General features: G+C 41.5%; 6 protein-coding genes across 16 annotated transcripts; 4 read left to right on the forward strand and 2 right to left on the reverse strand.

The window, feature by feature from the left end:
• Positions 1-431: 431 nt before the first annotated feature.
• USP50 (ubiquitin specific peptidase 50) lies at positions 432-5,392 on the forward strand. Its single transcript, XM_009940298.2, has 7 exons — positions 432-499; positions 612-788; positions 1,207-1,402; positions 2,010-2,207; positions 2,989-3,131; positions 4,249-4,381; positions 5,119-5,392. Exons 1-7 carry the CDS (start codon positions 432-434, stop codon positions 5,293-5,295), a joined length of 1,092 nt encoding a protein of 363 aa, XP_009938600.2. The 3' UTR covers positions 5,296-5,392.
• Positions 5,393-5,940: 548 nt separating this feature from the next.
• USP8 (ubiquitin specific peptidase 8) lies at positions 5,941-32,333 on the reverse strand. 4 transcript variants are annotated; one of them, XM_075431653.1, is made up of 20 exons: positions 32,204-32,333; positions 23,905-24,069; positions 23,094-23,238; positions 22,520-22,605; positions 19,751-19,895; positions 19,097-19,154; positions 18,208-18,349; positions 17,765-17,927; positions 16,517-16,661; positions 16,104-16,324; positions 14,375-14,962; positions 12,998-13,087; positions 12,308-12,388; positions 11,641-11,903; positions 10,838-11,050; positions 10,163-10,373; positions 9,602-9,838; positions 8,936-9,078; positions 8,429-8,561; positions 5,941-6,751 (listed from the first exon to the last, which is right to left on the reverse strand). In XM_075431653.1, the coding sequence occupies exons 2-20, from the start codon at positions 24,006-24,008 to the stop codon at positions 6,566-6,568; spliced, it is 3,354 nt and encodes a 1,117-aa protein (XP_075287768.1). In that variant the 5' UTR covers positions 24,009-24,069; positions 32,204-32,333; the 3' UTR covers positions 5,941-6,565. The 4 variants fall into 4 exon arrangements, with proteins under 4 accessions (XP_075287768.1, XP_075287767.1, XP_075287766.1 ...); XM_075431652.1 differs by having other exon boundaries at positions 18,208-18,352; XM_075431651.1 differs by having other exon boundaries at positions 18,208-18,367.
• Positions 32,334-36,383: 4,050 nt separating this feature from the next.
• GABPB1 (GA binding protein transcription factor subunit beta 1) lies at positions 36,384-61,839 on the forward strand. Of its 8 annotated transcripts, XM_075431482.1 has the most exons (10): positions 37,227-38,136; positions 43,728-43,881; positions 45,406-45,513; positions 46,392-46,559; positions 47,031-47,225; positions 48,357-48,504; positions 48,848-48,961; positions 53,234-53,419; positions 54,762-54,877; positions 59,817-61,839. In XM_075431482.1, the coding sequence occupies exons 2-10, from the start codon at positions 43,837-43,839 to the stop codon at positions 59,967-59,969; spliced, it is 1,233 nt and encodes a 410-aa protein (XP_075287597.1). In that variant the 5' UTR covers positions 37,227-38,136; positions 43,728-43,836; the 3' UTR covers positions 59,970-61,839. The 8 variants fall into 8 exon arrangements, with proteins under 8 accessions (XP_075287601.1, XP_075287602.1, XP_075287604.1 ...); XM_075431486.1 differs by lacking the exons at positions 37,227-38,136; positions 43,728-43,881 and adding an exon at positions 36,384-36,450; XM_075431487.1 differs by lacking the exons at positions 37,227-38,136; positions 43,728-43,881 and adding an exon at positions 36,580-36,684.
• A 2,566-nt stretch (positions 61,840-64,405) lies between these two features.
• On the forward strand, positions 64,406-75,083 carry HDC (histidine decarboxylase). Its single transcript, XM_009940265.2, has 12 exons — positions 64,406-64,491; positions 65,335-65,507; positions 66,620-66,733; positions 68,131-68,253; positions 69,147-69,281; positions 70,240-70,383; positions 70,636-70,702; positions 71,550-71,712; positions 71,815-71,905; positions 73,109-73,207; positions 73,894-73,995; positions 74,179-75,083. The coding sequence occupies exons 1-12, from the start codon at positions 64,464-64,466 to the stop codon at positions 74,938-74,940; spliced, it is 2,001 nt and encodes a 666-aa protein (XP_009938567.1). The 5' UTR covers positions 64,406-64,463; the 3' UTR covers positions 74,941-75,083.
• A 1,764-nt stretch (positions 75,084-76,847) lies between these two features.
• Positions 76,848-92,612, reverse strand: SLC27A2 (solute carrier family 27 member 2). Its single transcript, XM_075431300.1, is given in 12 exon segments — positions 76,848-76,982; positions 78,110-78,240; positions 80,794-80,891; positions 81,507-81,624; positions 81,627-81,698; positions 83,234-83,324; positions 83,675-83,866; positions 87,538-87,671; positions 88,202-88,351; positions 89,615-89,655; positions 89,657-89,822; positions 92,504-92,612. Coding segments are annotated over 12 exon segments (1,437 nt in total).
• Positions 92,613-102,559: 9,947 nt separating this feature from the next.
• GATM (glycine amidinotransferase) lies at positions 102,560-117,616 on the forward strand. Its single transcript, XM_075431534.1, has 9 exons — positions 102,560-102,632; positions 102,756-102,974; positions 109,477-109,672; positions 110,900-111,090; positions 112,405-112,542; positions 112,823-112,987; positions 114,298-114,361; positions 114,478-114,594; positions 116,573-117,616. The coding sequence occupies exons 1-9, from the start codon at positions 102,564-102,566 to the stop codon at positions 116,683-116,685; spliced, it is 1,272 nt and encodes a 423-aa protein (XP_075287649.1). The 5' UTR covers positions 102,560-102,563; the 3' UTR covers positions 116,686-117,616.
• The last annotated feature ends 11,494 nt before the right edge of the window (positions 117,617-129,110 follow it).

Below are 129,110 nucleotides of genomic sequence, written 5' to 3' on the forward strand. Positions count from 1 at the left end.
GTTCGGACCTCCCTTGTGCCTAATTGGGCATGGGGACAGGGACAGTTTGGTCCAGGACAGACTTGTGCAGCAAGAAAACAAACCTACTCAAATTTTCTCAACGTGAATTAAGTAACGTTGTATGGAAAAAGTCTAAAGAGCAACCTGTTCATGGTAGCATCTGGACTGCAGCCTGTGGTTTTAGAAAACACCTAAGTACCAGACCACTGAGGAAATGAAATATAATACGCATTCTGTAGGGAGAAATGCTGAAGACAGCTATTTACAGCTCGTTGTAGTTTTCAAGTGAATGTGTACAGCGTCAAAGACTGGGTGGAATTTTAGGAATAACTAAAACCCCAGGTATTGAAATAATACCTCTTAATGACGTAGCTCACCGTAGTGGGAAGAGCTTAGTGTGGGAGAGGAGTCTTTATCACTGTATTAGCTGGATGAAAGTAAGTGTGAATGTGACTTATAAAGAAGATCCTGAAACAGCAGGAAACGTCTCCTCGAGACAGTACCGCTTTCTAAAAAACATAATACAAAGAGCACAGTAGCATTTCACATTTCCATTGTTGTGGGGGTTTTTTTTCTAGTAAATAGCAGTACGGCTCCGTTTGCTTGGAAAGTGTGAAGGCTTCCTGCGAGGAACCAGTGGAGGCGATGGACAGCCAGTGCCCGGGGCTCACCGGCCTGAGGAACCTGGGCAACACGTGCTACATGAACGCCATTCTGCAGTGCCTCTGCAGCGTGCCTCCGCTCGTGGAGTATTTCCTCTCGGGAAAGCACAAAGCAGCCCTGAACAAGTAAGTTGATTTATTCACCGGCTTTCACTTTTTTGCTTGGCACCGCCGTTTCCCTTCCATAGGGTGCATGTTGCCATGAGAACGTGCGAGACAGCTCCCCACTGGGAAGTTACATTCAAACTGGCCACAAACTGGTTTCCTTCTCCTTCCTCTGAGACCCTGAGTCATTTTGCCTTGCTGGAGAACTTAAGCATTGTACTTTTTTTTTTTTTTTTTTTTTTTTTTTTTGCCATTTTGATGCTAACACCTATCTCTGTAATATCTACTATTTGCAGAGTCCCTCAAGCCAAACGACAGGCTGCCACAGCCGTACTGTATCTGCATGTATTTTCTAAGCTTATGTATCATGCTCCCGTTTGAAGGTGGAGCCACCGTATTTTCATACTTTACCTGAAACTTATGTTTGTTTTTTTCCAAGGGAGAATGGTGAGTCTGCGGCCGCCTTTGGCTGTTTGATGTCCGACATGTGGTGTGGACAGTTTGACTGTGTTTCCCCGGAGGTTTTTTATTTGCTCCTGGGGAAGCGGTACCCAGCTTTTAGTAAGAGGACTCAGCAGGATGCGCAGGAGTTTCTGATCTCTGTGCTGAACGAGCTCCATGAGGCTCTCAAGAAGGTAAGAGCCTAGCTGCGGTGTTTAGGGAACCAGAGTTGTTTTGTCTTTGCATGTGTGATTTAGCATTTCATGTAATAATCGCCTGTCCTCCTCTTCTGAACTACATGACGTGGCTGCTAAAAATTGTCATTTCCTTGTTTCATACCCATATACACACAATAATTCATTTGCTTCCTAATCTCACATCGAATTGCAGCCCCCATCTAAATGCTAATGCTGTCTGTAGCTCCACTACCCTCACCTCTCCCTCTCCTTGCTCCTTCCATGCTTTACATTCTTCCCCTTTCTTATCTGCTTGAAGTCTTCATGTCTGCTGTGCCCCCATGGCAGACTTTTCTTAAGATCCACTGATAAAGATCTCGTCTAGCAATTAAATTACTCCCATCTAATGTCCAGAATATTATATTTGTTTCTCTCAGAAGATGATATTAGCTTACTCTGCATGTGTGAAACATCAAGTAAAGTAACAGCATTTTAGAGCCAAGTTCTGTGACATCAGACTGCCAGCCTACACAGGCAGTGGGCAGCGCCCATTAAAACCCAGCGAAAGCTCTTCTGAAAACAGTCAGTTACCTACACTTTGTTACTTTTTCTTTCTTCTCTATAGTCAAGCAAAAGAAGATGCATAACTGATGCAAAAGCAAGCAGTGGGAGTGTCAGTGAAACATCTATTATCACAGAGTTATTCGAGGGACAACTCAGTTATGACATCATGTGCCTGGAATGCAAGGCCACTGGGGACAGACCCGAGAGCTTCACTGTTCTTTCCCTGCCTGTCCCTGCCAAGAGCCCGTGCTCTCTGCAGGTATGGCTCCTACTACGGTCCTGCTGCTTTCTGCTTCGTGGGCAAGGAGGTGGCTTAGGCTAATGTGTGTTGTTATCAAGATGCAGGTTTTTAGTCACTTTGGTTTCCTGGGCACTAATGGAAAGTCTTTGTACTGGTCCTAAGAGAAGTGGGGTTTCTGCACTGGTTTCTGGAGCGCCGAGGCTGGTAGGGTTATGGGAGCAATGCTCCTGAGCTGCCATGGGATGAGGGGTGTTAAGATTCATCCATAGCAGCTGTGAGGGTTTCTGTCACTCATTGAAGTATTTTGTCAGTTGGGGGGGGAGGGAGGGGGGAGAGGAAGCCACTGTTGGCTGCTCTGTGTCCGAGTGTTTGTAGTGTCAGCCTTGCTACATCATGCAAGAGGGCCTTCAGTACCTGAAGGGGGCCTACAGGAGGGGGGATGGCTCTAAACTAAAAGAGGGCAGATTTACATTCTTCACCATGAGGGTGGTGAAACACTGGCACAGGTTGTCCAGAGAAGCTGTGGACACCCCCTCCCTGAAAGTGTTCAAGGCCCGGTTGGATGGAGCTCTGAGCAGCCTGGTCTAGTGGAAGATGTCCCTGCTCATGGCAGGGAGGTTGGAACCAGATGGTCTTTAAGGTCCCTTCCAACCCTTACCATTCTATGATTCTGTGATTCTATGCTTTAATTGCGGAGAGCGCTCCAAATTCCAGCAAACCCTTCTCTTACCTCGCTTAGGACCTTCAGGGGTGGAGATCTGTCTGATCAATGGATTTTTTTTTTTTTTTTTCTGGACAGGACTGTCTCAAATGCTTCTTTCAGCAAGACACGCTGACTTGGAACAACCAAATCTACTGTTCCTGGTGTGGAACTAAACAAGACGCTGCAGTAAAGGGCACCATAACCAAGGCACCGCAGATCATAATTTTTCACCTAAAGAGGTACAGTCTGTATGGGGTAGGACATGCCCATTTCCTGGAATTTGAGAGACATGAAGGACAGTCACTTGCATAAGAGGAAAAAAAAAAAATCAGTGCAAATGGATGTTTTTAGTGCTTTTGATGCCTAAAAGCTAAATGGGCAGTTACAGAAATACACCTGTCAAACGTACACATTCCACTCCCTAAACCTGACGATGTGTTCCGCCTTGCTCTGTACTCCAGCCCACCAGATTCCACTCACGACATCTGGGATCTCTTCTCCAACGGGCAGAAAAACTCCACAGAGGGGTGGATGACTGCAGATGCGTGCAGCGGTTCGTATGGTCAGGCATCGCTGCAACCGTGGGTTCCTAGGGCAAGTGGGAGAGCTTGTGGCTTGGGTTCTCCGTGCAGGGCTGAAACAGGGCATTTTGCTTGTCCCTGCTGCAGCTGAGACACTCTGGCTTTGCCCCTGAACTGAACCAGGTCTAAGCACCCGGGTTTACTGAACAGAGCAGCGCATCGGTGCAAGAGCTCCTGGCTGGCAGCCTTTACTAGCCAGGCGTGGCCATACACTGAATTTATTCTTAAGAATTTATTCTTGGCATCTTCCCACCTATAAAGAAAATTAGTCTGGGATGACTTGGCTTTCCAGAACCACGTTATGTAAAGTTATTATTTAATCTCCCGTTCAGCATCTGCTTTCCTTGACATGCTCAAATGAACCTATGGTCCCCAGCTGCAGCCCTTGGCTGCATTATAAACGTTTGAAAGCAGTGTTGTACTAAGAGTTGCAGAGGAAAGAGGGATGGAGCCTGGCACAAAGGAAGAGCTGACAACAGTTCAGGCCAAAGCCTTTAGGACACAGTGACAGTGAGCAGAGATTTGGCGTCTGCTGTTTCTAGTGGACGGAAGGCTCAGGAAGCAAGATCTTTGCTTTTCCTGCTGGACGTCTCTTGCGGGCTGAGTGCCTGTTCTGTTGGTTTACAGTCGTACTCGATACTAACACAGATCTTTCGATTTCAAAATGCCAAGTAGTCCGATGTTGTTTTTCCCTTCCCCTAGGAAAGTCAGTTAAGCAACCACAACAATACAAGAGGTTGAGCGTTACTTAAAACAGTTCAAAACCTTGTTTCAGGTTTGAATGGCAGGGCAAGCACAGGAGGAAACTCTCGACGGAGATCTGCTATCCACTCAGCAATCTGGATCTCGCTCCCTACAGCTCCCTGCTCGCCTGCCAGGCCACAGCGTACAGCCTGTGTGCTGTCGTGGTGAGTGCTGCCGCCCCGCTTCCATTTGCGGTGCCCCGCCTTGGGGCAGACAAAACCCCCGCGTTAGCTTGGACTCCATCAGAGCAACAGTCACCTCGGTTCCAGGCACTTGAATACCGCAGTTAGAGCATGTGAGAGAGCGTGCTTCCTCTCTGCTCCACTAACAATATACCATAACAAGGTTTTTATATGTATGATTTCTATATTTTTACATATATATATAATTTTTCATACTTCTTTATTTTTTAACCTGACACGGACATAACCCAGCAACAGCATGTAACTAAAGACAAGGAAAGTTCTCACCTCTCTCCTCCCCGCCCCATCCCCATTTCAAAAAGCCCGCGCTCCTGGCGCATCCCGCCTGGCTGGAGCTGCCTCCGCTTCCTTGGCGTGAACTCACACGCTGATCCTGCGTGGATCCTGTCTCTCAACAAGGACGAAACTGTCTCTTTTCCCATCACTTGCAGCAAGCAGGGCCTGCGTATGGTGACCCGTATCAGGGCCAATAGCCAGGCTGCAAATTTAATGTTGCAAAATAGAGAAGCACAATTATCAGCTGTTTGCTCTGGTTTAAAGCATTGATTTGAATTAATATTCCTTGCTGTAGCCCAAAGGGGGTCTAGAGTCTTCCACCTTTTCCAAGCGCAAACACAAAATGATTGCCAATTCCTAGCTTTGCCTGCAAGGAGAAAGGAGGCACCTTCTGCTGTAACCGGCTGTGGTGTTTGTTACAGAACCACTCTGGATTTCTGGATGATGGCCACTACACGGCCTTCTGCAAGCACTCAGTCACCGAAGCCTGGTACAGCTTTGACGATGCACAGATCACCGAGATCCCCAGCTCCTCAGTGCAGACTGACACGGCGTATCTCCTCTTCTACGCCTCCCAAGGCCTCCTCTGCACCCACTAGAGCTCTGCTGCCCGCGGAAAACGGACAGTGAGTAGGCCAGCAACCAGCATGTGCTGGCAGCATTACCCAAGTCCAGGTTCATCAATAAATGAGAGCACTCGCGTTACCGATTGTCTGTTGTGGTCTTTCAGGAACTGATTTCTAGAGAGCGGAGTCACAGAGTCCGAGCCCGCTCCAACCGCGTGAGCTCGAAGGGCTGCTTTCCGTGACAGCCTCCTGCAGCCCCACAAGAACACAGGTGCTCAGCAGACAGGCGAACGTACCTAAACCTTCCTGTTCCTCTCTTGCTGAAGTAAATGAGGTTGTTTTAAGCTGCCTTTCAGAAACTGACAAACCCAGAGCAGGGAAAGGCACGAGATGCAACTAAAATGGATTCTAAACTGATCAGCTCTACACAAAGTAGTGGTTTTCCATCTGAAGAACCTTTAAACTGTGTGACTCCGACTGTCATTACGCAGAATCCTCACCGTTATACAATTAGTTGAGAACGAAAACACCAAACCCAAATGTACATTTAACGGGATGTATTTTTAAATCGTTTCTTCATTAAGGTTTTTTAATGCATGTGTACATGAAAATTTATATTAAAAAATTAGAAAGGAAAATCTTGAGTTAACTCTGAAGTGCACAAATATTGACAAAAGCTAACAGAAAAAAAATACAGCTCTGCTTTTTTATTAAGTAGTGTTGCAATTATTTAGAGCTGGCAAATAAACGCAATCCTCTGAATTTTAGAGATTCTCACAAAAAGGACAACATTTTATTATATACATAGTTCTGATGTGCAAGTATGCAATCAATATGTACACTTACATTCCTAACTGTTTACATCATTCTAGAGTATTCACAGTAGAATCAAGCTTAAGGTTAGAAATGTGAAAAGGCCATAACAGTGGAAGAAAAAAATAAAAATCAAGATATGCCTTGGGATTTTAAGACACTTCAAACTACCTGTTAATAGATTTCAGATGACTAAGCTAGAATTTAATTTTGGAGCAGACTAAAAATATAGTTTTTTAAATAAATGGTAATGCAAGTATGCTTTTTAAATGGTTTCACAGATGGCAGGATTACCACAAGCATTATTAACCAGTCTCCTGCTTTTTAAGCATTAGTACGGACCAGAAAGAGCTTGCTTGCAGAAAAGCTGCTGCAACCATTCCTGTATCTGCCAGTGACTACCTCTGCCAGAGTTTTGCATATCTGTATGTGTTCCCATACCTACTTTGCTCTCATAAAAAGAAAACCAGTTTTCTTAACCCACAGCACTTTATGTGGCCATATCCACTGCTCGCTGTTCATAAGAAGTGTAAAAGAGAATGTATGCAGCTGAGGATTTCACAGATGATGCTGAGATCTCCGATACTTCATGGTCGTCAAACTTAAACCAGCGCTGTCTTGAAGCATTTTTGCAGTAGGCTGTATAGTGCCCTCCATCCAACCCGCCATAATGATTCTGTAAACGTCAGAACAGAGAGGAGAAGAGAGAGAAGCAGGAAGAGAAAAAGAGAAGAAAAAGAAAAGGAGAAAAGAATTAAGGGCCTCAAAACCTGCCATTTCTTCCCTTGTTAGGGAAATGAACTAGATTTGTGAGATTTTTACTAAATACCAATCATTCTTTTTAGAATACAGCTTCATCTGCAACAAGACTTGAAGGGGGAGGGGGGATAACACCAGGCTTGCCCCTGACAGGCTGTGGGATGACAGGCCAAGGTCAGAAGGCCTCACCTCAGTGCCTGGGAAGATCATGGAGCAGATCCTCCTAGAAGCTATGCTAAGGCACATGGAGGACAGGGAGCTGATTCGAGACAGCCAGCGTGGCTTCACCAAGGGCAAGTCCTGCCTGACCAACCTAGTGGCCTTCTGTGATGGAGTGACTACATCAGTGGACAAGGGAAGAGCTATGGATGTTGTCTAGCTGGACTTCTGTAAGGCCTTTGACAGGGTCCCCCACAACATCCTTCTCTCTGAATTGGGGAGATAAGGATTTGATGGGTGGATTCTTCCGTGGATGAGGAACTGGTTGGATGGTTGCATCCAGAAGGCAGTGGTCAACGACTCAATGTCCAGATGGAGAGTGGTGGTAACTGGTGTCCCTCAGGGGTCCAGACTGGGACCTGTACTGTTTAATATCTTTATTAATGACATGAACAGTGGGATTGAGTGCACCCTCAGCAAGTTTGCAGATGACAGCAAGCTGAGTGGTGCAGTTGACGTGCCTGAGGGATAGGATGCCATACAGACAGACCTGGACAAGCTGGAGAAGTGGGCCCATGTGGACCTCATGAGGTTCAACAAGGCCAAGTGCAGAGTCCTGCATCTGGGTCGGGGCAAACCCCCAGTACAGGCTGGGGGATGAAGGGATTGAGAGCAGCCCTGCCGAGAAGGACTTGAAGGTACAGGTGGATGGAAAGCTGGGCATGAGTCGACAATGCGCACCCACAGCCCAGAAGGCCAACTGTATCCCGGGCTGCATCAAAAGCAGCATGGCCAGCAGGTTGAGGGAGGGGACTGCTGAAAACCCACACGGAGTCCTGCGTCCAGCTCTGGAGCCCTCAGCACAAGAATGACCTGTGGGAGGAGGGCCAGAGGAGGCTACAAAAACTATGAGAGGGCTGGAGCACCTCTGCTGTGTGGAAAGGCTGTGAGAGTCGGGGCTGTTCAGCCTGGAGAAGAGAAGGCTCCAGGGAGACCTTACTGTGGCCTTTCAGTACTTGAAGAGGGTTTTATAAGAAAGACAGGGACAAACGTTTTAGCAGGGCCTGTTGTGACAGGACAAGGGGTAATGGTTTTAAACTAAAAGAGGATAGATTTCGACTGGAGATAAGGAAGAAATCATTTACAATGAGGGTGGTGAAACACTGGCACAGGTTTCCCCGGGAGGTGGTTGGTGCCCCATCCCTGGAAACATCCAAGGCCAGGCTGGACGGGGCTCTGAGCAGCCTGGTCTAGTTGAAGATGGCCCTGCTCACTGCAGGGTGGCTGGGCTAGATGACCTTTAAAGGCCCCTTCCAACCCAAACCATTCTCTGATTCTAAGGCAGGCAGCCTGGAAACCTAGATGAATCACACAAACTAACCCAAGTCTTGGCATAAAGACCAGCTGAACTTTGAAGCGTGATGTGGTTACTTACCGATACTGAAAACAGATTGTATCTCTTCAAGTTATTCTTTGGACCAATAACATACTGTGAAAGGTCAAGAGTTTCCAATGGGAAATCTACAGAGGTTTGAAGCTTTTGCTTCCATCTTCCATCATAGGAAAATCTAGAGAATTAAAGGCATCATTGTAAGTTACAGGTTGTTCACAAGCTATTTAAGAATGTTAAGCATGTTTGCTTTCCCTGTTTTTCAGCAGGACATGATCTCAACTAAAGCATTTGGCCCTAAATGCTGTTAATGCCTGTGCACGTGTTCCTTACTACAAATGGAAAGAGATTACTTGTAAAAGTGCACTGTGACCTACAGCCTAACAAAACAGGCATCAGGTAAAAATAAAATTCTTGCAACATTGCAACTGGAAATACACCCAGAGCTTTCTCTAATTAAAAATGGTTAGCTATTGCACTGGAACAATCAATCTCCATCAAAGCCTGGTCACTTCACCCTAATTAATATTCACAGATCACCGTTTCTCTTACCTTTTCAAGTGCACAAGAAGAACAGGTGGTAATTTCCAAATTTCTATTTTTTTCAAAGAATCCCTTCGAGTTTTGCAATGGCTACAGTAAAACCTATTGTTATCAGTAAGCTTTTCTTCTTTGGAGAACAATCTAAGGCATTCCTAAAACAAAATACATAACACAGATCGTGAAGGGCAGGTGTTCATGAAAGTGTAGCAAAAATGTCTGTTTCCTATTTGGTTGTTAAACTGCATCAATTATCTGTGAGCTGTGTTTCACAAAAATGAGGAAAAGTGAGTTAAATTCATGTGTGGAAGTTCCTGCGTATATTAATTAGCTGCAAGTCCTTCAACATATACCTACAGTATTTTGTTAAAAAACACAGAAATATTTATACCATGACCTACAAAAACGATTAGTATACATGTCTTTTCTGCTACTGCAGCTTAAACATTTCCATCCTGCTTGTGTTTTAAAACTTTTAAGGAATGACCTATTTTTTAAAACTTTAGAAGAATTAAAAAATAATGAAGACTCAGATCTGTTCATCCTTCAGGTTAGTGCAAATCAAGCTGGAATATTGGCCAACCCCTTCAACAAGAGGCTGAGCAGAAGCAACAACATAGTGAAGTGACAGAGGAATGTTTTTACTTCAAGAGCTGTTTCTCTCTAGTGCCAGCGTACCTGCAGCGTACATTTACTCGTGGATGCAAGTGGTAATGACAAATACATGAAAGCCTCAAAGGTCCGGGACTTCTTGTGACATGTAAGACACTGCACTGTAGATTTGAACTGGCCTTGAAAGAGTGCCACAATAATGGATTCATTGAGCTGCTTGTGCTTGTGCCAGGCCAGTTCTGCTGCTCTGAAGTCGTCAAGATGGTCATTGTTTTCCTCCTTGTATCTCTTCCTGTTGTCAGCCTGGATAACAGAAGTTTAAATGCCATAGCCATACATTAACATATATAAACCTAGAAAGTCTTATCTATAGGCAAGCATACTGTTGAACATTTGCAAAAATATTTAAACATGTCAGTGTAGCCATCCATCTCTTACCTAGTTAGGCTTCTTGCATCACTCCCTTTAGTATCTTATACTGTTTCAAACTAAATTCCTACTTTAATTTTCAATTCATTGTACACAAAGTTGCAGTAACATAATCTTATGAAATATGAGGGTCGTCTTAAAATTTATTTCTCTTGATTATTTGACAGATGTATAATTTGTTACAAGTGTGTTGCTTACTTTATTTAGGTCTTCATGCAGGCCGTCCATTAGAAAGAGAAGCAATTCTTGGGAGTCCTGCTGGCTATATCCTGCAAATTGGTCATTAATCTTCCCAATTGTGATTTTAAAGTCTTTGGGACTGATATATTTATACTGTCCTGTCCATAAAGCTTTCATTATTACACCAAACTCTTCAGCCACTTCGCCTTTATGTCCCAGGAAATTTGACCTATACAATTAAATAGACCAAAAAAGAAAAAAAAAAAAAAAAGGTGAGCCATTGAGGAAACTTTTTTTTTTTTTTAATATCATTGTTACTAAGTCAAGACATTATCCCAATTTCAAACTAATTTCTTTGCACCAAGAAAAAACAGCTGTTAGACTGAGTCAAAATTTTTGTCAACCTTGCCACTGTAATGCTTCCATAGTCAAGACTGGGCTGCTGGAAGGTGCAGCTGTTCCCAGTTTGTTTGTAAACTGCTATTTAAATTTAGTTTAATTAGGACTGTGCAGTAAAACCCATTTTGTCACACATTAATTTTGAAAATGTCAAATGTTAGCATTTGTCTCCTACTTAAAAAAACAAACTACCCCCCTTAACCCCACTAAGTGATGTTTCTGAAGTAACAACTGTAAAGGCAGATTTTTTTTCCTTCAATTATAAATTAAAGGATAAGAATAAGAGCTTGTTACCTGTTAATATCATCTTGATACAAGTTTCTGTTAAAATAATCAGCCAGGTGAGGTGCATTGCACAGACATTGTAATATGGAATTCATATAGCAAGTGTTCCCTAGATTACGAAGTCCTGTAAGAGCTGGTCCCGATCCCCCAAACACAGGATTAAGATTCCGAATTTGTGATGCAGAGAGTCTTGAAATTTCTGCTTTAGTGTAACAGACTGGTCTGTAGGGAAGAAATTATTTTTTAGGAGTTTCAGACATGACAAGGCTGTGCACAAGAGCCAACAGAACCACCCTCCCTCACAGGAAATGAAATATCCTGGCACAAGATATCACCCAATGCCATCATTTAAGGTATTCAAAACCAGTCAATGCAATAGTGAGTAATCCATACATGCTGGCCGATGATGAGGCTGAGTTATAGCCTCAAACAGTTGTTGGTTTTGGTATTTTAAATTCACAGATGAACAATTAGCTGTTGATTTAACCCAGTTTAAAAACTGAAAACTCTGCATTTCACAAGCTGTCAGAAGGCTGGTGTTTAATCTCTTAACACAAATACAACTTAAAAAGCAAGTATTGTCCAACTACACTGCGACCTCTGAAATTCAAGTTAATACATAACAATTACATCAATTCTCAACAGATAACTGCCCTATACGTTGAACTTCTAGTGATGAAATTTAAGTCTATCACTCTTGCACCCTTTCAAACCTACTTAGAAAATATTAATGAATTTCAGATGGTTAACCACAAAGAAAGTCCTCTATGCTATCCTATTGCACGAGCTGAGGTATAACTTATTGAACATACTTATTGTCACGATTTACTGCAGGAGTTACAGGAATTCTTTTCTTCTCTTCCTCCTGAATGGCTTGGGTTATATCTGGGGAAGAGTAGGAGCGCTTCAGTTTGGAGTGTTCTCTTTCTCGTTCAACAGTCACCTGTGGCTTGGGTTTATGAGTTGGAGGGGTTGATGGAGGAGTGGATGAAGGAGCCATTTCTGGTGGATACATATGAACAGTATTTGTTGGCGAGTGATAGTAACGAAAGGTTCCAGTGATTGGATCCAGAAACTTGGGGAAAAAGAACAAATTGTTTCAAAACCAAGTAAAAATCCATCATTAACTTACTTACCTATCTTTAAACTACTGTAAGAACAGTGTACGAGCTTTTCAAACATTGAAATGTTAACAGTCGTGACTGGCCTCAATACTTAATGGATTAAATTTACTGGAAGGCACCACTTTCACCAAAATGCATATTGAACAGCAAGTGCATAGTACGAGAAACAGCAGATGGGGTCTCCTAGTTTCATTACAAATAATGTTAAGTTTCAGAAAATAACTGTATGGCAGTTGAAGGGGAAAAAAGGAAAAAAAAAAATCAGGCAAGATCTAACTTAGAAATAAGACACAATTGAAATGTATTACAAAACTGCACAAGGCAACTTGATAATAACATCAGAATCAAAAGTTACCTTTGCCCAACCTGCAGGCAGTCCTGGTATTATCCTTCCCATTTCTTCACTTCGCGCTCTCATTAATGGCTCCCGTTGAGACTAACAAATAAACAGAAATGTAAGGTATGTACCGTTACTTATGTAGAGCAGCAAGCTGTCTGTGACTTCCCTATATAGTTACATGATTTAATGCAAAATAGTTCAATAAGAAAACCTTCATTATAGCTGGAAATACAGTTTATTGTAATGGTAATATAGTACTACTATTTTGTATCACTCAGTCGAAACAAAACCCATTTGTTGACATGCTCCAGAAAAAAAGGACAATTCAGTCTCACAAAAGTCTGATCACTCAATTTCTTCGATAAAGAAGCTGCTTCATTAGGAATACGTGCTTCTGTTAAACACATAGGGACGAGCTTTTCTCCCGTTCAAAGCGGTATGTGAAGGAGTATGCATGAGATGACCAGCAAGTGTGCAATGCTTGTTAATGCCATCAGAAACAGATGAAGATTTCTAGTGAAAGCTTCAAATATTTTTTTAGATGAGTATGACAGATGAAAAAAAGCAAACAAACAGTTTTAAACATGGCGTAGTATTTCCTTAAGATGATGACCTTAAAAATTGAAATGAGGTGGAATTTAACATAACAATCATAAAGTATCTGCGCTTCCTTGGTTTTAGCTACAGACAACACACTGTATTTACTTTAAGTCTTTCAGTATCTTGTTCAGAATCCTCTCTAAGGGGTCCTGGCTTTTGAGTTCCACTGTCTGGTTGTCGTTTAACCCCAGTTTGCTGTAAAAGATTTTGAGAGAAGGCTTTCAATTTTCATCTGGAATATCAGTAAAGAATGCTGATAAAGCAAAATAGCAGTTATATTTTCTTTTTCCGTTGTTAAATGCACATGCCACAAAGAAGTGGTTAGAGCAGGTATCTACACATCACTTTTATTCTTCCCAGTCTGTACTATAGGCAGTTCACTGGAACAGCCTTTGTAGCTGAGTGTTGTATTACATAAGACTGTCTGCTATGTAGTTTCAAGAGCTCAAAAGTAAAGTGCAGACGTTCCACCTACACTACTTTCCTCACTAAAAGCTGTGGCTTTTACAATTTGTTTTTAAATTAAAGACTTTTTGCCCTTTTACTTGTTGCTGTGACAAAGTCTCTCCATGAAAAAGGCAAACTGTGACACCAACATTATGAATTTATTTTAGTGTGAGCAGTCACTTTGTGAATTAGGCGAAGTTGCTCTCTCAGTCAAAAGAAAGCTCAAGAATGACTGTTCTAAGGCTGTCCAGGAAGATTTATTTCAGCTTCCTTGTGCATTTGTATCACACAAGCATCAAAGTTTGGTCAAATTACAACTGCAGTTGCAAAGGGAGAGAAAAATATCTGAATGCATGTTCTTGAGAAATGGTTTTAAAGCCATCTATTCCATTATTAACTCAACTTCACAAACAGCTCCTGTTTCATGATCAGATAATTTTCACACTCTCAGAAATTTTGCAATTATTTTCAAGAATCTGAGAAAAGAAGCAACTGTGACACTCTCCCCCCCACCCAGGTTGGAACCTGACTGTTCTCAGCAAAAATGCTAGATTCGGGTATTGCTGTGCTTCTTAGGCTAGTCAACAAAATCCTGTTGTATCAGTGTTTATGCAGCTGGGGGCACTAATGAGTTTGCTATGATAATATAATTCTGTCCCTAGCATGTATTAGAACAGTGTCATATACCGTACTGGGCTGGTACAAGAGATAAAACACCACCATGCCTCTGTTTTTGAAACAGAGGATTGCAGCCTATGAACCATCCCTACTAGCTCCATGTCAGTGGGAACTTTTATTATCCTATGCGGATTCCATGCTGCCCACCTGCAAGCGAGAATCGAGGCTGTCTTGGGGGAAAAAAAAAAAAGAAGAAAAAATCTGTTAATGTCTTGGGTTTAACTTTCTCCTCTAGATTTACATAAAAATGGCCTAAATAAAAATCCAATTATGTATTTAAAATTTCGAGACTGACACTACTACAAATCATCCTGAATAATTACCCCACATTTGGTGGTGATTTTCTTTTTCACTAACCTTGCCTGAAACAGTCACAAAGGTCTGAGATGCATCACGTCTCTGTATTTCTGGTGTTCGAGCTCCCTTTTCTCTTTCTTCCATAGATATTCTGTCAATCTCAATCCTTTTTGCACCGATGCTTTCTACTTCATTCTTATTTTGCTTTTTTGCTTCTACTGCTTCTTTGCGTGCTCTTTCTTGTTCCTTTTCCTCCTGTTCTCTTCTTATTTGTTCATCCCTCTCCTTCTGTTCTCTGTCCTCTTTGGATTGCTGTAGCTTTTCTTTGTGTTCCTTTTCTCTCTGTTCTTCTTTTGCTTTTTTTTCTTGTTCTTCTTTTTCTCGCTTGAGTCTCTCTTTCTGTTCTTCTTGTTGCCTCTCCCGAAGTTCTTTTTCCCATCTGTTTTTCTCTAACAGAGCAGCAGTTTCTGCATGTACCCGACTTTTTTCTTCTTCTGTCAGAATGCTCTTTGCATCAAGTAATGGCTTTGTGGACCGGTCTGGAACTATTCGTCCATTCTCAACAGACTGGCTGTCACTCACTGTACTTTCAGGTTTTGGTCTGTTATCATCAGGAATTTTTAGTGAAGGCTTTTTAGTACGATCAACCTGTAACACAAAGTGTGGAATAACACTTCACTACAGCTATTACTGCTCTCTTAGCTAGGCTTTTTCTAAGCGAGAGTTATAAGAGAATAAACGTAATATAAAGTTGACTTCTGCTAGAGAGATACTGAACTTCCAATTCCATTAAATCTGGTAATTCAAATTGCTTGTTGGTAAAATCAGGTATTCACTTAACTTGCACATGTGAGATAAGAACTGTTAGCCCTACAGAACCATAAGGACAGCATTAAGCACTGATTATTGCAACTCTTTATTTACAGGTTTTCAAAGGTTAACATCTCAGGGTGATCAGGCAGCCTAATCTGAGCTTGGCTCTCTCAGTCATGTGACAGAGCAGGTGATGGAGGCAGATCTGCCTGATGGGAAGAGGTATTTAAGAATGGCTTCTGCCCAGACCTAGAAAAGCAAGTTGATTTTGATACTGAAGTAGAAGTTCTGAAGAAGTAAGAGCTAGTCGGGTTCAGGGAAGAACAGAAAAAATGTATTTTTTACAGTTTAGGGTCCCTTGGCTGAAACCTGTGTTAAAGGCAGTATCTAGCAGGGTGAAAGTGAGAAGTCTGACTTTAGCTTTGTCTCCTAAGGAAAGCATTATTATAGTGTAAGGACTCTACAAAGGTGTGTTTAGAAAGTTTTATCCCCATAAAAGAAAGAAACAAATCCCTCTACTTTCACTACTGGGCCAAAAGCGACAAACCACCGAAGTGTTTTATTATTCGAAGGAAGATACAGTCGCAAGCAAGCAGACCTTTGGAATAGCCAAGGTAAGCCACGGCCTAACCGCCTTCCCTGTATTTCATCATATGTATACTTTGAGTAGAAAAATTTGCTTATGGGCTTCTTGAACTGACCATGAATTGCTGAACTTCAATTCCTCAGGTGCTCATACCAAAATAGTAACAAAAAGCTCTGCAATTATGTTAAGTATATTCAATTTCATGAAATTCTATAGATTAGTTACCATGGCTTCACAGACCATCGGTAGTCCCTCTACCGGTGTAGTTGTGTGCAAGGCTTAAACAAATACTGAATATGTTCCCTTGTGGAACTAGGCTTCTGCATGCGGTGGGTCTCTAGTAGACTAACTAGACACTAATTTTGAAAAAAAAAAAAAAATACAGCTTACCTCAGGAATACTTCTCGTAATCGATACTGGATTAACTACACATGAACTGTCAGATTTTGGAACAGCAGTATCCTGTACATTTGGTCTGTTAAGTGATTTTAGTCTCTCTTCCAAATTATCTCCCATTTCTTCATTTTCAATTACTTCTGTTGGAGATGGCTGTATACCAACGACAGGTGGAACAGGAGCTGGCTCTTCCAGAGATGGATATGTAAAATTCACTTCAGGAGGAAGGAGAGGAGGGAAGCATGAGAGAGCTCTTAAAATGAAACCACAAAAGCAAAATAACCCCCACATTCCACCCCAACATTTAGATTTGGCCAGAACAAGGCTATCCCAAATATATTTGAATTAATTAAAGATACCTCCAGTAATTATAAACACTTGGGGGGGGCGTCATCCTTTATACTTACAAGAAACAGTCACTGCTTCACTCCTGCTATGCTGGGGTGGAGTTACTTTAGCATTTGTTGTGTACTGGGGAAAACAAAGGAGCCAGTTTTCATAACCTCCTTCTAGGATTAAAGGCTCATTCTGCAGTATAGTCTTGCTTTCCCACTATAAGAAAAAAGTTTGAAAGTAAATAATTTAAAAATAGAAAGGAAACTTTTACATCCTAACACTGTTGTTGAAATTTCTGTGTCTAGTCATTACATTAAGAGCCAGGTTACTTCTGGGTTTTAAATAAGAATTAAACAGCCCGCAAAAACCCTTTGGGGAACAGGGATCCTCCCTGTGTTTGAAGAATGCCTAACAGTTAGGCTCCTGGCTCTACCTACAACAGCGTGTGAATATTTCCAATACAGAAAGAACCACTTACTACTACTTCAGGTAACGATCCTCCACGCAGAAAAAATATTTTTATTATATTTGCTTCAGTTTCTTATCTGATAAGCTTGCTGAGTGATTAGGGGCATTGGCTTTAGAAAGCATAACATTAACTTTCGGAAAAACCCTTGAGAGTTCAGGTTCCAGACTGGCCTCTTCTTGAGGTCCTCAGTATTAGAACATGAACAGGGCACAGAGGTTCAGAGAATATTCTGTAAAGCAATAAACGGGGAGAACTGCCTGAACTATCCTTGAACCCCAGTCCTGAAGGCTTAGGTAACAGAAAGATGTGCACTCCTTCACAAGAGCCACCTAAGGAGTAAGGGACCACATAGCCACAGCCAGAATACTGACTTGAGAATGCTGAGCATCTGCTTCATGTTGAGTCTATAAGCTCCCTCCACTGATGAACCTTAAATCTAAATTCCTGTTTCTCTGAAGGTTATTTTCAATTATGCACAAAAGTTAACCATGCTCAAAATGTTTCTGGAATCTCCTTCACCAAAATTCTTCCATTCTAGAAAGTGCGTGGCTGATCCGATGCAAAGAAGCCAGGCTACTTTGGCCTGCCTATGCAGGTGGCCAGCCATTTCCCATGAATAAGGAATTACAGTTGCTAATACAGGAAAGAGGGTGACAATGTTTTTGAAAAGCAGTACTAAGTACTTCCCCAAATCACTCTGTCAGCCAAGAACTAAGTTTAGGAGTTAGCTGTTGAACCAAGATGTTTGCCTAAAGCATCATTAAGTCTTCCATATACTTTGTAATTACAGGTGCTTTAAGACCTTCTTATTTATTGAGATGAATGCATATAAAATGTGAAACTTTCCAACCTTAAAAAGTGCATCTTTCAGGCTCTGAAGAGTTGTTCCTAGCTTTAAGTCTTCCGCAGAACTAAACCAGTCTAGCAGTACAACGTAATCAAACTGTCCTCTCCTCTTCCATGGATCTCTAGAATCCTCTGGGAGTCCAGCTTCAATCCAACTAGCAGTAACTCTGAAATGTATTAAGATGTATTTGAAGACAAATGTACAACTAACATTTTGTCCAACAATATATAATCCATATAAGTTTATGTGCTTGGATAAAATAAATATGCTCTCGCTTGAAGTCAGTATGTGCAAGAAGAGAGCTGTCCAGATACCTCTTACTCACTGGTATATACCAGCGATTCTTAAAGTAAGCGTACAAGCTTTAAAAGCGCATAATCTTTTTTCAGTCAACTTGTAAATTTATAAAAATAAATATTTCACCATCATTTAATGATATTTCATACCCAGGAGTGATAGCTTCTTCTGGGACACTGATAGATCTTGGAATACAGGATTCCTGATAATCCTTCAGTCTTCGAGCATCCATTATAATCAATTCAATATTTTTGTCCGACATCATTGCAAACAGTTTCTCAGCTGTGACTGCTCCTTGAAATACAGAAGCTATTAGAGGCAAAAAGCCACATTACGAATGGAGATACCTATGATCACATCTGACTGGTACAATCAAGACTACAAACAGATGAAACAACAGAAAAATCCCACAAAGTCATGGAGGTGAGACCCTCTAGAATAAACATATTGTCTCTTTTGCTCCCACTACTGTAGTGATTAGCACCTGATCTGCTGAATTAGATAATCGTGAACGCTTTAGTGATAAACTAGTTTTAACTTCTTGTGGTCTCATTTCAGTCAAGCTGATTAGGCAAGCATTTGTAAACTACCTGCTGCAGATGTTCCTCTTTGGTTAAGAACTCCAGAGAGCATTTTCACATATTTATTACAGGAACAGAAACCAGAAGGTTGGGACAGGAAAGGAAAAAATTCTTATTTAACTGAGAAAGCTGACACATTTCAGCCTTGCCTAGATTTTTTTTCTTACCAGTTGAGGCGACATTTTTCTGTCTACTTTGACCACTCTAGCACTAGTTCAGCTTTAGTTACTAAACTGCTGAAAAACTAAGTACAGCTTTCTAAGATCAAGAGATGTGACGAAGGCTGCAATACAGAGCTTTATTAATTACCGAGTCAATGATACTGAAATGCAGGATACTAGAAATGCATCAAAATACTCCATGAAATAACTCCTTAAAAGAACTGCAACTGCTTAAGTGATAGGTGCATAGCTACATGGAGACTTTTTCACATCTATGTGAACACTGCATCTCTTACCACTCAGACTGTCAGACTGATCCTTGCTTTCCAGTGAATGCTTCCTCTCACCATTAATCTGTGTTGTAAGGAAAAAAAGTTAATTTAATATCTAGTACTCAGAATCAAAGCGACCAACAGACACTAACTCTCACAGAGCTTGAAGGAAACTGGTCACATTGTGAGCCGCAGGAAGAAACTTAGTAAGAAAGCTTCTTCTAAAGATGTGTTGACAAAGCAAGGTTGCTGCCCTACTTAAAGAGAAACCAGTTAAAAAGGGAATACAACCTGTGACAGCATCATCTGCTAGATGAAATTCGTGAAGCATTTGCAGAGAAGTGAGTTTCTTTCCATACTGTTGCTGAAAAGTCACGCCTTTCCTAAAGGAGGGGCCATGTCATCCATAACATCAGTTTATTACCACTACCTTCGGTTTGTTACACTAGGCAGCAAATAGAATTGGTCTTTACAAAAAAATTAGTCTATCTTATGCAAGACTTGGAGATTGGTAGGACTCAGTATCTTCCAAAGAAATGTCAAAGAAGGGTTCTGGGGAGTGTAAGCTAACTTAAAAAAAAACGATTCTGAACTGGAAATGGCTACTAGTAGAGATCAAATGCTAGATTAAAGCTATACATTTAGACTGAATTAGAGCTGGTAAACATCTTCAGCTACCCTTTGGCTTTTTCCTTTGGAATCCACAGCACTTTCTGAGGAGTTTTTGGCTGAACTCTTTCCATCATCTTTTGATTCTTGTTTTTTCTGCAGCTCTTGTCTGTCCCTCTCTTCAAGTTTCTTCCGAACTTCAGCTTCCTCATATCTATTGAAAAAAAAGGAAAAAAAGCGCCTTTTTTTCAATATTGTGTCATTAGCTAGCCTTCAATAATTAGCATCTGAATCATCAAGTCTTTGGGGGAGGGAGGGGTGGCATGGGGGAAGTATTTAAAGTTTAAAAAGAAATTTTAAGTATTGTCAATTTTTGTATTTCTAGCAAACCCCGTTTTCATCTATTACTGCGTGATTTTGGTTCTTCCACTCTTGGGTTGGTTTTGGGTCCTGTCTCATAGCCACTGCTCTTAAGGTTAACTGATTTTTTTTTCTCTAAACCTGGGGACATGCTTAGCTATGGTCTCGGTAAATGTAACAGGTTTTTCATTTTGTAGAGGAAAGAGTAAGTATTGGTGACTTGCAGGTAAACTTCAATATATTATAACAATCTTCCCAGGTATTTTATTGGCTTTGCAACAGAGCTAACAGTAACAGTTAGGAGTAAGGTAGCTCAGTTTTCTAAATTTTCTTCTGAGAAGTTGGGTCAGAACTACCCATATGGTAGCAGTCACCTTCAAGATGTAAACTGACTTTATAATACTGTTATGTCCTCACCTATGTCCCTACTGTTTACTACAGCAGGGCTACAGTGAAGTCATAGTAAGAACTATGTATGTGCAAGAGTTTTGGTGGACTGAAGTCTCATGTACAGCTGTCCTCTTCATAAAGCCTTAGACTTTAAAAATAACCTCCCAGCCTTCTGCCATTGTAATGACAATCACAGTAGTGTAAACCAGTGACCTCCAAACTACAGCTTTTAGATCACCAGCTGCAGGTTTGTACAGTCACATCGCTGTTAAATAGCATTCTACTATATTTAATATAACTGAGAAGCTTAAGGGTTACTAGTGATCCATAAACCAGAAAAGTGTTTTGAACTAACGATTTTGACAGAATCAAGCCATGAAACATGAACACTGAACTCTATTAGTAATCACTCATTTTAATCAGACATTGCCTAATCAAGATTAAAATGACGACAATACAGCTGTATATCATATCAAGAGTACTGTGTTAATAAACTAGATCATTAAATCAAATTCTACCTCAGTCTACTCCACTAATTGGCCACTAATAGGAAGGAGGTTGCAAGTCTCTAATTTTTTTTTTTAAACAGGCTTCTTGATCTGGCAAAGGCATCATAAATTAGAACAGAGCATCTTGTTCTCATCTGGAGTTAAAGGCACTAAAGCATACTTCAGATTTTAATTTACTTCAGTTAATATGGAATATTTACCCATCAATTTCCCATTTACCTACTGATAGGCCTTTGTAGCACATAGTAGGTCATTTATGTAGGTATTCCCACTCCTACACAAATGATGTTTCAGCAGCTCCACTTTTAGTTAACAATTAACATTTAAACTATTTGCTGGCCTACTGCCTGGAGAAAAAATTATACAAATAATTTCCCTGAAACCACTTCTGTAGTTACACAGGAGTCATGTTTCATTTGTGTTAACTTTAAATACATACACATTTTGCCCAGAGTAGCTGCAACTTCTTGTGTCAACTTTCAAAACACTGCTCCTTTCATAAAAGCCACAAGTCACTCAACAATAAGTCTCTAAATAATTCGGTCTGTAACTCTATCAGTGTTTACTCTTACAGTGAATTTGTAGCTCTGTTGAATTGTAAGAATCCATCAAAAAAATAAGGAAAATCTAAAGATTATCTCATGCATAGTATCATGAGACATCCTTAGAAAGTCTCTTTTCATATATGCATAAGTAGACTCTTCTTTCCTTTTTCTCCGAAACTAACTTTCTAGATTAAGCACTTGGAAAGGCACTGAATATGCTTTCAAGCTTTCACAAGAATACTTGAGGGGGTGTGGGAAGGGAAATGTGCCTAGCTGAAGGGAGAGAGTTAAAAGGGTGAGAAAGGGGAGAGAAAGATAATCTAAGGATGCAAGAAGCAGGTAAGGCTGGATACATGACACATACTGCAATAAATACCACCTACAGACAGATTCTACCTTACAAGTTCTTAATGGCACAATTTTGTGGCTTATGGCACAAAGACATGTAATGTGATAGTTGTAACTGAGCTACCCAAAAGCCCATTAGCATCAGCTCTGTTTCATACTGGCAAAACTGTGTAATTCCATATACGTGTCTGCACGTGCCAGAGGTAGAGAAAAGGTGTAGCAGCTAGCTAAAGAATCGATGTGTCTTGTTAGTGTAAACTAAATCCACACTAGGAGGATTTACATTTACTACATTTAACATATGTAAACATTAGGAACATTCATTAGTAAATTTGGCTTCAGACGACCTTATGATGAAAACGGTAAGAAATGGCTCTTGATAATACCTAGTGTATATCTTGTGGAGTTTTTTTATTAGTCATTAAACAAATATAGGAGACAATATCAATAAATCATAGTTACCAAGAATTAAGAGACAAAGTATACAGTGGCAAGTTATTGGAGTATGCGATGACAAAAATTACCTCCAATAACACTTTTGTGGATAAACAATGTAAACTCAAGAGTTCTGGGTACCCAGGGTCTACTCAAGTACAATTCCTTGCTACTAATTAGCATGAAAACCTGCAGTTGCATATGTAGAGGCTTCAGGTATAATGAACAATCTCTTAACTGTATTCACGTACCTGAGTTTAAGGCTGTCTGAGAGTCTTTCAGCTTCTTCAATAGCTTTTTTTAAATTTGTAGGTCCAAGAATTGAATGAAAATAATCCTAAAAGTACAAGCATCACCCCACATGTTAATAGTACAGCTTAATAATGCCTACTTCCATGCATATCAAGAACCACTAATGTACAGAGAATCAGTATTATGATATTAATGCCAAAAAAAGGAACTGTTTTGAAACAAAATATTTTCCTCTCAAACATGAGTTTGTAAGTAAAATTGTTCTATAGCACTAATAAACACAGGCTAGTCAAGGCAACTGCACAAAAAAAAAGTTTGAATGGGAAAGATGACATGAATACCTTTCCCCGAAAAAATATGCACAGATCTGACAATTTATATACCTTATGTTTAAAAGCAAACTGTAAAAGCAATTAACAATAGACTTGTCAAAAACAGGAAGGAAAAAATACCATCACAAGTGAGACAGTTTACTGAATATCAGTGTAATCCTTTGAATGTGCATTAGTCTAGTTTGCTGTACTTCTAATACTTCTACCAATGCAGAAGAGGTCAGGCAGAAAGCTTTTATACCTGTTGCTGCTTAAAATCAGGTCTCTTTTTAATAAAGTTATAAACAGTCACATATTTCATATATAGGATGTAAGCTTTTTCTTCATCACGGTCCAATCTGCTTTCTTCTGCTGCCTTGAAAATCTTAAGGGCACTTTGCACATAACTGAAATCAAAGAAGAGGAGTAAAGCATGCGATTGACTTGTTCCCGAACACCTTTTCATTACAAGATGCTACTTTAAGTGTTCTTGGCTTCTGCCCATATATTACACGTTTGATTTTACCATCTTAATATAAAGCTTTCATTAAACATGAACTACAATCATGCTCCTCCAAATAATGTTTGTCTTTGTCAGTTTGCTTACTAGCCTTCTTTAAAATCTTTCATAATTAAATAGCATATGGAGATGTGGAACACAAGTACTTAGCAGAAACGTCTGCCTTCTAAAAGTAACTTTTTTTGAGGAAAAACTAATTCATAGTAAGACAAAATTAAACTATTGATTATCTAAAAATGCTAGAGGCAAAATATTTTCTATTCACACATTTGCTAAACTTTTTACCATTTTTTAAGAATTTGCATTTATGTAGCCTTTTCTCCAAGTACACAAATTTTCATGGGCATCATCATATGTGAAGCCACCTCCTGTAGGCAGTAAGCTTATCTGATGTGACAGGTGAGAGATCTATACATAAGACTATCAAAGATTTTATATCTAACAGAAATAATTGAGGAGGTTTAGATCCACAACATAGTTGTTCTGCAATCTGCTCAGAAGAGTAGCACTAATATTTCTAATATTAATCCAGAATCAATTAAAAGATATATACCTCTTTGTACTCGTCTTTTCAGGTTTTATTTCTGTCTTCTTGTTGAGATCTTTCAGCGAAGTACAGAGATACAGCTCCTTAGGTACAGATGCCACAGCAGGCATGTTGTTGTTACTTATGTCCCTTTTAGGATGGTACAGCTTCTTAGAAGTCTCTATCAATATTCTTATGGAGAAGGGGGGGAAAGTAGGGAGAGGGCAATTACACTCCAATGACTTCACACAGTTATAGTTACCTATATGGGGTTATCACCTAATCTATCTCACTTTATGTGAATTAGCACTAGTATAAAACAATTTGGAACTTATGCAGTTAAAGATTAAGCTATGATGAAAAATTCTAAATGTAATTTAATTGTAGGTAATGAATTGAAGCTCTAGTACCTGATCTAGTGCACTACAATCTGGCGAAATGTTATTATAATACTACAGGATCTGTACTTATCAATACACCTATATGTTTACTATTAATCTATATTACTACTAGTAAAACAGAATTACTCACATAGAAAGATACATATACTTAAAGCAAAAAGAAAACATCTGTCACTTGTTCTGGGCAATTATTTGTAACACAAGCATAAAAGATAAAAAGTATTTCCAGAAGTTAAAGAAAACTTCTTTTCCAGAAGTCAGAAGAATAATGTAGCTGCTTAAACTGCAACTATTTAAATGTTAATCATCCATCAGTTCTAAGTATTACTGAGGCAAACAGAGTGGCTGAACAGTTGACAGCATAAATTAATCCCCCCAAAGTGACAGAATTATTTGAAACCACTCTAGGTAATTTATCAAGAATGTTAGCAATATGTTGCTAACAAGCATAAGAAAATAGTAAGAAAAGAATGTTCAAAAATCATCATATCCAGCAAATTTGTTCAACTATTACACCAGTAAGTACATTATGAAAAATTATCTGACTTCTCTGTACTCTAGAATTATTAATGGGTAATTATTTTATTACTACCTTAGCACAAACCTCTGCAAATACACACTACGCTTAAAGAAATGTGACTTCTAATGTCCTGGCAAGAGATAAGCTGAGAAAAGGAAGGTTGCTACTGTTAAAGTCGGTTTGAAACTTCCTGGACATACCGTAAGTCTTAATCTACTCTCTCACAGTCTTTCTGCTTTCAGTTGGAAGTGCTTTCCAAGTAGCCATGAAACAGTTAAGCAGAGTTTGGCCAGAAGGGACTATTACATCATCTCATCTAATATTCCGCATAGAGCAGTCCATTAAGTCTCATATAGTCTAACTAAAAATCTTTGAATCTAGTACACGATAAGTTATTTTAGCCCTTGGGGGCAGCAGGGGAGGAACTGAGCTCCCTCTCAAGCGGTGAGACATTAAGGTGCTAGCAATATTGAAGAAACTAAGGAAAACTAGTTAGAAGAAAGATGCTCACATGATTCTAGGTTCCTAGAATGCATTGAAGACAACTTCTTAAGCCAGGTAATAAGCACCCCTACCCGAGGGGATGCGATACTAGACCTGGTAGTCACCAATGCGAGTGAGCTCGTTGGGGATGTCAAGATCGGAGGTAGCCTGGACTGCAGTGACCACGCGCTGGTGGAACTAACGCTACGGAGGGAAATGGGAATAACGAAGAGCATAGTCAGGACCCTAAATTTTAGGAGGGCAAACTTCCAGCTCTTCAAGGAGATAGTCAGAAGGACTCCCTGGGAAATGGTCCTCAGGGACAGGGGAACAGAACAGAGCTGGCAGGTCTTTAAGGATGTACTCCACAGAGCGCAAGAGCTCTCGGTCCCCAAGTGTAAGATGTCGGGCAGAGAAGGGAAGAGACCGGCATGGCTGAGGCAAGAGATGCTGGTCAAACTAAGGATGAAGAGGGAACTGCACAGGCAGTGGAAGCAGGGACTGGCTTCCTGGGAAGAGTATAGGGAATCTGCCCGGTTGTGTAGGGCTGGGGTCAGGAAGGCCAAGGCACAGCTGGAGATGAACTTGGCAAGGGATGTGAAAAATAACAAGAAGGGCTTCTACAGGTATGTCAGCCAGAAAAAGATGGTCAAAGAAAGCGCACCCCTGCTCATGAGCGAGACCAGCGAACTGGCAACAGCAGATGAGGAGAAAGCTGAGGTGCTCAACAACTTTTTTGCCTCAGTCTTCACTGGCAACTTCTCTCCTCACCCCTCCTGAGTCAATGGATGGCATGAAGGAGACCAGGAGGGTAAAATCCCTCCAGCTGTAAGTGAAGACCAGGTTTGGGACCTCCTGCAGAACCTAAATGTACAGAAGTCCATGGGACCTGATGAGATGCATCCCAGAGTCCTGAGGGAAACGGCTGATGTAGTTGCCAAGCCACTCTCCATGATACTTGAAAAGCCATGGCAGTCAGGGGAAGTCCCCAGTGACTGGAAAAAGGGAAACATTGTGCCCCTTTTCAAAAAGGGTAGAAAGGAAGACCCTGGGAACTACCGACCTGTCAGCCTCACCTCTGTGCCTGGGAAGATCATGGAGCAGATCCTCCTAGAAGATATGCTAAGGCACATGGAGGCCAGGGAGGTGATTTGAGACAGCCAGCATGGCTTCATCAAGGGCAAGTCCTGCCTCACCAACCTAGTGGCTTTCTATGATGGTGTAACAACAAGGGTGGACAAGGGAAAACCTATGGATGTCATCTATCTGGATTTTTGTAAAGCCTTTGACACGGTCCCCCACAACATCCTTCTCTCTAAATTGGAGAGCCATGGATTTGATGGGTGGACCGTTTGGTGGATAAGGAATTGGTTGGATGGTCGCAGCCAAAGGGTAGTGGTCAACGGCTCAATGTCCGGATGGAGACCAGTGACGAGTGGAGTCCCTCAGGGGTCTGTACTGGGACCGGTGCTGTTCAATGTATTTATCAATGACATGGACAGCGACATCGAGTGTACCCTCAGCAAGTTTGCAGATGACACCAAGCTGAGTGGTACGGTCGAGACACCAGAAGGATGGGATGCCATCCAGAGGGACCTGGACAAGCTGGAGAGGTGGGCCTGTATGAACCTCATGAGGTTCAACAAGGCCAAGTGCAAGGTCCTACCCCTGGGTCGGGGTAATCCCCGCTATACAGGCTGGGGGATGAAAGGATCGAGAGTAGCTCTGCTGAGAGGGACTTGGGGGTACTGATAGACGAAAGGCTGGACATGAGCCGGCAATGTGTGCTGGCAGCCCAGAGGGCCAACCGTGTCCTGGGCTGCATCAGGAGAAGCGTGGCCAGCAGGTCAAAAGAGGTGATTCTGCCCCTCTACTCTGCTCTGGTGAGACCTCACCTGGAGTACTGCGTTCAGCTCTGGAGCCCTCAGCACAAGAAGGACATGGAACTGTTGGAGCGGGTCCAAAGGAGGGCTACAAAAATGATCCGAGGGCTGGAGCACCTCTCCTATGAGGACAGGCTGAGAGAGTTGGGCTTGTTCAGCCTGGAGAAGAGAAGGCTGCGGGGAGACCTGATTGCAGCATTTCAGTACTTAAAGGGAGCCTATAGGAAAGATGGGGACAATCTTTTTAGTAGAGACAGCAGTGACAGGACGAGGGGTAATGGTTTTAAACTAAAACAGGGCAGGTTTAGGGTAGATATAAGGAAGAAATTCTTTACAATGAGGGTTGTGAAACACTGGAACAGGTTGCCCAGAGAGGTAGTGGAGGCCCCATCCCTGGAAACATTCAAGACCAGGTTGGACAGGGCTCTGAGCAACCTGATCTAGTTAGTGGTGTCCCTGCTCGCTGCGGGGGGGTTGGACTAGATGACCTCTAGGGGTCCCTTCCAACCCAAAACTTTCTATGATTCTATGATCAGAACAAATAAATTATTTCCTAGTAGTGAAAACCCACATGGCCTTTGACAAAACAAAGGGAGGGCATTTCCCTTCCACCCTCAAGGTGATGGTCAGCCTGACCAAAAACCCATCAGCTAGTGACCTCAGAGTGAAGTTTCACCTAAATGAATCAATCAGCTGCTGAATGCCACCAAACAAGGTGGTCCTGATTTCCTTCCCTCTTCCTCGTGCCAGTCTGGTACTTGTCCAGCCTCTTACTGAGCCAACTCAGCATGCTGAAGAGGTGGAAAGGTGATGCAGCTTGTGTGAGGAGAGCACTCAGCACATGCAGCTGAGAATGAGAAGCCGAGATGGGAACGTGATCCCTTCCATGGCACACAGCTGTTACATTCTTTGAAGTATCACTGCATATAGTATCACTATGCTGATTAGGAGTTGTTGATGTTGGTCTAGGAACCGATTATCAAACAAAGATACTAAGTTAATCCAGACCTTTGATAAGTTCATGTTGGAAATAGATGCAATAAGGTAAGATACACATCTAACGATGAGTTTAAGATCTGCCATGCCAAGGTCAGACTAAACACCCAGCTAGATACCTTGCTGCTTAAACACAGATGTGGTACTTGCTAATTTTCCAACTACAGGGCAACTTTTTGAAGTTGCTAAACTTGTCAAAAATACTTCCTTAGGAGACTGATTTTCAGGTAATTCTAGGAAGTAAATAATAAAGTCCTCAAATACTCATTTTAATACATAAAATTAATAATATATCCTATACCCCACTCATCTTAAAACATTGTCTTCCCTATATAAGGTGTCTTCTGTTCAACCTTCATTTTCGGGCAGATATTTAGGTTCTGAAAGCAAGGCAGAAAATTTACCTGAAGAACTGCATTCAGTAGAAACAAAACAAAATGCAGACACACACCCTGCCCTAAAGTAAAGGACCTTTCTAAATCTGAAAGCTTTTTTGCCTAAAACAAAGTCATACTTTTTACAAACTCATAGAATTGCAAAAAAGGTTTCACTTATCTTCAGATTTCAGCATTGCTTGTCTCATCCTACCTTCAGAGCATGTCCTTACCTGGCTCCCCCCTGCCTTGGAACTGTAAATAGACTTTTTCTTTGAAGCTAAGTCCTTTCCAAATATATCGTCAATGTTTGCTCTGTTATGTAACCAGTATTTTCTTAATCTTAAGTGGTAGCATTTGGTTGTGTTCTGACAGAATATTGTAACTATGTTGTCCGAAAAAGATATAATGTTACTGTATCTGTGTTCGTATGAGGAGAAAACCCAAGATTATACCAAAGATGAACCATTTAATGGAAGGCCAAAGATGCTCGCAAATCCTCAAGTGTTGCTGACACACCTTGATATGGGCAGTTCTTCTGGTACCTCACCTATGCAAATGTAGAACTAGGATAAAAGACAAATCTAAGTTTTGGCCCAGAACAAAAATTGGCTTTCCATGTTTTTCTGTTATGGTTAGTAAGTTATAACTGCAGACCTTCAAACTGCCAGAGAACTTCAATACTGAACTTGCTTTTATTTCCTGATCTGAAGAAATTTCTCTACCGTTTTCCAAACCATGAGCTACTAACCACAGTATCTCATGAATGAGGTATTACTCTCTGACCTCCCACAGTACCGTAATTCAGACACTATTCTGCAGTAAAATGAGTAAGGACTGATTCAGAATAACATTTTCTTTAAAAAAAAAATCAAATTCTCAACAGTCTATTACAAAACTACATACAGCATATGTCATAAGTTAATATGAGATTTCAGTTGCAGTTTCTAATTAATTCTTCTGTACGGAACTTTAACTATGGAACTATAACTAGCATTTTCAGTTTTACGCAGCAAAAAATTCCCTAACTATAAGCTACTGATTACAGGACTGGAACGAGGAAAGGCTGAGGGAGCTGGGCTTGTTCAGCCTGAAGAAGAGAAGGCTGAGAGGGGACCTAATAAATATCTGAAGGGTGGGTGTCAGGAGGATGGGGCCAGACTATTTTCAGTGGTGCCCAGCAACAGGACAAGGAGCAGTGGGCACAAACTGAAGCACAGGAAGTTCCAGCTGAACATGAGGAAGAACTTCTTCCCTCTGAGGGTGATGGAGCACTGGAACAGGCTGCCCAGGGAGGTTGTGGAGTCTCCTTCTCTGGAGATATTCAAGACCTGCCTGGACAAGGTCCTGTGCAGCCTGCTGTAGGTGACTGCTTTGGCAGGAGGGTTGGACTAGATGATCCCCAGAGGTCCCTTCCAACCCCCACCATCTGTGATTCTACAGGCTGACCACTAGTTGCTAGTTGACTGTTCAGAGTCTTGGGTCAGAACCCTTTAAATTCCTTAAACTTCTACTAAAATTTAAGATGTGCTTCTAACTTGATTTTTCCCTTAGATGAATGAGAGTTTTTTCCTTCTCTGAGCAGGCTTTGGGAAGACACTGATTCTTCATATATAAATATAACCAGATGGTTTTGAACCTGAACTTCTGCAGATATCTGATTCCTAACTGACCTGGTTTCAACAGTTCCTCCAGCACAATATGTTGCACAACTAAAGATGTTCAGGAGTATTTAACATACAGCAGTGGAATGCATGGAGATAGAACAGCTACTGCAAGTTCTGTATGAGGTCTGTATTTGTTTCCACTAGAGAAGCTGCAAAGAACTGTACTTTCTTATCAGAATCACATCCATTTCATCAGGATAAACTCCTGCTGCTCCAGGCTGTATTGACTAGATTACACCCACTTTTGCCTAGCATTCAATTTCCCCCCACATTTATAATCACCCTATCAATACAATGGCAACACTGCGGCATCAATTATTATATATGGATCTTTCATCTGTCTTTAAGGAAGAGAGATTTCTTTTTTTCCCCAGCAAAAAAAAGAGAACTGGATCATAAACCAACAAATACAAGGGACTGAAGAAGCCATCATAGCTAATTCTACTATTAGTCAACCCTGTGAGGGAGAGGAAACAACCTATTTCAGGTCTGTCAACTTTTTTCTTCAAAACTAAGATCAAACTCCAAACCATGGATCTGTTCCATATCTCAGGCTCCTTTTTTCTACTTACAACTGCTGAAAACCAGGCCAGTATCCTAAAAATACAAGGGAAATCATGCTTGGATGCTTATGGGCATTTAAAATACTTGGATGGATAGTTTTACACTGACAGGGAAACATACCTGTTGGTAACAGGTTTTTCAACATCTAATTATCATGCCTGTTTTACTAAGGATATGAGTAAGCTATAAGTGGAATGACCATAGCAAGAACAACGCACAGAAGCAGTTACATCGCAAGCAGCATACGCTAACACAGTCTGAAACAAACTGACATGCTAAATACTGTTCATCACCAATGCAGGTATGTAATAAAGTATTATTCACCTACTTATTTTTGTCTCTAAGACGTGCGCAAATGAGAAACGTGTTTCTCATGAGCATTAAGCTCCTCAATTCTCTTGAAAGAGTTGGTTTTATTATCAGTATTAACCTAGAGGTACAGTATTGGAACACAGCTGCATTATACAATCAATCAGCATATTTATCTCCGTAAGCCCTCCAGCTTGCTTTCAGGCTCTGGCACTGTTAATACTACAGGCCTTGGTCCTGTAACTCTGTGTGCATAGGTTGATGATAATCACTGGGGTTCTTACAGCAAGGCCGTGATGCTCACATAGAGTACCCATGCTTTCACGGTTTTGCTGGGTACCACCAGCCATGACCGCAGTTACACATCGCGGGTCTGTCTCCAGCCGTGTACTGTGCCGAAGCTACCTGCACTGCCGAGGTGGGGAACCATTCCTTCCGCACGGCAGAAAAGTCCTTTCGGACAGTTTGCTCAACCAACAGTTTAACTGATACTGATGGGGAGGGAAGACACTCAAGTTGCTTAAAAAAAAAAAAAAGTTGGATTTTATACATCAAGTTTGAAAGTTGCTCGATCTAAGAACGAACACAAATAGCTTCACTTCAGACAGACGAAAATCAGCACAGCGTACGCAAGCAGTGCCGGTGCCAGAGGCTGAAACTCCTCCGAGTTCGTAACCGGGCGGTGAAAACCCTGCGGGGCCCAGGTGCGGGAGTCTCCATGACACCGCAGCCCGCCGCCTCGCCCGCCCCGGCCGGGGAAGCGCCGCTCCCCTGCTGCCATCTTCCCCCGGCCGCTCTCGGGCTCCGGGGCGGCTCCCCCCGGCCCCGCTCAGGCGTCACCCGGCTGGGGGGGGAGGCTGCGGACTGGCCCAAGGTCACACCGCCGGCACCGGGGCGGAGGGCTGCCCCCTCCCCGCCGGGCCGGGCCCGAGCACCCCGCGCAGCCCGACCGGCTCCCCCCGCCCTCTGCAGCCCTTTGCGGGCCGCCTCCGCCACCCCACCCCCCGCACGGCGGGGCCGGGCCCGGGGCTCCCTCCAAGGGCGCCCGCCCCCTCCCGCCGCGGCCGGGGGAGGGCGTGAGGTGGGCCCGCCCGCCTCGCTCCCCCGGCGGGCCTGGCCGCGTACTCACCGCCGCGGGGACTCGCTGCCGCAGCCCGCCGGCCCGGGGCAGGCCCATGTCCGAGCGCCGCTGCCAGGAGACGCTACGCGGCCATGGCTGCTGAGGCGGAACTCGGCGGTGTTCCTCCCCCCCGCCTCCCTCCCGGGCCTCCGCTCCCCCGCGGGGGCGGGGACTCTCCGCGGCCCTATCCGTGCCGCGGGGCCGGGCTCGGGCCGCGGGGGGAGTCTGGCGCCGGGACGTTGGCGTGCGGGCGCTGTGGGGCCGGGCAGCGGTGCCGGCATGGGGCTCCCTGGGAGCCGGGGTGACTCCGGGGCCGGTGTGAGGGGTCGGCTCGGGTCAGCGGCACCCGCGCTGGCTCCTCGGGGTCAGCTCCGGAGAGGGCTCGCAGGGAGCGTGGGGCCGCGCACAGCCCCGTCTCGCCGCGGCGGCCACCCGGGCGCTGCGCGGGGCCGAGGCCGCCCTGCCCTGCCCTGCCCTGCCCGCCCGCCGTGGGCCTGGCTCCTCGTTTGGCCTCCGGGCGCTGTGTGTTCCCCAGGCCAAGGCACTTCAGGCAGTCTCCGAGGTTTGTCCCGTTTCGTGGGACGTCCGGCGTTGGCCTGGGGTGTTAAAGTGGCCCTTCCACGCTGTGAGAGCTGGTGCCGGCAGGCGAGACACCTCCCCGGACGAAAATACCCTTTTTTTTCTAGAGAACATTGACTGGGGACATTGTAAGCTCAGATCTCGGCATTTTTTTGTTGGTGGTTGTGTTGTCTGTGCAGCTTGTGGTGTTACTACGAGCCTCGTAGCTCAGGGCTGGCAGGTACGTGCTGACATGCCGGCATGGGCACGCTGGGATTTGAAACTCCGGGAGGAGGGAGGGGAGAGGGTGGTGCTGAGCCTGCTCCGGGTCAGTTGGCGAGGCAGGTCGAGTCATCCAGATCTTGCACAAAGATGCTTTGTCCAGCCACCATCCCAGACTGTGTCAAGGTGGGGAAGTCAGCTAAGATACTTTAACCTACTGCTTTATTTTGCCAATGGCAATGTCTTGTGAACTGGAGAAATTTCCCTCAGCCGCTTTGGAAAACAGAGATGTCATGAAGCCACAACGAGGAAGAAGCCTGTCTTCATGTAGCCCTCCAAAATCCTACTGATCATTGCCCAGAAGGCTTAATTGTGTCACAGTACCTAGTGGTACAGTAACATTGGCTGATGTTTGGTACATGAAAGGCTCGAACAATACCCTCCATCTCTAACTGACAGTGCATGTAAGTGATCAGACAGGTAAAAGATTGTGGGAGAAATGAGTACAGCTCTATGTCTTTGTGTTATGCAATGAGAGAGGTTAATGCCACAGCGAGCTGATATACTGTAACAGCATTAAACTGAACTGAGTAACACCACAATGCTCTGGTAAGTGCCTTTTTCAGAACTGCTACGTTTGTTTAGCCAAGATGGGTCACGCCAGAAAGTTATGACAAGATGAAAGGAGTAAGTCAGCTGAGGTGAAGGCTTGGGATCTAAGTGTGCAAATTAATGTTGTATCATACTAGCTGCTCTCCAAACTGGGCTCGGAGTGTCCCTTCTATTGTTTCTCTTATATGAAGAAATTGCGTCATAAAATCTTTTGGTCTTACTTGTATGGGCAAACCCCAACCATATATAGAAAGGTGTTGGGCAGGACCTGCCTGTACAATTAGCTCTACCGTATTCCAGTACTTGTTAAAACATGCTAATACGTTTGATTGCGTTAGAGCATGCTGTGGTGTTGCCTTGGGTTAAAACACATTTTCTGATCAGCACGTATGTTATTGTGTAGCAGTATTAAATACATAAAAAAAAAATTTTAAACAGTAGAAATCAGCGTGCTTTTTAATAGAATGTATTAGATTAGTTAACAAAACCTACAAATTACTATCTTATAAAGCGGAGTAAAATAAAGGAAAAGAAACCAGGTACTTTACAGATGTGAAATGTGTTTTGACTTGCCTACATCAGACCGCAAATGTCTCTCTCTTAAATGTACTTTTGCTGAATTCTGTCAAAAAAACACCCAATGTTAGATGTGGTTATTTTAAAGATGGAACTTGTGATCATAATAGTGAAAACGCATATACAGTGCTAATGGACTAAATGCAGACTGCATTCTTCACCTCTATAAAAGATTTTCAATAATACAGAATGTTTTGCTTTTCCATAGCACAGCAGCCAACGCCACAAGGCATTCCTGCTCGTTGGCACAGGCCTGTGAGGACATCAATAATGTTTTCTGTATCTACTGCTACATGAAATGTAAATGAAAACCTGTAACATGGCAAGCTAATGCTTGTTGAGAGACACAGAACTCCTGCCAACAATGCAAAAGAGATGTGACGAAGGCTGGATTTGAGGTTTCTGTACCCTGGTGACAAGTGGCAGCCCCCAGAGGACGTGTCTGTCCATGTTCTCTGGTGCCGCCTCCTGGCTGCTTGCTCCTGAAAAAGTCAATAGGTCCCGAGCCAGGTGACAACCTATCGAGGAAGATTAAATGGCTTTCCAAAAAGTACGCGGAGAATTCCTCCCTGCAGCCTAACTGAGCAAAAATACTGCAAGAACTGGAGGGAGTCCCATCAGCCAGGCTGGCGTCGGCCCCGCCATCACGCTCAGCCCGGGGAGCTGCTCTGCTGCTGCGCGTGGGAAATGCAGCTTGCTCTCCTGGATAGAACAGGTCTGTCTCGGCAGGACTCGAGGGTTCAGTGCTGTGTGGAGTGATGCTCATCCTTTGCGATCTGCTTGGGGAGGAGTGGCTGGAAAGCTGCCTGGTGGAAAAGGACCTTGGGGAGTTGGTTGACAGCCGGCTGAACATGAGCCAGCAGTGTGCCCAGGTGGCCAAGGTGGCCAACGGCATCCTGGCTTGTATCAGGAATGGTATGGCCAGCAGGAGTAGGGAGGTGATCGTGCCCCTGTACTCGGCACTGGTGAGGCCGCACCTGGAGTACTGTGTGCAGTTTTGGCCCCCTCACTGCAAGAAGGACATTGAGGTGCTGGAGTGTGTCCAGAGAAGGGCAACGAGGCTGGTGAGGGGTCTGGAGAGCAAGTGTTACAAGGAGCGGTTGAGGGAGCTGGGGTTGTTTAGTCTGGAGAAGAGGTGGCTGAGGGGGGACCTTGCTTCTCTCTACAACTACCTGAAAGGAGGTTGTAGTGAGGCAGGTGTTGGTTTCTTCTCCCAAGTAACTAGCAATAGGACAAGAGAAAACGGCCTGAAGTTGCATCAGGGGAGGTTTAGATTGGATATTAGGAAAAATTTCTTTACTGAGAGAGTGGTCAGGCATTGGCACAGGCTGCCCAGGGGAGTGGCTGAGTCACCATCCCTGGAGGTGTTTAAAAAACGTGTAGATGTGACACTTCAGGATATGGTTTGGCAGGCATGGTGGTGTTGACAGTTGGACTCGATGATCTTAGAGGTCTTTTCCAACCTATGATTCTATCTGTATTTGCTCCAAAGCTGTGTTAGGCAAATCAAGGACAAAAAATAATGGCTCTGTAAAGAACATTGTTAGAAGTATTCCTCTGAGTATCTAGTAGGTATTACGATCTCCAGAACAAGAGTGGAATTTTGTGACTGAGACCTTTTCCTGAAGGCTGTAGATGATGGGATCTATGCTTTACGGTGTTATCAGATTCGTGACTTGCAGTAACTTTGGGGTGAATGTGAGCATGACCGTTGGGCATTACTGAAACGAAACCAGAAGAAACATTCCAGGGGCTGGGACGTCAGGTCCAATGCCAGTCTGGGACTGACAGCCAGGGCTCTCTGACAGCGCAGCAAGGGCCTAGGATCATTTTGGAGCTGTCATCCGTATCGCACCCCATCTCCGCGCTCCCAAAGCCTAGCTAAAGCCCCGTCTAGGGCAGCCAAGGCAGCAAGCTCCTTGCTCACACAGGCCGCCCTCGCCTGGGAGCAGCATCAGTGCCGCAGCAGCCATGAGGCAGGAAGACCAACCCCCACCGCCCTGCGGCCAAGAGGAGCCCTGCGAAGGCCGGCGTGCGGGACAGCGACCCTCCCTTCTCATTATTTAAGCCGCTCGTAGGGCGGGTCCCCCCGCACCGCTACCGGCTGGCGCCCAGCCCCCGCCAGGCGGGAAGCGCGACGGAACATGGCGGGCCCCTCCGCTCTCCGCTTCCCCCGCCTCTCCCGGCGCCACCGCGCATGCGCGGCAGGCGGAACCGAGGCCGTATCCCTCCGCCGAGCCCCTTTTGCCGGGGATATTTGTGTAATAAGATAATACCCGCGCCCCATGGTAAGTGCCGCGCGCCCCCGGCCGCGCTGCCCGCCGGCGGGACGCGCCGCCTCACGTCCCCGGGCGCGGGCTGGCGGCGGGGGCAGCGCGGCACCGAGCCCCTCCCCTCCGCCCGCCGTGTCCCTCCGCCAGGCGCGGCGGGGACTTTTGTGTGGGGCTTTTGGGCGCCGATGAGCGGCGGCCTCCGGCGCCCCTGGCTGTTGTCGCGGCGGCGGCGGCCGGGCCGGCAGCACGGTAAGGCCCCATCCCCGCGCCCCGTCTCTCCCTCACTCCCCCCGGGCCGGCCAAGCTTTTCCAGGTCAGTCTGCGCCTTTGTATAGGGCCCTGTTACCGGATGTGGAAGTTGATCTCTTCGCTGGTAAAAAATAATTCCACTTCCCCCGGAACCCGGCGCCGCGGCTCCCTCCGCAGCGCCCAGCCCAGCCAGGATTTCCTGTTGGGGAGAGCGGGCGCGCTGGCCGGCCTTCCGGGGACCCCGCCGCGCGGGGGGCGCGGGAAGCGCCGGCGGAGGCCTGGGCCGCGGCGGAGGCCTGGGCCGGCCCGCGGGGCGCCGGGCGCGGCCTGCGGGGCGGGGGCCGCGCCGGGGTCGGGGGCCGCCGCGCGGCCGGCGAGGCGGGAGGACGGGTCGCCTCGGGGCCCCGGGGCCCGCCGCGGCCCCTCTCCCGCGGGCGCGGCCGCCGCGCAGGCCCGGGTGAGGGCGGCGCGCCCGGCGAGGGGCCCAGGCGCGGCGGGGCAGAGCGGGGCCCGGCTCGTCCCGCGCCGTTCCACGCTGGGCGGCCCGGTCGGGGCCGCGTGGGGACGGTCTGGGGCCTCGCGTGGGGCGGGGAGGCCGGTCCCTGTCCGTTCCCGGCGCCCCGGGGGCGGCGGAGCTGCGTGCCGGAGCTTGGCGCCAAAGGGGCCCTGAGGAGACGCGGCTCCGGCGGGAGGGAAGCGCTTCCCCCCGCTGCGGTGCCCCTCTCGCCCGGGGCCTGGGTCTCTCAATAAAGCCTGTGGTGGGAGCACGAACGTGGCCTGAGGTGTGTTAGTTCGGGCTGTTTGTCGTCCCGCTCCAGAATTAGTTTCTGCCGGTGGGACGCTGTCCGGCAGCCAGGTCCCGTGTAGGAAGCCCTCTCTGTTTAGAGCTTTTCACTTAAACCAGTTGCATGTTGTCCTTAACCTGGTTACTAAAGTAGTTTTTATTTAATGGCAAACTGTGAGTATTGGAGTTAAATGTGATAAAAGTTGTGAATGCACACCTTGGAGTACTTTAGCTTAATGTTTTTTTTTTTTTTTAAAAATTATTCGTGACTTCTGAAGTATTAATAAGACTAAGCCGTTTGGTTGAAGTGTGTGTGCACATAGAAACACTTGGAAGGGTACCTAGATCTGCTGTGTAAATAAGGTTAAAAGTATACATGGCTGATCAGCATACGCTAGGTGTAGACTCTTGTTCGTGACCCATTTTCTTTGTTGAAAACAGTTTGTTTTCTATTTTTTTGAGGGTTTTTTTTTAGGCATGTGTGCCAGACAGAAACTGTTGAGGAAGACTCCTCATAATAAAACAGATGCTTTAATTAGAGAGGCTGGTGATTTTTGTTTGAGGATATTTTCAAGTTTCATTTAATTTGTGACACACTCTTAAAGCTGCAGTACAGTTCAAAGGCTACATCACAATCCTTTGGATTCTTCAGATCAATCATAGCTGTGGTAACATAACCTTTTTGGTGTCTAGTGCCAGATTTACCTGTGTAAGCTTTGCAGCTTGTTGCCAGTGCCAACCCAGATCTTGGCTGGTGCCAGTGGTTCACCCTTGTTGCATAATAATGTTTTTTAGATGTTGCATTTTGTTGCAGATAACGGCCAAATCCGTGCCCTCCGTTTTAAGGACAAGACTTTTCTATCATCTGCATTATTTAATGGAGTTATATTGATGATTGGTGCTAATTTAAATTAATGTAAGAACCTAATTGGAGGACAGACTTGCATAAATCCAGGCTTGAATATCTTAACTGCTAAGCTATTCATCAACATGTTTGCTTTTCTGATCTCTCTTCTCAGATCAGATGTTTTTCATCTGATGCATACATACATAGTCCAACATGAAGGGTCGTGTTGCTGTTTAAACAAACTGGAGAGAATTTAGTTACAAACACCACACAGTCGTAGAGGAAAAGTGAAAGCACTGGGATTAAAGCTGGCTGCTATTAATGTACTAGTGTAATTTTTATTGTCGTAATAAAAGTGTGGATACTCTAAGCCTATGCTGTTTATATTAAGATTTGAAGTATGACACATGAAATCATTGTCAAAATACATTTGGAAAGGTATGATTCCCTTGGGAAACAATACAAGAACTTTTCAAGTTTATCTCATGTGAGTCGCTACAGTCACTGTTGAGTGATACATAAGGTAAAATCATACCAGAGTTTTAAAGAGATGCTAGCATGTGGAAATACACGTGGGTTTAATGCAGACCTTGTGGTTCCTTTAAAAGTTAAAGAACTGTAATTGAAATAAAAAACTTTTTGAAGAGTTGTTCTGAGTTCAAGTGTAGCGCTGTTACACCAGGATGTAAAAAAAAAAAAGGAAGTTGATCCCATTATTTCAATTCTAATAATGATCAAAACTGAGTGCTTGATTAAAGATTTAAATAGTTATTGCTAACTACACTCTGTAGTTAAAAATATTTTTGACCTTGGTATGGATAAGCATATAAAATTAGTTGGAAATTGCTGTTCTGAATTTCTAGCAATACTGTGCAATGTTAAAATCAGTAGGATGATAGCATATTTGAAGATCAGGTCTGGGGAAGCAGGCTGACTTTTTTTTTGTTTTTTAAATAGAGGAGGGAAAAAGACTTTTGGAAAAGGGGATTCTTTTTCCAGATGTAATGGGTGTGGGAGATGATGGGTCTCAAGCTGTCTTCCAATTAAGATTCTGTTGCATGTCACTTCAGTAGGGAAGTCTGTTTTAATTAGCATTTTATGGAACTTTGTCCTGGGGTTTTCAGGAGCGATTGCAAATCCTTGTCATAGATGCGGTGTATATTGATTCAGTTTTCCTTCAGTAAATTGCACTGGTGCAGTCCATGCACTTCTAGCAAACATATGTCTCTCAGGAGCATGCCTTGTAGACATACACTGGTGACTGCGAGATCTCCGTGTTAGCAGGTGTTCTGCAGCAACTGTTCTGTGCCCATAGATTTTGACTGCTGATGTTCACCGCTGCAGTGGTAGAAGGGGAATAAAATCTGGGTCCGGGGTTCTTGGGGCAGGACACCAGTCTGACAGGCGTTGCAATATTTTGGTGTGGGACCTCGGGCTTCCCAAGCTGCATTGTTTTTCAGCTCCTCTGTCTCCCCACAGAGTCCATTTTGCACACAGTCCCACCTGTACTCCAGTCCAGTGCTGTTATATGCCCCTCTGGTAATAGCACGATGTTCAGAGCTTTACAGAATGTGTAACCGACACCAAGCTGAGTGGTGTGGTTGACATGCCTGAGGGACAGGATGCCATCCAGAGGGACTTGGACAAGCTGGAGAAGTGGGCCCATGTGGACCTCATGAGGTTCAACAAGACCAAGAGCAGAGTCCTGCACCTGGGTCGGTGCAACCCCCGCTATCAGTACAGGCTGGGGGATGAAGTGAGTGAGAGCAGCCCTCTGAGAAGGACTTGGTGGGACTGGTGGGTGAAAAGCTGGACATGACCCATCAGTGTGCGCTTGCAGCCCAAAAAAGCCAACCATATCCTGGGCTGCATCCCCAGCAGCGTGGGCAGCAGGGCGAGGGAGGGGATTCTGCCCCTCTGCTCTTCTCTGGTGAGACCCCACCTGGAGTCCAGTGCAACAGACACAGGACAGACATGGACCTGTTGGAACGGGGCCAAGGGAGGCCACAAAAATGGTGAGAGGGCTGGAGCACCTATGCTGTGAGGAAAGGCTGGGAGAGTTGGGGTTGTTCAGCCTGGAGAAGAGAAGGCTGTGGGGAGACCTTATTGAGGCCTTTCAGTACTTAACGGAAGCTTTTAAGAAAGATGGGGACAGGCTTTTTAGCAGGGCCTGTTGTGATAGGACAAGTGGTAATGGTTTTAAGCTAAAAGAGGGTAGATTTAGACTGGATATAAAGAAGAAATTTTTTGGTATGAGGGTGGTGAAACACTGGCACGGATTTCCCAGACAGGTGGTCGATGCCCCATCCCTGGAAACATTCAAGGTCAGGTTGGGCGGGGCTCTGAGCAGCCTGGTCTAGTTGAAGATGGCCCTGCTCATTGTAGGGGGTTTAGACTAGATGACCTTGAAAGGTCTCTTCCAACCCAAACTATTCTATGACTCTATAAAAACTTAAATCTAAGATGGATACAAAAAAAGCATTACGCTTCCCTATTGAACAGAAGTAAAATAGCAATAATAATTTGATGTCAATCTTAATTACCAGTTAATTGTGGCGTTTGGCTAATGACACTGTGGTGGTGAGGCCCTGGCACAGATTGCCCAGAGAAGCTGTGGCTGCCCCCTCCCTGGCAGTGTTCAAGGCCAGGCTGGACGGGGCTTTGAGCAACCTGGTCTGGTGGAAGGTGTCCCTGCCCATGGCAGGGGGGTTGGATCCAGATGATCTTTAAGGTGCCTTCCAACCCAACCCATTCTTGATTCTGTACAGAATGCATTGCAATAAAGAAATGGTCAAGTTCAGAGAGGTGGTTAATGCAAAGAAGTCCAAACCAGCAGGAGCTCTTCCCTATTTACCTAGTTGTTGTAAAAGCCCTCTGTTCACACAGTTGTGTAGGAGCTGTTAGAAGTCTGATAACACACTCAGATTGCTGTAAAAATAACTGTAGTAGTCTCAAGACTTTATCTCAGAGCCAGTGATGTTTTTATTGTCTGGAAGAGTACTCTCTATTGTCGGAAAGAATACTCTTACAAAGCATTACCCAGCTGTTGTGCTAGCCAAGCTTGATGGAAATGACACGGTTACTGAAGAGTACCTTTAACACAGTTCAGCAGAGTTGGTTTGTAACACTACGTGGAGTAGCAGCGGTACTTACCCAAGAGTGGAGCTTTGAAATGGAAATCTCATTTAAATTTTAAATATATTTTATTGTACTATATAGAGAGCTTTGCTTTTGATAGTATCACTGTGCTATTGTAGTGTTAGCCGATCTTGAGAGCAGCTGAACAATTTTTCTGGAAAGGGTAGAAAGGGAAATTGTGACACTATAGACTGTTCTCAGTATGTCCCAGTATTAGCGGTGGAAGAGTACAGGGGCAAGTGTGGCGTATCTTATTACCCAAGGGTTTCCTGACCTTATAATACTGTGGTCCTTGGAATGATCTGCCAAGTAGAAATCAGCTTTGCGTTGACTGCTCTTTGAGAAATTTTGTGAATGCTAGTATTCGTTGGTTAAAAGTGACTAAATGTGCTTGCGCTTTATTTCAAGGGCCTCTTCAGTTGCTACTGTTAGTGCATTAGTGACATATAATGCGATTTTTATTGTTGAGTTCAACAGTGTTAATTCTCCTAGGTTTTTAACTTTCTTCCACTAGATGGCCCAAGCATGCTTTCAAGTAGCCTATGAGAACTTCTACTTAATTTGTAAAATAAATTTGTGTCATTTTAGCTGAAGTTAAAATGGCATGTCGTGAAACCTGTGTAATTTGTGCTTGTTTAAAGTACAAACACTTTATGTCAGTGAAGATAGTGTTGGATAATGTAAGTAATACCTGGTAATGAAGATTGTCTCATGTATCATCTTCCCTGTCCCTCTTTTCGCTTGATTAGAACGTTTCTTACTGAGTGTAGTACAATACTGTTTAGTTTTGCATTGAGGTGAGAACTGATGTACTGTCTCTCTGACAGTGTGTTCGACAGTAGTGATTCAGAGAGACTGTGAGAAGGTGTCGATCTCAGGCTGAAGTTTGTCCCTAACGTCTCCTGGGAGTAGACTTGTATTTTTCAGGCCACCATAACTGAATTTTTTTGCTGCTGGAGTTTACTGCGTAGGGTTTTGGTAAGAACTTTGCAGTTTATTTCGCCAGTATAGATGTGGTCAGTGAGTTCTGAATAGGTGTAGTTGTTAAATGTATGCACTGTAATTTAATTCACTGATTTTTGTTGTCTAACAGACTTCCAGTAGAAGCTTGTTATCAAGGCTGTCGTCTTGGTTAGTGGAGAAAGACAGGTATACACAGAAGGCAGCTCTTACCGTGAGGGTGGACACTGGAATGAGGCTGAGGAAGTGGTGGGATATTCATCCACAGACACATTAAAAACTCATCAGGACCGAGCCCTGCGCAGCCTGAGCCTGTTGGGCCAGCTCTGACTGGGAGATTGAACTAGGTGACCTTGAGAGGTCCCCTCCAGCCTCAATTACTCTGTAATTCCAAAAGGAGACTTTGTTAGTTCCTCTTCTCTGCTGGTGTTTAAAACAAAAATAAATACGAGGAAAAGGAATTGTTGTCTTTCCAAATTCGTTCCTAACTTGCTAAGTGATCAGAGAGCTGGAGCACCTCTCCTGTGAGGAAAGGCTGAGAGAGTTGAGGTTGTCCACCCTGGAGCAGAGAAGGCTCCGGGGAGACCTTAGAGCAGCCTTCCGGTACCTGAAGGGTCCTATAAGAAAACTAGAGAGGGACTTTTTACAAGGGCATGGACTGACAGGGCTAGGGGTAATGGCTTTACACTGAAAGAGGGTAGATTTACGTTAGATATAAGGAAGAAATTCTTTACTCTGAGGGTGGTGAGGCACTGGAACAGGTTGCCGAGAGAAGCTGTGACTGCCCCCTCCCTGACAGGGTTCAAGGCCGGGTTGGATGGGGCATTGAGCAGCCTGGTCTGGTGGAAGGGGTCCTTGCCCGTGGTGTGAGAGTTTGAACTAGGTGATCTGTAAGGTCTCTTCCAACCCAAACCATTCTATGATTCTGGCTTCCGTATTTTGCATTAAGTTCCGGCTTTGCATTTGCTTCTGAGGACGCTGATGTGGTGGTATTAGACCACCAGAAAAAGTACATGTGTCTGTGTGTGCTTTTTTCCTTTTTGAGTTGCACCACCCCCCTTACCCGCCCCCCAAAGGGTGGCATGTAAAGGGAGTGCTGTATTCCTTCATTTCAGGACTGCACTTGCCAAATCCCCTCTCTGTCCTGTTATGTTTTAGATCATCACTCCTAGTGTCTCCTTTAACAGGAATAGTAGATTATCTCTTGTTCCTGTTTCTCTTTTGCTCTTTTCCTTTATGGAAGAGAGTCAGCTGTTGTCCCGTCCTCTGCATCTGACTCTGTGCTCCTTTTTTCCTTCCTTTTCCTGTTGTTAGTATTTGTCCTGTCCTGCCACCTCCCTGCTCCTCTTCCCTTTTCTGGCTGGAGAGAAATCAACATGTCCATGTGTACTAGAAGGATGGACATAAACGGAGTATTATCTTGATGAAGGGGATATCACTGCCCGTAGTCAGTTCAGTAGACAAAGAGGTAATCTGCTCCAGTTCATGGCTCTACTGATACATGTTGGAGTTCTGCATTTGCAGATCTGCACCATCCCTGGAGGTGTTTAAAAAGCATGTAGAGGTGGCACTTTGGGATGTGGTTTAGTAGGCATGGTGTTGTTGGGTGGATGGTTGGACTTGATGATCTTAGAGGTCTTTTCCAACCTATGATTCTGTTCTATGATTTGCGGTATTTCTGTCTTCCTTTATAATTTCTTCCAAAGTCAGTAACTTTCAGTTTATTGAGCAATATACCACACAGATTTTGCCAGTTGAGCCAGGTGCAGAGAACTTTTTAAATACATTGGTTATGTCGTAGAAGTGTATGTTTAGAAGAAGAGAAAAATGATTCTATTGGGATTTCTTTTTGAACTACTAACTGACTTTGTGTAAGAAATTGGTTGTATGGTCAGTTATTAGGCATTGTTATTGGTAATACAATTAGTGACTGGAAACTAAACTAATGAAAGTAATTCCATTCTTAGCATTCTGGTAGTGGGAAACATAGGTATGGGATTAAAATGTTAATGATGTATTTTAGTTAGTAGCATGAGTTATGGTTGACTTCTAAATTTTCTTTTAATTGAATTAATTTAATAGCAAGTGTGAAATAGAGTGGGTTTAAAAAGTTGTTATACTTGGAAATCTTTGATACAACAAACAAATAGGTGTCATTTGTCTACGTATAGTTTTGCGTGCTCTATATTATATGGAACTTTGAGTGCTGTAAAATGGAGATTATCTAAAGATGATGTGAAAGATTTTCAGCTAGTAGGTCAGTCAAGTCTCAATCAACGTTTTGCACTTATGTTTTCAGTAACTAGACAGTTGAAGCAGGTAGTAAGGTTTGTTTTCAGCCAGACATTTTAGTTTGTATATCTGGTGCAAATAGTACAATAATATATGCCTATTGTATCATTTTGTAGCTAGGAATACAGAAATTATGTTTTAGGGTAAACAAAATGAAGTGATAGTGATGGACAAGATGTCAGGAAGGTGTTGTGTTTCATACCTATCTAAATGTGTTTACGTAGTGGTACCTCTTAAATACAGATAGGCATTTTGAATAAGTAAATGTAGTGCCTTTGGGCGTGTGACGTAGCAGCCATGTAGTATCATTTGAAAGCTGGATAAAGCTGCAGGATGTTGCATTATCAGGTGAGAGCTTCTAAACCACTTTCCGCTATAAAAAATGTGCACCCAGTTCAGTTTAAATTTGGTTTGATATAACTTCGCTGTTGCTATGGTTGCAGCATTGTAATACTGAAATCTTTACCCCAGTGTCAGTTTTGTTTGGCTGACAAAAGTAATTCTAAAATCAAGCTGCATATTGCAATCAATAAAGCTTGTTCTCATGGCTAAAATACCAACTCCATTTTTTTAACTTTTCAGAGTAGTTCAGAAATAATTTAAAAAATGACAGTAGCAATTGTGGACTTAAATAGTGTTAATGTTATTATTTATCTGCGATTCTGATTTTTTCTTTATATTCCTTTATGTCCTTCACTAGATGTCACTAGTAGATTTGGGAAAGAAACTTTTAGAAGCTGCACGAGCAGGTCAAGATGACGAAGTTCGCATTTTGATGGCAAATGGAGCACCTTTTACCACAGATTGGGTAATGAAAACTTTTGTAGTGTTCTGTAAATCTTCTTACTTTTCTCACCTGAAGAAGAAAATAGGATTATTTCAATTAAGCATTTATAGTGCCAGCCTGGGGAGTTTCTTCTTGAAGTTCGGCAGTCACGTCATCTAATGTCTAATTCAAAATTAAAACTGTCTGTTTCTTCATATGATCTCCTACTGATTTTAGTAACAGACTGTGAATGAGCTCATTTTGGTGGCTTTCAAGATGAACTTTGGAATGGTTAATGGGAGAAAGGAGCAATCATCCTCCCAGTTATTGTGTTTATGCATTTAGTATAGTAACAGGTCTGAATTAAAAAAGCATTCCTAACTACCTAATACATGCAGCTGAGAGTTTGCTGATATAGGGGGTCCGAGTTGTCGTTTGGAGGTGCCTATTCTTGAATAGGTTGTATAAGAAGGCCAGGTACCTAAAACTCTAGAGTATTTACGAGCCCTTAAGAGCCTTAATCTACTTAGAGTCAACTTGAAAGTTAGGTCACTGTTTTGAGCAGGAGATTGGACTTAAATGAGCTCCACAGGTCCCTTCCGATGTTGGTATGGCATGTTGACCAACACTAAAAATGGTGTTAGGCCTCTTGAAACATCACACCTCAAAAGATAGAAAAAACATAGCATGGACCTCAAAAAGTTGCTTCTAGTGAGCTGGTTTTAGTGTGTTGTGATTATTGGGGGTGAAGAAAATTTTTTCCTTCTTCTTCATACTATGTAAAAGTTTCTTTCCTTGAGACTGCAAGGGAAAATGAATTTGAAGTGGTGGCCTGTCACCTGAGTTTGATAGCTCCAGAATAAGAAGAAATATGTCATACTGACATCTGTTAAAACTCCACTTTTTCCATTACATTACAGTTGGGAACATCTCCACTTCATCTAGCAGCACAGTATGGACACTATTCAACAACAGAAGTGTTGCTGCGAGCAGGTGTGAGTCGGGATGCCAGAACCAAAGTGGACAGAACTCCACTACATATGGCAGCCTCAGAAGGCCATGCCAGCATAGTAGAAGTCTTGCTCAAGGTAAAGACTGCTGAAACAAGGTCATGGACGGGGATATTACAATGGTTTATGACAAAATGTTTGCAATTTCTATTGACTTATGAAACCAACATTGAGATGATATGAATATTTATACTGTGTGCATTGGGTGCTTTGTTTTTCTATTAAACTGTAATTTATTTTAGCTTTAAAATCATCATGATTTCAGGTGAATTACTTTTTGCTGTTTCAAAATAAGACTACTTCCTAATTTGACAAGGTGTGAGTAACAGCTTTTAGAAGAAAGGCATGTTATGCTTTAAGGAGTCTTTAATCCTTTGAGGTAAATAATTTGTTTGATAGTTAGTTTGAAGCACTTTTAATAAATCTGCAAACGTAAGATAACAGGGCATTACTGCTAGAGAAAGACAATTTTGGGTTTCATTCTGTGGCCGGCATTATTTAATTCAGATACTTCTAATGACATACTTAATGCAATGATCTTATTTGTAGCACGGTGCTGATGTCAATGCGAAGGACATGCTCAAAATGACTGCACTTCACTGGGCTACTGAACATAACCACCAAGAAGTTGTAGAACTCTTAATAAAGTACGGAGCAGATGTTCATGCTCAGAGTAAATTTTGCAAAACGGCATTAGATATTGCAGTAGACAATGGAAATGAAGACCTTGCAGAAATATTACAGGTAATTTTTGACTTGTGATGCTAAGGGAACTTACAGAAAAGTACTTGTTTATACATATGATAAATCAAGCTTTAAATATAGTACCTGTGAGACCATATATTGACTGATAATGCTAGACTCCAGTCTAGTTCATGACGTGGAAATTAGATTAATGTTAATAAACATTAATTGGCCAAAGAGCATTTTTGTCACCAATTCAAGAATAAGTACCCTTTATTTCCTTAAATTTGACTGTTCTAGTACACAGAACTAGGTGGAGCTTCACAAGCAAAGTGTAAAAAACTTAGAGTACCTGCTTTGCCAATATGTTTTGACTATACCTTAGTGTTCAATAGTTTCATATACAGATATTAATTTCCTAACAGAATTGGAGATGAGGAGAGAAGAGATGGCAATTTTTCCTGAACTAGAAAAACTAGGATTGAATTGTTGGATAAGTGATTGGGACTGGGATTGTAATAGATACTTCCATGGAAACGTGAGCTCACTGTTCCATAGTGATCTTAAAGACAAATTAAGTGCTAAGCATTATTGAGAAAAGAGTAGAAAACAAACCAAAAAATGCCATTATGCCACTGTATAAATCTGTTGTTCCCCTACATCGTAAACTGTGTCAACTTTTGGTCTGTTCCTTTAGCTTCGTCTTCATTGCAGAAAGGATATAGTAAGTAAAAGTCAGTAATAATTCAAAGAAAGACAAAAAGAAGAATGCCATCTACAATTCATGGCAATTGCTAAGCTGTCAGAGCCAATTTTCATGGGATATAGCTGCCACAGCAGTCTTTGTTCTTCAGGCCTCTATCTTATACCTGAGCTTGCACATCTACAAAATGGCTTTGTCTTTATACAGTCCCCTTTGTTTACAATAAATGATAAGGAGGAGTAGTGGTGTGTCATGATTACCTTTCGCTTCAGCAGATCTTTTGCCTTTAGATTTCAGGATCCCCCCAAAAAAAGTTTCTCCAGTACTTACACAGAGCACAAGATGTGACACGGTGTGTGTATACTGCATGAGTATAATGAGGGAGATCCTCCTTGTTTGAGTGGAATGTACAATAATTCTAGTTCTTACATGGTAAATAATTTCTTTATACCTACAAATGGAATGATGATATTACCTTTGTCTTCTAGATTGCAATGCAGAACCAAATTAATACGAATCCAGAGAGTCCGGACACTGTGACGATACATGCAGCAACACCGCAGTTCATCATTGGACCTGGAGGGGTGGTGAACCTAACAGGTCTGGTATCTTCTGCAAATACATCAAATGGAACAGGTATTTAGATGCCTATAGAATAGCTGCTGGGATTTTATACGTTAATTGATTTTCACCATTTAGTGAAAAGTCTTTAGGAAAAACAGTGGTAAGAATAGAGTAGTTACCATGTCTCTCTTCAGTATTTTTTATGTATTGTATATATCTAAGTACTTACAACAACAGACTTGACAGAGTTATCAGAAGCTGTATTTGCTTAACAAACTTGCCTTCAGAATAGCACTTTGGTTTAATGTTGCTGAGAACAGAGTGTGTGTGCGTTAGAAGCTTCAGCACAATAATTAAAAAAGGGACTTAATTGGTCTTAAATTTATCAGCTGACTTCTTTTTTTTGTCCTACTAGATGAAACAGGAGTGTCTGCTGTACAGTTTGGAAACTCATCAACGTCAGTATTAGCCACGTTGGCAGCTTTAGCAGAAGCGTCAGCTCCACTATCTAATTCTTCAGAAACACCAGGTTAGAAAGCTAAGTCATTTAACCTCATGTAATAAACTAGAAGTATATAACTGGTGCTTTGGAGATACAGTTCATACAGAAATGAGATGACGATCTTCCTTGCTTTTTTCAGTGTGAGCAAAATTTTTCCTTTATCACCTGGAAGGTTGCCAGATTTATATGTACAATTATTTCTTAATAAGATTTCTGACTGCAACTGGTATTTCTAGGCCTAATGTGAGTAGCATTCATCTTACTGAAAGCAAACATAATTCAGGAGATAGTCACATCTTTGTCTACATAATGTCTAGTTGCATTTGGTGGGAGAATGTTTTCTTTGAGTGCTTCTTTCTGTTAAATGTTGGGAAGTGGTCCGCAAAGCTGTTTGCATATGCCTTGTCAGCAGTTTTCTTAATCTCTCACCCAGAAGGCACAAGAGTATTTGGTGATCGTAATGTGCAGTTTGCCCATTAGAATGTCTATGAGTCGTCTTTTCAACACTGAGGCATTTTACTTGCATTTGTAACAATAATTAGTATGTTCCACTTCAGGCCGGTATGCTGTCATGGCACTTCTGGTAAACGTAGGCCTAGCGATACATTATTGTTCTCCTAGAAAGAAGCAGCCTGCATCCCTCACTGCAGCCCTATGCCCCCTCTCTTATTCCGTAAGGCCATCACAAGAAGCCAGAAAGGCACAAGGAATTCCATTGCCCCTAGCTCCCGAGTTTTGCATTCCTCTTTCTTAACACAAAAAAACCTTCACCCCTGCCCCATGGATCTTTGTCAGTTACTGCTTTGTCTGAAAAAAACTTTGGTCAAGGTTCCGTACTCTGCAAGTTGCCTTGGATATCTTTCTTCATTCTTTCGGAATAATGTGGTGCCTGCTTTGTGTACTTTCACTTTTGTTCGTTACAACATGCAAAGTGAAGAAAGACATGACAGTCCAGAGTCTTGCAGCATCCAAGTGGATTATAAAGACTAGTCATGACCACTAACAGGTTTGAGAAAGAGAGTTATAAGCAAGGAAAAGACCTCCTTTTATAATCTAAGTAAGTTGTGATACCATCTACAATAAAGTTAAAATGTGATCAAAATCTTCTGAATTATTGAAAGTTACTTTATAAGAGGCTACCAGTAAACTTCTCTTCCAGACTGTATTTTCCAATTATGATGTATGTTAATATCTTGAAATTGCGTAAAAAAATCAGGTAAAATTAGCACTAAGGAGGTCAAGTGCTATGTTAATTCTTTGTTAGCTAGCTTTGGAACACAGAAATCCCTAGTTTTTGTCTCTGAAGAAGGCTATATGGTGTACTTGAATAAAAAACTGCTGTTATTCTGAGAGTCTTAAAAGGTGTTTTGGTGGAGCCCTGGATTTCTAAAGAAAGCTGTGAAGTATTTCATGCATGCTTTACTTGCCCAGTGCTGTTCTGTATATGTTGCTCCCCAGTTTTCTCAGGCAATATGATATGTCTGTAGCTACTGAAACTTTATGGTAGGTCAGATGGCTTTTTTTCTTTTTTACTTTTTCTTTATAGTTTTTAAATAGTTTTTATTTACTATTTGTAGTATCTATTATACTGACACGTAGCACTGTAGCCTTATTTCCAAGTTAGCTTGGGGTTTTCAGCGCTGATTATTGGTCTGAGATGTAGCAAGATGAGCCTAACTTTGAAGCCAGTGACTGGAGATCACTATGGAGAGCAACAACCCTCTGTCGATTGAGGACATATGGTGCTTATGGTAACTTGAACTTTTCTGAACATGGTTCTAAAATAATGCATTTATTTTGCTTTTTTGTTGGTGATGGTCAGTATGATAAATTTTACAGAACTGAGATACTTTGTGTGGCCAAAGTCTTTGGTACTTAAAAATTCTCACAGAATTCAGCTCTGCAGATTACATCATTCTTAAGGACACAGTTTTCACTGAAAATGTAGAAGAGGTCTGTACTCTCAGGCTTGCTGACATGACAGTTGCATCCCAACATATACCTGAATTTTCATCTCTAAGTATTTTGAAGTCCTGCAGGATTTCTTCTTTGTACAGCTCTTTGCTGCTGCTGCTTCTGAAAGCAGTACCTAAGTACAGCTATACTATTTTATGAAATTTAAATATTGCAAGTGAAGTGGCTGATTCAAAACCAGAATGCAGTGCCTTTCATTACAGAAGAAGCTGCTGATGTTTTCAATAAATTAATACATTTCAGTGAAACTCAGATCTTAATTGTAGGAGAGAGAAACTCAAGATGGGATTGCATAGGATTACGGAGCATTAGATGTGTGTCCAGGACTCAGTAGTAGGCTTTGGTAGCTAACTGAGGGTTCTCATGGTTCATGGCCCTGCCCTTGCAGTGGTGTGATGTAACTGATGTTACACGTCAGTAAACCACAGAAGATAAAAATTACTAAGAGAGGAGGCAGGAGATGACAGGCAGGAAGGAATAAGCTTACAGTCTTCATGCAGTAGCTTCCCACCTCCAGTAACGCAATGTGCATCATACCTAACCCTCCTGTTTATTTCTGTTCTGCTTAGATTTTTATGCAGATGTGTGGGCAATCTTGCAGCATCTTACTGTCTTGCAAATTATTTGCTGGATTCTTACTCTTTTAATAGTTTATAAAGTGTAAAGAATACAAAAGCAGCTTTTTGTTACCTGTGCATCAGTAGTAAGCGTGTTCAAGAAAACAGAAGAAAAACAGCAACACAAAGAACCTCTTCTCTTTGTGCTCATCTTATAAAAGATCCATTTGTAAATACTCTCCATTGTAGGGTTGAGAATTCTGGGAACTAAAAGTCTGACATTGAGTTTGAAACTGAAAAATCAGAGCTGTTTGCCACAGCAGGTAGTATTGGCACTTGCAACTTGGATTTTTTTGTGACAGTGGTCTTTCTTACTGCTTAGCCTGTACTTGGAAGCCAAATCAGGTTCAATACAACACTACTTATTCATGTAGGACTTACTGTTTTGGTTCAGTGAATAAACACTCTGAATATTTAAGCAGTGCTATAGGACAGTAATCTCTGAACGTAAAGATCTTAAGAAAGCGAAGGCTGCAGCCGTTATTTGAACTACAGAGTGATTTTTGTGTGTGTGTTATATTGTAATTAACTTAAAAGATGAAAGCTTCAGGGTTTTATCTACCTTCTCTCATCTCAAGTATCACAACACAGTCTATAGGATTTTAATTTCATCTCTGTAGATAGAAAGCAGTCTAATGTCTGTTATTTAAATCAAAGGCTTTGCTTTTACCCTGACAAATTGAAAATAAATTACAGAATTAGTGTGCTTGAAATTCTTTGATTGTGCACTAGTGATCTTTCTCTTTGTCTCAGTATCTTGTTTTAAAAAACATGGGTGGTAGTGCAAGACCCCAGTTACAGAGTATAGTACGAGCTGTGGTATGCGTTGTAGTTCTGAATGCAGTCTTTCCCTTATCTTACCTTGGTTTATAGATGTAATATAGAACTGTGAGAGTTCATTGCTGTATACTCATTATTGAATTAGGAGTTTGAAATATATAGTTGAACTGGGATTTTCTATTTGTACTCTTACTTGTAAAATTATATACATACAGTGTTTATTTTACTTTAAGCTTTATCTTTCTCCTTCAAAGGTATAAAAATGTCAACACTGCAGAACTTTTTCTTTAGTCCTGTTTCATACTTTGTATAATAAATAAAGTTGTGGTTGTGTTTGAAGTACCCATGTAGTACAGAGAAAACTTTAACATGCTCTAGAATCTCCTTCAGTCTGCTACTGTCTTGAAGACCGTTATGGAAAGCAGAGAAAGGAGGGCTGGGTCCTGAGGTACTTGCTGAGGCAAGGTACTGGCAAGGCACTGGCTGAGGAGTAGTTACAAGCTAGTAGTTTAATTTTTTTTTCATTACACTATTAGCGTAACTTAGTCTGGTTCATGTACAATGCAGAAGTTATTTGTGTTCTTGAAAACAACTCTTCTTCTTGCTGCCCTGTTAACACTGAATCCAGAGTGTCAGTTTTGAGTGGACTGTATCTATTAGGAAACATGCTAAATAAAAAAGAGATTATATTGAGCAAGGTAAACCAGGACAGAGTTGTATGTATATTTCAAATTGTTAGTGCTTTGTGTTGGCCTGGTGAAAGATTTCTAGTAACAACATAATATGCAGTAATGCATGAATTGGAGGGTGGGGGGAATCAAATTTTAAAAGACATGGAAGACATTTTTTCTCAGATGTACCAAATTACATTTAAAATCATAAAGCTTAATTTATAAATTACTTAATTCCTTTACTAATCTGTTGATAGTGGTGGCCACAGAAGAGGTTGTGACTGCGGAATCTGTGGATGGTGCTATTCAGCAAGTTGTCAGTTCTGGAGGTCAGCAAGTTATTACTATAGTTACAGACGGCATTCAGCTTGGTAATCTGCACTCGATTCCAACCAGTGGAATAGGGCAGCCAATCATTGTGACCATGCCAGATGGACAGCAAGGTGAGTGGAAACTTGTACGGTTTGAGCTTGAGGAGCTATTTTAGTTGTAGTAATAATAATAAATTGTTAGGTGAAAACAGCTTGGAGCACTTAGTGTAATTATGAATTTAAGTACATCTTTGAATTCTTATACTGCAAAAGGCTTAGACACATGAGCTGCTGCAATTCAGTGATTTACCACGTCAGCTGAGACTCTGCATTAGGAGAAAGAATGACTAAACTGTACGGAAGAGAATTGGGACTTTTAAGGGAAAAGTGATAACTACTTGCCTTGCCTTCAGTAAGTTTGATTCTTGTGAACTTGTTATGAAAACTAAAAGGTGGAGTAAAACAACAATCTTATTCCAATACTTACACTGTTGCCTTGCTCGAAAAGATTATGTGGAGGTGAGGCTTGGATTTAGAAATCTGCTGCATGAAGCAAGCTGTGCAAATCCCATGGAGTGTGTTCTTAACAGAACAAAAGCCAAGTCTCTTATATGTTTGAGGTTTTAGAGGAGCGGTGGCAGAACCAGTGAAGCCAGGGTGACACAAATTGTGCTGTTGGGTTGGGCCATTTGTGCTTTTGTTTGTGGAAGCTGTTAGTGTAGCAAGTGCTATTTTGTGACATGCGTGTGTTTTGCGTGGTTTCTTTTAAAGATGCTTTGCCACTACTATTTAGACAAAAATGATTCCTTCTCTGGTTTCTTCATGAAGACTCCCAGTGTGGAGCTTGAAGAGTTGTACACACATTATTTGGCTCACAGTCTGTCTGAACAAGTACAGCCAGTTATCAGAAAGCATGAATGTGTGTAGGTAGTAACTGAAGCGACAGTTATGTTTATTTGCCACATGGTTGCATGACTAAATTAGAGTATGGATTTCTTTAGATCCCTATTTTTTTTCCTCAAGGTTAATAACTACTGGATTTTCAGATTACCAAAGGTGTTCTAATTAATCAGAAGTCAAAGTCAGTTTTGTTTTAGTATTTGCTTAAGAATCATTATAAAGATGGTCTGCTACAGAAATTACAGAATTGACAGGCTGGTAACTCCACTGTAATTCATGTCTGTGTCTGTTTACTATGTGAGAAACAGCAATGACACTTCAGAGTGACAACTAACTATTGTAGACCTCAGTAATAAAGAATTTTAAAATTCTTTAGTAGCATACAGGCAGTTAAAGTTTTTAGTAATTTTTTGCCATACTGACTATATAATGCACTTTAGTATATATTTATGTTCTCATAAGGGAAAGTCTCTGCATTTTGTTGCTGTTAATAAAATTACTTAATTATATGAATTGTATATAGTGCACATATTGTTTGAAGTAAATGTATTTATATGTACAAACATGTTTTCAGTATTAACAGTTCCAGCAACAGACATTGCTGAAGAAACTGTAATAAGTGAAGAACCACCAGTGAAGAGACAGTGCATTGAGATTGTTGAAAATCGTGTGGAGTCTGCAGAAATAGAAGTAAGGAGTATATTACGTGATATGTGTTAACCAGAGTGTTCAGCACTGAGTATCTGGTTGTGGTTTTCTGTGGTGTTCTAAGAGTTCAATTTCTGTCTTACCACAGAATGAAGTGTGTGAAACAATAACTTGCTCAGTCTCCCCTGTTACTGGAATTAATCTTTTACAAAGTTGTTGTAAAAAGAATACGGGAGAGCTGTTTGCTGCATCCTCTAGTTGTGCACATAGAAGTGACTCTTCTAAGTATATGATAATTGAATTTTTTTTCCTTTAAGATCACTAGCTAGTTTTTAAAAGTAGGTACTGATATATTGTTGAGTAACTTGACTCTTTCCGCTAGCAGTGAATGAGAGTACTGTACCCTCATCTTTGTCATGACCACATGCTTGTCCTGATTGTGAGATCATATTTTTAGCAATGTTTCCTTTCCTTTCATGATATCTAGATAACTGTTAATGGAAATGTGAAACAGTAAGATTCTGTGTTTGTCAGTTTTTATCTGCCACCACCACCACCCCAGCCGCCCCCCCCGCCCTCCTCCTTTTTTTTTTTTTTCATTCTGGGGCAGTTTGCTATTACACACCTTTGCACCATCCTGTTTTGTTTTTTTTTTAAATTATAGTGTGCAAGACCTAACAACACTGAGAGAGCTTTTCTTTTTATATATGACAAATAGATGTAGCTGTTCAATTTTAAAACTATGGCTTTTTTTATATTAGCCACAACAGATAAGCCATCTCATTTCTTCTTCTGTTACTTCTAACTGTGCTGACCAGTTTTGGTCAAAAGTTTATGAAAATTTCTGTATGCCTTGACTAGGCTGTAAGTTCTCATTTTGTCAACTCCATCATATTTCATTTATCAAAGGCTGTATTCTCCAACATCTGTTTATATTATTGAATTGTCTAATTGAATACTTTTTATTGTACAGTATGTGCTATATGTTATCCATGTCTAATAATAATTACCACCTTTCATCACTTGCATTTCTTGTCCCTAAGTTGTCACATCAGTTGCTTTTGGCCTTCACAGTTTTGTGGTCATTACACGTTAGCATGACAGTTGATATTTTCTTGCTGCATTTTTTTAAATGTATGACTGTTACAATAAAAGCATTTCTTTTGTTCACACTTTTAAACATCTGCCTGAATTATTCGTAAAGGAAATTATGTTTCCTTAAGTAATTTAATAATTATGTTAGGTGAAGGAAAAAAAGAAGTAGATTAGTTAAGGAATAAATTGACCTGTTCCTAATTACAGATAGCTGATATAACAGTACAAGTAATTCTTTTAAGGGGATTACCAGTTTCAATTATATAGTTTAGATACATTCCTCAAACAGCAAGAGAAGTTGGTTTAACTGAGTTACTTTATCTGTTACTTGTAAGTGCCAGTTTTGATGACTGACTTTGCCCCTGCCTGTACAACTGGCAGTGCACACGCAGGCCTCTGCGTGGAGGCCAGTTGACTTCAGGAGTTTTATTGTGGTTCACAGTGCTACCTCACTTTGGTAGCAGGGACATTAAAGAAGTGCACATAAAATCGGTTCACTTCAAACTTCATCGTCATAGAAGGTCGTAGATGCTTGAGTTTGGAGGGAGTGGGACCGCTCTCCTCATTAAAATATTTTTTTAATCTAGAAAACCTTTATTGTTTGGTTCTTTTGCCTCACTGGTGATTCAATCCTTTATTTCATTATAAAGAGTTGATTCAGGGCTAAGAGTGCTTTCTTCAGCTGTTTTAAATTCATAGTGTATGAACAGCTAACTATAGCATGAAAGTCTTTTAAGTTGAATATCCTCCCATTCGTGTGAGGTGACAAAATTTCCTGTGAAAGTATTTTGAAGGACTAAAGCTGTAGTGGTGTTTTTTGATTTTTCTCTTTTGGGTCTGTTAGGTTCAAACATTTCAGCTCATTCTGAAGAGTGATAGCGGTTTTCTTAAACTCTTCAATATTTTAAACATAGGATGGCAGCAAAAAAAAAAAAGAAAAATGTGTTACACAGATACTGTTTTTCATTTTCATGCATAATTCATTAACATATGATGGACAATGATTTTTATTTTCATTCTCGAATTTTACGTTTTCCCATGTTGCATATTTGAAAGGTGACGCACATTAGAACCAGGACAATAATTTCATTAGACTAAAAAAAAATACAACTGTTTTTTCTGTTACTAAAAAGAATGCTTGGTTTCATTATTTTAGTTATGGGTGTCCCTATTGTCAATATATAGACTGGTAAGAAAAGTTCCATATAATGAAGAAGATTCCCTGATAAAATGGAAGATTTCTTAAGAGCACTCAGGATCCTCTAATTTGATTTTTACCTGGGTAGGTTTTTATACTGACCCAAAAGGACTTCAGATAATTAGAACACTTCCAGTTGTGTTCTAAAGAATGCCCCAAGAACACCTGCTGGATTTGATTAAATTAATAGACCAGATACAGTCCTCCCTATTTTAGATGTAAAAGTTAAGGAACCAATTTTCACTGTTCAGTCCACTGTAGATCTGCACAGCTCTTCCAGAAGCGCTGGTTTCTTCCCACTGCCTGGTTAGACAGTATACTTGGCCTCAGTTCCTTAACTCCTTCTCTTTACGTGAGGATTATGACTGTCTAAAAGACTACACCTGTTAGTTGCTGGACTAATCTACATGCTTTGAATTGCTAGTCTGTCTGGTAGATACTGGTTTTATCTTCTTGTCTCTGCCACTGAGACTTGTTGGGATTTGTTTGTTTTATTTATATCCCTTCCTTACTGTGCTATACTCCTTACGAGTACCTGGCTCTGTGTCTCTCTTCTGTGGGAAACACTCTTACCATGTGGTCCGAGAGCCTCTCCACCTCCAAGTGTTTGCAGTCTTCGCGCACTCTGTAGTAGTGATAGCGCCTTGCTTTTTGTAATGCACCACAGAACCAGTGGCCAGTGAGCTAGTGGTGGTTCTTATTCTTCTGCAGCCCAGTAGATAGGGCAGCTTTGCTTCTTGGCAGCATTAGGTTTCTGACTTCTTTTGTGTGACATATTCATGAGAGAAATAATCCCCAGCTCAGTACGTCGCAGAACTCAGTGCCCTCGAGAGGGAAGTGTCACTTTCCACATGTAGCAAGGATCAACTGTTTTGACTGCTTGCCTGAGAACTGTCTTGTAGCTCTTTTCACCAGGTTTCGACTCGATGAGGCTGTTGTACGTAAACTGTTAGCTCCTGTTACACTACACAGCTAAGTTGCAGAAATGGCAGTCTGGTTTGGTTGGACTGGTGCTGGGACATCATTGGTGTATTTCAGATCCTTTGGGATGTTTGCTCTACCGCTCATTTGCCATTTGTCAGTCAATGGCTACATGGGTTGGCCATTCGTGAAGTAGCTTAAAAAACAGAATCCAAATTTTCAGAGGTGCAAGCTGAACTTCCTTTTCAAATAAGTAAGCAAGATCAGGTGAGCTCTCATTTTTTTAGCATACGCTCCAAATGAAGCAAACCCTAGCTAGCTTCCTTCAGCTCTTAAAGCCCTGTGTAAAATCAAGTTGCACTTAATGGCGTTTGTTCTGTTCTGTATTATAGCTAGTTTTTATAACCTGTTCATAACATCTCTCCTTCACGTATTGTTTTTGCTATATAGATGCTGCTGTTAGCAAAGATCCGATCACCTATGTCATTATATTCCAGTACATTCAGCACAGCATGTGACTGCTAAATGTGGCTGAGACAAGTACTGAGAACAGTAGCAAGTAGAAGGGAGGCAAAGTATTTTGTATTTTCAGGCTCTGACTGAGAAAATATGTGAGTGCATCGAAGAGGTGAAGAATAGGGATGCTGTTATGGGGGTGTGGGGGGAGAAACTTCAAACAACTGCTTGAGGTATTAAATGGGAATGTGATACTGAACTGCTGGGATGGGAATAAGGTGAAAAGGCAACTTATTTTCATTGGGCCTCAGTTTTTGATGTGTTTTGCTTCTCTGACAACCTCCCTCCTGTGGTTGCTAACAACTGCAGTAGAAAGAATTATTTGAAATCAAATACTACCTTATTCATAAAAGTATGATGCACTTTAATGAAATGGTATTTGGTTGAAGATCAAAACAAAACTATTTTCCAAGCAAATTGCTTTTTCAATTGGGCTCAGTGCAGCATCAAACAAAATGACAGTACCTACGTCACTGGAGACAGGCATGCATTCTCCTTGGTTCCTAAGCCAGCTTCATAGGAAGTGGCATTTCCCCTATTATTTTGCTTGGAAATCATTTTGTAGCCATCCACAATGAACCTGTATGCAGGATGAAGCTTTAAGTTATTCCTTTTGGACTGAAAAAGCTTATCTAGCTAAATGCCTGTTAATTCATCAAAATGTGGTGTCCTTGGGGATGTAATTATACCTCTGGATTGCATAGTATCAATCACTTCAGATCACTTCAATCACTTCATTTAGAAACCAGTTATATGGGTATTTCGGTTAGTGGGCAGCTGTCACTTTTCAGTGCAAACTGCTGATACTGTCTGATTAGAAGGACAACAGAAAGGGACAATCCTGTTAGATTGGAGTCCAGTCCTATTAGAAGTTGATTTTTTTTTTTTTTTTTTAAAACAACAAAGGGAGTTGAGTAATTGAAGGAATGTTAATATATTATGTTAGTATGTGATCACTATGCTTCCGCTTTTTTATTTCACTCTTTTTGTGTGAAGACTTGCGTGGTATCTTTGCAGCTAAAGAAACTTGGGTTTACTATATTTACACTTCAGGCCTTATTGTGGGGAGTTGTCTGGTGTGATAGTTCATGTCTGATTTACACGGCCGCATTCGTATAGGTTTGCGTAAAAACTGGACAGTTTCTACGTGATACCCTAACGCTTGAGCTGCATGTGAAGAAAAAGTATTTGCCATTTTAACTTGTATTTGATACATATTTGACAAAATATTGCTGGTTCTGTTTCTAATAGGAAAGAGAAACTCTGCAGAAACAACTGGATGAGGCAAACAGAGAAGCACAAAAATATCGTCAGCAGCTTCTAAAGAAAGAACAAGAAGCAGAGGCCTATCGGCAGAAGTTAGAGGCAATGAACCGCCTCCAGACTAATAAAGAAGCTGTTTAATAAAAAATGAACATACTGCAAAGCCTGTTACTTTCAAAAACCTGCAGTACAATCTTGAACTGTACGCTATATAGGTACAGACACAGGATTACGTGGTAGAGAAGATGCTACAAGTTGATAACTGGACTTAAGCCGTGAGCTCTGATGAATTTCTTGTAACATAAAAACTCTGAATTTAGAAATTGTGAAAAGTATTTAAAATGAATTACTGTAAATAGTTGTTTTTTTTACAGTTTCAAAATGAGTTGATAAATCTTTTTGAAGGGATCCAGAAACACGGGAAGCCAATGTTTTTGTGAAATTTTTGATTTTAGTATGAATCTAACTTCTGAAAAACAGAACAGTTTTAAGGGTGATGTTGTTGATTTAAGCTGACAACTTGAATTATGTGACAAAATGAATTAACAGTTATTTCTACATGGTGACAACATAAACTTCTCTGAATAAGACATTTCCAGATGGAAATCTTTGTACAGCTTTAAGTAGTTGTCTCAGATTCTCTGAAAACCATTTTGGGTTATTTTTTTTATTTTAGGCGGTGAAATTTTTATATTTAATTTCAGATATATCCAAGTAGACTTACATGTATATGAAGCTAATATTTTTAAACTTTTCAGTTTGTACATATGCTGCATGTTTTTATAATTTCTACACATACGTCTTGCATAGGTATTTTTCAGCAAAGATGAGAAAAATTATGAGAAAAATGTTTAGCCTATAGGTCATTTGAAGTAAGCTAGCAGACAGTTTTATTGTGGATGGTATATTTCTTGGAAGAATGTAATTTGTAATTAAAAGAACAAAAAAAAAAATCTTAATTTACATATTAGAGGCAATTTAAAATTTGGTGGTGGAGGCATTGACGCTTCACTTCGTGTGTCTTACAATTTTCCTGTACAAACATTTTCAAGTTCAGTAATTAATACAAAAGAATGTCTCCACAGGAACACAAATAGTAGTTCTTTTAGAATATTCCCATTGATCTCTTTTCCCCAATAGCCTTGAAATTATTTCAGTGATACATTTTTTCTAAACAGACTTTGGCATTTTAATTATGCAATTGGACAAGTAATTTTTTATGTTGGTAGTGATGCTCTTCTTACCTAGCATCATTGTTCTCCACTGTGATGCTGTGTTTGTGTGTGTCTGTGCAGTGATCTATTATGCCTAGGATTTATATAGCACATTACATCTTCAGAGCATTGTAAAATCTTTTGAAGAACCCTTACTGCACTGCCTGAGGCAGGCAAGTGAGTGTTACTGTCTCAATTTTATAACTGGTATAAGCGCAACACAGGGAATGTTAAATGACTGACCCAAGACCACGTGAATCTGTGGTATACCTGGGAACAGATCTCGGGAGTTCTGGCTTCTGGTCCTGTGCTTAGACTGAGCTGCCTTAAGATTGTTCAGTGTTCTGTTACATTAAATTTTGAACTACTGTGCAGATTCCTTTTTTGTAAGATAAAACTCTTTGTGCTTTGCTTTGTTGTTCCATGTTTCACTGCTTTTATGGAATTGTTTATATAAACTTAAGCAAAAAGTCTAGTTTACCTATACTGTACACAGAAGAATTACCCTTAAAACTGTACTCTGGCCTACTTTTTCTATTTTACAATTAAATATCTTTTCCATATATATATAGTGTAGAATCAATTCCGTTTCACTTGTTTTGTATGTGCATTAGAATGTCAAAGCTGTGCTGTGTTAGGCATTCAGAAAAATATGAAAAAACACTTTCAGGCTTAGAATGGCCTTCGGAGGGGGGAAGGGGGAGAGAACTGCGTTCTACAATATGAAGTAGAAATTTCCTCCTTTAAACTTTGACTTGAGCTTATAGAATTGGCAGTTAGGAGAACATCCCGAATATCCTCAGGTTGGTATAAATTTGGCAAATTTGATCCCACTTGGCAAATTTGACCCAAAAATAATCAAAAGATAATAAAAAATGGAAAATCTGTGGTGGTGGTTTTTAGAAGAATTATTTTCAAGAATATATGCTCAGCTGGTACGAGGGCTTGAAGCAAGCCTTGTGTGCTGACTAACTGAATATTGCTATATTTTAGGAGTTTTTTTCCAGAAACTATCCATTATGTCACTAGTGAATGCAGGAACCAGTTGGTTGGGTTAAATGTGCTGGTGAGGCATTGCTCCGATTGAATTATTCAGTAATCAAAGTAACGTTTGTGTCCTCACATCCCACAAACTTAACTACAGTTTAATCTCTGTGAACTCTTAGTAACGATAAGAATTTCGACGTTAGTCGGAGTAGTGATAGTGGCAATGTTCATGTCCAAATGGAGAGTTTCCCACGGTTTTGATGGCACAGATGTTTGTAGCAAACAACGAACAGAACCTTTTCTATTCATTCTGCTTCCTGTGAGCAAACATTCTATTCCTCATTGTCTGTAACAAAATCCTTCCAAGTGTGGGGTAGCTATAACAAAAATTTATTTATCAGCAGCAATATTTACCCTGCCTGCAATTCATTATCGCCTCTCTTATTCTAGTTCCGAACAGGACCTGCTGTTTGTTCTCTGCTGCACCGAATGAGACACCAGCCTGATCAAACTGTCAGCTTTGAGCTGAAGGCCTAGGGTGTGGGTCGCGTGGAACATTTATTGCGTGGTTTAGCTCTGAAAACACTGTGAAAAGTATTGCTCCTTATTTGCTGTTCCAAATTGAAATCATAAATGTAATTAGCTACCAGCTTTCTTTGAACAGGCATCCGTATATGAAAGTAATGTATCAGTTACTTGCGATGAGGTAAAATCACAGGTTTTTGGGAACTCTGAGCTCTTTCTGAGTTGGTCCTGTGCTTGATGCCAGCCCCTTTTCCCCTTCTTTGTTCCCTTTCTGGTAGCATTTACAGTAATGCCAAGAGAGATTCATACATTGATACTAAGTGTGTGGGCAGCATGTTATTTTTTTTTCCTAATGCTTCCAGAGAAATGTGAGATAAAGCAGATGAATATATGTATGGTCTAGGGTTTTTGTGCACTTCTTGCACTTCTTGTTTCAATGCCTTTTTTATCAATATTTTTTATTTCAGCATATTAATCTGATGTGCATGTATCGGAGCATCTTTGTCATATCTGTGAAACAGTTCTTTCTCAAATATCTAATCGCAGCAGAAACTAGGAAAGGTTTTCACACTATTCTGTAGAAGTACGCTGTGGAGAAAGACGTAGCTGTCCAGAATAACGAAAGGCTATTTAGGCTGCGTTACAGTACGAGGCAGAAAACTAAAGCTGCTCCGACTGCCCCTTCTCTTCTGGGTGATGAGAACAGAGAAACTGCTGTCCTGTGTCAGACGAAGGGTCTGCCTAGCCTGGTATCCTGTCTCCAGCAGGGCCAGCCCTATGCAGGAGCCTAGGGAATCACAGAAACGGGGCAAGCGTATATTGTACTACGTAATACTTTCTCTTCTTGGTGCTTAGTCCGTAAGTCCTACCTCTCTCTTTTCCCAGGGCTGCCTGGTATCAGTGTAGGGCAAGTGAGTTCCGTCTGGTGAAGATCGTAAGTGCTCAACGGTGAGTGCACTGTCAAAGGTTGTGCTGCCAAAGATAGGGCAGGGTCTGTTTTCAGGCCCTAAAACTGGAACAAGGGAAGGTCTACATGGCTGTTCTTCCAAACAGAGAACAACCCAGGTGGAGGACTTGGAGGAATTCTAGAGACACAAGACCAAATCCCAGTGCTTATGCATATCATATGTGAAAAAAGCAAGCACACTGGGGGGTGAAAGATGCGTTTTCCCAGCTCAGCAGTCTAGGGCGATGCCAGTGGAGGAACATCGCCGGTCGGTGTAGCCTGGTCTGGTCTGGAAGGGTGAGAAATCCGCAGAGGGGATCATTGCTGCTTTGGGTCGCAGTTCTGGTACTACCTGTCCTTCCAGCAGGAAGGGACTGCGAGTGTAGCGGCTGAAGACTTGTGGGGATGCAGGTGTACTCTCTTCTCAGGAAAACTCTGTCCCACAATTCTTTAAAAAAAAAAAAAAAAAGTCCCCGCCTGCAGTGTCAAATTTGTTACGTGCTGGTGCCTTGTTTTAATGACTGCTGCTAGTGGCGATAGTTTGGTGTGCTAGAGTAACACGGCTGCTTTTATTTCATTTTGGAAGCTCTTGGGCTTTTCCTCTCCCATAAGCCTGATGTTAATGTGTCTTATATTCATGACATGGATTACTGCGAGACTTCTGAAAGATTGTTTGAAAATGGGGAATGGTTAGCGCAGAGGCAGCTCCTCTTAGAGATACGCTATCTTATACATCAAAAGAGCACAGATGAGAACACAGAAGAGACTCTAAAAGCCCTCAGTTGGGAGGAGTTACACTCACCAGTAACCTGCCTACGTTAAACCTTTTCCAGAATGCGTGAGTCTGAGAGAGAAAGGGAGCTATAAAGGGCGAAGCAGCTAGCAGGGCACCAGACCAAACTGCCCGCAGCTCCTGACAGGTCGTGGCCCAGGTTTGAAGAGGAGCTTGTAGCAGGGATCAGTATGGAGCCTGAGGAGTACAGACGGAGAGGTGAGTGATCCTCTGCTTGTGGAAGTACGTGGCGTTTGCTCACAGAGATCAGCTGTTGTAGGGCTGGGAGTGGTACCCAGGAATGAGGATGGGCTATATACTCTTTATTGGCACATGTCCTTAAGACTTGGATCTGCTGGGGCTGAGGCAAAAGTGTGTCCCAGGGGTGAGTTTAAATTAACGAATTTAGAGTCAGCGGATGGTTTGGGCTTTTGGGTCTTACATTTGAAGTACTGTGAGAAAGCTGCAAAACTCTGGTTCTGAGTAAACTTGTGCTAAGGGGTTATGCACAGTGGCTCTTCCCCAGCTGACACCATGACACTTCAGTGATACTGGAACAGTTTTGGAGATGGGGAGCAGACTTCGGTGCCAGGGCTGGAGGAGATTGCCCGAAAGGCGCAGGGAAGGCGTGGGGCTGTGCAGCTGTTTTCAGAGAATGCAAAAGAGGGTATGCCAGAAGGACAGGGACGCATGGGGCATATCAAAACTTGATTTCTATAAAAAGTGATTTCAGTTAATTTGTAGGCAAGAAAATCTGTCTATCAGTAAACAAACTGTCCTTGTACCATGATTGTATTTTAAAGGTACATTTGAACTATTCAACGACAACACTGAAATAACCCTGTGAATTTGTTCTGTCCCCATGAAGCCTGTTCTAGAAGCTGTGTCCCGACATAATTAGATGGGACGAGCAGGGTGTAGGAACAAGGTTAGTTCCTATGGCTGTCCTGGGAGCAGTATTTTGAGCCCTGTCCAATGCTCATGACAGATTGCATGAAGTACTAGTACTGCTAGTTAGTTTTCCTGCGAGTGAAACTCAAAGCATTGGTTTGCCTCTTCCAGGAAAAGAGATGGTGGATTACATTTGCCAGTACCTGAGCAACGTGAGAGAGAGACCAGTGACTCCTGATGTACAGCCAGGTTACATGAGAGCCCAGCTGCCAGATTCTGCCCCAATGGATCCAGACAGCTGGGACAACATCTTTGGAGATATAGAGAAGATTATTATGCCAGGGGTAAGAAATGAAGTATAATCATGACAGGAAAAAGTCATTACTACCTGGGGTGAACACCAAATCCTGGGAATGCACCGGTTCTGCAGAACATTTATCTAAATAAGTAAAACACCCAAAATGTAGAATAAGTCTTGTAGACATTATGTCCACAGAAGGATTTTGGAAACTACTGTTGTGTTAGAATCATAGAATTATAGAATCATAGAATGAGGCACAGAAGGATTTTGGAAACTGCTGTTGTGTTCCTAACTACAACAGATAGACTGGATGTATTTTTGAAGTATTTTATACGTTAAGAATAACTCACATTTTCTTAGAGGGAAACAATGATTTTCTGACACCGGTGAGCTTAGCTTCCTGAACTGCATCATCTCAACTTTAGAGATGTAGAAACTCTGGCACAGCAAGGTGAAACATCTCTTGCCCATGGTCATGTACATACAAGATTTGTTTCCTGTTCTTTGAATGTAAAGGTCTCCTTGCTCTTGTGCATAAATACTGGAGATTCTGCTAAGGGAGCTTATGTTACTTAATTAAACATTTTATGTAAGAAGTTGTTTCAAAGTCTATTTTAAAATTTTCTTTATAGATATTTGCAGAAACTTGGTCTGGTATGGGAGAGGTATTCACATTAAACATGCTTACACTGGTGTCCCACATACAAGCTCCTTCAGGTGTACAGAGGGGCGCTACGTAGTTGTAAAATGCTGTGTGGAGCTAAAGGCAGGCTGTTGTTTGATGACAAAATGAGCAAGAGCAGCTTTGTTGCAAGGATTCCCCCTATAAAGATAAGTATTTCGATAACCGTTTCTGACTGTTACGCAATGTGCAAAAGACCATTCTTTCCTGTTCAGAATCTTTGTCTGCCTGTTGAATTCAGATAAATGCTTTTGCTATAATTTGGAATTTATCTAATAACGACACGGTGTTATCATTTGCTAATACTGCACTCCTGTTTATGTTATCTCTGCAGCTTTCTGCTAGCAGATCTATAATTGCACATGTATGTTGCTGTGATCATTTTCCATCACTTTAAACAGATGGTAATCACTACATCTCCTGCAGAATTTTGTGACATTTTCCAACTTAACTTCTAGATAATTTTGTTCTAGGTAGTCCATTGGCAAAGCCCACACATGCATGCCTACTTTCCAGCTCTTACTTCCTGGCCTTCACTCCTTGGAGATATGTTGGCTGATGCAATTAACTGCTTGGGATTCACATGGGTAATGTTACTGTTGTTGTTGTTGTTATTTTAGATATTCTTCTGCGTGTATTATGCAGGAGCAAGTCATAGTCATTCTTTCGTGTTCTGTGGGTCAGTACAATTATTTAACCAATTTTATGTTGTTTGCATAACTGAAAAGTGTCACATTTATAAATAAAGAAGTAGAATATACGAGAGCAAACATTGCCTAGCAGTACAAGGTGAATGAAGAAAATATGCCACTGGAGATGTCTGTTTTCTAATTCTTTGCATATCCCACTGTGAGCATTGTTCTCTGTCATCTAGTCTCAGTACCAAGACTGTTACCCAAGCACTGCAGGCAAAGGAGCAGCCACCACCCATGACTGCAGGCTAGGTTGGGCTCCATTCCAATTCTGCTCCTTTGAGAGAACACGTTTCCTATTTTTTATCTTCTGAAAGTAGTTGTTTGGCAGCCTGTCCCAGAATGTCTGAGTATTTGGTATCCTCCTGCAGCTGCACAGCACTGCTTGGTTATGACTCTGCATACCTCGGGGGTGTTCTGAAGCCGACGTTTTCTTGTGTGGTGAAGTCGCCCAGGTTTTCAGATGTGTGTCTCCATATAAGAAAGCAGTAGAAGCTCATAAACCTGTAAGAAGTTGATGGTTATGGTCTTCATGTAGTTGTGTCAGATTAGCTCACTGCATACACAGAAATGTCCATTTCCATCCCTTCAGCCTAGTTTTGACAGAATTCTGTTACGTTTGCAATGTAAACTGATTCTTTCATAAATGGAAAGCTGGACACTGCAGAACAGCTTTCGTCTTTCTTTTGCTGTTCTGCACAAAGCCTCCCGTATCTCTCCTCTGTTGGAAGAGAGATCACTGCCCTTTCTCTTCAGGGACTAAGAGCATGTACTTATGTGGTGAGTTGCACTTCCATGGTTTTGTGTCAAATAGCTCATGGTGATTTCTTTTTTAATGACTCAGATTATTGGTAGTTTAGAAGCTCAGCATTGAGGTGATGCAGGTAATCTGGAGGGAGCATTTTAAGGAGGTTGGTGAGAGTCTCTGTACTTGATGTTGCAAGAGAGCAACTGGTAATGAGGGAACAAGCAAGGCAGCCGGAACTCACCCTCAGCTGCAACTTTAACATAGAGATCTGTGTTACAGAACTCACCAAACATCATTTTTATTACAGTACTGTTGTATTCTGCTAGGTATGGGCCATAGTGTTGCAGGGTTAGCTGCTTATATATCCAATGCTACAAAGCTCGTCATCTGCCTTTATTGCATCTAGGTGACATTTCTCCCAAGGCAGTTAAAAGTGTTAATAGCTATTAATTAAAGAGTGATATGTGGTTTATGCTGAGGGTTGGACTTCTGCTGTGTTTGCAGGATGAATTACAGCCCGATTCTCTTCGTTTGTTTTTTCTAGGCCTCCAGTCCAGCCTGTACAGAACTGGAAATGAACGTGATGGATTGGTTGGCTAAAATGCTGGGCCTTCCAGAGAAATTCCTGCACCACCACCCCGACAGTGTGGGCGGAGGAGTATTGCAGGTAGCGGTGTCAGAGGTGGCCTCATCAGCGTATTGTTTTCACTCAAGTGACTTTCCTTCTGGGTGGGAGTTTTCCTGGAGGCAAAACCAACAAGAGTTGCTCTGTGGGTCTGAATAGAGACAAAGCCCAATTTAACATTACTTTCCCAAATTTTAGTACATATAGAAGATTAGGAATATAGTATAATTCTACATTAGTATATATAATATTCTATGTTAGTATAATTCTATATTAGTATAATACAGAAGATTAGGAATTGCTATTGCTTTTAGTCCTAACTGTTATGGGTGAGGAGCAGGTACTCTTGTGGCCTGACTAAGGATAAATGAGAGTCAGATTTGGTTTCTTCAGTCTGTTTCACATCACCAAATTACGAAGTAAAGTGATTCTTACATAATGAGAGAATGAATCCTTGTCACTGTCCTGCCAGCAGTCCTTAGCCACACAAGAAATTATTCTTCCTTTTTCTTATGTCTGCTTTTTGTCTCTGAGTTGCAAGATCAAGGCCCTTTACCTCCTCTCGTAAGGCCTAAGCAAGTATCCCCTGGAATCAGTGCTAAGGTTCTCTTTTGTTAGGAGGAGCTTTGCTCAGGTTTGAAAATTTTATTGGCGATACTACATTTTAACTGTAGCAGAATAAAACAAAAATGTGATTTATTTACTCCCCCCCAACTCTGTCCTGCACATTAAAAATACACAGCAGTTAAAAGCTATGTTTTGTGTTGCTGGCCCGGAGAGCTGCGCACCAGCTGGTGACTTCCCACTGCACCCCAGAAAAGCAGGAGTGAAAATAAAGGGGGTGGGCAGCTGGGCAGGCCATGACTTCAGTAACCCCCTGACAAAATAGCAATGAAGTAGCAATATGTTGCAGTAGATGAGCAATGTCTTTGCAGAGCACAGTGAGTGAATCAACCTTGGTTGCACTGCTAGCAGCGAGGAAAAACAAAATTCTGGAGATGAAGCTTTCTGAGCCAGATGCTGATGAGTCCTCACTCAATTCTCGCCTCATTGCTTACGCATCTGATCAGGTAGGTCCTTATGGTTACAAAGAAAACAAATTTGCTTCTGCTGTCTCACCCAGACCGTACAAATGTGAGCTTGCATTTCTGTGCCAAGAGAAAAACACAGATGTGAATGCCTCACAAATGCGAACGAATCCCTCTAATGTTGCTTTCTGCAGATGGGGAGATGAAATCCATGTGAGATGAGGCTTTGCAGGGTCCCGGCAGTCCTCCTGAGACTGTTTCACGTGACTCATTTCTGCACTTCCTTCCTGTTTTTCACGAAGCCTTGTTCCCGTAACGAGGTGCTGGTCTCATGCTGCTTCAGCTCTTGTTTCTTCACAGCCGCCTTCCACTCAGCGACAGACAGGCTCAGGGCGGTCCCTCAGTGTTGCTTCTGGTTGCGCTCTCCACTCCAGGCCTCTTGCTTATTCTTGAAGGAAACAATACTGTGACACTGCCGGCAAGCCGGTTCTGTCCCTTGGCTCCTGGACTGAACAACCGTATTGCCTCACCTGTGAAAATGGCAGCAGGGGAGACACTCATGCTGGTTCTCTATAGCTAAAAGGGCTTTTTCTTGTGAGGGGTGTTGGTCTACCCCAGCCCAGAAGTAGGCACACTTCAGGGGATTTTATCTTCTTATGGTAGGGAAGAAGGAATAAACTGAGGTTGATCCATTTCTAGAGGGTCCTTTAAGACCTGAGTTTTGATAAATGGCCCTCCAAACACAAGGTGAGGATGCCTTATGATTACATTTTAGACACCACTACCCAAATAAATGGAGCATACGCATTCTTTGGAATTACAGTGTATTATTTCTTTTAGTTTTTCCCAAAGGCGAAACCTTCAGGCTTGTATTAATACGGATTATAATAAGGACCTTATCTCTGCTTTTCTTGCAACCACTGTCTTTTGTAAGGCCATAGCTTATCACAGCTGTTCAGCCTCAGAGCTTGCTTTCTTACTGTTTTTCTTTTTTTTAAAGGCGCATTCTTCCGTAGAAAAGGCTGGCTTGATTTCTCTTGTGAAGGTGAAATTCCTGCCTGTGGATGAGAACTTTTCCCTCAGAGGTGAAGCTTTGAAGAAAGCCATTGCAGAAGATAGAAGTAAAGGCCTAGTGCCAGTCTTCGTATGTTCAACTTTCTGGTTGGGGTATTGACATGATGTTGTATTCTTAATGTCAACATAAAATTACATCTGAAACATTTCTCACTGTGTTAAAATACATTAGCTGAAGATTAAAATGTGTACAAGAATTTCTATTTTATTGAGCAAAAAAATTTTAGTATCATTCTGAGTGCATGTGGTAGCCTCTCCACTTGTGAAGTCCTGTATCCATTCATTTAAAAAATGCCATCTTAACAGGCTTATTTTCTTCTAGGTTTGTGCAACTTTGGGTACAACTGGCGTCTGTGCTTTTGACAATCTCTCAGAACTGGGTCCAATTTGTAAGTGTCTTTTTTTCCTGATTTTAAGCTCTGATAGAACAGAAAAGATAGCGTGAGAATTTTTCATGCCAAAACCAAGGAGAGTAGAAACACTGAGCAGCTGAGTTTTTTCAGATGTGTCTCAAACATCAGTAGTCAGCGCAAGACTTTGAATGATTTCTGTAAGATTTAGATTAGGATGCTAAAATACATTTTATTCAAAATGGATGAAATTTGCCAATGGATAAATCTTTAATGTGGTTATTCAGGGAATACAGACTCTACAGGACAGAGTGCAATACTGCTGTAGGATGGATACATAAATATTAAACCTAGCAAAGGAGTTTTGAAGGTAGTGTTTGGTAGGACATCCTTTGTAGCCACCAGTTGAACAGGTAGATTTGGCATGGTTACAGATTCTGTTCTGGCATGAATTCTGACAAGTAGCTGCTGAAGACCTGTGGCACTTGCTCTTCTGGGTTGGAGTGTGGCATCTATCTCTGGATCCTTGTTGCTTGCCACTGTGTCTTTAGTCTGGCTTTGTGCAGCTGAGTTGTACAGGGGGATTTCTCTTAGTAAAAAGGCAGGTGACAGAAATCAAACATGAAAAAGCCTCACTCATATGAAATATGGAATAGTGGATTTTGTCATAGAGTCCATCTGATTTCAGCATTATCCTGTATTCTGGGGTTCTGGATCCACAGCTTTAGCAAAAAACTAGATCGGCAATTGTTTGTCTTACTTCTTATCTTGTTGTCAGCCTGTCCGCCTCCTGCAAGAACATGCGCTTAATTTTCAGAGAGGAGAGATTAAGCAAGTACTTTGATTCCTTACATCCCTTACCTAACAACAATTTCAATTCCAACAGGTGATGGTGAGGGACTCTGGCTTCATATTGATGCTGCATATGCAGGAACAGCATTTGTATGTCCTGAATTTCGATTGTTCTTGGATGGAATTGAATATGCAGATTCCTTTACTTTTAACCCTTCTAAATGGATGATGGTTCATTTTGACTGCACTGGTTTTTGGTAAGTAAAGGCAAAACACAACACTGAAATGATAACATGCAAATTACAAAGTCTGTCTCTGCACAGTTCTTTGCTAAATACAGTTCATTCTACAATTGATAGGGTTAAAGATAAATACAAGTTACATCAAACCTTCAGTGTTAACCCTGTCTACCTCAGACATCCCAATTCAGGAGCTGCTGTTGATTTCATGGTAAGTTGTTGTTTGAGTTGATATTTTAAATTGCCTAGAAAATGTTCAAACAGAATGTGAAATTCCTCACGCTCTGGAGCGTGCTTACCTTACAGCTGGCCTCATTACATAAAAGCATAAAACCAGTTATACTGAGATCCTAATGCAGATTAAGCAGTAAAACTTTGAAGTGAGCCCTGGTTATGAAAATGAATTGTAAAATTGCTTTCAGATATAGATGTTGAAGTACTTAAGATTTTTACACAGACGGGGATTCAGCCTTGCCTTTTTAGTTGGAAGGGTCATTTCTGCGCATCATGTTGCTGAAGTAATTCCTACTGATGGCATTTTGGCTGGTTTTCTTGTATGTCTGATATGTAATAAAAAAGAGAAAGGACTAAGCAATGGCAGCACCGTGCTCTGAATCAGCAGTAGAATGAATTACGTTTTTCCTTCAGATTAAGGTATTCACAGGAGAGCGAAGAGGCATTTCACTTTAGAACCATTTTACAGCAGATTTCAGTCCAGTAAAACAAAAGAATATTCACTGCCAATTGTTTCTACTATGATCTCACCCCAGTCCTGAAAAGATAATTGTTTTCTTGGAATCAATAGTGCTTTTCACTAGAGAATGTGAGCGTAGAAGGGGGGAGAAAATACATCACGGAGTCCCTCTCGTGGTTAAGTAGCACCCTGCAGGTGATTGTGTCACTCCCTGGAAGCACTCTCTCACATGTTTTGTCACTCTTTTCCATGCAGCAGGTGTTGCTTCCCCAGGAAAGGGTCTACCCCTAGATCAGCTCTTGCTGTTCGTAGCTGATTTGGGAAAACATTCAGGATAGCACTTAAATATGCAGATTAGAGGAACTGAAGTGAGCACTTAGTCCTAAAGTGTAAGTGGACACATCTTGAATTGACAATGCTCTTTAAATGCAAAAAAAAAGTTTTGTTATGAGCTGGTAATTAACTAAAAATTCTAAGCATATCTAGACCATAGATTAAGGGCAATAGTCAAAATCTTATTTTTTCAAATAATTGAAAAATATGTAGGTATAGTGTTCTTTTGATGGCTATTTCCTAGGCCTAGCAGATTTTCAGTAATATGAAATGATTTGTGTCAAGGGAGATTTCTGTCCTGGGTCCAAAGCAACAAGCGTAGCAGTATAAGGAGACTGTCCTTTCTGTTGTTTGTGCGCTAACTGAGACACTGTTGTGTTTTTACAGCACTGGCAAATTCCACTGAGTCGCCGATTTCGTTCTTTGAAGCTGTGGTTTGTGATTCGTTCGTTTGGGGTGAAAAAGCTTCAAGCTCATGTCCGACATGTATGTGAATTAACAATGCAAGCATAAATGTATTTGGTCACTTGTGGGTAGCTGAATTTAATAAATTAAGAAAAGCAAAGATGAGTGACGGAAATCCTGCCACACGCAAAGCTTGCATGTGAACACTAAATGTGTGCGGATTTTAAGTCATTTGTAAAGATTGACTGCATAGACAAAACATTTCCTGTACCCTTCTTGGAATAGATAGGCAATGGAAAACAGCTTGATATGTCAATGCCTTCTGCCCATTACTGAGTGTTAATCTGTAGAAGGTTTCTTTGAGGCAAAGTGGCAGCTGTTCGGGAGGCAGGCTGTGATGGATGGCTGAACCCATTGCTGTCAAAATTTACAGGCTTAAGTCTGTGACAGAGTGTAAACACAAGGGATCATATTGTGGATCAGCGCTTGGCGTGGAAGGACTCTAATCTGAGAAGGCCTATCCTGTTTTCAAACCTTCTAGAAAATTCCTGTGTATGGTCCCGTTACTCTTGTTCATTGTCAAGGGTTTGGGCAGATAGAGACAGACTTTAAATTTCTTAGTTTTGTTGCAGTGGTTTGCTACCATTCATGCATTGGAATGATGTGTTTCAGTGAGGAAAGTAAGTCTTTTTTAACTACTTAATATAGTGTCTTACAATGAGTTTATGACAAACCAATCCTTAACTACTTTTTTTCCTTAATTACAGGGTACTGAAACAGCCAAATTCTTTGAGTCGTTGGTTAAAAGTGATCCACTCTTTGAAATTCCTGCCAAGAGACATCTTGGGCTGGTTGTATTTCGTTTAAAGGTAAAGATTGGGCCTTTTGCGTGTCTCTTTGGAATGAATTGACCACAGTTTATCTCTCCCCAGACATTAAGAACTATGAATAAACTTTCATGTAAGAATTGTAATGCTGGAATTTAGAGACGTTTGGATGTCACTGGAAATTCTAACTAGGGTTTTTTTTTTTCTTATTCATATTTAAAACAGGGTCCCAACTGGCTGACAGAAAAACTCCTGAAAGAACTAAGCACTTCTGGCAGGCTCTTCCTTATTCCAGCAACCATTCATGACAAGTTCATCATTCGCTTTACTGTAACATCTCAGTTCACAACCAGGGAAGATATTCTGCAAGACTGGAACATCATTCAACACACTGCAGCCCAAATCGTTAGCCAGAATTATGGGTTGCACTGCATGAGTTCTGGTGACGAGGCAAGAATCCCTAACATGATAGTTAAGCCTAGTTCTGATGCCATTAGTAGCGCTTCTCAGCTTTGTCTCGGTGGAGGAAAATACAAAACACCTTCCAGAAAAATAGTAGTTCAGCCTAAGAAAGTAGCAGTGAGTCCCAGTATGTGCGTGATTAGTCAACAAGTCAAAGGTCAAGGGGATCCTCTAGATGACTGTTTTCCAGAAGATGTCCGAGATGTTACCAAACATAAGCTAACCTCTTTTTTATTCAGTTACTTATCTGTTCAAGGCAAGAAAAAGACAGCGCGTTCCCTTAGCTGCACCAGTGTGCCAATGACTGGTAGTCTTGAGCAATGCAACCCCAAAGCAGCAGCCACTGACAAGAAGGAGTCTCACGCAAATGCCAGAATTCTTTCCAGGCTGCCTGAAGAAGTGATGATGTTCAAAAAAAGTGCCTTCAAAAAACTAATTAAGTTCTACAGTGTCCCAAGCTTTCCAGAGTGTAGCATTCAGTGTGGCGTTCAGCTGCCTTGTTGTCCTCTGCAAGCCATTGTTTAACGAGTAAAAGAGATCAGTGCTTAAGACCTCTCCAGGTAGAAAGAGAACCAAAGTCTGCTTATTCATATGCAATACTACGTGTTATTTTGTTCAATATGTAAGCAGTGGCGATGACCACTGAGAAAACTCCTGTGCTTTTACTTGTGGAAACCTCATGTATTTATAGATGAAAATGTCAAATAAATCTTGTAGGCATATGATGTGAAACTCTCTGGTTTTTAGATGGGAAAAGAAAATGCTGATTTCTGTCTTATCAGTCCTGGTAGTGGAGGGGTTATAGCTGGTAGGCTAGAATCATTTTGACAAAACATGCTGGCCTCAGCACTGTGTAAACAATTCTGCTCTCTATTTGCACCACTGTTGGGTGTTTTTTTTTTAATACCTTGACTTAAAGTCTCTAGACTGCTGTGAGGATCAGTGTGCGCTGACAATGCCAACATCAGTTCCGAACTGTGCAAAAAGAAGGATGTAACCTCTCTAAGAGATGTTGCTATATTAGGGTAATTGTGAAACTCTGTGAGTTTAAACACCCAGCAGCTCTGTCACTCCATCTGTGCTAATCAGCTGCAGCGCACAGGAGGCTTTATGCAAGCGTGTTGCAAGAGCAGTTGCCCTTGCTAAGCACCTGTGGCCTTTCTCAGCATTACCTAAGGTCTGTAAATCACAAGTGCATGAGGAAAGAGAGTAGGAATGAGATTTCACCCTTTCTCACAACAGAACAACTAAGGGACATTACAGAAGAAACGTTCTCTATGCAGCAAACGAGCTTCTGCTACAAGAGGGCAATGATTCACATGTTTTTCAAGAATAATTAAAAAAATTGTGGGGGAGAAAAATCTATTGAGAGCGGCTTTAAATTCAGAGACACTACTGTTGAGTCAGGAAGCGTGATGACTGCTAGGAGATTATTCTGGGAAAGCACTGCTAGATGCTTGCTGCCTTCTCCATAGTTGTTTCCGGACACCTACAATCACCCCATCTTGAAGGCAGTGTACTCAGCCAGGTGGATCTTCGGTCCGGCCCAGTACAACCATTCTCAGGTTATATAAGCAAGGGGTCTGGTTAAGCAGAACAATTTCCATGCCTTTATACAACATCAGCTAAACTCACAGTGGGGTATATTGAGGCATGTGTCACAAGGAGCAGTAAAATTTCGCCTGATAGCCCTTAGTGAGAGCAGATTTGATTTATTCCATTCTGTAATATTTGCCCTTGTTTCAATCCTAGGGAAATCTAAGCCACACTTAATCATGAAGTATCGGACCTGCCATTACTCTATTTGCACCTGAAGGAAAATACATCTTAATTTCTTATAAATTGTTCTCATTCTGTATATGTATCATTTGGTGCAGAAAAAGTAAGAGGGCACCTCTGCTGCAATGGATAAAAGTTATTGTAAGCATCCAGTACAGACTTTCTTTTTTTTTTTAGTTAATTCGAGACAACTGTAAGCTTCATTAATGGTCTTTTTTAGTGAGTCTTGTGTTTTGATGTAGGGATGTAATTTTTGCTAATGCAGTGGATCACCTTTTAATATGAATAGAAATGTATTTGCATAAAGATGTCTTATATTGTACGCGCTTTCAGATGCTTAGGTGCACAATATTGACATTCACAGCATTAACAATACATCCATACACAGTAGGAAGGTACGTGAGATTCAAAGTACGAAGGAGAGGAGAAGCCAGGCTAAGGTACCAATAGAGCTGGAGAAGTTCTGCTTTATTAAAACAATCTTACATTCACAATTTATTTCAGATACTGATATTTGCTAATATTAATGAATAAGATTTCCTGGCAAGGTTAGAATAACAGATACTTTAAAAACTGAATATTATAAAACACGTATTTTTTTTTTTACATGCTCACAACTTGAAGTCATGTTTTTTTACTGAGTTATAAGTGTCCTAGGTCATTTGTACATACAGGTTTTCTTTGTCATTCAGGAAATACAGGCGATCTTTGATGACTGCTGGATTGAAACCCTTTTCCACTAGTTGTACTTTACGGTATTTAAAAGTTGCTGTAAGTTCAATGGCACTCTACAAAACAAAATTACATCTCTGTGAATCAATGTCAGCATGTAATTGTGGGAATTAAGATTAGATTTCCTAAATTCAAAGGGAATTATGTTTAAAAATAACCCCATACAGCACAGAAGTTGAAGCGTTACTAACAGAGGTCTAAACTATCTGCATTCATCAGACTGTGGACTGTGGAATGCGTTGGCCAGTAATTACTCTGAATGTAAGAAGTGCTGGGGCCACAGGAACATTACTGAAAGGCTTACTTTACTATTCTATTTAAATAAGGCAGGAAAACATTAGTTTCCAGCTTTTAGTTAGAGAGAATCAAGGGTTTCAGCCAGAAACATATTTAATTATGTTCTCTGATCAAAAAACAGCAGAAATTTTCTCTGAAAAGAAGAGCAAAGAAAATGCCAGTTGGAGACTGGGCAAGACTCACTGTACTTTACATGGGATGGTAAGACAAACCACTGCCTTGACTGGTCAACTGTTTTGTTTGTAAAACTCAAAAGGTTAAAGATTGATTAAATAATTAGACATGCTAGTATCTCTGTGTTAGTCCTCCTGAGTCACCTCAGGGAATACACAACCTTTCTCAAAGGAGCAATGTTTAAATAGCTAACTTGAGAAGTACAGTGAGAGTGACATTCTTGCAATGTTTTCCTAATTGAAGTTAAATTTCAGTTTAGAATTTGGCTATTTATTCACTGGTCGGATAAAAATCTAAGGCCTCTCTTGCAAAAGACAGCCCTCTTGCAAGCTTTCATTTGTGTGGATCTTTCTTTCGCACAGCACAGCCCGTAGACAGAGCGGCACTAAACTGAGAATGCAGCTGTGTCACTGTGCTGAAAGAATCCAACAGGAAATGTATTTTCCACCAAGAGATCTTCCTGGCTTTATATGTCAAAATGTGCCAGGTATCCTGTTGCTCATGCAACTTGTTTGTTTTTTTTTTTCCAGGCTGAACTGAAACGTCTGGGTACAGTTCTGCTTTCCTATTTGTAATGACGAGAGCAAGTGAGAGACAGAAGAAGCCTTTTGGAGAATTGCTAATATAACTAGTAAGTCCATAGTCCTCATAGAAAAGTGAGAAAACACAATCCAGACGGACACACAAAAGCTGCTTAGGAACACTGGTTTACCTTAATCCTTATAAGACGAGGTCTTGTGTAGTTTGGAAGGTGAGTGTTAACGTGTCTGTAAGTACTTTCTCCATTAAATTCCCAGTTTTCCTTTAGTCAAATACATGCCATTCCTGTTCTCCCTTCATAACCTGAAGGAATGACAGCAAATAACTGTAGTTCATATCTAACTTTGAACTTCAGGCTAACCTTTTTTTTCCCCCCTCGTATAAGTGAGCCCTTCCTTCTAAGCCACCTTAGAAAACATACTAACAGATTTTCCTTTAGATATCTAAGTGATCAGTCTTTCTTAAGGCTTCAGCTTGCTAGATCACAAACTCTTGAAAGCCTAGCATCAGAATTCTAGATGGCAGACATTTTGAAAGTCATCCTTCTTTGACAAGTCTTTGGAAGGACTTCGGAAAACCAGATCTCAGTACTCTGAGGCAGAAGTCTGCCTGCAGCAGCATTTAACTGTGTGGGTTAATTTCCTTTACAATAAATCATGGTAAATCTGCTTGTACTTACTGTGCTGACAAGCTCATCTATGCAGACAGAGAGCAGAAAGGAGTAAGACCCAGTTTACCGTTTTTTATTACCATCTGAATGATTAAGTGCTGCAAAAATCCAAGTACTTCAGATTTTTTACTTGATTTACATACCAAGAGGGCTTCTTCCCTCCCCTTTTGGTGGCTGAGGGATGGGACGCCATTTAAACACAAACCTTTTGGTGTTCCTTCTGTTTTCTGGGATTACAGGTAACACAAGAAGAAATAGGTAATATTCTGATAGGAAGTTTTAAATTAGAACCATCTGAATGCTTTCACAGAACTGTGTACAGGAGGAAGTGAAAATGGAAAGCAGCATCTAACGCTTAAAGAAAAGTAGAGCACAAGCATATGCTAATTTAAGATTAATTGTTCTTTATTTTCTTTTGAGTCTTGTTTCTGTTTGCCTTTATCACTATGTACTGATGACACCCGGCATTACAATTTTTTAATTCAAGATGTAGAGTGTTGAATTAATGAGTTTGCAGGTGATGTATGCTATCACTCCCTGGGTGCATTACAGAAGTATGCATATTTCTGTGCCATGTAACACAGGAGGAAAAAAAAATATGCAGTCCACCCAGTTCTTATACAAACGTAAGGTGAGAACCGGTTTGAACAGTATTTTTTCTTCCGTAAAGTTGATCTATAATTAGGTACTAACACCTCTTCTGTGTGGTTTTACAGGAGCATTGAGAATAAGAGCCTATCTTCCTCATCTCCTAGAGTGTAATCCGAGAAATACATAAAGAACTCTAGACCATTTATGTTGTTACCCTTTTGAAATGTGTCCTAGGGCAGCCGTATGTTTATCCCTACCACAAAGCAACTGAAAACCAGAGTGATGTAAAGAGAGAGGCTTTAATTTGACATCAACATGTGTAGCAGAGACATACATGATTAATAAAACATTTATTTATTTGAATTAAATTCACTATTCTGATAGATCATCTTGGTTTATAAACAGCCTTGTTATTTTAGCCTCAGAAACACTGGGCATTTGTAGTCTTGTGTCTTCCACTTTTAGTAGAGGAAACAGCGAGTGGATCATCACATTAACAGAATCTCTCACATGCTGAATGGTGGAAGGAAGTGGTGGATGTAGGAAGATCAGCGTCTCTAACATTCCTTTCAATTCCAGAATACTAAATTGTCACTGATGTGACCCATGTTATGATACACCGTAGTCTGGAAGCCTTTCTGCAAAAGTGTGATTGTGATACTTGTTAATTTAATTATGTACACATCTGTTATACCTGTTAACTTACCTGTTAAGTTAGTTAACCGGGGCTCCAAAATTCCTCCTCCTCCTTAGACTAAGGGCATGCAAAGTATTATGCCACCTAGTCCAAACCACTTGTACAATGCGATACTCAGGATTTCAATCAAATCTAACCTTGTTGGTTTGATTTCAGATCCCTACATTACACTCTAAGAATGGGCTCCGTTTTTAACCATATATCACAACCTAGCTAGATGGGAATCCTGTGGATCTTGGGTAAGTGAGAAACGTGGACAGGAAGGTATCTCCAAAATACAGGAGACAATGTAGACTAAAGCTATCTGTTCCCTCTGTTGTCTTCCAATATATCTGAGAATCTGCCTTAAGCAGTAGTGCCCTCAAATTAAAAATAAAAAAAAGAAAGAAAAAAAGCTGCCCTAAGCATTAAAGAGTTAATAAAAGTTCAAAGATTTCACAGATTTTTGAGGATCAGAGAAAAGGCAGTGAACACATCAGAACTTCTTGCATTCCTTCAGATTGTTAAAGAAAGGTGAAAAAGGGAAGTATCAATTTCTTAAGTCACGATCTTGTTCTTCTAGAAATTCAAGTCTGTTTTGTTTGTCCCACTCTACAGTAATTGCAGAGCTATATTCCTGTAAAAGATACAAGGTTTATATCCAAGATGCTTAATCTCAAATGTTCTTCCATGCTCCTGTTAGTATTCTTGTCACGTCATACTATATTAATATAAGCTTTGGCTATGTTTTTTTAGCTAATTAATATTGTGTACATTTAAATGATGGAATGTATCGAATGTAGCTTACAAAGAACAAGCTGGAGTAGGACTACCTATACTCTGCAGTTCAGTATATTGATATTTTGTTTACGTATTAAAAAATTATTCTGCTGAAATAGTTCAAGCATTTCACTCATACCTGGAACAGATACTCCATATACAATGACTTCTTGAATGCCGTCAATCAGTCCTAAAACATCTGCAACTTCTGTTGTAGAAACATTTTCCCCTTTCCACCTGGAAAATAAGCAGTCAATAGTCATGATTTCTATGTGTATTACATATGGTGATCTCCAGTGGTCTAATGTCTGACCTTGCAATGGGCTGAGCACTGAGCTTGAGGTCAGAAAGGACTTTTGCACTAGAACAAGGAACTTGTTATCAAAAGTAGAGAAAAACATGCTGCAAAATTCAACAACACATCCCAGATTATTCAAATCTCAGAAGAATTTAACACATTTTTAATCGTGCTTAAAAGGGCTCTAAACAAACAAAACCTCAAAATATTACTTACCTTAGATTCCATCCTAGGGTCTACGCTTTCAGAGGTTTAAAATCATACCAAATGTGAAACCACAATGTTTTTGTCCTATGAATGTGACTGGTTTCTGACTGTTCAAAATAGCACTCATTCATCACCCTGAACTGAACCTCTTATAGGCTCTGTATGTAACTATCAACAACTGATAAATTACAACAGTGGAGGTGATTGGAGTCCCCTCTTTTTCTGACTGAAGTCAGAGAAATTCCTCTTTGTCAGTCAGTAGGAAATACTGGGTATGAATTCAGACTTCAGAATGAGTCAGAATTTACTCTTGTGACAAGTATTTAAATTTAAATAAATAAACTAACTGGAATGTGTCTCCAGTTCGATCATGGAAATAAATGAAGTTATCATTGTCGATCACTAAAAGATCACCGCTATTAAAATATATACCTTTCTGGAAGATATCTCTTAATTGCTTCTTCTCTGCTGTTTCTCTCCTGCATAGGCACTAAATGGTGCATATTGGGTGATTTTGCATATCAGTTGTCCAGGTTTACCTATGAAGAAAAACATTTGTTTAAAAAGCACAGTGTAAATTGCCAGAAAATTTATTTTCATTACATCAGTGAAGTTTGCAGACGTTATAGAGTTATTTGAGAATTTTTTCACAATGATATTCTTTTAAAACCAGTTGTGGAGGTACAGACTGAGTTTCACCTTGTCCTCTCAATCCACTAGCCCTCAAAAATGCCAGTGGATACTACAATTTATCACCTGCTTGTATTAATGCAGCAGAACAGAATCTCTGAGGTCCTGTATGGCAAGTGGAAAACAGTTACCTAGTTCCTCTAGACAGCTTCATAAACCTCAGTTCAAAACATCTGACTCAACAGGAGCTGTGTCTACAAAGGAACCTTACACATGGCGTCAGGCATGTCTTTGGAAGGGGACCACGGGTACAGGCTACTTCCATGTAACTCATTTGGCATGGTGCAGCCTTCTCCCTCAACCAAAAGATTCAGCTGGATTTAGGAACCAAATATTGAGGTTCGGCTTGCTTACTTTGAATGCAAAATAGACCTAAAGGCTGCTTAGTATGTTCTTTAGTCTTTCATGTGCTAGAGCTGGGCTAGTTTGTTAAGGGAGCAGGAACACCTATATGATTAGGTAGACTGAAACTCAAACCCATGTTATGTAGAGCTTTGCATGGATGTTACACACTGGGGTGAATTTTATCTCTATACAAAATAAATTACAGTCTGTCCCCATCAAGCCTGGGATTTTACATTTTTTCATGGATTTCTCTCTTACATTGCAGATATTTTCCAACTTAAACATTGGGTGCATTTATATAAATATGGAGTATATGTGTGCACTTCCCTCCTCATCCCAACTGGAGACTGTGTAGAGAGAGTCAGCATAGGAGAGTATACCTATGGGGTGGATACTCTTAACATGACTGGCATATTCCTCAGCAAGGAGAATTTAACTCCGTTGGTAACCTGTCCACCTGTTCCCTTATGTGCATAAGGGCCTTCTGTCCTCACTCACAGTAATGACTACACAAGTAACAGAATGCAAAATCAAAAAGTATCACAAATATCTGATTTAAACACAGGTTTGCCTGTGCCAACATATAAACCCCTCCTATGAAAAATGATATTAAGAAATATTATAAAAAAAGTATTTTCACGTGTGCTTTCTCTATTGCCAATGGCAAAAAGTTTCAGCCACTGCTGGAAGTGAGAACTGCTTTCTATTTTGCAAATGTTTATTTAGCGGCATGTTAAGTACAAAGTCTGAGAAGAATTAAATAGATCCTGCTGAAAGTCAAGATCTCTACTCAAAAATGTTAGCGTGTCCATTATTAAAACTAGACAAGTTATTAGATGCTGCATTCCCTACTGTACTTTACCTTTCTATTAAGCTGTATTACAATACTTTGTGATTTGTTACGTATTTTCTAACTTGTATTTAAAAATCTGGCTTACTCAAAGGCAATTCTTAGCATCATTCCAGACAGCAGCGATGCAAAGAGATGTAATTTTTAAAAGTAAATACCTTTCTGAAAATTTTCTAAGGGAGTTTTTACCTTTGGGAACTCTTATGCAGTATCCATTTTCATCTCGGACAGGTTCATCTTTTTCTACATCATATTTAATCAGTTCATAGCGTAAGATTTTCTAGTGAAAATCTGCAAAATGTATACACACATGAATATTCAATCTTTGAAAAATATTTTCAGAGTTATACTACATAGTCAGCTTTCTCTTTAACAGGAGCCAAATTCATCCTGCTTCAACTGGATGTGCTGAGTCTAAATGTCCTTTTGCCTGAGCTAGCGAGAGATATCTGTGATATACAGCATGGGCTGCTGTCGACTGTACTTGAGAAGAACCTTCTCTCTGAACAAATTCACAGCTGGGCCCCGTGTTCTTCCCAGCTTGTCATACAAGTGGCTTGGTGTATGCCTTTGGCAGTATACCAAACTTCACCGAGAAGGACAAAATGCCAGGTTTTGTGTTATTCTTACCTTCTGCAGGCAGTTTACTCTTCCCACTGCACCAGTTTTTGCAGTGTAATTAAAAGAAATGTTTCCTTCAGTTGATGCATAAATCTCCAAAATACGAATATTTCCAAACCTTTGGATGAATTCCCTCCAAACATCAGCCCTTAGTCTGTTTCCTATGGCAAGTCTGACTTTGTGATCCTGATCATTGTTTCTCTAGAAACAAGTAGGAGTCATGAATTCACATTTCTGCTGAGTGAAAGCTTCTACTTCTGGAAAACTCTGAAGGAAACTTTAGTCTAGAAGTATTGAGTATATTCTGAAGCAAAATGCGTGCAGACATCATTACAGTTAAGCTCATGATTTTGATGTGAAAAAGGAAAATATATTACTGAGCAAGTCAGGCTATATATCTAACTGTAGTTAGCAGTTAACTTGATTTGGATGAAGACAGGAACAAGTAATTCTACGCAGAAAGCCAGAATGCAACTCAGGCACCGTGTTAAACTGTTTTGTCTGTAAGCCTTGTGGTGACTATCTGCAAAAGAATATAATTTACCCTGAATTCATCAAAATGCAGGATTTAAAATGGTGTTTGGGTGGAAATTCCTTTTGCCATTGTAAGTCTAGGGTTGAGCCTGCTAAAAATTCTATTGCATTACATATCACTTTTAGTAGTGCTATTAGGTCTTTCTGTTTACACAGTAAAGTAATAAACTTATAGTGAAGACTGCAGTCCATTTATGCCTTCTCTTAGATGTTTGTGTTTGTCCTCAAGAATAGGAAGTACTGAACTGGATCAGACACTTGTAATTCATAAACATGTCTAACGTGCTAATGAGTAACAATAGCCTGAGAGAAATTTAGCAAAATAAGGAAAGGCTTTTTTGTCCCACTTCCTGCTGTTGTCTCTAACTTTTTCTTTTATTACATAATTGAATAGCATTTTAAAGCACAAAGAGTCTTTTAAAATATATATTGGCTTCTTAACTTGAAATACTTTGTTGAAAGAATTAGACTATTCTATCAGCAACAGACTGGAATAAGTATGTTGGCTCTATGTCTTTCAGGAGAGCAATGCAATAGATGGTAGAAGATAGGCAAGGAGCACACGAATTGCAAAATGCTCTTTCAAGGAGTGATTTAAGAGAGAAACCTGGCCATTAAGACGTGCGTATTGGTCTTCTAGTGTCATATTCCCAAAACAGACCAAAAAAATACCACAGTACAATGGCTACAATTTTTAAATACTGTAAAACTTTAATTTTATTTTGGTCTTCAGTCACATTAGTTCTGGATTATTATTGCTTTTCTGCAGAATAGCCTAGAAATGGATGTTTAAATTTAATATAAAGAAGAAATACCTTAATATATAGTCCTCTGTAATATTGAGATCTGCCATTAACGTGTTAGCGTAGAAACAAGCTTAAAATAGAAGAATGAAATCCACTGAAATTCTGCATAGTGTCTAAATGACTTGCTGCTCACCTTTTATAAAATCTTTGCTTGTTGTAGATGATGCTCTACAACACCATACACAATACCTTAGTCTCTCATGAGAGAGCCTCCAGTTGATTGGGCATTTATACATCTGAGCTTAAACATTTTTAAATGATTCCCTGGGGACAGGATGCTGCTTGGCTCCATTGTCCCTCATCTTTTGTTGTTCTGAAGTCAGTATTTTCAATCGTTCTTCCCCATTTGCTTAGGCAGACAAAGAAAATTTGTTATTTAGCTATTAATTAGTCACAGTTAATGAAAGGAGGAAGAAAGGACTTAATGATTCACCCTTAAGGTGACTTCTATAATACCTGGACTCTTCATTTGTTCTGAAATGACTGCGTAAGTTAGCTGGAAATACAATCCGAAAGAAAACTGTGACACATATTGAGTTGTTTTCTTCTGTGGATATGTAAAGGAAAGAAATGATAGCATAGACAAAAGTTATGAGCACAATAGGGAAGTTCAGTAATGAAATGGTATTAGCTAAGACAGATGACACCCTACATCAGTGTGGATCTTGCTTGTAAGTGAGAGTTTCTCACGGGAAAGACTCTCTGTTACATCTACAATAACAGACCAAGCCCTCCTGGCACCACGACAGTTTAAGTAATCGTATCCTTTTGGTCAAGTTCTTGCATTCTTAAAACGTTCATCCCAACTTTCTGGGAGACTTGTGCACTCAAAGTAGCATGCATATGTGTACGTGGACTTGGATATTAAGCTGAAAAACTCTGCTTATGTCGAAGTGTTTTCTCTGTTGGTGTTGAGTTCTACGCACTGAGTAAACAAAAATCCTGATACTAATTAATTAAAGCTAAGCTGTTGGTATCTGTCTTAAAATTTGATCTAGCAGCCACCAATAATGAGTAATCTGTAAGAAAGCCTCAAGTGTCACTCTAGCTGTATCATTCAGTGGACTTCAGCTTCAGCCATTCATGTTGCGCGGTTTTTGTTACAAATCTGTTGGCTTTGATTAACAGGTCACTTTAATGGTTAAGCTAAATGTCTCTATGTGGCTAACATAACCAAACTCACCCCGTTTGGGAACTAATTTATACTTAGCTGGCAACCCTATGCATCTTTGAGATACTGGCTGAATTCAGGAATTTACAGAGTATGCCCTGTCACTCAGTCATATTTGCGTATGCATGCTATCAAGAAACACAACTATATTAAAAATGAGTACATTAGCTCATTCTTTGAGCTTATTTTCCTAAAAAACATTCTGTATGAAAGGAGATAATCTAGTTTTTTTCACTTTTCCCCCTATTTTTTTTATACCAGTTGAGTATTGGCTAATTATGAGTGCTTTGCTAATTGGGATTTTCCATGAACTGCAGGACTGTTGTGTAACTTATTACCACCCTTAATCATATATTTCAAGTGCTCAGTTTCTTTAACTCATTTTAAATCTCCTCCACACACACATTTTGATGAAGACTACTGGCCTAATCCAGAGGCCTAGTTTTCTGATTATTACAAAATTTTATTTTATTAACGGCTCATTTTGGGCTAAGAACTCCTGAAGAAATAATACAAAGCATAGCAGAATCTTGCTTAGGTACCTAATTCCTGAGAAATTCCACTGATTTTCAGTGAAGTTCTTTCATATCTTTGTAACTGACATCAGAATGACATCTCTCTACATTTGATATTTTGCACACATACCTAAATTACAAAGAAACTGTGGACCTGATTGTCTGTTCTGGCTCATGGTTATCAAATGGTGCTAGGGAGACTGACTGATTCCACCTTTGTTCTTTAACTAAATTCCAATTGCTGGTCACTAGGCCTAGCTGTGTGAAAGTCATTTTATGCAAACATACTTTTGAAATTAAGGATTAACAAATATGATTGCAGGAATCTCAGCAGGGAAGTGCTTATGAAGAGGTACCCTCTGAGGACAGTACATTAAGCGTATCTTCAGAGGGGGCAATCTTTAAAGAATCACATGAACACTTTCACCTGGGAATCACCCAACTATCTTGGATTAGGACATCTTAACTATAAAACCCACAAAACTCACATTGCCCAAATACGAAATGGCACAGCTTCACTGGTTCCTAGAGAACGCCTCATTTTTACTTTGCAGCTGGAGTGCTCATATAAGGTAAGTGTTTTCTCTGTCCATTTTAACAGAATGTCAATTAATGGATTGCCATTGTTCCACTATTCAAAAAAATTATTAATTCAAGCCAAAAGCTCCCTTTTTTTTTTTTCCTTGAAAAATGTTCATGTTAGTATTCAATGAGATTACAGACCTCATTAGGGAAGGTTTTTGTTGGATTTTTTTCCCGCCTCCCCTTATGGTTGGATTTTAAGCATAATATAACCAATATTCCCCGTAATTTAGTTAGTCAAAAAAGAAAGGCAGTTAATGTTACCTGTGGCACACTGCATAGATACCGAAGCACTTCCCCAATATACTGTATCCCTGTTACATTATATTTCCTGCAATCATCCCAGAACTGGCTTGCTGAAAATTTGGCACGTAAAACAATAGTTGCACTTGTGTAGAAAGAAGTAAAACAAGCAAGCGAAGGAACAACTCTTATTACATCATAAGACTGTGTAGAATTTCTTAGCACAACATTGTAGAAAACTTGTAGAATTAGGGTTATATAGCTTTTGGAAGTACTTTTTCTAAAACATACTGAAATACAATCCATGCTGAATAATCAGTTTAACCTCAATTTCTACTCACCAGGCAGTTACAGGCTATTATTGTAGATAAACTCTGTACTTATTTACCCTAGAACTGTGCAAAGAGCTGTCAGGTAGGGTAGGATATATTGTGTTTGTCCAGATGATGAAATAAAATTTGTACAGGGTAAAGATCTGTGCAAGTCATATATGAACACGGCAGAGAAATGAGACTGTGTGTTGACTTATGGAGTTTCTAGTAACAGAGACATGTATAACCAAGTATTTCAGCTCAAACTTTGGTAGCTAAGGAAAGGCTTACTGTGTCTGTGATCACATCTGTGCATGAATTCTGCACAGGAATGCATTCTTTCATACTAGTCAAGTGCACGGTACCTTTCATGATACATCCATGGACTCCAACGAGGAGGGCAGAACTATGATAGAGTGGTAGAGCAGTATACACAATGTCTTCTGAGGTAACACTGCCAGTATCAAACAAACCACAAGCTAGCATTATGTGTTCATGGTTAATCACTGCAGCCTTGGGAAGACCTGTTTAAATTCAAGCAAAAAGGTGTGTAACTTCACGTGAATAATAAACATAGTAAGACCAGTCGGTTTCAGAAGGGCTTAAGGAAAGATTTTCTCTCATTCACTGATGCAAGTGACATTTCCAGAGTTTGGGGAGGCATGCCGCTTCTGTCTCCGCAACACACTGGAGTTCAGCCTTGGTGAGGGTATGTCTTCCTACATGTAACTTTTAGGTGATTACCCTCTGTTAAGTGCCGAAATTCCAAATACTGTGGTACCTAGGCGTAACAAGTACCTAGAGAATGAGGAAATGAGATTTGAAGAATCTAGCATGCTGTGCAAAGCGAATGGAAATGCTAAACCAGAGGTTAATCTCAGATCTTGCATCTCTCCTGGAATTAGGTATCTCCTCGCAGCTCTGAATCATCCTAGATGAAAATGGAATTCATACTAGAAAATCTCTTCTTGGTTTCCCCTCAGTTGAACTGATTCCTTGCTGAAGCAGATGCTAGAAGACAAAATGATGGCAGTGCTTGCCTACTCTGTAAGAACAGAGATGTTGGAGCCCTTAACAAGGATGAAAGGCACCTGAGTTATTTGCCTTCTGCAGTCCAAATAAGATTCAAATTTGCACTTCCTCCCTTCCAGCGGAGTTCCTGCCCTAAGAGGGTGAAAGAATGAGCTAGCCTGGAGGCATGCCCTCCTCTTCCTAATGAAGCTGTAGGTATGAGTGCCTTCAGGCACTGTCTTCATCTTCATCCTTGTCACCCAGTTTCTGCTGTGGTTAATTGCTCTTCACACTAGATTTCTTTATGCAGGGCCAGCTGCAGCTCCTATACCAGCTGCAGTTTTGCACAGTGGCCATGAGTAGCTGTATTTTGTGCTGCCCTCCCTATATTTAGTACTCTGACACCCAAAAACTTAATGGCCAGCATTTAGAGTTCATGATCCAAAGATACTGAGTGTAAGGTGGGTGCTAAGATACATACCTAGGCCAGCAGCATCTCAAGGAGTAAGAGATAGCAGATGTCTAGTGACCTTACTGGCATAAAACTTGTTTAATTGGCTTTTACTTCAGTTTCTCCCCCCAGATTTAATGCTTAAAGTCAGTTTACATTCTGCGTGTTTGGTTTTAGATACAGATAGCAAATTTTCTGTTTCTTGAGGGGGAATGAATGAGAGTAGGAATTAATGTGAGGTAACAGATCCTCTTTCCTTATTAAAAAACCACAATGTCATGAGGAATATGTGGCCTTCCATACAGTTTTTGTGAATTTACGTTACTTGTAGTACCAGAAGTATAAATGCACAAGGCAAGAGTTTTACGTTACATCTGATCTGCAAGACAATGGAATAGGCTCATCTGAAGCAGCATCTACTTTATCAAGAAAGCTCTCAACTCCTTCTGTAGCAGATGTCTTGCTTAAGTAATAAAATTTAACATTTTCTTTCTTCAAGAATGGCAGTATTTCCTCAACGGATTCCCTCAGTTCTTAAAGAGGAAAGAAAAAAGCATTATAAGAAAATTCTGTATTATTCTGTGACCTATACTATCAGTGCATCAACTTTGGCTCAGCAGCTTTCATGTTTAGCTGCTGTTTGAGAAACTTACGTGCAAGTCACTTCAGAATCCAGCAAAAAGGACTGAAGAGGAACTGTGTCTCCCCACAGATTTGGGAGTGGTTTGATTTGATCCAATTTTCTGGAGCAGGAGCAGAATTGCTGAGACAGTTAAATTTCAGAGGCAATATTTACTGATACTTAACCTAGCAATCTCAACTAGAAGTCAACTGTTTTAACAGTAATTATGTCAGCATTACTAGGCGTTTGGGTAGCCTCCAAATTTGAAACAAACTGCTCTTCTTCAGTTGCTGTTATTTTCTCTAACATTTACCAAGCCCTAGCTACCTGTGTCTGTTCTATAGTACTTTTGATTTAGCACTAAGTTTTGTTTTGCTGTCTAAAACCATGCAAGTCAAAACACTGTTAAGAATTATTCGGTGCCGCACACTGGGACAATCTTGTTTTTCTTTGGTAACCCCAAGGGGTGAAGGCGTGTTAGTCCACTGCTAGATATAGTTTTGTTTGTTCAAGTATTTCTCATTACCATAGCAGTTTTAATAGGCAATTAACTGCTAATTCATATGTTGTTTGAGGTTAATATATCATGAAATGTGTCACATATGATGTGGCGTGACTTCGAAGTGGCTGGTGCTTTTCTGTTTTTTAAGTTATTGTTGTGAGGAAATGACTAATCCAGGCAGCCTGTTTGGTGCTTGACTAATGTTGTGAGCTGCCATATGCATGTTGGTGTTTTTGCTCGAACAGCTGTCCCTTTGGCTATAAACTGCAGTATGCTGCAGTATTTTTGCTGAACCAAGTATCAATTTAAATACTGTTAGCCTAGGGACAAGGAGTGCTTTTTTTATTGGCTTAGTTGTTTGCTGGGTTTTATAGTTCAGTAAACCGTGTTTAATACCGTACGTTCCCTTTTTTGTCCAGTTCGGTACGCTAAATGCTGATTTTCTGGAGAGAGCTGATGCAGCTTTCTGTGACAGGTTGGCTCTTGTTTAGTGTTAGAAGAGGCATGTGTGCTCGAGCCTGTGCCAGGAACTGGTCGAGGGCTTGGCCCACCGTGGGCAGTCAGCATTGTGGCCCCGTGCTGGATGTTGCCCATGGGTTCAGCTCCACAGAATTCTCTTCCCAACGTTTGGCACTGCCCAAGCACCCCTTCAGGCCCTGCGCAGTCATAGTCTGCGTGGTGAAAAGACGTTGCTCGCAGCTGCTCGCTGTGGTTTCAGTGGGTGCTCCATTAATGAGTTGATGACTTCCCATGTATGCTTTGTTTCCATAGTCTCCTCATTTCTAGCTTTCAGTCTCCTAATGTTCTGTTGAAAAACAGATACCTTCCTGCTATAGCCCCATGATAGCCGACATTCATGAAATCTTTCTTTTTTCTGCATCAATGTCATCCACGAGGGATGGACTGAATTTAAAGGTGCCTGCAGAGATCACAAGGGACTGTATTTCTTGTTATGTAGGAGTGATTTTTTCCGACATTATGAGGCTATAATTTAAACTTATATAATTAACGTATATAATAAACTTATATCAATTTAACTTGTATAATGAATGCCGAAGTATTTTGAAATGGAGGCTCCAAAACTAACTATTCAAAATCAAGTAATATTTTTAGCAAAATATTACTAACTTTTCAATTTTTTCCTGTCACAACTTGAGTGTGAGCTGAGTCTTCAGTTCCAGCCCCTGTGAATGATGCGCAGGCATACTGGGAGGGTTAGTTATTTAATATATGCAGGGCACAATGAGCTCTGATTATGTGGTGCTGATTATTTGCTTGCTCCTGCCACTGTGGCAAGCAGTGTATAGGTTCTCCCCGACTTCAGCTATGAAATCCTAATTGCTCAACACTTGCTGATACTCAGCTTTAGACATTAGAATCTGTTTTACTAACAGAAAATGTAGTTCATGAAATTTATTCACTGCTCTCCTCTTTTCTCGGTCACTGTGCTCTACTCTCATATGCTTTTTTTCCTGCTTACCTCCATTTTCAGTTCTTTGTAGGGGGCTTGTTGCTACAGTGCTTATTTGCACTATCTACAGAGCAGGAAAGGAAGGAAGAAGTAAAGAAAAGCTGAACTTTATAGGAGGTTATAAAGCGCCTTAGACTTGGGCAAGAGACTTCCACTCCGCAAGTTCGGACACTGGAGGCTTTGCAGGGCTTGCCGGCAGGCAGGGATACCTTCCTCTGATCCACGAGATGTCACCAGAGGGTAACCAGTAACTGGAAGTTTTTCTCAAATTGGGTTTCAAGCTCACTGTACTGTTGGTTAAGGGGAAAGTCCGTGGTGAAGCCCAGCACTCCTTATACTGGCTAACTGTAGGATGCTCCAGGCTACAGCATCTTCTGTGCACACAGCCTCCTCTCTTTTCTCTTCCATTTTCTATTTTTTTTACGATTTGCTGGGAGACCTCACTGTAACGGTACAAGGCAGCATGCTCCATTCTAGCAAGCTCAAGCGACAATAGTCATACCATGAAACACCACTTGCCTGATTACTGAGGAATGGCAGAGAAATGGGATTCAGAGTGGATGACTTGTGGCTTCAGTAAACCTGTGTAACAGGCCAGCTGGGTTTGTTCTTTTCTTACCTGTTTCACCTGACCCTTCCCACTGAAAGCCCCAACTGGGTATTTTCAGGATTGCTAAGCTGACATCTTCAGTCTTCAGTTTCCAGTTGCAAATGCCCTTCTGTCCCATTTTCAAATTCACAGCTACTACAGTAGCTACAGTATTACCACAGTGTTTCTGTAAGGTTGCAATCAGATGAGACAGGCTGACCTGCTCTAATCCATTGGTGCTGCCAGAAGGGGTGATTCTGTTTCCCTCTCCTCCTTGTGTGGCCTCCTAGCTCCACTGCCTCCCTTGCTCCAGCTCTGGTGCTCTTGCGGCACTTCAGTGATGAATTCAGCTCAATAAGCCAGCAGAAAATGTGACTCACTGAGTAGAACTGGCTCATCAAGGGGTCACATGAGTACTGATATTAGGACCGATGCAAAGGAGGGAATGAGGAGATGATAAGCAACAGCTTGCTCTCCCTGCCGTACAAGCCACATCTCAAATTCTCCTTCTGTTCCCTTCCCACTTCGGAAGTCGTGCAAGATGTCTATTAACCAGGCAAAATAATTTTTGTAAGAGTGAGAACCAAGTTCATAGTCTATGGAGAGAGAAGTCACTGAACCTACTCATGGCAGAGTTCAAACTATTCCATTTTTGTCCTCCCTGCCTGGCAGAGGTTCAGGAGATGAAGGTCAGTGAAGTAAATGCTCTGGCACCACTTAAACTGTGCTAACATCAGCAGTTTATTGGTATTTTTCCAGATCTTTCCCCATTTCTGAGGGATGATGCTTACAAATTTGTAACGCATCAGGATTTCTAGTAGGTCAACTAGGTGAGCTGACTTGCTAGTCTAATCTGCAGCTGACTTGACACCTCTGTTCACTGAAATTGTTTGCAATCACCAACCTCCAAAAAAGTCTCCTTCAAAGTGAGTGAACCATTCCTGTGACCCTGGAATTTTCAAGAAAGTTTTGTTTAATGTATTACCCAGGTCCCTGCAAAGGCGAGAAATCTACATGTTACCGGGTGCCTTTACTTTGCTGCACACTGTCACAAGCTCTGTTCTGTTCCTTTATGTTAATGACACTGCTTTTAAAAGATAAAAAATCACAGAATCACAGGATGTTTGGGGTTGGAAGGGACCTCTGTGGGTCATCTAGTCCAACCCCCCTGCCGAAGCAGGGTCACCTACAGTAGGCTGCACAGGACCTTGTACAGGCAGGTCTTGAATATCTCCAGAGAAGGAGACTCCACAACCTTCCTGGGCAGCCTGTGCTCTGTCACCCTCAGAGGGAAGAAGTTCTTCCTCATGTTCAGACGGAACTTCCTGTGCCTCAGTTTGTGCCCGTTGCCCCTTGTCCTGTCGCTGGGCACTACTGAAAAGAGTTTGGCCCCATCTTCCTGACACCCACCCTTGAGATATTTATAAGCATTTATTAGGTCCCCTCTCAGCCTTCTCTTCTCCAGGCTGAACAAGCCCAGCTCCCTCAGCCTTCTCTCATAGGACAGATGCTCCAATACCCTCCTCATCCTCGTAGCCTTCCGCTGGACTCTCTCCAGTAGCTCCTCATCTTTCTTGAACTGGGGAGCCCAGAACTGGACACAGTACTCCAGATGGGGCCTCACTAGGGCAGAGTAGAGTGGAAGGAGAACCTCCCTCGACCTGCTGGCCACACTCCTCCTAATGCACCCCAGGATGCCACTGGCCTTCTTGGCAGCCAGGGCACACTGCTGGCTCATGGTCAACCTGTCGTCCACCAGCACACCCAGGTCCCTCTCCGCAGAGCTGCTCTCCAGCAGGTCTGCCCCAAGCCTGTACTGGTGCTACCTGGCTGTGAATAAACATGCCATGACTCATTAGACAAAACCATATCGATAGTCCAAATCTGTATGCTGCACATATAGATATCTAATAGTGTAGATATACAGGAGATCTGCTACACTCCACAGAAGATGAGGGATGTGTTAGTAGGGTGGCATGAAATGCCAATACTGTTACTATGTCTGCAATTAGTAGCTATGGATCTTAGCTACTCCAACCTGCGTATCACCACTTAGTAGTTTAGCCCACTGGTCAGAAGCATATATGGTATTTTGAGAGAGGACCATGTCTTCATAAGGCTCTAGTAGCTCTAGTTGGAACCATTTCGCTGCAAAGCAGAAGGCTTGCAGTGTACGTGTAGCACTGACAGCAGACTGTGAGTGTCTGTCTTCCCAGCAGCCTGCATGGAAAACTGGAGCATAAAGTGGAGGAAAGACAGGGAACCTTGCATCTGTTCTACCTAAATGTGTTGGATCTAAAACCTCTTAGTGAAACTTTTCCATTTCGAGAAATTGTCATTTTGCAATTAAGAACTTGTTTTGCTAGAAAGTTGCTCACCAAATCTCCTTACAATACTGTGTTAGTTTCTAGGCTATTGAAGTTACAAATCTTAAACTATTTTGTATTGAGTGGTGAGCTTAGACTTAGCTCTTTGCTCACTTATGACTAACTGAAGAAATTCTAGGTGAAGCTGTCTGAATCATAGTGAGACTCATCTTTCTGTTGCAAAGATGTTGGAAGCAACTGGTATGAAATTCTAGGAACAAAATTGTAATATTCTAATGCATACATTTGACATGTGAGAGATTCCTGGTGTTGGATGGTAAAGAAATTCTTGGCACTGAGCCCGTCCTCATCTTCCTTGGATGGACATGATTAGGATTCATCAGAACAGATGTACTCTTCAAGATTAGGGAAGGGAGCTGTCAAAGCTCCGGAATTCTCTCATCTAATACTGAAACTCCAAAGTGAGCCTTGCTTAATTCTCTTTCGTGGAGCTGAGAAAATGTTTCCATCCCATAAACAGATTTTGAATTCTCTTAGTTCATTACAGATACAGAGCCCAACTCATTCCAGAGCTATGTCAGCAGAATTTAGTTCAGAGAGGTTAGTACAGGTATCCTAGTCATCACAAGCAAGGAACTTGCTCTCTCCTCCCTGCTGAGGGCTTGTTATTTGTCAAGAACTGAATAGCCAAGGGGAGAAGAAAGGGTAAGGATTAAGCAAAAAGCTTAGCTGAGCCTTAACCTCAGGAGAATTTAAAATTACTCCTTTCTACCAAATTTTGACTTTTCCATTTTTTTCATTTGTGATGGAAGAGTAAGTGACATCCATATGTCCAAATCCAGTGTTTTTTTTAACCACTAACTTTCGGCTTGAATCAGATTCAGCATAAAACTCACGCTGAGTTTATGAAATCCTCTGCAGGAGACACTCAAATCAAACCCTACGTGTATAATTTGTTACTATCCTACCATCAAGGCAAGCTGATACTCTGCAAACTTCTCAGAGGCATTACGATATGAGCAACGTTCATAGATGCTGCCAGAAGGGCATCAAGTGATGGAATGTGCTTATCAAAGAACTGTGTTTTGCTAGAAAAAGGGAGGGGTAAAAAAGAGGCTTTATTCTCACAGCCTTATTTCCTGAGCAGTAGTGAACTGAATAGACAAGATCTGCCATCTAGTTTAGTCTAAGGGTACTCCACCCTCATTCACAGGAATAAACTGCATGCACGTGCTAGCACATAGTGACTGAGTGATTGCTTGTCTGTCAAAAGGAATATTCAAAAGCTCCCGAAATGGCGCAGAGCGGCTGAGGTTCTGTGGCTTGCTCCTCTTGTCAGGGAGTCTCTTCAAGGCATTCTGTGGTTCAGTGTAGACTGGAGAAGCAGAGGAAAGCTGTTTTTTGAAGCATTCTCCCTAAAGCAGGGGTCAAATAACTGTGGTGCATTGGGCTATCCTCTCCTGGAAGCTTGGGATGGATGAGAGGTTATTGGATAGCCAAGGCTTCTGGAACAAATGTGAAGTATTGTTGCAAAAATTATGCAAACCCCCTTCACATTCGGAGGCCAGTAGCTTACTTGCAGTTGCCATTCATAGAATGGTTAAAGAAACTAGAATTTTTGAAACTGTTGTCAGATGTATAATGTGATGTGGCTGCAATTTTAACTCTAGTGGGACTGAGAAGAAAACTGGATGCAGTTGTTATTTCAAAGGCACAGCAAAGTTATATTCATAATTACTGTAAATGTTCTTCAGGAAAGATGTGAAGCAGTTTTCAAAATTTAAATTCTAATGTATAACAGGCTATGTCGCAAGACCATATATTTGAGATTCAAGAGATTTCAAATTTCCTAGAGCCATGAAGTTCACTTGGCAGCCCTGAGAGAAAGTATCGTCACAGTAGTGACTCTAGAAAATGCTGGCAGATCGTGTTACTGTATACATGGAAATACTGGTCTGAATGAAATCTATCCCACCAAGTGACGTGCCTTTTGCTGCACGAACCTCCTGCATTTTTCAGTAGTCAGCACAGCACTGCCTTCTGGAAATGACAGTGTAAAATGTCACGGATTGTGATCACCAAATCCCTTGCCTTCATAGAACTTTCTTCAGCTCTGTCGCCTTTCTAGAATAGTAACATGGCATCTAAATTTAAAACAGGTATTTGTAGGTATGTTGGCACTCATGTTTGTGGCACATACAGTGTAGCTAGTCAGAATGTGGATTTCTGCGAGCTCTGTTAGGAAAATAAATTAATTATTAAATCAGTCATTTCTATGATGTAACGTGATTTCTGAGTAGCCAGAAGGACAGTGGAAAGTTCCATCTTCCTGAAATCAGCTGGATTCAGTCAACAAGGACTATTTTATTTTCTCAAAGTTACAAACAATTTTTTTTACTACTTTTAAGCCGAAAGTTTTGTCTAACGATTATCTCACCAGAGCTCTGTCACTGTGTTTGCTATTTCAATTGCAACTTCTGTCTCCTCGCTGGCCGGTGTCCTGCCCTTCACATATATGCACCTCTGCTACCTGTCCTGTTTCCTTTGCTCAGTTACTGAGCCTTGTTTTGGGTTGGGACACGTAACTGTGTTTCTCGACAGCTTTCTAGTATTCCAGCTACTTGGTTCCAAAAAAAGTAATTCAATAATTTCCTAAGTTATCAGACATGCTTGAAATTTAGTCCAATACACATTAATATTGATACGTTCATTTGAATTCCGTATGTTGAAATGCATTTTGATCGTATGTGTGATGTGATTGCATTTTGCAATGACATTTTAAAGACATTTTAACAAAGATATGAAGAGCAATGTTTGCATAAATGAAATAAAATAATACACTACAAATTAAATCATACCAGTGTGCTAACAATCTTAAAAAATTTTGATCTATTGCTACCTAAGTTTCACATAGGAAACATCTACATAGGTCATCTGCTTTCAAACAGGAGACATTTTTCAATCTCTTGATTTCTTAAAGACAAGGAAGGTTTTAGTCTTGCTTCCTAAGAACGTAAGGTTATGTGACCAGGGGCTATGTATGTGCATGTATGTCTGTGTCTGTTCTCTCCTTCCCCTCCCTGTAACTTGAACCTGCTGGCTACTTTCAGACAAATTTGAGAAAGGGTCATAGGTCTCAATGGTATTAAGTTCCTACCAGTTTCATGGTAGTAGCTAGCTGGATAGGAATAAAAAGACCCCCTGAGGGCCCCAACTAGCAGAAAGGTTGCAGAGCTATTAGATAGCAGTGTATCTACATAATGGAGTTTCCTTATAAATTCTGATCTCTGATTACGGTAAACACCATCTAGTTCATGATTATATTTGCTATTTACCGTATGAATTGCACAGAAAGAAAGGAAATTAGTTTTACCTAGTTCTTATAGGAGTAAGTGTTTCACTCTGTAGTTGAAACTCCATGGTAGCAGGTTGCATTCAGTCTGATGGAGAATTTGGCCCTTCAGCATGTCACACGGTGAAGATGTCCTGACAAGCAAGAACGGAAAATATTCCAAAAAGTACCCAGAATTGGCGTTTGGAGAAAACAACAGGATTTGTCCTTCAATAACAATAAAAGATAAAGAAGGCAGAAGCCGTGTAGAGTTTGTCAGCAAATTTAAAGATTAAATTGGTTTCAGTGAAGCTGGAATTAGGGAGAAAATTTCCTGCCATTTTACATAGGTAGCTTGTTTGGTTGGATAAGGGATTAAATCTAATTATATCTTTCTTTTGAGTGTGAAGAAAGATAAAGCAAGATTTTGTATTATTTAATTAAAATCAAAATAACTTTCAAAGAACTTCAAAAATAGCACAATGATTTTCAGCTCTTATTATAAGTCACAAGTTAAAGTGAAATACGTTAAAATAAAAAAATGTTTTAATTACATGCAACAAAACATTTTGACTCTTTTTAGAGCTCAGAGTTGACAACAAAATTATGAGCTTAAAGGAGGGAAAAATAAAAGTCATTTAAGTATTTTGAGGTACTTTTATTCTTCCCAACTGGAACAATCCAGACTTCTGAACTTCAGGAAGTTTGAAACTTGCTTTCTAAGAAGCATGCTGGATTCTTCTCTGTTGTTCCTGATAGCTAACAGATAAGATTTGCTGTGCCAAATTCTCTTCTTGTGGTGTAGTCTGCTGGGATTTAGCCTTGACAAGGCACTGGAAGGAACTGAAGTCTCTCGCATTTGTGTTGCTGAACAGAGTAAGTTTCTGTAAGTAAAAGTAAGGATAAGTAAAAACTGTTGAATATATGTAAATGGTAAGACCAGCTCACACCAGGTATCTTACATCAAATTGTTTTAATCAGTAATATAACGGAAATACTGGTAAGAAAGGGTAAACTGTTCCTTAACCTTAAACATCATGTCCCTCAAGTGCTTCAGGCATGTTGCTATATAAGCAACAATGTATGCTCTGAAAGGCAGGACCTCAATTCCTGGACTGACTGAAACTCGCATTTAAGCAGTAGTATAATCCCTTGAGACTTCTGTTTCTTTAATAGGTATGTGTTCGAGAAAAAGAGACGTGAGACTGAGACTGGATACTGTCCTAAAACATAGCTGAGTTTATACTTTGATCTTCACTAACACTGGCCTTGTTGCCAAGGTTAACTCCTCTCCACTGCATGTCTCCTGTGGCTTTTTCTGATTCTATCATTTTAAACTAGAATTTTAATACTTTCTCTGATGCTGTTGGCCCAGAGTGTTGTTCTTTGTTAACTGGAACCACATTGCTTGAAATGGATTACCTAGTTATCAGAATGAGATGGTTTTATATAAGCCTGCAAGGCACCTTATGTCATTCAAAAATGATGGATAGTGTATTACAAAAAATGCATAGAGTCCCATTAAAAAAAAAAAGACGACTTGGTAGTTGATCTTTATAGGCCAGATCCCAGCAATAGAGATGTGAAGCTCCTGTTCCTGTTTCAAGTCAAAATTCCATACGGAGGTGAGGTTAGCAGTGGAAGAAATTATCCTTACTAGATCAGCACATAATTTTGAAAATAATCATAAAGCTTTTGGGTACTGAGCTGAGCTTTCAAAGTGTTGTAATAATTCTAGTGATTGTGTATAATAACATTAATGATGTGATCTTTATAATAAGATTTTTGATCCAAAGAGTTCGACACCTGCTTAGTCAACCACATGCTTAAGTAACTTTCTTGTATTTAAATGAATGAACTTGGCTTTATTTATATTTGAATAATCATGACTGGTGTTGTTCTCCATGATTTACGTCACACTTAAAACGTACATTGCTAGATCGAGCCCTTCTTGCAGAAAAGGAAGAAGAGAATATAAAGAGCTACCTAGTACACAAAAAGCAAGAGGGCTCTCATTTTGATGCCGAAGAGGGAACTGTGAGGAATGACACTTCCATACACCATAAACGCGAACTGTGTGAAGTCTGTAGTTGGGTGTTAAGGAATAAAAAGCTATAAGCAGAGAAAGATAAGTAAGTGATTGCTTTAAGGAGACAAATGACATTTTTTTCAAGTGACTCAGAAGATGGTCAAGCGATGAAAGAAGCGTAGGGATACCACTCGTGTGCATTTTAGATGGTCAGTGTGTGGACAGCATTGCAGGTATCAAGGCCCGTGTGAGGGCAATCCGGGGGTCAGATGACTGCTGCTGAATGAACGCTGGAAGGAAAATGTTATTTACGATGAGTAACAGTTTCAAGGTCAGACCACAAATGTGCCAATTAGGAAAAGGAAAGAATTTCTGCTTTGATTGTCTCGAATGAAGATTGGCTTATGTCCAGGGGAAACTACCCCTAGGAAAGGAAGAAACAGACCTTTGAGATATGGCAAAGAATATTTTCACTGAAAAAAATGTGAGCAGAAAAAATGCAGTCCAGCAGAGGGGAAAGAAAAAAAAAAAAAAAGGTAGAGCATTCAGCACAGAGCTCATTATAATGATGGCAAGGGCAATTTTAGGGACTCTATAAAGCATCAAACATATGTAGTACTTAGGAAAAGAAGTATTGTGCAGAGTCAGAAAAACTATGTAAACTGAGTTGATAAAGAATGATCCAAAGGTCCAAAACTAGCTGATAAGTTGAGGAGAGAAGAAGAAGCAAGACCTTTGGATTTAGAGACAAGCCAATCATTAATTTTTTTAGAAGGTCAATGTGAGTAGAGTGACCTTAGCAAAATAAACTGAATCAAATAACAAGCATTTGAGCAGAACTAGCATAAACTTAGGGGGGATTTTTAAATTAAATAGATGGTGAATTTTGGTAACTAGGAATTAAGGAGCATCAAGAAAATTCCTTTTTGAAACTAAAAAGAATATCCTCGTATCCCTTTTGAAACAAGAATAGTGTTTGAGGCTGTTGGGTCCTAACAAACCAAGAGGAGTGAGTTTGAAAAAGTTCTGCGGCCATGTGAAACAGGGTAAAGCATGCGTGTTCATGAAGAGAGGACTCGCACTGCGCTGTTTCTCCCGGGAAGAGATAGCCTTTACCTGTGCCAGAAAGGCAAGCTGCTGAATGATTAATTAACCAGCAGAATGAAACCTGCTGACTCGTAGATCTAAGGTGTGTTGAAACCGTGGCTGATCCGCTGTATTCTAAGACGGTAGCTTATGTTTTAATATACGTTGCGCACCCTTTTCCTGCTATAGATATGTCTGCTGAGTTTGCCAGCGCTACCAGTGCTCTTCTGTGCAGAAGTGATGTTAAGAACCACGTCTGTCCCCAGCCCTGCCCCGCCGTACTACCTCTGGAGAAGGAGAACTGAACCAGGAGAAAGAAGTGCTAGGGACTGCACGGGCGGCACGGGCAGCACCAAAAATGTGAAGGTTGAATGCAGATGCTCACAACTGTAAGCAGAATAACTCAGGTGAAACTCATTTTTGCTATGTTTGCTTCTTACTTTGGTAAGGCAAAATCAAACGATTTAAAAGTGAACTTTTATGCAAAGTTGAGAAAATGTAGAATAATCTGTCCGGCGAACGGGGAGGTACTAAACATGAGGAGAGCTGGCAGCAAACACATTTCTCGTTGTAAACAGCAGTTCTGCTGAGGCAGTATTTTTGAACATACTCTTGTCGATTTTATCACAGAGAGATTTTGCAGGGAGGAAAAAGCGTGTAAGTGCGAGCTAACCATTTTAGATTTTCGTTTTAAGATGACTTTTCATTTTAAGATGACTTTTCATCATATTATAGTATGCACTTTTAAGAGGCCAGAATTGGAAATTGTTTATTATTAAAACACCCTTTCAATAACTAAAGAATTAAAATATTATCAGGCAAATCACAAAATCTCTAGTTCGTAGTCTAAAAATCTGAATTCTTGACATATGAATTGGAATGTTGGGTACAACTGAATTTCTTGTGCCTGCTGCCGGTCTCACGCAGAAGGTGTGTGCCCGCCGACCACCACCAGCGGAGCGATGCCCCCCGGCACGCCCCCGCGCTGGCAGTCCCCGCGCCGCTGCCGCAGAGCCGCCGGCGGGCACGGCACCGCGGTGCGTCCAGCGGCGCCGCCGGGCAGACGGCCTCGCCCCGCGGGCCTGCGCAGCCCGGGGCCCGCGCCGGGGCTCCGTCGTCCCGGCTGCGGGCAGCAGCGAGCCGTCCCCGCACCGGGAGCGCGGCGGGGCCGGGCCGTGCGGACAGACCGCGGCCGACAGACCCCGCGCCGCGCCCCGCGGGCAGGCGGTGCCGCCCCTCGGCCAATGGGGGCGCGGGGGCGGGGCGGGCCGCCATAAAGGCGGTGGGGCGGGCCGCGCGGGGCGTGCGGGCGGCGGGATGCTGCGAGTGCGGTGCTTGCGCGGGGGCAGCCGCGGGGCCGAGGCGGCACATTACATCGGCTCGCGGGTTGGTGCTGGCGGGGGGCTGCGGGCTGTTCTGGCTGGGGTCACCCGCGCGTCCTCCCGGCACACGTGGATTTTTGGCCTGTTGTAAGGGAAGTGTAACTTTCGTTCTTGTTTTTCTTGGAAGCTTCGAAGGGTCTTCACGGGATGGGTGCAGCGGTCTTTCCAGAGCACCCAGGCAGCTGCGGCCTCCCGGAACACCTGTGCTGCCGACGAGAGCAAGGCCGCCCGCCCCGCGCCCGAGGACTGCCCCGTGTGCTCGCACAATGAGTGGGACCCGCTGGAGGAGGTCATCGTGGGAAGAGCTGAAAATGCTTGCGTCCCACCTTTCTCTGTGGAGGTGAAGGTAAACGAGAAAGAAACAACCTTAAACAGGAAATAACGCAGGTTTAAGATGTACAATTTGCTTCAGCTTTACAGGGCACAAAGTGTGGCATTTGCTCTGGAGGATTCTTCTTCCAGAGTAGTTCTTTACATCTGTGAAATCTTGCAGCATAGCTGTGTTGGGGGACGTGCTTTTTTGTTCCACTCTGAACTGAATTAGCTATTGTTACAGAAGTCAGTAGCAGAGAGAATCTCTAGTACGTACAATCTGCTCTAGTGATGCAGCCCTGATGTGATCAAAGTGGACGCTCTAGCCTTTGAGATCATTGGTAGGACTGATGACAATTGAATTGGGCTTGAAACTAAGTAGGGTTATCACTTGAGGAAAAAGTGTAGTTTTCTACTTAATCTGAGAAAGATGGAGTTCTATAGCTGTAAACTAGCAGGACTGTTCTGTTTAAATAGCTCTTAAATAGGTCACTGGAACACTTGTGTGCTACAGTAAGAATTGTGTGAAAATACATACTCTTCTGTGCCTATAACTACAACAGCAATCTAAATAAATCCACATTTCTTTGTGCTCTGAAATGTGGTTTAGCGCAGGAACACTCAAACAAGGGCCATGCTCCAGGTTTTTATTGTGCGTAGTTTACCTGGACCTTAAAGTTGCAAAGTATGTGTTGTAACCTGCATTTGTGGGGGTGATCTCGAATTGTTCTCTTCCAGTGTCACAGTGCAGTACTGCCTCCGAGGCAGCCTGTGATCCCCGGCCATCACAGCAAAATGAGCTGGCACGTGACTTCTGCTGAAGGGACCTTAGCAAATTTTTAAAGGATGTCTTGACAAGGTTGACCAGAAGACCTCAGTTAAAGAAAGAATGTGAATTCTTCTGATCTGGTGTTCAAGGAATGGCAAACAAAGATACTGGAAATGTGTTTAAGGCGCTGGAAATCGTAGTTTAGAGGAAGTTTGTGATGTACTTGTAGAGGATACTTCTCTTCCTCCAGCACCTTTTATGTTTGTATATTTTTCTTCAGAATCTGGGCTATGATTCCAGGCAAAACTGTTTGGAGGAGTGTGAATGAGTTACTGCAGCTTGATAGTTCTAATCTCCAGACAGAGGAGTAATCGTATGACTTACGCTGGGACATTTGAGATGGTATCTTGGCTCCAGTGAGAGCAGTAAAAGCTTTACCACTGACTTCATTATGACTTGTATTTACTCCTTGAAAACTGAAGCTCAGTTACCACTGGAATTGCGTTTCAGACACTCCAGAGATATTCTAGCAGCTTCAGAAAAAGGAGAGAATGAGGCTTGGCATTTCTAATATACAAGTGTATGTACATGCATTTATGTACTTAAAACTGCCATAGTGAATGTGCAGAAAGAGTAAGGGGGGGGAAAAGTCCAACTTTGTTATATTGTAACCTTAAATGACAAAAAACTTTGTTCTTGAGTAGTGGCCAAGGGCTTGCTTTAGTGTCGGCGAAAAAAAATTATTCTTTGAAGTGCCTAACTTGCTGCAGTGTGACATGCTGTACAGCTAGCCTGGTTGTAGTGGCTCTTAAGCCATAACTAATGGCATGAGGGCAGAACTTCACTTTCTGTTACATACTGTATCAAAAGCTCAAGGAATGTCAAAGTATAGCATTACCTCTGCAATTCAAATTCCTACAACTTGGGGTGAAAGCAAGCTTTAGCTTTGCTTCATGTAAACTGCTAAGTCTAAAGAATACATTGGCCACAACAGATAATAGTAGTAGAGCGTGCTGGCTGAGTTGTAGTTTCCTCTAGTTTAGTCTGCTTTTGTCTTAGATTGTGCTGTAGAAACTGCAATGGTGACTTTGCCTGAGGGTGTTGCTGAATAGTCCAAACAGTAGTCCAAATCCTATCTTGCCAATACTGAAAGATATAAATAGATTCAGTTCTTGTTCCTGTCTCTGCTGTGAGGCTGAGAGGTAAGCGGTGGATGTGTGTGTTGCTCTGGTGTAATACAACAGCCAGAAATCCCTGCTACTGTCCCTGTAAGTAGCAACACTAGGGGTGATGCATATCATATGCCTTCTGCCAAGTATGAATGAGGGTCATGGGCTATGAAAACTGCAGTTTAAAACTAGCGAATTTGAGTTGTATGAGGAAAACATTGAGGCTTTGGACCCGAGACACTTTAAAAAAACCCAACATGTTAAATCAGAACAGTTTTGGTGAATTCTTGCTTTAAGGTACTTTGAGGTTGTGTTTTAAGATTGCATGCATGTTTATTTACATAATATTTAAGTGCAGGAAGTATGGCTGCATTCAGCACTGTGTTGTACTTTGAGACGTGGGTTTGGTATACACAAGTCTTTTTGCCGTGATGTAGGAGTGATGTGCTTGGCATAAGAAGGAGGGAATTGAACAGGGAGCTCTACATATCCGATGAATATTCATGAGCTGATGTTTTGTTGTATTTGCTTTTGGGAGCTTGAAATGGGCTATGTAGGTTGTGTAGAGGGAAGTACACCACCAGGAAACACGGGAAATCTTAACTAGGAAGTTACCAACTACATTAGTTAGGAAGGTGCTATTTTTTAATTAGCATTTTGGTCAAAAATCTCACAGTTCAGATGTATTTTTCTGAAGCAGTTGATGCTTAGTCAAACAGTTGAACTTTATAGCTTTGTACTCTGCAGTGGTTTTCAGTATATTTTGTGACTAATAATGCATGTTTGGTGAAGAGGTATTATTACCACAAATCATTATATCTTGAGTGAGAAGCTGGGGGGGGGGGGTGTGTGTTTACTACTGAATTAGACAAAAAACATTTTGATCTGAATTTCTGATGTCCTAAATTTAGTAACTCATTACTAGCTTTAAGGTACATCTTGAGAGCATTTACATTGATAATGTTAATTATTTTCCACAACAAAAGTTTAAAATATGTAGCAACTATTGGGAGTAATTCTGCTGTTTTGTTAAAGACAGTATTTTCCTTACAGCACGCCCTTAAATTTCTTTCTGAAAAGAAAAGATGCTTCTCCAATTTCTCAGGTACTCTCAGGTAGGAGGTTATAAGGTGCATTCAGGAGATTATTTAAAGCTCTGTTCTGTGTCCTGGTCCTGGTACTTTTTGAACAGTCTGAAATGAGTTCTATGTGTATAATCAAAGGGGCCTGAAATCTCAACCCTGAATTTGTATGAAAGAGATGTCCGAGTCATATACCTGTTTCCCAGTTATTCAGAAGGTAGGGAATGCGAGTGGTGTTACAGTGCTAACCCTTACTCCGTCCTGACTTTAAAATTATGCCATCGTATTAGTGCACCGTAATTGTCATTTCTCAGGTTTGAAAAAGAGCGGTGCTAGAGGAAACCTGGTGAAGAGGGGAGCTGTTAGGAATTAGTGATACCTAAATACATCATAGGTGGCTCTGAAGATAACTAGCTTTACTCCTTAGGACAAATTGTTGCATTAGCAGAACTGGTTTCCATAGGAATGCTAGGCACTTCATATGATCTGCCTGTGACTTCTGAACAGCTGGCAAGTCTGAGGTGATCGAATTGCCCGAGACCATGCTTAGAGAAAAATAATAAATTCCTTCAGGAAGGACAGGAAGAAGCTTCAGTACTGGAGGAGCAGGATACCCATGCCAAGACCTTTGCCTGGGCTCTCTGTGTAAACATTAAGGCTGTCTAAAAGGTTGCATTTTTGATTCCTTCTGCCTTACTACTTTAGCCTGAGGGCAAATATCCAGAAACAGCAGAGAATACAGTGGACAGTCTGGATTGTTAAAGGAGATCAGGCATGCCCTTGGATGAATGGCCTTGCCTGCTTGGGGCTCACTGACAGTACTAGCACAAAAGGAACATCATTGCATTGTTTTTGTCCAGAACATCGCTTTCTGGAAGGTAGTCAAGACTGCAGTGGGAGAAGATAACCATGTTTGGGAGGGTAGATTCTCCTGTGTCCCGTTGCTGTCCTTCATGCTGCCTGAGTGAGCAGGACTATGTTTGGTAGAAGGTGGACCTTATCACTTGCTCATTTGGCCCTGACCCTTTCTGCTGTCATTCTAGAAGGGCACATGTGCTTGTTCCTCTGCCATAATAGTGTTACCAGACACCCATCAAAATTGCTGGTTTCACAGCTTACAAATGTGAATGAAGTATTTTCAAAGATATGCTGAACTGAAGCAACATTATTTGTTTTGATTATGTCTCTGGATTCTCTTAATCATGAGAGCTAGGGCATTATTTTGAATTAGTTTTTAATTTGAGAAGACTATCATAGGATTTCAGGAGCAGAGGATTTAGGCCTGTAGATGTTGTACTTGTTTTGATGCAATGCAGACAGGTGAATTTAGTGTCTCTTGTGTTTTCTAGACTCCTGCTCTACCTGAAATATGGCCCCTTCTAGCCAACAAGGCATGTTACCTGCACTTGGGGTGGCCTTAGAATTCCTGGTGTCACCACTGTGACAGTACTGAAGTGAGGTTCTAACAAGGTGACTACAGATGTGTGCATTTTGGAGATGAGCTCAAGGTTGTTTTCATTTAAAAACACATCTGCTAGCCTTCTTAAATAGCAGACTCTTTGGTGTGTTTGTACAGGTCTAGTGTAATACGGACCAAATCTTTCATGTCCACTTGGCAGTGCTAGCCTCTAAATAGTAACTGAAGTGTAATTCAGTCTCTTGGTTTTCATCTGATTTGATAAATGAGACTTTCTGCAGAGCTATGGCTGAAGAGGGGAAGACACGTCAGTAATATTTATTACATTGTTTATACTAGTATTTCCATCAGTAGAAACAAGTAATATAAGCTACTGATCCATCTATGTCCAAACATATGAGCAAATTAAATATCCTGAAAATTCCATCTAAAAGAGAATCTGAACTTGCAAGTGGGAGTGAAATGTGAACCTCTCCACATTCCAGAATGGCTTTCACTTCTTTTTTCCTGCTGTTCCTCAGAGGATGCTTTTTCTTGGGCATCATGCCACATGTGCTGTCTGTCAGCAGTGCTGGAGCTATCTGCTAGTTGAACGAGCCTGCTTAGTGCATACGGCTGAAACTTAACTTTGTCACTGTGTGTATTTGTGAAGACATCAGCCATTCACAACGAGACTAACACCTGCACTTACATAAGTTTAATGACTGGACATGTGCACGTCATAAAGCATCTGAGTGAAACCTTGCCAATAGTTCGTATAAATAGAAGTAGTAAAGACAGCAGAGTGCTACCAGGACAGGGATTCACAACCAGGAATAATTCAGTATTTATCTGAAGCATTGAAGTTTCTCCCTTTTTTCTACTGCCCCTTTATTTTAGAAGAATCAGCAGGACAGGAACGATTCTTAGCAACTCTTCAAAATATTGCAGAAATCAAATAGGCCTGTAACTAGTGGTGTCCCCAGGGGTCGGTATTTGGCCCAGTCTTGTTCAACGTCTTCATCAACAACCTGGATGAAGAGCTAGAATGTACCCTCAGCAAGCTTGCTGATGACACAAAACTGGGAGGAGTGGTGGATACACCGACAGGCTGTGCTGCCATTCAGTGAGACCTGGACAGGCTGGAAAGTTGGGCAGAGAGGAACCTGATGAGGTTCAACAAGGGCAAGTGCAGGGTCCTGCACCTGGGGAGGAACAACCCCATGCACCAGTACAGGCTTGGGGTGGACCTGCTGGAGAGCAGCTGTGTGGAGAGGGACCTGGGTGTGCTGGTGGACGACAGGTTGACCATGAGCCAGCAGTGTGCCCTGGCTGCCAAGAAGGCCAATGGGATCCTGGGGTGCATTAGGAGGAGTGTGGCCAGTAGGTCGAGGGAGGTTCTCCTCCCCCTCTACACTGCCCTAGTGAGGCCCCATCTGGAGTACTGTGTCCAGTTCTGGACTCCCCAGTTCAAGAAAGATGAGGAGCGACTGGAGAGAGTCCAGCGGAAGGCTACGAGGATGATGAGGGGACTGGAGCATCTCCCCTATGAGGAGAGGCTGAGGAAGCTGGGCTTGTTCAGCCTGAAGAAGAGAAGGCTGAGAGGGGACCTTATAAATGCTTATAAATATCTTCAGGGTGGGTGTCAGGAGGATGGGGCCAAGCTTTTTTCAGTAGTGCCCAGTGACAGGACAAGGGGCAATGGGCACAAACCAAAGCAGAGGAAGTTCCGTCTGAACATGAGGAAGAACTTCTTCCCTCTGAGGGTGACGGAGCCCTGGAACAGGCTGCCCAGGGAGGTTGTGGAGTCTCCTTCTCTGGAGATATTCAAGACCTGCCTGTACAAGGTCCTGTGCAGCCTGCTGTAGGCGACCCTGCTTCGGCAGGAGGGTTGGACTAAATGACCCACAGAGGCCCCTTCCAACCCCGAACATTCTGTGATTCTGTGAAATATAAGGCACACTGTGACATGTTAGGGTCATAACACATACAAAGCAATTGGGACTAAGTGAAAGAAGAACAAGAAACTCTGAACATGAAGAATTCTCTTATGCATCTGTTTCACTCTGCTTAAATAATTGATGTTTATTCTTTGCCAATTACCTGTCCTTTTTTTTTAGGCCAACACATATGAAAAATATTGGGGGTTTTATCAGAAATTTGGAGGCCAGAGCTTCCCCAAAGACCATTTAAAAAAAGCTATTGATGAAATTGAAGAGATGTGCAATATTTTAAAAAGAGAAGGTGTAGTTGTCAAGAGGCCTGATCCGCTTGACTGGTCTGTGAAGTATAAAACACCTGATTTTGAGTCTACAGGTAAATATTCTTCCGTTGTTGAAGGCTTTGTCTGTTTAGCTCTTGTCTGAGACATTTTGGATGTCATCTAGTCTACCTTTTTGCTTGGAGCACAACTATTACCAGTGTTATATGAGGTCAGTGCTGGCTTTGTATTGCTATGACTTGGAAAATCTCCAAGACTCTGCCACCTGGCTTGCTGACCTGTTTCGGTGCTGCATGGATTTCCTAATAAACAACGTTTTCAGAATACCTAACCCGAACTTCCCACACCAGTATTTATTGCCAGATTCCCTTGCTGTGTTGTCGCTGCTACTACCAAGGAGTGTTCATCTAGTATGTTTAACAGCCCTGAAAGTAGCCGTAGGCTCTTACTGCTTTGTCTCCTGCTTGCCACATGAAATAAGCTGAGGTTCCTCCACTTGTCCTCCCAGGTCATGTGCTGTAAGCCACCCCCCCACACCTTGAATGTCTTGATAGCCCTTTGTTGGATGCTAGAGTTGGATCCAGCTTAAACTATGGAAGCCAAAACAGTTTTCCAGAAGGATCCTCACTAGTGTCAAGGAAATTTGAATGTCCCTTTACCTACTGGCTATGTTCCTCCTTGTGTAGCACTACCTGGCTTTGGTTATTTGCAGTGAGAGCATGCTGGCTCATATTCAGGTTTGCATCAAGCATAGTCTCCAGGCTCCTTTCATGTCACATGTGTTCTTTAGTTGTTCTAGTGGAATTCGAATTCATTAGGGAACAGATGATGTTAATGAAAAATGTAATGGGACTGCTTCCTGCACTAGTTCCATGTTGCATCAAATTCCTCTTCTGTGTTATTACTTTTTAAAAGGATGGCATATAAAGAAATGAGGTTCAGTTGGAAAACTTGCTACCCATCATCACCTTTTAAAGTTGTATGAGTAACTCATAAGCATTTGTCTAGTTAATTTCCATTAACCAAACTATGAAGTAGTGGCTTGTAGACTGTGGATGGCTTTCATCTAGCCGTGAACTTGTTACGAGCGAGGTTGTGTAGCAAAATGCTGCATGTATTTTGAAGAAAAAAATGTCACTTTGAAAACTTGCTGAAGACTGTAAGGACCTCAAATTGTGCGCTGGTTTCCTGACTTTTGTGAAGATGCTTTTTGCCAGTCTTTTGTATAGAAGTAATAGTAAAAAGGAGGGTGAAAAGTAAATAAGCTGAAGAGCTGAGAAAGGCATATTTGCCTCGTAGGTTAATGGCCTTTTTCCTTTCAGGTATGTACGCTGCCATGCCAAGAGACATCCTGTTGGTGGTGGGAAATGAAATTATTGAAGCGCCTATGGCTTGGCGTGCTCGGTTCTTTGAGTACAGAGCTTATAGACGAATAATCAAAGATTATTTTAATGGTGGTGCTAAGTGGACAACTGCCCCCAAACCCACAATGGCAGATGAACTCTATGATCAGGTACTGTTTTCATTTTGCTTCAGAACTTCACTTCTGGTTATATGGAATTTTATGGAAAATTTCAACCTGATATCTAGGTTTCACAACACTGGGAGCGGGGGCAGGGAACAAAACAACTCTGGAAACTTGTGTTTTTTCTGATGTATGAAAATATTCTGTAGCCTTTCCAGGTGAAACTGAGTGTGTGCAATTAGGGAATAAGAAACAGGAAAATGTGCCTATTGAATTCAAGTCTGCTTGGAATTGTTTTGATTACTGGCTGTAACTTAGCATTAGTAAAGAGGAAGGAATGCTAGAAAGACATCACAATAATTTCTTTAGAGATTTAAGATTCCCTGAGAATATCCATATGTCCTGAGTATATCAGGAAAGTGGGAAAGAATGTACATATTTTGTTACAGGAAAAAACCCTCATAATCCTTGTTTTGCATGACGATTAGTATTTTGAAAGTTATGTAGAATAAATAGTGGAGGATCTAAACTGTAAGTATTTACTTTCCAAATATTTAAGTGAATGCTTTCTTAAGTTTTTTTTTTTGTCATAATCTTGACTCGGACAGTTTTGCTAGCTTCCTGTAAGCCCCAAAATGCATTAGGACCTTGGTAAGAGCATCTACAATAAGTGTATCTGATTGTGGAGTGATTATAACTTTCTGGGAACAGTGACATCTCGCCAGCGATGTAAAGAAGTCCTTGTTAAACAAATTACCTTAGAGTAATCTCTCAGTATTAGAAAACTTCCTGAGCCTGTTCTAAAGCATAGTTACTTCCTCAAGAGTTTTTGTTTGTGCTGGTTTTTTACCTCATTTGTTCTTAATTGCATTGCTTCATTCTAAAAATCTATTTAAATTACTGATGATCTACCTTCTAGTTTGAAGTACTGCTCCATTCTAAAATGTGGAAAAAGTAGGGAGTCCACCTTTGTTAGATTATAGCTCTCATATCAGTATTCTGTTGCTGTGCAGTGATTTATTGGACTGGTAGTTCAACTCCACTGGTAATGAATACTTTTGATCGAGAAGCCAAAATACTATAGAGACAGTGACTCTGAAGAGCAATTAACTTCTTGGTATAACTAATGTCTCTTATCACCTATTCTTGAGTGTATTTAAAACCTTTTACTTTTGCTTCCACATTTGTGCTTTCTTTTTTTACTCTAGTGACAAGTAAACCAAACCACCACCAAAGAACTTACTAGCTATCAATAAAAAACATGTTTTCTTAATTTCAGAATACTCTTCAGGAGCAAATGGTTTGATATCTTTCCCTTACCATCTCCAACCTAAAATTGTTACTATTTTTTTCTATAACTAGGATTATCCAATCCGCTCTGTTGAAGACAGGCATAAACTGGCTGCTCAGGGAAAATTTGTAACTACTGAATTTGAGCCATGCTTTGATGCTGCTGACTTCATCAGAGCTGGAAGAGATATCTTTGTACAAAGGAGCCAGGTAAAAAAAGGTTTATTCCAACAGCTTTGGTATCTATCTTAATGATTGATTCTTGTGTTTACGTATTCCTTAACAGCATTAAAACAAGTATTAACAAACGAAGTTGCTATTCAGAGATTGTCTGATACACAGGATGAGTCTGTCATACAGCTAAGAGATTAGCTAAAGGCACAAACTTCTGTTATTTTGGCTTTAAGTATTTATTTAAATAAAACCTTAGATAAACTAAGCTTGGTTGCAGTTTATATTCTAGCCTAGTGAAACTTGGTCCTGTTCTCAGGTGACAAACTACATGGGCATTGAATGGATGAGGCGCCATCTTGCACCAGACTACAGAGTGCATGTAATATCCTTTAAGGATCCTAACCCTATGCACATTGATGCCACTTTTAATATCATTGGACCAGGTCTTGTGCTCTCTAACCCAGACCGTCCCTGCCATCAGGTAAGACTGTAGCAGAAGGAAAAGTATTTTGTGTTTAAAAATGACTCGGCAGGATTAGGTCCCTGCTGGATAATTGCAAATCCACAAGTTTATTTTGTATATACTTGACTAATATTAGATCATTGAATTCAAATAGCACTCAGTTGTTCAGGAACTTATAGATGTATTTGCATATTCACTCTAGAACTTTCTCAGCAATACAATGACCATTGTTGCCCCCCAGTTTTCTGCTACTGCTCTTTGTGCTTTCTTACTATGAGGCTAGGTAGATGTGTTGTGTTTCTTCCTATGTACATAGTTTAAATGTGATGGAAGCGATCTGTTTTGAATTATTGCCTCTTGTAATATCCATTATGAGAATATATATATATATTTAAAAAAACACATAGTCTTTTCCACCGCTTTTCGCTTACCCTGTTTTTATAATCCTGCTTTCAAGAGGAGGCTTTTGGTCTCCTTGTGTTAAACCTGAGTGCTGGGACTTTTTTTGTTGAAAACTGTGGTCTGTGTAGATAGCAAAGATAGATGCAGCTTTCTTTCATAAAAACTGATTTGGCAGTTCTGGATGCCCAGGAAATGGAGGGGAGGTGTGGGTGAAAGGGGGCTTTTCTTTAAAATTCTGGTAGGCCAGGCTGGTTATTGAGTTCTCAGGGTCGGAGCTCCACCTCGTGGTAACACCTGAATAAAAAGCTCTTTCAAGTATTTAGACAAGGAAGTTGAAAAGTTAATTCTCCTTAGCTAAATTATCCTCCTCTTATTCTAAACTTAATTGTGTAATTCTTACACACGAATCTTTACCTAGGATGCTTTTAGTTTTCTCCCTTTTTTTTGTATAAACTATATCTTAGGTTTCTTATGAAGCATGATGCAAATTTAAAATTATGTGGTGTTTTTTGTGGTTTTGTTTCTATAAATGGCAGTATAATTCATATCAGTGGCTTTTACAGTCACATGGGAAGAAATAATACCAAAATTAAAGAATTTAATACTTGTGTTGTTACTAATACCTCTACTTCACAGGCTCCAAACTGCATGTGTTACTTTTTGTCTTTAATGTATCTTAGTATACTTAGCATATACAAAACCAGTAGAAACAAATGTTAGTAGCATGCAAAGTTTGAAAAGGCTTTCAAAAATGCTTGTATGAAAGTGGGGGTTGTAGATGGAACTTGCATGAGGGCAAGAGCAGTGAAGAGAGGGAAGGGGATGTCATGTATATTGAAATAGCATGAGAAAATGTGACATAGGTTGAGGGACATAATGTGATACTTTAAGAACCCTGTTTAGATCTAATTAAATTGCTCTTTCAGATTGAGCTTTTCAAGAAAGCAGGCTGGACCGTCATTCGCCCCCCAGTGCCACTCATCCCAGATGGTATACTCACTCTTTCTTGTCTAAGAATTCCAAGAGTATCCTTAAGAGTATTAATATAGGACAACATTGGTACAAAATCTGCAGTTATTGTAGAAGGCTTGTTCTCATGTGTTTAGATCACCCACTGTGGATGTCTTCTAAATGGCTCTCCATGAATGTCCTGATGCTGGATGAGAAACGTGTGATGGTAGATGCCAATGAGACATCAATTCAGAAGATGTTTGAAAATCTGGGTATGTCCTAAAATATTTCAACATATACTTAAAATGAAATTATCTTCATACCAGCTATGCACATCAGGATGGATGGAGGTTTCACTTAGTCACAGTAGCCAGCACTGGAAAAGGTACCCAAACAATTGGATTAGCAATTAAGAACCATTCAGTGACTTCTCTCCTGAATATTTCAGCCATATGAACATGGGCTTCTTACATCTTCTGCCCCCTACAGCTTGCAGCAAATAAAGGTATGAGTAGCAATTAAAGTTACAGCTAGCATGCTGTTGAAAGAGCTCTTTTTAATGTAAAACTGTCAGTTCAGTCTGGAGGTCAAAATCTGTCTTGGACAGCTTGAGCATGCATATTGCTGAGTGATGTAGAACTGGCTATTCCTCATTGCCGGAATGCTTTCAAATTTTTCTAGTTTCAAACTCATTGTACTTTAAACTGTCAAATTAAGACCACTTAACCCAAGTGTTTCTGCTCATTTATGGAGAACCTCAGTCCTGTGAGATGTAGCCTCATGATAGTGTGAAGTTCCTTTAGATATGCCACGGCAGGAGAATTGTAATTGAATATAAAATCTGAAAGTCTTATTATGCACAGTTAACTCCAAAGACAAATAATGTAGACTTAAAAATCTGAACTCACACAGTTAATTCAACTGCTTTCATCATGCTGGGAGGGAAGGATGTAGGTAGATCTACTTGTGGCTCATAGTTGGTTAGTAGGAGGGTAGCCATATTGCTTGGTGCTATAGCCAGCTGACTGTTGCTGAAGGATAAGTACATGGTGATACAAAAGTTGACAGGGTAGACAGACCAGTGGGTAGATGAGAAATTGAGGGAGGTAAGGGATCATTGTATTGCAGAGTGAAAGATAATACTCCCCGTTAGCAGAAAACCCCTTTAAAGGGAGAAAAATGATGGGAAGGAGAGAATGATCCAAAGGTGGAAGATAGCAACTGTGAACCTAGAAGAAGGGTTGGTGCCATGGATATGAGTCCACTTACTGAAGCTTCCCTCAATTCTGAGACAGATTGCAGGTGAGAACCATGCAATCTAATGCTTTAATCTCCTTTTGAAGACTGGCTTTATAACCTTTGGCAAATCACTTAGCTTTTCAATCTTAGGTTGTTTTAATTCCCTGCATGACCAGGGAGCTGAGGATTTATAAATGCTTGAAAGTACTTAAAAAATGAGGCTACTAATACTAATCATGACATATCTTTCACACTGGGGCTTCACAGTCTGTGCAAGTTCTAAATAAACTCCTGTAGTCAGTAAGTTCCTAGGACTGAGATGGGTCTACTGGGAACAAAACTCTTGCTGACCTAGATTATAGATTCTACTGCGCTGCTCCTGAGTTCCTGGAAGTACCAAGAAGCAAAAAGGCAAACTTCATAACAGAAAAATCTTCTGATCCTAGTCTACCTGTCAGGGCTCTGTGTAAGCTGAGCCTCAGCTGGAACGTCAGAGCTGAAAAGAAGTGGGAGGAAGCTTCACCTAGGTAGTAAGTCTAACAGCCTCTTTCCCCTTTCAGAGAAAGAGGGACTTGGAGCTCTGTACTTTAACTGCTTCTTTTCTTGAAAGGCACTTGAAAGAGCACATTCAGTGTCTGAACCATAAATGCTCATACAGATTTATGTAAATATGCCCTAGTCATATACTGTAGTAGAATTTCAGCTAATTCTTCACATACAGCAAAAGCTGAATTTTTCTTTTTATTACTGGTACATCATAACACATCAAACACCGTCTGTGCTCCAGGCACTGTATATTCCTGAGGGTATTGCTGGAAAAAACAAACCAGCTATGTTCCTACCTTGTTTTCTGCATAGAACTTGGGAAAAGAAATTCTTAACAAATGAGTAAGAAATACTTTCCGTACTTGCATTTAGCCATATGATCTGGTAAAACATTATCTAATGTTCTGATCGAAGCCTGCCATATGAATTTGAGATTTTAAAGTATGCAATGTATGTTTCTTGCAGGCATTTCTACAATTAAAGTGAATATTCGCCATGCCAATTCACTGGGAGGTGGTTTCCATTGCTGGACATGTGATATCCGCCGCCGTGGTACCCTGCAATCTTATTTTGACTAGTTATGAGCCAGATGGGCAGCAATGGTTCACCTTCTAAAATAAGCATAGGAAATTAACAAATTCACTTTTTTTGAAACAACTGCATGAGCTCTAGTGCTTGATTGGTGGTGTCCTTACAGTGGTCTGGTAAATGATTTATTCTTACATACTTGTCACTGTCAGCAGTATAATTGAAACTACTTCCATCAGCAGTACAGGTTTTCTGGCTGGCTTTTTGAAAGACATCCTTCATCTATGAAACCTTTTCAGGTTGGCTTTGAATGTAAAAACTTGACAAGATAGCTAAAGGGTCTTGCTACAATAGCTTGGCCACTAACATTGGACATCTACCTCTGTCTAGTTACTCTATCAAATAGGCAGCTTGAAATTTTAAACTTGAATAAACTTTCCTTATTCTTTTTAATCAGTGTATTGTTCTAAGATATTTGTGTTTAATGAAGTTGAAATAGAGGCAACTGTACGGATCTCTTATGGAACCAAGTAATTTTATAATGTCTTTCATGTTCAGCCATACAGATACATAGAATTTCCAGTATGATCTAACTTTTAAAACTTGTTCACTTACTTGCTGTACCCTTCTACATTTTCTTATCCATTTGTCATGCAGCTGAGTACTTTTATACATTGCTTTTTGTATTGCTGAAATTGGTTTTTATTTAACTTTTAAGTGTATAAATGATAGCTAATATTCTGCTTGTACAGGTTTCACTCCGAATTGTTTACATAACTTAAAAAAAAAAAAGCACAGAACAAAAAACACCCACCACCAACCCCCTGCTAACCCTAAACCTCTGCCATCTTATAACCCCTTCTTCCTCCAGCTGTAGCAGATACCCAAATGTATCACACATACCAGGTGCTGTGAAGGAATTTGAGTGTTGATTACTGAATATGTACTTTTTATGCCAATAAAGTTTTTTTGCATTCTCAATCTGTTGCCCTTTTGAAAATGAGTAAGCATGAAATGTCTGGATGGCTATGTGGTTCGAGAATACAGCTAGAAAAACAAAATGTACATGGATTTTTTTTCTTCTGTAAAATGTGTAACATCTTAGGCGGTTGTATAATGTAGGAAACCCTTGTACTGTATTGTTCATGTAGTATGTTTCTGCTCCTGTTTTGAACAGAAGTATGACCTGTGGGGGGACAGTAATGCTAATGCTGTTTCTCACTAGAGTGTGGAGGAATCTACTAAGTCAGACAATGCGGTGCACCTTAACAGAAAAGGTCTTGCACAATCAGATGTCAGGCATAACATGCTCACATATAAGCCGTATGGCCATATTTTACCCAGATGGGTAGGACTAAACAGGTTCTGTGTTAACAATCTAGAATGCTCTAAGATACGCTAGCCTGGAAGAACTAATGAGACAGCTGCCAGCACTTGACCACGTAGACATGGTCCTTCTGTTCCTGTTAAAATCAAGGCTCTTTAGACAAGGGAAATTCATCTAGTCTTCCTCTAACCGAGCTTTGCTTTCCAGTTGTGACAGTGGAGCTGGACAGCTAGGGAGAGGAGCATGCACAGCAAGTCATCTCTCCCATTGTTTCTTGTGCTGTAGTGCTGAAATGATGTCTGTGTGTTTGCTTGGCATAAGATATCACAAGGTACAGCTGAAATCCTTAAAAATGTTGGCCAAATGTGAATTAGTAGCAGGACACATGCACCCCTGATAACTCCAGGATTAAGGAGACATGTATAACATGACCCCTACCTCACAGGGCAGTCGTGCCTAATATGAACATTACAAATGCTCTGACTTCATCTCAGGTACTCTTCTGAAGCAATGGGGGTATAAAGCCATCACAATTTCTTTTTCTCCCCCCTAGACTGACCTTCAGTGATGAAAGTGCTGCGTGTGCCATGACCTTGATGTTCACTTTCTATCAAAAACACACTGCTGTCTGCTCTGATGTGGTCAATCATTTCTTTCTTGTTCTTCAGAGCAATAGGAAAGGAAGGATTGATGAGGATATTTGCCTGTTTATTTTGATAATGAAGGTGTAGTTCCTTCAAAAATAGCATAGACTGGAGATTCTGACATCGCGGGGAAACATTCAGTACACATTTAGCTTCAGCATTAGAATGGTAGCTTGTTTAGTTCCCAACAAGCGCTTGAACTCCGAAGTTTTTCAGTTACCACCATTCATACACTATTCTGATTTGTAGTGTTGAATTAAGGCATGGTATCCAATGGTGAACATGACTGAAAAATTACAAAGAACCTTGGGTTCATACCCATCTAGGAGAAATGCAAAAAACAAACAGTAAAAAATCCAACAAGGACTGTAATTCACCCTTTGTGTTAACTTTTTTTCAGTTTGACAGGAAAAACACTAGAATTCTTTTTTAGCCTTTTCTGTTTTGTTATGGATTCTCACCACTGTGATTCTCAGGCTCTGTTGCTTGTGGGCTGTTTCTTTTTAGGCATGTGATGCACTGCCATGGAACCACGTACTTTGAATCTACACAATGCTTACGTGTTTTCCTAGGGTCTTAAAGAAAGCATAGTAATTATTACTTTGATGAAAAATACATAAGCTCTGATGCTGGCACAAAGCTGCCTTTACAGCAGGCCTGTCTCACTGATTTTTTTCTTCAGTTCATTTTAGGAATCTGAAATAACCAACCCAGCCAAACAGAAGTACTGACTAAGAAGTTTAGGCTTCTAGTTCAACAGGAAAGCAGTGTTTTTATTATGCTTTCCTATTTAGACCATGACAAAAAATAGATTTCAAAGTTTCTAATGTCATAGTTTGGCTTTAGCCTTCTTATTTGTAACACTCATTTGAAGAACAGATTCAAGAATTAGTATCCCTTTTCTTTCATAACCAGGAATTTTGTTGTTTTTCTTGGTGAAGTTAATACACAGATTAGCTGGAATTGGTCCCTTTCTGTACCTTTTTGGGCAAACTGAACTGTGGTTGAAAAATCTGGGTATAGTCTCAAAAGATCAGAATTTTTCTTTTCCATTCATAAAAGAAACTCCATTTAGAAAAGGATATTATTCAGCAGCAAGTTTAGGTGCCAAAACTCTGACTTTATAAACATTTCAGCCTTTTTCCAGCTTTTTTGCCTATTCCGCATCAAATGCTCTTTTTTTAATCTTCAACTGTGCACGCAGTACCAAGTCTTTCAGCCTGGAAAGCACCAGTGTGCTTCTGAAGTTGTTTGGCTGCTTCTGCCAGTAATACAAGTTCTTTTACCTAATCCTTGGAGGTTTCAATTGGTTTGGGAATAGACTTGTCTCGTAAGTCATCTTTCCTTCAGCAAGGAAGGCAGGGGAGTTGTTTGTGGGAGCAGAAGCTTTCTGTTCGGTGGCAGCAGCAGCGTCAGAATACAGATTGGAGAGACATACTAGCAGAAATGCACTGAGGTGAGGAAGCATTGCTACCATCATTTTGGGACAGGGGATCTGGTGGTGTGAATGTTTTTGAGACTGTCTAAGACCTGGCTCCTTCACCGACTCTAAATTGGTCCGTTCACAAGTCCATTTCCACATAAGTTAAAAGGGAGCCACACTTAGGTACTCCATGAAGTATAGAGATGGTTAAACAATAAATGCCTGGAAACTGCTCCAGCCTATGTAAGTCCTGAAGACTGTGTGGGAACCCTGTGGGGTCCTGTGTAAGTCTCCTGCAGCACAAGACCAGGGAGGATACTGTTTGTATCTCTCCTCGAACTGCAATATTTACCCACCAGTGCAAGGAGTATGAGAATTTATTCACAGGTATGTTTACTAAGGTCCCTGGGGTGGATATGCATGTCTCCATTACAAAATAGAAAATTGCTGTGTCTCACAATTTCTTCTGTCCTATCAGTGTTATTTGGAGATATGATTGGGCTGCTGTAGGACAGAATTTATGAAGTGAACAATGCAATGATAAAAAAAGTTCAAAGGTAAATTTTAAAGCTCTAGTGGGCTATCTTTATAGTGGATGAACCTGAAAAATGCTGATGAGAAGCAATGTTTTCCCCAGTAACTCATTCAAGAGGGAGTGATACAGAGAGAGCAAAACCTTTAGAGCAATGATGAAGTCAACATGGTATATGATATTGTTATAGTGGATGTCACCACATAATGCTGATACATATAATCTTCTGAGTTATTTTTATTCTTGCAGAGAGGGAGGTCAGCATGTGCCACAGTTGGTTTTCATTAGACAAGACCCTGGAAATAGGAATCTACAGTGAGAAACAGAAGGGCTAAGTTTCTGCTTTGATATCTAATTACAAGCAATTTTTGAGGCCAAATTACATGTGGACAACAGGATACTGTTGGCTGGAGGAAGCAGGCCAGGTGTTTGACCACCTCTGTTCCGGGCTGCAGTTCATATGTAAATAAAACAAATTAAATGTGGTCTGGACTTGAATTCTCCATAATTTGCATTTCACTGGCTAGGAAGACCTTAAATACTTGCCATTGCTTGGCAGAAGATCAGCTTTCAAAATAGACATCACCATCAAAAGAAGCAGCAGAGACATAGACCTGACTGGAAGGCCTAAAACACTGCACCAGCTGGAGCCGTAAGGAAGGGTGATAGATGAGTTGCCTACCCTACGGAGGGTCTCTGCGGGCTGGCTCAGCTGCAGGGAATTGGCTAACCACTCCCTGGGCGGGGGCCCTGGGAGCGAGGAGTTCTCTTCCGTTTTGCTCCTGAAACTGGGCTGTAGTAAGCTGACTGGTTATGAGAAGCCGTGTGTGTCTGCGGAGATGCCTGTGATAAAGATTCTTCATGTCCGTTTTTTAGATATGATACAATTCTTAAAGTCCCAGCACCAATCCAGAGGAAAGCAGGTAAATCTCTGAGGCAGGGAGAGCCTCCTGCTATGTGTCTGGGAACGCTGAGTGATAGGATGCAAAGCGGGTGAAGGAGGGGTTTTTTTTTTGCCCTGCTTAGTGGACAGAAGGGAAAGAATGGTTTTCTCCAGGCAGTTGTGCTTCGGGCTGTGCCTGTGCTACCAGAAAATGGTCATTTCTTTAGTATCTTCTGAATGTTTCTGCTGTTTAGCTTGAACCACTCTCTTTTGGCTCTGTTTTTTGGCACTATATATGATTAATAACCCAAACTGCAAAGCTTGGTGGACAGTTCTGCAACTGCTATGCTAAAGCTTAAGAAAGGTAGGCTGATGTCTACACACCTCCGCAGAAAATTAGTCTTGGTTTTTAGAGCAAAAATTAGGCGCACTGTGGAAAATGTTTTTTTCTCTGGTTTTATGCAATGCTGGTGGAAATTCGACTGTGGGATCCACAGATACTGCTGCTAGTCAGAGGTGTTGCTAGAGTTGAATTCCCAGACTGGCCAAGACTCTTTAGCTAGAGAGAGAACCTAGCATGTTTAGCTGTGCTGAAACTGGCAGGGTGTCCCCCAGCCTCTGGCGTTTATCACTTCCCCAGAGGGTCTGCTTCTGCTTTCCTTCTGCTGGAGCATTCTTGGAACTTAATTAAGCAGGCAGGAAATAGCTTTATGATAATGAATGATGTCCCAAGTTAGTGGTTCATTCATTAGTTTATAGCAAATTGTCACAATTTATGAGTTAATGAAATCAGATATATGAATGAGAAGCAGAATCTTCCAAAGAGTTTCTTACTGCTATGTTACTTTCATAAGCTTGGTAGTGTCATGAATTGGGCAGCCCCCCCAAAAACAGAGTAGCAAATCCAGTGCATGCTCTGTAACAGTGTACACCATCTCCCTGCTCCCTCTGCGTCTGGAGGACAAGAATGAGGGGGAAGCTATTTGGCTGAGGACCAGACGAAGGTGATTCCAGCTGGCAGGGATAAGCAGGACCTGGCAGAGACTAAGGTGACTCCCTCAGGTACCTTGCTTTATCTGTTAACTACATGGATGATAGTTTAGGGACCTTATAGACTTAACTATGCTTCCGTGGGTTCTTGCGTAGAAGAAGGTGTAGAAATACTATTTTATGTTTCCATGTTGGCATCTCACTGGTGTGGTTTCCTGATGTGTAATATACGTGCCCTACTGCCTTAGAGCCAAGCTATGGGGAAGCAGGAAATTTTTATTAATTTTTTTTTTTAAGTTCCAGTGCTTGCCTTTGGGGAGTTTTGGATCTTTGCCGCACCTGGTTGGGGTGTCGGATGCTGAAGTGACAAACCCAGTGTGACTATAACTGTGGATTTGCCATATTTGAGGCACTCGGAGAAAGGCAGATTCTGAGAACTGCATGTGAGGCGCTCAGAATTATTAAAGCCAAACAATAAAAGGTAGGTCTGTACTTAGAGATAGACAGAAGCACCTTATGGGACTTACATGCACCCACACCTTAGACAGCATGGCAGAAACTGTAACGGACATGATCTCTCACCCTGCCCCCTGCTACAGCTCTGACCATAAGAGCCAGCTGGCTCTGAGCACGGCTGGGCTTGGATGCAGGCATTTCACCATTGCCTGGTACTTCATTCTGTCTGATTTAGTCGGGTCTTGCACCCGTGCTTCCCAGGCATGAAGGATAACACAGTGTGAGGGGATGAAGGCTGAGGTGTTAATGGCTTTGTAAGGGTGTGTCCAGGTCCAGCTGCAGTGCTTGAGGCAGCATTAATTCCTCCGGGGCTTTCCCTGCAGCTGCAAGGAGAGAGGTGGAGAAAGCGCAGTCATGGCAGCTTGGCTGCCCTGCAGCTGCTCCATGGCTTCAGGAGAGCAAAAAGTGCTTTTTTTAAAGTCATACCTAACCTTCCGGCTCTAAAGTATGGTATCTCACCCACCCTGTTTTATATACTCAATCTTGCCTCCATCTTCTTATGTTCGCCACTGTGGCAGACGAATTTTTAGCTGGTTTATGGACTCACGCAGCTGTTTTGTTGTGACTGACGGTAGTTACTTTTAGGGTTGCATCTCTACATTATCTGAAATCCATGAGAGTAGTCTCATTTATTTTCCACTGAGTAATCAAAAAAGAATCTCTGCCTTTGCCCTGCTCTTTATTCCCATCATTTGGGAGATGCTGTGCTGTAGGTGCTGTTATCACAGCATAGGGATCCTATGTAGTTGCAGCTCTTTATTCAAACATTTGTTAGTACTGATGGACTTGTCTCCTTCGTTATCTGTGTCTCATTTAGTCCACAAGATGGGGTTGATATTCTGCCCTGATTGTGAGCTGTGTCGAATGAAACCTTCGTTGAGGCACGTACCCTAGAAAGAGCTCACCATTAGATAACATTTAGCACTGCCTGCGTGAGACTCTCAAAGGCCAGGCAAGCATTTACAGAGTAAACCTTATCCCCATGGAGTAAGAGAGGTGTAGGAAAGGGGATGCCCTTCTCAAAACCACAGTCCTGCAGTGGGTTTGAAAACCTCTTTGGCAGCCTGCACAGAGTAACGGGGGCGAACGCCCGCTCGTTGGTCCATGGTGGCTTCCACCCACGCCACAGCCTGGCCCCCTCCAGCCCGTGGGACACGACGAGCACTGGGCTCTCGGCAGTCAGGGCCCTGTGTGCCAGATTTTGGCCAGCGCGGAGACCTCAGGGACCATCCACTCTAGATCAAGTGAAGTTGCATCCTGATGCCAGATGTCAAATTTTACCCGGGAAGTGCTGGCAAATCCCAAGGAGAGCAGCACTAGAGGGTGCTGCTGTGATGCCAGTAGCTTGTCTCCCGTCTCCCGAAGGGATGCTTTAGAGCAATCTTTGTTCATTCATCTTGTTCCTGTTGACGTTTTGATCAAAGTCAGCGCAAACACCTCAAAATATTTTCTATCTGTAGGTGTCATTTGTTTGATCATACATAAAGTACAGTTTCTCAGCATCAAAAAGTATGCATCTGTCTATGTGCAAGCGATTGCTGTGGAGTGCGAGGACAGTCAGGCGTTTCCTTAAGGGCCAGCTGGGTTGTCTCGGCTTGCATACGGAGTCAGAAATTACACTGGGGCCAAAAGAGGATTGACCTCTGCCTTTTAACCTCCCTCACATGGGCTGAGCACCACAAAATATGAATTGACATTGCCAGTAATTTTAAAACTATGGCCCAGAAACTGTACATTTATGGGGTCATTCCCCATTCTTTTAGATCCCTCATTGGGGTTCCCTCTCTACAGGAAATTAAGAACAAATATTGGTGGTTTACCTGAGCTGCGATACAGGTGAGATTTCTGGGGGTGATGTGGTTTATCTCAGCAGTTCCTGTTCCCTCAGATTACTGTTCAGAATATTGCCTTCTGTTAATGAAAATATACTGCTTGCTCTTAGAAATATAAAATGTATTTGGAAGAACAAGGAGTTAAGATGAACTGGAAGCTATTCACATTACCCTTAAGAAATTCCAAGTCATTAGGACAAAATGCAATTTAAGTTTCTACAGAAGCAGCAATTGCTTGTGAATTGCATGTTATTTCTTCTGCAAATTGAAATCGTCTCTTGGTAAGACATCAGTGATGCACTTTTGCACAGCACATTTAAACTCAAACACAATCCATCCTCTTTACTCTTTTCTCTATATTACTTCTGTGTCAGCGAGGCACTGAAATAACTGTGTTAGGTGACCTGCTTGATGTTTCTAGCAATACTGGGTAGAGTTTGGCCCTAGCTAGCTGTAGCACTGAACTATGTTCAAGGTAGCTGCAGTTCAGTGACCCAGGCTCTGTTACACAGCTCGCGTAAAAATGATACCAGAACTGTTAGTTTTTTCTGTGGTTGACCAGTGAGCAACATGATCGCCACTGAGTGTGTGATATCCATGTACAATAGGAAGTAATAACACTTTTTTATATTGTTAAAAGTACAATTATTCAATACTTTATGATAGTATTTATATAATATTTAATATATCAGAGTATTGGATTTACCACAGGCTTTTCCTTTCATTGAGGAAAAAAAGGTCACTGCATCCTTCAGTACAGTAGTGGCAACAGCGACTTCTGGGTGTGGGGGCTTGCTGTGCCTGAGGCATGAATTTTGAAGACTGAGGAATTGTATACATCCGCCCTTCCTTTCCGGGCAAGAAAGCCTGAACCAAATCTCTTTGGTCTTGTGGTGGGCTGGACTTTTCTTGGGATGGCTGACATCAGGAGCTGGCATCTCATGTTGCAAGGTGTTTGTGGTGCCATAGGGAGTTCCTGAAAAGAAAGGTGAAGTGGCAGTGGCTGTCTTGATCCGAAACAAGGCAAGGAGAATTTTAATTTGCCTGCAAAGCAGAGACCTGCTAAGAGAGTCTCCTGCAGCACCCTGTTCAATGTACCTGCCATGGCTTTGCTTTGAAGGGATAGGTCTCTCCAGCTCCCTCCCCCCAACCTTTACAAAGCCCCATTCCTTGGGAGAACTCAAGGGCTGTCAGAAGGATGGTAAATATAGTCACAAAAGCAGAAGAAAAATGAATTGTAAAGACTGAGTTACTTGCCCATGGTGAAAGAGGAAATCAGACAAGACACGGAGATAAATAATCTATGTCTTCCACGTGTGTGGCTTGTAGTTTAACCACACTGACATTCTCTTTTCTGTATACCCGGTAACGTGTGGTAGATGGGTCACTGGCCAAGAAGAGGCAGGGAAGAGGATTGCAGTGGTTGCCCTTATCAATTGTTAGGCAATGATTTCACAATTGTAGCTGATTTTCTTCATTGTGAAGCTAAGAGGCGGGCTGTACTGCACCACTCTTGTCTGCAAACACCAGCATATTCAGATCCTGCCCCCGCTTTTGCTAAAAGATAAGCACAGTATGATGCAAAATGAGATTTCTTTCCTAAAAAAGTAGAGATTTGTAATGGCCAAACTCTCAAGGTATGCCTAGCAAATAACGAAACATAAATCCTTTGCAGTTGTCTTCAAGATGCAGTCATTTCTGTGAGAATTGGGCCCCCAAGTTCAGGTCACAAATCTTTTCTAACTGGAGCAAACAGGTTTGTTTCACTATACCAAGGGTCCGTGTTTTCTCACAGAAGCCCTGATCCCTGCCTTGCAGCTTATCTCAGCAAGGAAAAAAGTTTAAACCTTTGTTTAGTGTTGACTAATAGCGTTAAAGTTACAGTGGGATGTTGATTAACCTGTTCTGACACGTTTGCTTGTGGCAGCAGCTTGTTACGGACAGGCCAGGGCAGCCTCTGTAACAGGCAGCCTTACTAGGGCTGGGGTCAAAGGCCTGAAGGACCTGAGGTCTGAGTTTTATGGTCGTGCCTGACCTGTGTTCAGCTGCATATCCAGCTCGGTGAGGAATTGACAGTGTGGAGATGTTGCTAACAGCCCAGCATTGCCAGGTTTGGGGCAGCCTGGAGTAGACTCACCCCTAGCCTGAAGTCAAAGGTACCATCTCCGCAGCACTGGCAGGTTCCCCCTGGTGTGCCTTCTCACGTGGGTCATCTTCACGGCATTAGCTCGTCTGGGAGCCCTTCGCTCTGCAGGACCTCTTCCCTCTGCTGGACCACCTATTTTTGTGAACCTGACATCTCCTTTCTATTGAGTTTCTTTGAAGCTGGTCCTGTTGCGAGGAAGTCTGGCAGAGCCCACAAGTAATACAGTGCAATTTCATTAGGAAACAAAATGAGAAACAGTTTTTAGCTTTCACTGCTGGTCCGGAAGAAGTAACAGTCATTTCAACTTGTTCACGATACTTTCTACTTGCCTCTGCATTAGAAATGCAAAGAGTTGTTTTGTCTCTGTGGCCGCTTCCGTGTAACAGCTCCTTCTGTTCTCATGCAGAGGTGAGTGTTAGTCCTGCCGGCTTTCGGAGGGAGCGAGAGACGCTGCACCCAGCTGCGGGCTCTCTGGAGGTAAAAAAGGAAACTGATACCCAGCTGCAATTACAGCTCTCGCTTCCTGATATCCACTCCTGGGCTGTACTTCAAAGCCATCTTTAGACCTATCTGCACTTTCCCTTTTCGTTTTCCTCTTCGTTCTTTCCTGGTGGACTTTGACATCAGGACAGCAGATGTACAAATGGGCTAAAAAGTTTAGTTTCTGGCTGGGTATTGGGGCTAAATCCTCCAGCCACAAGTCATCTTCTGATGCAGGGAAGAGTCGTCGCCCTTGTTTTACAGGGGAAAACCACGGAGCTGCAGAGACAAATGTGTCTGGCCTGTCATTGCCCAAGAAGTTAGTGACTAATCCCTGGGGAGAGTCCTGATTTCCTAAATTAGTCTGGACTAAACCAAGCTGTGGGCTAGCCTTCCTGTGATCTGACACAGCTCGGAACAGATGTCTGGTTTACACTAAAGGTTCAAGCTGAAAACTTGTGAGTTTGCTTCTCCACAGCAACCATAGGAAAGTTTACCTTCTGTTCTGCTGCCTATGGGGAAAGTGTTTCCTTTGATTGCTCTGTTTCAAATTAGGAAATAGCCAATTCAAAACCAGAAAAACTGTGAAAGTTACTGCCACAGAATGTCATCAAAGCAGAAGACGTAGCATGGACACCTACGTGGATAATGAGATACAGCATTTTGCCCGCTTTTTAACGTAAGCAGACTTCAGAAGGCTAGTTTCGCCTGCTCTGGGACATGGCTAATATGTCACTGAATGGGTGACCTGTAAAGAGAAACCAGAGAAAAAACAAAATGCAAAGCAATTTGGTATTTCAGGCAGGCCCATTGCCTGTTCTCATAAAATTCAGCAGGCAATTAGTGAAGAGAGATTTTTGCCCGAGAGAGTAGAAGGAATCGTGGAAAAAAGAATCTTGGAAGCTGCTGTAACAAATAGCCCTAGGGAATAATTGGGGCAAAGATTGGTGTAGTCCCCCCACTCTGTTCCCTCTCTTACACCCTGCCTGAGGTTGAGCTGACTGCGGGCTGGTCAGGGAGGGCTGGCCAAAGGTGCCCCACAGAGCCTCCTTGCAGTGCCCAGGGGCTGCAGCCATGAGCCGGTGTCAAATCTTGGGAGACTGTCTGGTTCTGTGCCGCGAAAGCTCTTTGGCTCTCAGAAAATCATAGAATGGTTTGGGTTGGAAGGGACCTTACAGACCATCTGGTTCCAACCCCTCTGCCATGAGCAGGGACCCTTCCACCAGCCCAGGCTGCTCAAAGCCCCATCTAGCCTGGCCTTGAACCCCGCCAGGGAGGGGGCAGCCACCGCTTCTCCGGGCAGTCCATGCCGGGGCCCCGCTGCCCTCGGAGGGAAGATCAGTCTCTGTGACTCCCTCCTTTGGATAACTTCCATTTGATGTTTTTGACTCTGAATTCAGGAGTGGAAAGTACATCTACAAACCACTCCCCACTCTCTTCCACTTTATTCTGTCACATCTTTTAAAATCCCTATATATGTATCTGCAGACACGTATGTGGAAGTATGTGTCAACATGCGACAACAAGCTACCGTATGTAAGGAGAAACTGGGAGACCAGAGTTACCACAAAGAATTATAGATTGAATGGCATCATATTCTGTTTTCATCATAGCATAGTTACTCCTCATTTAGCTTGTATCTGGAGAATATTCAGTTTATTCTTTGGTATCTAAATCCTCCCTTTGTACAGCGGCCCTCCTA

Source organism: Opisthocomus hoazin, chromosome 10 (genome assembly GCF_030867145.1).
Source record: "Opisthocomus hoazin isolate bOpiHoa1 chromosome 10, bOpiHoa1.hap1, whole genome shotgun sequence".
Lineage (NCBI taxonomy): Eukaryota > Metazoa > Chordata > Aves > Opisthocomiformes > Opisthocomidae > Opisthocomus > Opisthocomus hoazin.

What these genes read in the sequence shown, in the direction of transcription:
- USP8 (XM_075431651.1), bottom strand. Translation starts at nt 24,008, where the DNA reads ATGCCTGCTGTGGCATCTGTACCTAAGGAGCTGTATCTCTGTACTTCG. An exon ending in GAAGAAGCTATCACTCCTGG is followed by an intron (nt 17,928 to 18,207) that starts GTATGAAATATC and finishes AATACATTTCAG; the next exon opens with AGTTACTGCTAGTTGGATTG. An exon ending in ACAATCTGTTTTCAGTATCG is followed by an intron (nt 6,752 to 8,428) that starts GTAAGTAACCAC and finishes TGACGTTTACAG; the next exon opens with AATCATTATGGCGGGTTGGA.
- USP50 (XM_009940298.2), top strand. Translation starts at nt 432, where the DNA reads ATGAAAGTAAGTGTGAATGTGACTTATAAAGAAGATCCTGAAACAGCA. An exon ending in CACAAAGCAGCCCTGAACAA is followed by an intron (nt 789 to 1,206) that starts GTAAGTTGATTT and finishes TTTTTTTCCAAG; the next exon opens with GGAGAATGGTGAGTCTGCGG. An exon ending in AGAGCCCGTGCTCTCTGCAG is followed by an intron (nt 2,208 to 2,988) that starts GTATGGCTCCTA and finishes TTTTCTGGACAG; the next exon opens with GACTGTCTCAAATGCTTCTT.
- GATM (XM_075431534.1), top strand. Translation starts at nt 102,564, where the DNA reads ATGCTGCGAGTGCGGTGCTTGCGCGGGGGCAGCCGCGGGGCCGAGGCG. An exon ending in CTTTCTCTGTGGAGGTGAAG is followed by an intron (nt 102,975 to 109,476) that starts GTAAACGAGAAA and finishes CTTTTTTTTTAG; the next exon opens with GCCAACACATATGAAAAATA. An exon ending in CAGACCGTCCCTGCCATCAG is followed by an intron (nt 112,988 to 114,297) that starts GTAAGACTGTAG and finishes TTGCTCTTTCAG; the next exon opens with ATTGAGCTTTTCAAGAAAGC.
- GABPB1 (XM_075431481.1), top strand. Translation starts at nt 43,837, where the DNA reads ATGAAGGGGATATCACTGCCCGTAGTCAGTTCAGTAGACAAAGAG. An exon ending in CACCTTTTACCACAGATTGG is followed by an intron (nt 45,514 to 46,391) that starts GTAATGAAAACT and finishes ATTACATTACAG; the next exon opens with TTGGGAACATCTCCACTTCA. An exon ending in ACCTTGCAGAAATATTACAG is followed by an intron (nt 47,226 to 48,356) that starts GTAATTTTTGAC and finishes TTTGTCTTCTAG; the next exon opens with ATTGCAATGCAGAACCAAAT.
- HDC (XM_009940265.2), top strand. Translation starts at nt 64,464, where the DNA reads ATGGAGCCTGAGGAGTACAGACGGAGAG. An exon ending in TGAGGAGTACAGACGGAGAG is followed by an intron (nt 64,492 to 65,334) that starts GTGAGTGATCCT and finishes TGCCTCTTCCAG; the next exon opens with GAAAAGAGATGGTGGATTAC. An exon ending in TGGTTGTATTTCGTTTAAAG is followed by an intron (nt 73,996 to 74,178) that starts GTAAAGATTGGG and finishes TATTTAAAACAG; the next exon opens with GGTCCCAACTGGCTGACAGA.